The 144,179-nt window shown below is 45.7% G+C and overlaps 2 protein-coding genes across 2 annotated transcripts; both read right to left on the bottom strand.

The window, feature by feature from the left end:
* Positions 1-38,343: 38,343 nt before the first annotated feature.
* On the bottom strand, positions 38,344-142,161 carry LOC142312862 (uncharacterized). Its single transcript, XM_075351848.1, has 14 exons — positions 142,103-142,161; positions 141,539-141,683; positions 141,233-141,409; positions 141,027-141,150; positions 140,846-140,943; positions 136,065-136,155; positions 124,461-125,568; positions 118,705-118,724; positions 96,291-96,427; positions 61,967-62,098; positions 61,761-61,884; positions 61,580-61,677; positions 56,747-56,837; positions 38,344-41,658 (listed from the first exon to the last, which is right to left on the bottom strand). Exons 2-14 carry the CDS (start codon positions 141,614-141,616, stop codon positions 40,328-40,330), a joined length of 3,609 nt encoding a protein of 1,202 aa, XP_075207963.1. The 5' UTR covers positions 141,617-141,683; positions 142,103-142,161; the 3' UTR covers positions 38,344-40,327.
* On the bottom strand, positions 94,632-100,543 carry LOC142312024 (uncharacterized). Its single transcript, XM_075350898.1, has 2 exons — positions 100,421-100,543; positions 94,632-97,863 (listed from the first exon to the last, which is right to left on the bottom strand). The coding sequence occupies exon 2, from the start codon at positions 97,730-97,732 to the stop codon at positions 96,728-96,730; it is 1,005 nt and encodes a 334-aa protein (XP_075207013.1). The 5' UTR covers positions 97,733-97,863; positions 100,421-100,543; the 3' UTR covers positions 94,632-96,727.
* Positions 142,162-144,179: the final 2,018 nt, after the last annotated feature.

The raw sequence follows: 144,179 nt of genomic DNA, 5'->3' as shown, positions 1-144,179 counted from the left end.
TTTAATACGATTTTTAGTGGGAAAAAAGGACCAGGTCCTTCTGCCCACTGGGATTTAGCCTGCTCTCTATGAGAAAGCTAATTCCTAGTGGGCTAAAGGACCAGGTCCTAATGAGTGTTTTAATACGATTTTTAGTGGGAAAAAAGGACCAGGTCCTTCTGCCCACTGGGATTTAGCCTGCGCTCTATGAGAAAGCTAATTCCTAGTCGGCTAAAGGACCAGGTCCTAATGAGTGTTTTAATACGATTTTTAGTGGGGAAAAAAGGACCGGGTCATTCTGCCCACTGGGATTTAGCTTGCTCTCTATGAGAAAGCTAATTCCTAGTGGGCAAAAGGACCAGGTCCTAATGAGTGTTTTAATACGACTTTTAGTGGGAAAAAGGACCAGGCCCTTCTGCCCACTGGGATTTAGCCTGCTCTCTATGAGAAAGCTAATTCCTAGTGGGCTAAAGGACCAGGTCCTAATGAGTGTTTTAATACGATTTTTAGTGGGAAAAAAGGACCAGGTCCTTCTGCCCACTGGGATTTAGCCTGCTCTCTATAAGAAAGCTAATTCCTAGTGGGCTAAAGGACCAGGTCCTAATGAGTGTTTTAATACGATTTTTAGTGGGAAAAAAGGACCAGGTCCTTCTGCCCACTGGGATTTAGCCTGCGCTCTATGAGAAAGCTAATTCCTAGTCGGCTAAAGGACCAGGTCCTAATGAGTGTTTTAATACGATTTTTAGTGGGGAAAAAAGGACCGGGTCATTCTGCCCACTGGGATTTAGCTTGCTCTCTATGAGAAAGCTAATTCCTAGTGGGCAAAAGGACCAGGTCCTAATGAGTGTTTTAATACGACTTTTAGTGGGAAAAAGGACCAGGCCCTTCTGCCCACTGGGATTTAGCCTGCTCTCTATGAGAAAGCTAATTCCTAGTGGGCTAAAGGACCAGGTCCTAATGAGTGTTTTAATACGATTTTTAGTGGGAAAAAAGGACCAGGTCCTTCTGCCCACTGGGATTTAGCCTGCTCTCTATGAGAAAGCTAATTCCTAGTGGGCTAAAGGACCAGGTCCTAATGAGTGTTTTAATACGATTTTTAGTGGGAAAAAAGGACCAGGTCCTTCTGCCCACTGGGATTTAGCCTGCTCTCTATGAGAAAGCTAATTCCTAGTGGGCAAAAGGACCAGGTCCTAATGAGTGTTTTAATACGATTTTTAGTGGGAAAAAAGGACCAGGTCCTTCTGCCCACTGGGATTTAGCCTGCTCTCTATGAGAAAGCTAATTCCTAGTGGGCTAAAGGAACAGGTCCTAATGAGTGTTTTAATACGACTTTTAGTGGGAAAAATGACCAGGTCCTTCTGCCCACCGGGATTTAGCCTGCTCTACATAAGAAAGCTAAATCCTAGTGGGCTAAAGGACCAGGTCTTAATGAGTGTTTTAATACAACTCGTAATGGGGAAAAAAGGACCAGGTCCTTCTGCCAACTGGGATTTAGCCTGCTCTGTATGAGAAAGCTAATTCCTAGTGGGCTAAAGAACCAGGTCCTAATGAGTGTTTTAATACGACTTTTAGTGGGAAAAAAGGACCAGGTCCTTCTGCCCACTGGGATTTAGCCTGCTCTACATAAGAAAGCTAATTCCTAGTGGGCTAAAGAACCTGGTCCTAATGAGTGTTTTAATACAACTCGTAATGGAGAAAAAAGGACCAGGTCCTTCTGCCAACTGGGATTTATCCTGCTCTCTATGAGAAAGCTAATTCCTAGTGGGCTAAAGGACCAGGTCCCAATAACTGTTTTAATACAAGACTCAGTGATCTAATGGACCAGGTCCTTCTGCCCACTAGGATTTAGCCTGCTCTCTATGAAAATGCTAAACTCTAGTGGGCTAAAGGACCAGGTCCCTAGGGGCGTTTTTAAAATGGACACACTTGGCTAAAAACCATGTTATCATGCCAATTGGGATTTATTTTACTGTATCTGTAGATTATGTGCAGTAGAATCATAGAATGTTATAGTTGGACAGGACCTCCAGGGTCATCAGGTTCAACTCCCTGCTCAAAGCAAGATTCACTATATCATCCCACACAGGTGTCTGTCCAGTCTCCTTTTTACATCTTCCCTTGAAGGGGAACTCACTACCTCTTGTGGTTCCAGTCATTGATCACCCTCACTGTCAAAAGGTTTTTATTCCAAAATCTAATCTGTGACGCTTCCCAATCAGTTTCATTCCATTGCTTCTATTCTTTCCTTGTCCTTGTCAACCCTAGTTCGACAGCCTTTGAGATATTTGCAGACGGCTATTAAGATTCCTCTCCGTTTTCTTTTTTTCAAGCTAAACATTCCCAAATCCTGTAACCATTCCTCATCGGACAGTTTATAGACCGGTCACCATTCTGGCTGCTCTTCTGTGAACTTGCTCCAATTTGTTGATGTCTTTTTTTAAGACGTGGTGCTCAGAATTGCAGATGAGGTCTGACCAAAGAGGAGTAGAGGGTGATAATTACTTCACGTGATCGATGGCTGGACCATATATGACAAGCTTTTCTCCCCCTATTCACCTTTTGTGTCTCCCCTATTTCCTCATAGAATGTAAGCTTACGAGCAGGGCCCTCACTCCTCCTGGTATCTTAATTTTGTTATTTTGTATTCTCATATTGTCTGTACATGTCCCCTCTGAATTGTAAAGCGCTGTGGAATATGTTGGCGCTATAGAAATAAAACGTATTATTATCTGTGCTTCTGTTAATACATTGCAAAATTGTGCTTGTCTTTTTTGCTGCTGCATCACACTGTTGACTCATGTTCAGTCTGTCATCTATCAGTATGCGATTAGTATATTAGTGGTACTAGATTTGAAAGTGTTCACATTTTTTTCACATAGATTAAGTGATATGGAAGACTACAAAGTAAGCTCTTAGGTTGCATGTACAGCAGCTGACGCAGTGTCAGCCCGCCTGTGGAAATGTGAGTGTGCTCTGCAGGAGAATGCAGCAATCCGCGCCTACTATCAGGGTTCAGTGTGCTACCTACTTTTGCTTTTTTCTCCCTATGGAGAACATTCTGGCCACAGGAAAATAAATTGACATGCTGCAGCTTGGAAAGCCGCGCCACATGTAAGTTTACGGAGCAGAGAAAAGAAGCACCGTGGGCAAGAGATTTCTATAAATCCATCCACTGTGCTTGTACTGTAGAACGCAGCATTCTGTATGCAAACAAACACGCTACTTCCAAAACGTTGCTAACACTGACTGTGCAAATACACTGTGTGCAGAATTATTAGGCAAATGAGTATTTTGATCACATGATACTTTTTATACATGTTGTCCTACTCCAAGCTGTATAGGCTTGAGAGCCAACTACCAATTAAGTAAATCAGGTGATGTGCATCTCTGTAATGAGGAGGGGTGCGGTGTAATGACATTAACACCCTATATAAGGTGTGCTTAATTATTAGGCAACTTCCTTTCCTTTGGCAAAATGGGTCAGAAGAGAGATTTGACGGTCTCTGAAAAGTCCATAATTGTGAGAGGTCTTTCAGAGGGATGCAGCAATCTTGAAACTGACAAACTTTTGAAGCGTGATCACCGAACAATCAAGCGTTTCATGTCAAATAGCCAACAGGGTCGCAAGAAGCGTGTTAGGCAAAAACGGCGCAAAATAACTGCCCATGAATTGATGAAAATCAAGCGTAAAGCTGCCAAGATGCCATTTGCCACCAGTTTGGCCATATTTCAGAGCTGCAACGTTACTGGAGTATCAAAAAGCACAAGGTGTGCCATACTCAGGGACATGGCCAAGGTAAGGAAGGCTGAAAACCCACCACCTCTGACCAAGAAACATAAGATAAAACGTCAAGACTGGGCCAAGAATTATCTTAAGACTGTTTTTTCAAAGGTTTTATGGACTGATGAAATGAGAGTGACTCTTGATGGGCAGATGGATGGGCCAGAGCCTGGATCAGTAAAGGGCAGAGAGCTCTACTCCGACTCAGACGCCAGCAAGGTGGAGATGGGGAACTGGTATGGGCTGGTATCATCAAAGATGAACTTGTGGGACCTTTTCGAATTGAGGATGGAGTGAAGCTCAACTCCCAGACTTACTGCCAGTTTCTGGAAGACAACTCCAAGCAGTGGTACAGGAAGAAGTCGGTATCGTTCAAGAAAAACATGATTTTCATGCAGGACATTGCTCCATCACATGCATTCAACTACTCCACAGCATGGCTGAACAGTAAAGATCTAAAAGATGAAAAAAATAATGACATGGCCCCCTTGTTCACCTGATCTGAACCCCATAACCTGTGGTCCCTCATAAAATGTTAGATCTACAGGGAGGTAAAACAGTCCACCTCTCGGAACAGTGTCTGGGAGTCTGTAATGGCTGCTGCATGCAATGTTGATCGTAAACAGATCAAGCAACTGACAGCATCTATGGATGGTCGGCTGCTGAGTGTCATTATAAAGAAAGGTGGCTATATTGGTCACTCATTTTTTGGGGTTTTGTTTTTGCATGTCAGAAATGTTTATTTCTAAATTTTGTGCAGTTATATTGGTTTACCTGGTGAAAATAAACAAGTGAGATGGGAATATATTTGGTTTTTATTAAGTTGCCTAATAATTTTGCACAGTAATAGTTACCTGCACAAACAGATCTCCTCCTAAGATAGCCAAATCTAAAAAAAAAACCCACTCCAACTGCCAAAAATATTAAGCTTTGATATTTATGAGTCTTTTGGGTTGATTGAGAACATAGTTGTTGATCAATAATAAAAAAAATCCTTTAAAATACAACTTGCCTAATAATTCTGCACGCGGTGTAAATGTACACCCCCAAACCAGATTGAGCACCGTCTTCACTACGGTGATGTTCTATGCTGTTTGGCTGTGGCATCACGTCAACATTGCTGCAGCCAATCACAGATCTCCGTGGCTCATCCGATGTAGCTGGAACGAGTTGCTGAGGTCAGTGATTGGCTGGAAGATGCCAATGTCTTGATGAAGACACTTCTGAACCTTACTAAAGTTTCTTGTTGTGTTACACATGGAGTCGAAGGAAAGAAAAAAAATTAATGAGTAGTTAATCAGGATAAGACCTTTAGTTACAGGGCGCCCTTTGCAGATGTTTTTTTTCTTTCAACTCACTATTACAAACTTTGCTATGTAAGGTTTATTCCCTTTAAAGTGGTTATTTTATGAAATAAATCCATTCACAATGATGTACAAGCTGCCATAATCATCATCTAGGTGAAATGTGTCTGACCGCAGCTTGTAATGTATTCCATGTAATAGGGCGGTCGTTCAATGCTTCATAACTTCTGTCAGGGCCATCAATCACTAGTGAGTAGTGTTATGCCAGGTAATAAAATGAAGAGGTAAGGCTGTGGTGCGGTCAGAGGCCGTTCTCATACCTCCTGTCCATCTGCCACACATTACACACCGGCCAGGTAATATAATGAAGAGCTAAGGATGTGGTGCGGTCAGAGGCCGTTCTCATACCTCCTGTCCATCTGCCACACATTACGCACCGGCCAGGTAATATAATGAAGAGCTAAGGATGTGGTGCGGTCAGAGGCCGTTCTCATACCTCCTGTCCATCTGCCACACATTACACACCGGCCAGGTAATACAATGAAGAGCTAAGGATGTGGTGCGGTCAGAGGCCGTTCTCATACCTCCTGTCCATCTGCCACACATTACACACCGGCCGGTAATATAATGAAGAGCTAAGGATGTGGTGCGGTCAGAGGCCGTTCTCATACCTCCTGTCCATCTGCCACACATTACACACCGGCCAGGTAATACAATGAAGAGCTAAGGATGTGGTGCGGTCAGAGGCCGTTCTCACACCTCCTGTCCGTCTGCCACACATTACACACCGGCCAGGTAATATAATGAAGAGCTAAGGCTGTGGTGCGGTCAGAGGCCGTTCTCATACCTCCTGTCCATCTGCCACACATTACACACCGGCCAGGTAATATAATGAAGAGCTAAGGATGTGGTGCGGTCAGAGGCCGTTCTCACACCTCCTGTCCATCTGCCACACATTACACACCGGCCAGGTAATACAATGAAGAGCTAAGGCTGTGGTGCGGTCAGAGGCCGTTCTCACACCTCCTGTCCATCTGCCACACATTACACACCGGCCAGGTAATAAAATGAAGAGCTAAGGATGTGGTGCGGTCAGAGGCCGTTCTCATACCTCCTGTCCGTCTGCCGCACATTACACACCGGCCAGGTAATACAATGAGGAGCTAAGGATGTGGTGCGGTCAGAAGCAGTTCTCATACCTCCTGTCCATCTGCCACACATTACACTCCGACCAGGTAATACAATGAAGAGCTAAGGCTGTGGTGCGGTCAGAGGCCGTTCTCATACCTCCTGTCCGTCTACCACACATTACACACCGGCCAGGTAATACAATGAAGAGCTAAGGATGTGGTGCGGTCAGAGGCCGTTCTCACACCTCCTGTCCGTCTGCCACACATTACACACCGGCCAGGTAATATAATGAAGAGCTAAGGCTGTGGTGCGGTCAGAGGCCGTTCTCATACCTCCTGTCCATCTGCCACACATTACACACCGGCCAGGTAATATAATGAAGAGCTAAGGATGTGGTGCGGTCAGAGGCCGTTCTCACACCTCCTGTCCATCTGCCACACATTACACACCGGCCAGGTAATACAATGAAGAGCTAAGGCTGTGGTGCGGTCAGAGGCCGTTCTCACACCTCCTGTCCATCTGCCACACATTACACACCGGCCAGGTAATAAAATGAAGAGCTAAGGATGTGGTGCGGTCAGAGGCCGTTCTCATACCTCCTGTCCGTGTGCCGCACATTACACACCGGCCAGGTAATACAATGAGGAGCTAAGGATGTGGTGCGGTCAGAAGCAGTTCTCATACCTCCTGTCCATCTGCCACACATTACACTCCGACCAGGTAATACAATGAAGAGCTAAGGCTGTGGTGCGGTCAGAGGCCGTTCTCATACCTCCTGTCCGTCTACCACACATTACACACCGGCCAGGTAATACAATGAGGAGCTAAGGATGTGGTGCGGTCAGAGGCCGTTCTCACACCTCCTGTCCATCTACCACACATTACACACCGGCCAGGTAATACAATGAGGAGCTAAGGATGTGGTGCGGTCAGAGGCCGTTCTCACACCTCCTGTCCATCTGCCACACATTACACACCGGCCAGGTAATACAATGAAGAGCTAAGGCTGTGGTGCGGTAGAGGCCGTTCTCATACCTCCTGTCCATCTGCCACACATTACACACCGGCCAGGTAATACAATGAAGAGCTAAGGCTGTGGTGCGGTCAGAGGCCGTTCTCATACCTCCTGTCCGTCTGCCACACATTACACACCGGCCAGGTAATATAATGAAGAGCTAAGGATGTGGTGCGGTAGAGGCCGTTCTCACACCTCCTGTCCGTCTGCCACACATTACACACCGGCCAGGTAATATAATGAAGAGCTAAGGATGTGGTGTGGTCAGAGGCCGTTCTCACACCTCCTGTCCATCTGCCACACATTACACACCGGCCAGGTAATATAATGAAGAGCTAAGGATGTGGTGCGGTAGAGGCCGTTCTCACACCTCCTGTCCGTCTACCACACATTACACACCGGCCAGGTAATATAATGAAGAGCTGAGGATGTGGTGCGGTCAGAGGCCGTTCTCACACCTCCTGTCCGTCTGCCACACATTACACACCGGCCACTGTCACAGGTCTGGGAAGTTAACGAACAGCAATTCCATCTTTAGGCCCTGTGCGCACGCTGCGTATTTTGCCACGTTTTTTGGTGGTTTGTTGCCCAAAACTGCATGCATTGTCTTCCCCAGCAAAGTCTATGAGAACTCAGACAGGCTGTGCACACGTCGCTTCTTTGTTCCTTGCAGTTTTTATGGAAGGAAAAAGCAGCAGCATGTCACTTCTTTCTGTGTTTTGGAGGACTGGCAGATTAATCACCCGCTGGCTCCAGGTCAGCGGGGGATTGATCCCCGGTGTCTGGTCAGATGCTGGTCCCCATAAAAAGTCTATGGGGAACAGAATCCGGCACAAAGCAGTAGGAGCAAGCACTTCATACTCACCGATCACCGGCGCGGCTGTCACAATGCTCCTGCGGCCTGTCATTCTTCTTCCTGGGCCGCTCATTAGGCTCATACATATTCACGGCTTCCCCTGCCCACTGGTGGCTGTGATTGGTTGCAGTCAGATGCACCCCCACACTGACTGACAGCTGTCTGACTGCAACCAATCACAGCCGCCGGTGCGTCTATATTGTACAGTAAAATAACAGCGTGCAGTCCCCTCAATTTTGATACGCAGCCAAGATAAAGCCTCACAACTGGTGGCTGGTATTCTCAGACTGGGGAGGCCTATGGTTATTAGGCTGCCCCCCCCCCAGCCTAAAAATATCAGCCTGCAGCCTCCCGGATCGCTGCATCCATTAGATGTGACAATCCCAGCACTTTACCTGGATCATCTTGATTGCCCTGGTGTGATGGTAATCGGGTAATAAGGAGTTAATAGCAGCCCATAGCTGCCACTAAGTCCTAAATTAGTGATGGTAGCATCTATGAGACCCCATAGAAGAGAGGAAATCCAGAAACAGCTTAATTAAAAGAAACTTTATTAAAGACAGTGGGAAAAAAAAGGACACCCTGTCCATCACCGCGTCTCACACAGATGACTGCTCTTAATCATGACAATATCAAAGTAAATGCGGCCACTTATAAAACCCACACAACCTCTGAGGGGGGGACAAACACCGTCACCGAATCATCAGATCACCAAGACACGAGCAAATGACAACTTACCAGGATAGAAGATTACAAGAAGCATCAATACAAACATTATATAAGTACACCCCATATAATACACAGTACAGAGATATATAAGTACACCCCATATAATACACAGTACAGAGAATATACACAGAGAAGCATCAATACAAACATTATATAAGTACACCCCCTATAATACACAGCACAGAGAATATATAAGTACACCCCATATAATACACAGTACAGAGATATATAAGTACACCCCATATAATACACAGCACAGAGAATATATAAGTACACCCCATATAATACACAGTACAGAGAATATACACAGAGAAGCATCAATACAAACATTATATAAGTACACCCCATATAATACACAGCACAGAGAATATATAAGTACACCCCATATAATACACAGTGCAGAGAATGTATACACAGAGATATCCTCTTATGTCACTTGTGGGATTCTCTCCAATAGATGAAACGTTCATATTCAGTGGATGAGGAAGAATTCTCTGTGGAGCGGACATTGCCCGAACTCTATAAGAAAAATGACCAATAATTAGTAATAATAATAATAATAATATTAATAATAATAATAATAATGCCACAAATTACCATAAACTGTGTATAATGAATGCGCTGATAATCACCTGCTAATAAACCCATCAGTATCAGTCACAGATCATTGTGGAATTCAGCCCTTTGTGATCTCTGGCTCCAGCTTTAATATCCAATGGGCTTCCCTTATATACAGTGACCGCTCCAATCCCCTCCTCCTGGATCTATCCCCCCGCTCCATGCCTCTAACGGGAAAAGACAACAGGGACGCCGGGTGCTGCTCTGCGACTCCCCCACAGACAGAGCATTGCATCCCCCCCCCTTCCCCCAGGCAGAGCATCGCATCCTCTCTCTCTCCTCCCTTCCCCAGGCAGAGCATCGCACCCTCCCTCTCTCCTCCCCTTCCCCCAAGCAGAGCATCGCACCCTCTCTCTCTCCTCCCCTTCCCCAGGCAGAGCATCGCACCCTCTCTCTCTCCTCCCCTTCCCCCAGGCAGAGCATCGCACCCTCTCTCTCTCCTCCCCTTCCCCCAGGCAGAGCGTCGCACCCTCTCTCCCCCCCCCTTCCCCAGGCAGAGCATCGCACCCTCTCTCTCTCCCCCCCCTTCCCCCAGGCAGAGCATCGCACCCTCTCTCTTTCTCCCCCCCCCTTCCCCCAGGCAGAGCATCGCACCCTCTCTCTCTCTCTCTCTCCCCCTTCCCACAGGCAGAGCATCGCACCCTCTCTCCCCCCTTCCCCCAGGCAGAGCATCGCACCCTCTCTCTCTCCCCCCCCTTCCCCAGGCAGAGCATCGCACCCTCTCTCTCCCCCCCCTTCCCACAGGCAGAGCATCGCACCCTCTCTCTCTCCCCCCTTCCCACAGGCAGCGCATCGCACCCTCTCTCTCCCCCCCCTTCCCACAGCAGAGCATCGCACCCTCTCTCTCTCCCCCCTTCCCACAGGCAGCGCATCGCACCCTCTCTCTCTCCCCCCCCTTCCCCAGGCAGAGCATCGCACCCTCTCTCTCTCCCCCCAGGCAGAGCATCGCACCCTCTCTCTCTCCCCCTTCCCCAGGCAGAGCATCGCACCCTCTCTCCCCCCAGGCAGAGCATCGCACCCTCTCTCCCCCAGGCAGAGCATCGCACCCTCTCTCCTCCCTTCCCCAGGCAGAGCATCGCACCCTCTCTCCCCCCCCTCACAGTCAGAGCATCGCACCCTCTCTCCCCCCCCTCACAGTCAGAGCATCGCACCCTCTCTCCCCCCCCCCTCACAGTCAGAGCATCGCACCCTCTCTCCCCCCCCCCCCTCACAGTCAGAGCATCGCACCCTCTCTCCCCCCCCCCCCTCACAGGCAGAGCATCGCACCCTCTCTCTCCCCCCCTTCCCCCAGCAGAGCATCGCACCCTCTCTCTCTCCCCCCCTTCCCCAGGCAGAGCATCGCACCCTCTCTCCCCCCCCAGGCAGAGCATCGCACCCTCTCTCTCCCCCCCAGGCAGAGCATCGCACCCTCTCTCTCCCCCCCTTCCCCCAGCAGAGCATCGCACCCTCTCTCCCCCCCTTCCCACAGGCAGAGCATCGCACCCTCTCTCCCCCCCTTCCCACAGCAGAGCATCGCACCCTCTCTCCCCCCTTCCCACAGGCAGAGCATCGCACCCTCTCTCCCCCCTTCCACAGGCAGAGCATCGCACCCTCTCTCCCCCCCTTCCACAGGCAGAGCATCGCACCCTCTCTCTCCCCCTTCCCCAGGCAGAGCATCGCACCCTCTCCCTCCCTTCCCCCAGTCAGAGCATCTCACCCTCTCTCTCCCTTCCCCAGTCAGAGCATCTCACCCTCTCTCCCCCCCCCTCACAGTCAGAGCATCGCACCCTCTCCCCCCCTCACAGTCAGAGCATCGCACCTCTCTCCCCCCCCTCACAGTCAGAGCATCGCACCTCTCTCCCCCCCCTCACAGTCAGAGCATCGCACCCTCTCTCCCCCCCCTCAGTCAGAGTATCGCACCCTCTCTCTCCCCCCCTTCCCCCAGGCAGAGCATCGCACCCTCTCTCTCCCCCCTTCCCCCAGGCAGAGCATCGCACCCTCTCTCTCTCCCCCCTTCCCCAGGCAGAGCATCGCACCCTCTCTCTCTCTCTCCCCCCCCCTTCCCCCAGGCAGAGCATCGCACCCTCTCTCTCTCTCCCCTTCCCACAAGCAGAGCATCGCACCCTCTCTCTCTCTCCCCCTTCCACAAGCAGAGCATCGCACCCTCTCTCTCCCAATTCCCACAGCAGAGCATCGCACCCTCTCTCCCCCCCCTTCCCACAGGCAGAGCATCGCACCCTCTCTCCCCCCTTCCCCCAGGCAGAGCATCGCACCCTCTCTCTCTCTCCCCCTTCCACAGGCAGAGCATCGCACCCTCTCTCTCCCCTCCTTCCCACAGGCAGCGCATCGCACCCTCTCTCTCTCCCCCCCTTCCCCCAGCAGAGCATCGCACCTCTCTCTCTCCCCCCCTTCCCCCAGGCAGAGCATCGCACCCTCTCTCTCTCCCCCTTCCCCCAGGCAGAGCATCGCACCCTCTCCCCCCCTTCCCACAGGCAGCGCATCGCACCTCTCTCTCTCCCCCCCTTCCCCCAGGCAGAGCATCGCACCCTCTCTCTCCCCCCCTTCCCCCAGGCAGAGCATCGCACCCTCTCTCTCTCCCCCTTCCCCCAGGCAGAGCATCGCACCCTCTCTCTCTCCCCCTTCCCCAGGCAGAGCATCGCACCCTCTCTCCCCCCCTTCCCACAGCAAGCATCGCACCCTCTCTCCCCCCCCCTTCCCACAGGCAGAGCATCGCACCCTCTCCCCCCTTCCACAGGCAGAGCATCGCACCCTCTCTCCCCCACTTCCCACAGGCAGAGCATCGCACCCTCTCTCCCCCCTTCCCACAAGCATAGCATCGCACCCTCTCTCCCTCCCTTCCACAGGCAGAGCATCGCACCCTCTCTCCCTCCTTCCCCCAGGCAGAGCATCGCACCCTCTCTCTCTCCCCCCCCTTTCCCCCAGGCAGAGCATCGCACCCCCTCTCTCTCCCCCCCCGCTTCTCACAGGCAGAGCATCGCACCCTCTCTTCCCCCCCCTCACGGTCAGAGCATCGCCACCCTCTCTCTCTCTCCCCTTCCCAACAGGCAGAGCATCGCACCCTCTCTTCCCCCCCCCCTCACAGTCAGAGCATCGCACCCTCTCTCCCCCCCCTCACGGTCAGAGCGTCGCCACCCTCTCTCCCCCCCCCCCCTTACAGTCAGAGCGTCGCCACCCTCTCTCCCCCCCCCCTTACAGTCAGAGCATCGCACCCTCTCTCCCGTCAGAGCATCACACCCTCTCCCCCCCCCCTTACAGTCAGAGCATCGCACCCTCTCTTCCCCCCCCTCAGTCAGAGCATCGCCAACCTCTCTCCCCCCCCTCACAGTCAGAGCATCGCACCCTCTCTTCCCCCCCTCAGTCAGAGCATCGCCAACCTCTCTCGCCCCCCTCACAGTCAGAGCATCGCACCTCTCTTCCCCCCCCTCACGGTCAGAGCATCGCATCCTCTCCCCCCCTTACAGTCAGAGCATCGCACCCTCTCCCACCCCCCTCAGTCAGAGCATCGCCACCCTCTTTCCCCCCCCCCTTACAGTCAGAGCATCGCACCCTCTCTTCCACCCCCTCACGGTCAGAGCATCGCACCCTCTCTTCCCCCCCTCACAGTCAGAGCATCGCACCCTCTCTCCCTCCCTTCCCCCAGGCAGAGCATCGCACCCTCTCTCTCTCCCCCCCCCCCCTTCTCACAGGCAGAGCATCGCACCCTCTCTTCCCCCCCCTCACGGTCAGAGCATCGCCACCCTCTCTCTCTCTCTCCCCTTCCCACAGGCAGAGCATCGCACCCTCTCTTCCCCCCCCCTTACAGTCAGAGCATCGCACCCTCTCTCCCCGTCAGAGCATCACACCCTCTCTCCCCCCCCCTTACAGTCAGAGCATCGCACCCTCTCTCCCCCCCCTTCCCACAGGCAGAGCATCGCATCCTCTCCCCCCCTCACAGTCAGAGCATCGCACCCTCTCTTCCCCCCCCTCACAGTCAGAGCATCGCATCCTCTCCCCCCCTCACAGTCAGAGCATCGCACCCTCTCTTCCCCCCCCCCCTCACAGTCAGAGCATCGCACCCTTCCCCCAGGCAGAGCATCGCACCCTCTCTCTCTCCCCCCCCTTCTCACAGGCAGAGCATCGCACCCTCTCTTCCCCCCCCTTACAGTCAGAGCATCGCACCCTCTCTCCCCGTCAGAGCATCACACCCTCTCCCCCCCCCCCTTACAGTCAGAGCATCGCACCCTCTCTCCCCCCCTTCCCACAGTCAGAGCATCGCACCCTCTCTTCCCCCCCTCACAGTCAGAGCATCGCACCCTCTCTTCCCCCCCTCACAGTCAGAGCATCGCACCCTCTCTTCCCCCCCCTCACAGTCAGAGCATCGCACCCTCTCTTCCCCCCCCTCACAGTCAGAGCATCGCACCCTCTCTTCCCCCCCCTCACAGTCAGAGCATCGCACCCTCTCTTCCCCCCCCTCACTGTCAGAGCATCGCACCCTCTCTTCCCCCCCCTCACTGTCAGAGCATCGCACCCTCTCTTCCCCCCCCTCAGTCAGAGCATCGCACCCTCTCTCCCCCCCCCTCACAGTCAGAGCATCGCACCCTCTCTTCCCCCCCCCTCACAGTCAGAGCATCGCATCCTCTCCCCCCCTTACAGTCAGAGCATCGCACCCTCTCCCACCCCCCTCAGTCAGAGCATCGCACCCTCTCTTCCCCCCCCTCAGTCAGAGCATCGCCACCCTCTCTCTCTCTCTCCCCTTCCCACAGGCAGAGCATCGCACCCTCTCTTCCCCCCCTTACAGTCAGAGCATCGCACCCTCTCTCCCCGTCAGAGCATCACACCCTCTCTCCCCCCCCCCTTACAGTCAGAGCATCGCACCCTCTCTCCCCCCCTTCCCACAGGCAGAGCATCGCATCCTCTCCCCCCCCTCACAGTCAGAGCATCGCACCCTCTCTTCCCCCCCCCCTCACAGTCAGAGCATCGCACCCTCTCTTCCCCCCCCCTCACAGTCAGAGCATCGCACCCTCTCTCCCCCCCTTCCCACAGTCAGAGCATCGCACCCTCTCTCCCCCCCCCTTACAGTCAGAGCATCGCACCCTCTCTCCCCCCCTTCCCACAGGCAGAGCATCGCATCCTCTCCCCCCCCTCACAGTCAGAGCATCGCACCCTCTCTTCCCCCCCCCTCACAGTCAGAGCATCGCACCCTCTCTTCCCCCCCCCTCACAGTCAGAGCATCGCACCCTCTCTTCCCCCCCCCTCACAGTCAGAGCATCGCACCCTCTCTTCCCCCCCCCTCACAGTCAGAGCATCGCACCCTCTCTTCCCCCCCCTCACAGTCAGAGCATCGCACCCTCTCTTCCCCCCCCTCACAGTCAGAGCATCGCACCCTCTCTTCCCCCCCCTCACAGTCAGAGCATCGCACCCTCTCTTCCCCCCCCTCACAGTCAGAGCATCGCACCCTCTCTTCCCCCCCCTCACAGTCAGAGCATCGCACCCTCTCTTCCCCCCCCTCACAGTCAGAGCATCGCACCCTCTCTTCCCCCCCCTCACAGTCAGAGCATCGCACCCTCTCTTCCCCCCCCTCACAGTCAGAGCATCGCACCCTCTCTTCCCCCCCCCTCACAGTCAGAGCATCGCACCCTCTCTTCCCCCCCCCTCACAGTCAGAGCATCGCACCCTCTCTTCCCCCCCCCTCACAGTCAGAGCATCGCACCCTCTCTTCCCCCCCCTCAGTCAGAGCATCGCACCCTCTCTTCCCCCCCCCTCACAGTCAGAGCATCGCACCCTCTCTTCCCCCCCCCTCACAGTCAGAGCATCGCACCCTCTCTTCCCCCCCCCTCAGTCAGAGCATCGCACCCTCTCTTCCCCCCCCTCACAGTCAGAGCATCGCACCCTCTCTTCCCCCCCCTCACAGTCAGAGCATCGCACCCTCTCTTCCCCCCCCCTCACAGTCAGAGCATTGCACCCCTCTCCCCCCCCTCAGTCAGAGCATCGCACCCTCTCTTCCCCCCCCCCCTCACGGTCAGAGCATCGCACCCTCTCTCTCCCCCCTTCCCCCAGGCAGAGCATCGCACCCTCTCTCTCCCCCCTTCCCCCAGGCAGAGCATCGCACCCTCTCTCTCTCTCTCCCCCCCTTCCCCCAGGCAGAGCATCGCACCCTCTCTCTCTCTCTCTCCCCCCCCTTCCCCCAGGCAGAGCATCGCACCCTCTCTCTCTCCCCCCCTTCCCCCAGGCAGAGCATCGCACCCTCTCTCTCTCTCTCCCCCCCCTTCCCACAAGCAGAGCATCGCACCCTCTCTCTCTCTCCCCCCCCTTCCCACAAGCAGAGCATCGCACCCTCTCTCTCTCTCTCCCCCTTCCCACAAGCAGAGCATCGCACCCTCTCTCTCTCTCCCCCTTCCCACAAGCAGAGCATCGCACCCTCTCTCTCCCAATTCCCACAGGCAGAGCATCGCACCCTCTCTCACCCTCCCCTTCCCACAGGCAGAGCATCGCACTCTCTCTCCCCCCCCTTCCCACAGGCAGAGCATTGCACCCTCTCTCTCCCCCTTCCCCCAGGCAGAGCATCGCACCCTCTCTCTCTCTCTCCCCCTTCCCCCAGGCAGAGCATCGCACCCTCTCTCTCCCCCCCCCCCTTCCCACAGGCAGAGCATCGCACCCTCTCTCTCCCCCCCCTTCCCACAGGCAGAGCATCGCACCCTCTCTCTCCCCCCCTTCCCACAGGCAGAGCATCGCACCCTCTCTCCCCCCCCCCTTCCCACAGGCAGAGCATCGCACCCTCTCTCCCCCCCTTCCCACAGGCAGAGCATCGCACCCTCTCTCCCCCCCCTTCTCACAGGCAGAGCATCGCACCCTCTCTCCCCCCCTTCCCACAGGCAGAGCATCGCACCCTCTCTCCCCCCCTTCCCACAAGCATAGCATCGCACCCTCTCTCCCTCCCTTCCCACAGGCAGAGCATCGCACCCTCTCTCCCTCCCTTCCCCCAGGCAGAGCATCGCACCCTCTCTCCCTCCCTTCCCACAGGCAGAGCATCGCACCCTCTCTCCCTCCCTTCCCCCAGGCAGAGCATCGCACCCTCTCTCTCCCCCCCCTTTCCCCCAGGCAGAGCATCGCACCCTCTCTCTCTCTCCCCCCCCTTCTCACAGGCAGAGCATCGCACCCTCTCTCCCTCCCTTCCCCCAGGCAGAGCATCGCACCCTCTCTCTCCCCCCCCTTTCCCCCAGGCAGAGCATCGCACCCTCTCTCTCCCCCCCCTTTCCCCCAGGCAGAGCATCGCACCCTCTCTTCCCCCCCCCCTCACGGTCAGAGCATCGCACCCTCTCTCTCCCCCCTTCCCCCCAGGCAGAGCATCGCACCCTCTCTCTCCCCCCCTTCCCCCAGGCAGAGCATCGCACCCTCTCTCTCCCCCCCTTCCCCCAGGCAGAGCATCGCACCCTCTCTCTCTCTCTCCCCCCCTTCCCCCAGGCAGAGCATCGCACCCTCTCTCTCTCTCTCCCCCCCTTCCCCCAGGCAGAGCATCGCACCCTCTCTCCCCCCCTTCCCCCAGGCAGAGCATCGCACCCTCTCTCTTCCCCCCCCCCTCCCCCCGGTCAGAGCATCACACCCTCTCAACCCCCACCCCCCGGTCAGAGCATCGCACCCTCTCTTCCTCTGCATCGCACCCCCCACAGATAGAGCATCACACCTACTGCTGCACACTATTGCACCCAGAGACGGTGACCTACAATCCCTTTTTATTTCCCCCTGAAGCTCATACATGATAATCTCCATCAGATATTACCTCCTGTTATATCACACACCTCGGGGTATAAAAACAGCAGCAACAGGGAAGATGGGAAACAATCCTGCTGCTTGTACAGCAACTGTGCACTGACTGCCGGGAACTACAGGCTCCTCCCACACAAGAGGCCGGTCACATGGGCGTGACGTCAGCAGAGGTCCTTCTGTCCACTGGGATCTAGCCTCTACCATATATCCAGTGTGCGGCTCTGCAGGTGGAGGGATGTGGAGATTCCCCATTACTGGGCGCAGGACATATTATTTGTTGAATGTGTAATTTAGTTAAAATAAAATGATATAACAATATAAAATAAAATCCTATTCTCCCGGTAGCTGGATATCTGATTCTGGGCCAAATCCTGACTGACGACCCATTGACGCCTAATCAGTGCTTGAATTGACCATTATTTTTGTGTTTTGTTTGAACTTCTACTTTTTGACGATTGACCTGGTTCTCTGGGAAGTTTTCTTTGCCATGGAGCCAAATTCCTATGTCTTTTTTCACTGAGCCACTTGGTTATTTCTTTTTCCTTATGACATGGTCTCCATCATGGTGAAAAAAAAACATTGTTTATCATGACGTTGCTCCTGGATGATGGGAGAAGTTGCTCTTCAGGATGTTTAGATCCTATTCTTTATCCATGGCAAAATAGTGAGTGAGCCCCCTCCATTGATGAAAACATGAATGGTCCCAGGATACTTTACTGCTGGCAGGACACAGGGCTCATGATAGCGCTCACCTTTTCTTCTCCGGACAATCATTCTTCCAGATATTCTAAACAGTCTGAAGGAGAGAAAATACAGGAGAGAAAATAACTTTCCTCAGTCCTCTGCCGTCCAATTCCTGTACTTCCTGCAGAACTTCAGTCTGTCTTGTCTCTTTCTTGTAGAGAAATGGCTTCTTTACTGCCCTTCTTGACACCAGGCCATCCTCTAAAAGTCTTCATCTCACTGTGTGTGCAGATACTTTGACACCTACCTGCTGCCATTACGGAACAAGCTCTGCCGTGGTGTTGAACCAATTCTGTAGCTGAATCCTCTTCAGGAGACGGTCCTGACACTCATAGAATTTTCTTGCATACCCTGAAGTCTTCTCCACAGAAATGGAACCTCTTTCTATGAAGTTCTTGATGATCTGATAAATGGCTAATATAGGGGCAATCTGAGAAGAAGCAATGTCCTTCCCAGTAGAGACCTTTTAAGGGTATGTGCGCACGTTGCTTTTTACCTGCTTTTTACCTGCTTTTTTGCTGCTTTTTCTTCTGCGCTGTTTAATGCCAAAATGGATGTGTTCTTCTATTCAAGCAAAGTCTATGGGAATTTGGGTTTCTTGTTCACACTATGTTGTTCAAAATGCTGCCTTTTTGTGGCAGAACTTTGGTCAAAAACTCAGCTTTGCAGTGCAAAACCCAAATGGCAAAAACAATTGACATGTTGCTTCTTTGAAAAGCTGAGTTTTTGACCAAAGTTCTGCCTCAAAAAGGCAGCATTTTGAACAACATAGTGTGAACAAGAAACCAAAAATTCCCATAGACTTTGCTTGAATAGAAGAACACATCCATTTTGGCATTAAACAGCGCAGAAGAAAAAGCAGCAAAAAAGCAGGTAAAAAGCAGGTAAAAAGCAACGTGCGCACATACCCTAATTCAAATCAGTGACGACTGCATGTGTTTTCTTGGAGACAATATGGGTAACAGAAGAGAAAACAAAAATTTCAATCATCCGCCCAATATTAAAGCAAGCAGCCTGCTCTTATAATTCAATCAGAATGACAGTGATACCAGCTGCCTTGTCTTCATTAACACATTAACAGTGTATCTTGAGATAATCATTTAATGAGAAAATCATTGAAATTATGTAAGCAGGTAATTTTGTAGCAAGGCTGAAATTACGTGGATCTGGGATTTTTGGGATTAAGTTAACCCCTTCACCCCCGGCCACTAAAACACCCTAATGACCGGGCCATTTTTTGCAATTCTGACCATTGTCACTTTGACAGGTTATAACTCTGGAACACTTCAACGGATCCTAGCGATTCTGAGACTGTTTTTTTGTGACATATTGTACTTCATGTCAGTGGTTAATTTAGGCTGATATTTTTTGCGTTTATTTGTGAAAATTTAGGAAATTTTGCGAAAATTATGAAAATTTCGCAATTTTAAAACTTTGAAAATTTATGCCCATAAATCTGAGAGATAGGTCATACAAAATAGTTAATTAATAAACTTTCCCATTTGTCTACTTTCCATCAGCGCAATTTTCGAAACAAAATTTTTTTTCGTTAGGAAGTTAGAAGGGGTCAAAGGTCATCAGCAATTTCTCATTTTTCCAACAAAATTTACAAAAGAATTTTTTTTAGGGACCACATCACATTTGAAGTGACTTTGAGAGGCCGAGGTGACAGAAAATACCCAAAAGTGACCCCATTCTAAAAACTGCACCCCTCACACTGCTCAAAACCACATCCAAGAAGTTTATTAACCCTTTAGGTGCTTCACAGGAACCAAAGCAATGTGGAAGGAAAAAATGAAAATTATACTTTTTAACACAAAAATGTTACTTTAGCCATAAAATTTTCATTTTTACAAGGGAGAAAAGAGAAAGTGCACCCTACAATTTATTGTGCATTTTCTCCTGAGTACGCTGATACCTCATATGTGGTAAAAATCAATTGTTTGGGCGCACGGCAGAGGTCGAAAGGGAAGGAGTGCCATTTGAATTTTTGAACGCAAAATTAGCTGAACTCATTAGTGGACGCCATCTCAGGTTTGAAGACCCCCTGAGGTGCCTAAACAATGGAGCTCCCCCACAAGTGACCCCATTTTGGAAACTAGAGTCCTCAAATAATTTTTCTAGATGTTTGGTGAGCACTTTTAACACCTGGGGGCTTCACAGAACTTTATATCGTTGAGCCGTGAAAAGAAAATTTTTTTTTTTTTACCACAAAACGGTTGCTTCAACTAGGTAGCTTTTTTTTCACAAGGGTATCAGGAAAAAAATCACCATGAAATTTATAGTGCATTTTTTCCTGAGTACGGTGATACCTCATATGTGGTGGAAAGTAATTGTTTGGGTGCATGGCGGGGCTCAGAAGAGAAGGAACGCCATTTGACAGCAAAATTGGTTGGAATCATTAGCGGACGCCATGTCACGTTTGGAGACCCCCTATGGTGCCTAAACAGTAGAGCTCCCCCACAAGTGACCCCATTTTGGAAACTAGACCCCTCAAGGAGTTTATCTAGATGTTTAGCGAGCCCCAAGGGGCTCCACAGAAGTTGATAATGTTGAGCCAGGAATACAATTTTTTTTTTTCACCACAAAACTGTCACTTAAACCAGGTAGCTTTTTTTTCCACAAGGGTATCAGGAAAAAATGCACCATAAAACGTATTGTGCAATTTCTCCTGAGTACGCAGAAACCTCATATGTGGTAGAAAGTAATTGTTTGGGCACATGGCGGGGCTCAGAAGAGAAGGAACACCATTTGACAGCAAAATTGGTTGGAATCATTAGTGGACGCTATGTCACGTTTGGAGACCCCCTATGGTGCCTAAACAGTGGAGCTCCCCCACAAATTACCCCATTTTGGAACTAGACCCCCTCAAGGAATTTATCTAGATATTTGGTGAGCCCCTTGTACCCCCAGGGGCTCTACAGAAGTTGATAACGTTGAACCGTGAAAATTATTATTTTTTTTTTAACCACAAATTTTTTGCATCAATCAGGTAGTTTTTTTTTTTACAATGGTACCAGGAAAAACTGCGCCATAAAATGTATTGTGCAATTTTTCCTGAGTACGTAGATACCTCATATGTGGTGGAAAGTAATTGTTTGGGCGCATGGCAGGGCTCAGAAGAGAAGGAACGCCATTTGACTTTTCAAACACACAGACGCGGTTCACTGATCGGCCGCTGCAGGACGCACGGACGGATGCGATACAAAAAGCGTCAGGGATACGGAAAAAGAGTCACGCCAAAAATTGACCATGGATGCAGATACGTTATGTGCATCCCTGATCAGCACTTGGCGGGACGCACGGACGGATGCGATACAAAAAGCGTCGCAGATACGGAAAAAAGTCACGCCAAAAATTGAGCAGGGATGCCGATCCGTTATGTGCATCCCTGAACAGCGCTCGGCGGGACGCACGGACGGATGTGATACAAAAAGCGTCGCGAATACGGAAAAAAATCACGCCAAAAATTGAGCAGGGATGCCGATCCGTTATGTGCATCCCTGATCAGCGCTCGGCGGGACGCACGGACGGATGCGATACAAAAAGCGTCGGGGATACGGAAAAAAGTCACACCCAAAATTGAGCAGGGATGCAGATACGTTATCTGCATCCCTGATCAGCGCTCGGTGGGACACACGGACGGATGAGGTGTAAAAATGGACAGGGGATAAAGAAAAAAAAAAAAAGTTATACTCACAGTACCCAGAGGATCACTGACCAGAAGAGCTGCAGGAGGAACAGATGGCAGAGAGATGGACAGCTTTACAGGAGCAGCAGGCAGGACGTTGGGCAGATCAGCAGAATGCCCAGGGAGGACCCAGCGATGGAGGCAGATGTGATCGGGCCAGTTAAGACCTCGGACGACCCGGTGAAGACAGGTAAGAGAGCAGAGGGGGAGAGCAGAAAGGGAGGGGGGGGGGAGAAGAGGGGGAGAGCAGAGGGGGAGGGGGGGAGAGCAGAGGGGGAGACCGGAGAGGGAGCTGCAGAAGCAGAATAGAGATAATGGGGGAGGCAGTCAGATCGCAAGGGGAGCAGATCGGGATGTGGGGGGGGCAGATCGCAGGGGGGCACGGGCAGGGGCCATCACGGGTGCGCGCAGGGGGCACCACGGGAGCGCGCACGGGCTGCAAGGTGAGCACAGTACTCACGTGCAGCAGGAGCGGTGACCTCAGCTACGGCGGCGGCGGCAGCAGCAGCGGTAGCGTGGTACCACAAGTACCAGCCACTGCACACTGCAGACATGTTGGGGGAGGGCTCGCAGGCCAGCACAGGCCTGGGGAGGGCGGCCACCGGCAGACCAGACCGCCCCACTGCACACTGATTGGAGCGATTGCGCGTCATAGCACGATCGCTCCAATCAGTGCTGCAGGGGCTGGGGGCGACATTTTAGAGCTCCGGCTATGATTTGTTGAAGCTGCTAGAGCAGATCATAGCCGGATCTCACAGTATCGCAGTAATTCTGGCATTATTTTTGCCGAAATTAGTGCAAACGATGTGGTTGGCGGTTCAGATTTGAACAGCCAATCACATCGATCGTCGATAGGGTGTGGCGATGCCACCCCCCCTGGGGTCAAGCAAAGGTCCCCTGCTGTAAGAAACAGCAGGGGACATCATTTGAAAGCCGTTGCTATGGCCACGGCACTCAAATGAAGTTTAGGCCGTAAAATTACGTCCCTGGTCGTTAAGTCACGTTAAAATAGGACGTAATTTTACTGCCCGCGGTCGTGAAGGGGTTAATGTTAATAGACCGGAATGACTGAATATATTTTGCAATTCATCTTCCTTACAATATAGAGTTGATATAAATTGACACTAAAAAACTGAAGTATTAAAGTTTGTGAAAAACAAAATTTGTGTCAGTTCCAAAACTTTTCACTCCTCTTGTATGTTGTCTTCTCTTCTGATGTGATCTGAAATTGGGGAACCCAGTTTGTTTCCAAATTTTGGAAAGCATTTGGTGCTCAACTAGGGTGCAGTTGTCTTTCTCCTCTGCCTTCCACCCTCAGTCGAATGGTCAGACCGAACGCATAAATCAAAATTTGGAGGCTTATGCTAGGCGTTTTGTCTCCAAAAACCAGAAGGATAGGGCAACTTACTTATTTACTGTTTGCCAAATTTACTATAAACAGTCGTCACCAGGAGTCTACTTGCAAGTCACCATTTTTTGGTGCATACAGTTTTCATCCGCAATTTGGTATATTTAGTGGTAGGAGTGTTTCTGGAGTTCCTGAAGAGGAGCGTTTTGCCTTATTGCTCTATTCAATATGGTAAGGGGTTCAGAGTAATTTGAAGCTGATGGGAGACAGATCCAAATGTATGTACGGCTGACAAGAAACGCTTGCCAAGTGTGAATGACTATATGTAGTTGTCCACCAGGAATATTTTGTTGAAAGTTACTTCTTTGAAGCTGAGACGTAGGATTATTGGTCCCTATAAAGTAATCGCCATCATCAACCCAGTAGCTCTTTGTCCGGAGTTATCTCAGGCTCTAAAGATTCACAATGTGTTCCACAGATAACTGTTCAAAATACATGTGGTAGCTTTGGACCCGTCCCTTTGCCACCAACCGACCCTAAACATAATTAATTGTTATCTAGTATTTCAAATAGCAAAGATTATTGATTCTAGCTTTCTACGTCATTCCCTTCAATATATGGTGCACAAGAGGGGCTATGGACCAGTGGAGAGGATGTGGGTTTCGGCGTCAGATGTGGTACCGTCACAGGTGTGTAACAGTTTACTTAAAAAATTATTTCTGGCACACATATGAATAGAAATATTTTTTAATTTTAATATAGTGTGTTATAATTTTCTGCAAACACGCTGATGCTTGCTGCACAGTGGGAGAACAACAAGCAAAAAATGGTCCTGATTGTTTTTCATGATCAGCGACCTCGCAGCAGGGGTCCGCTCGCTGATACGTCACAAAACCTGTGCCGTTTCAGCGATCTCGCTAGCGATCTCGCTATGTGTGACGGGGGCTTCTCTCTACCCAAGTTACCTTGGACATAAGTTGTTTGTTTGCTTTCTCCCATTTGTTTTCCCTACGTGTTCTTTAGGACTTAGTGGGGTTGATTAGCGCTCATCCCGCTGTCACAGGTGTTTCACAGCAATAAAAGCTCACAGTGTTTGGCTGCGCAAAATGCTCCCAGAGTTTACTGAACATTATTTCTGCTGTTAGAATTAAGTGTATTAGGTATCTCATCTGCTGGATTTTCATTCTTTTCCCTCTAGGTACCTACAGAGCTCCTCTTCCCTTCAGCTGCTAATCATCTGTATTTCAGCTTGTATTTCCTCTCATTTCCCCTTGACTTGTGCTGGTGATATTCAGTTCCGACACAAGCTCTGGATGCACACAGGCGGCTTGTACTCATCTGTAGGATTGTTGCTGCTTTTTGTTGAATTTCTTCCTGAGGCATCTGGAGATACGTCGTTCATGCACTTTCCCAATGTGTATGCTCTCTATGTCTTTTTTAGTGTTTAGTGGGATTGACGAAGAGCTCACCCCACCCAATCACTATCTAGGGCCCAGCTCTAGGGTTAGATGTCTGGCTCAGCGCATAGGTGCAGAACCTATTTAGGGTGGCGAAGGACCGCAGGGGCCAGTGGTAGGTTTGGTCAAGGGTCACCACCTCCCCTCCTCTAGACACAGGGTTTCCCTTCTATTTTGCCGTTTGTTTGGTACCCTCCCAGACCTAGTGTGACAACCGCCCAAACATTACCTAAGGCCCACTTCAGGGTCAGCCAGGGCCAGTTATCCTACTTGGTACACAGGTCATCAGGGGAGCCAGGGGATAGCGGAAGGTTTTATCAGGGGTCACCATCTCCCCCTCCTGTAGACACAGGGTTTACCTGTTTCTTCTCCCTTTTTGCTGTTTGCTCTGCTTGGTATTTCCCAATAGCTTGCATGACAAATTGTTACCATCAGTTACCATCTGATCACCCACAGCCATGCATGATGATGTCACTTTGACTTTACTAAGGGAATTTTCATGATAAACATCTTAACCTCTTCACGACACATGACTTACTGGGTATCTCATGGATCATGTCCCCGTAATCCCCGCGGGCACCGTGGGGAGCCTGCTGCGATCTGCGCACATGTCAGCTGATTTGAACAGCTGACATGTATGCCTGCCAGGCACGAATGGATTTGCATTCCACCCGCGCCTATTAACTCCTTATATCTCGCTATCAAAATCTGACAGCGAGATGTAACAGCACATTGTGGTAAGCATTCACTTACCCGGCGCCATCGGGAGTCACATGACATGACCTGTAGCTATCATGAGTCACTTTCGCTCACTGCCGGCAGACTGCCGTATGTGAGATTAGAACTGCTTCTGGTGATGGTGTGAAGAGACTATTCTGTATTCCCCCATAAATCCATTTCGTTCATCCGTGACTTGGTACGCCAGGTTCTTGGATGATTTAATTTTTATTTGTCATCAGGATTTAAACATAACAGAATTTGCGGAATTTTTGAATAACAATATGCTCAATCTGCATATTGTTACTGATGTACATGGAAATGCTACACCATTCCTTGACATTTTTTTGGAGGAGGATGATAATACAGGTAAAATTAAAGGGAACTTGTCAGCAGAATTTTCGCTATTAAACTAAAAGATTCCCCTTCTGCAGCTCCTGGGCTGCATTCATGTAGGTTCCTCTTGCTATTGTGCCCCCTTTGAGACCTAAATAAATACTTTATAAATTCTTACCTTTTTATATGCAAATGTGTTTTTATGGTCACGGGGGCGGGCTGTTTTTCGTCCGTTATTCCCCCTCCTGCCGCTGTACATTGTCCTCCATTGCTCATTTACATACACGAGGATGCCCTCCCCATGTAACTGTCCCCTCCCGAGGTCTCGCGCATGCCCAGTGGCACTCTCGCGGGACTGAGCACTGTGCAGTGTGAATGCTGGTGAGGTGATTGCGCAGGCGCGAGATTATGGGCGGCGCTGTGATTGTCATCAGCAGCGTCATCCAAGTACCCGCCCATAATCTCGTGCCCACGGTAATAGGTAATGTGGTTCATATGGCCAGCGCTTGCACATAACAGTGGAGGCAGAGGGAAAAGCGCGGGCATGAGATTATGGGCGGGTATTTGGATGACGCTGCTGATGACAATCACAGCGCCGCCCATAATCTCGCGTCTGTGCAATCACCTCACCAGCGTTCACACTGCACAGTGCTCAGTCCCGCGAGAGTGCCACTGGGAATGCGCTAGACCTCGGGAGGGGACAGTTACATGAGGAGGGCGTCCTCGTGTATGTAAATGAGCAATGGGGGACGGCGTACAGCGGCAGGAGGGGGAATAAAGGACGAAAAACAGCCCGCCCCTGTGACCATAAAAACACATTTGCATACAAAAAGGTAAGAATTTTTTAAAGTATTTATTTAGGTCTCAAAGGGGGCAAAATAGCAATAGGAACCTTTCTAGAATGCAGCCCAGGAGCTTCAGAACGGGAATCTTTTAGTTTAATAGTGAAAATTCTGCTGACAGGTTCCCTTTAACACCAAATTGTATTGAAAACCAGTGAGTGGAAATTCTTTGTTACATGCAGCAAGTTTACATCCTGCGCATGTAATTAAAAATATCCCCTGCGCGAACATACAAATTGTGTATTTTTGAGGATTCTATATATTATTGATCAACAACTATGTTCTCAATCAACCCAAAAGACTCATAAATATCAAAGCTTAATATTTTTGGAAGTTGGAGTGAGTTTTTTTTTAGATTTGGCTATCTTAGGCAGATATCTGTTTTTGCAGGTAACTATTACTGTGCAGAATTATTAGGCAACTTAATAAAAACCAAATATATTGCCATCTCACTTGTTTATTTTCACCAGGTAAACCGACATAACTGCACAAAATTTAGAAATAAACATTTCTGACATGCAAAAACAAAACCCCAAAAAACTAGTGACCAATATAGCCACCTTTCTTTATGATGACACTCAACAGTCTACCATCCATAGAGTCTGTCAGTTGCTTGATTTGTTTACAATCAACATTGCGTGCAGCAGCCACAATAGCCTCCCAGACACTGTTTCGAGAGATGTACTGTTATCCCTCCCTGCAGATCTCACATTTTATGAGGGACCACAGGTTCTCTATGGGGTTCAGATCAGGTGGACAAGGGGACCATGTCATTATTTTTTCATCTTTTAGATGTTTACTGGCCAGCCACGCTGTGAAGTAGTTGGATGCATGTGATGGAGCAATGTCCTGCATGAAAATCATGTTTTTCTTGAACGATACCGACTTCTTCCTGTACCACTGCTTGAAGAAGTTGTCTTCCAGAAACTGGCAGTAGGTCTGGGAGTTGAGCTTCACTCCATCCTCAACCCGAAAAGGTCCCACAAGTTCATCTTTGATGATACCAGTGCATACCAGTACCCCACCTCCACCTTGCTGGCATCTGAGTCAGAGTGAAGCTCTCTGCCCTTTACTGATCCAGCCTCTGGCCAATCCATCTGGCCCATCAAAAGTCACTCTCATTTTATCAGTCCATAAAACCTTTAAAAAATCAGTCTGAAGATATTTCTTGGCCCAGGCTTAACGTTTTATCTTATGTTTCTTGTTGAAAGGTGGTCGTTTTTCAGCCTTCCTTACCTTGGCCATGTCCCTGTATGGCACACCTTGTGCTTTTTTATACTCCAATAACGTTGCAGCTCTGAAATATGGCCAAACTGGTGGTAAATGGCATCTTGGCAGCTTCACGCTTGATTTTCCTTAATTCATGGGCAGTTATCTTGCGCCTTTTTTACCCAACATGCATCTTGCGACCCTGTTGGCTATTTACCATGAAATGCTTGATTGTTCGGTGATCATGCTTCAAAAGTTTGACAATTTCAATACTGCTGCATCCCTCTGCAAGACATCTCACAATTTTGGACTTTTCAGAGCCCGTCAAATCTCTCTTCTGACCCATTTTGCCAAAGGAAAGGAAGTTGCCTAATAATGAAGCATACCTTATATAGGGTGTTGATGTCATTACACCACACCCCTCCTCATTACAGAGATGCATATCACCTGATTTACTTAATTGGTAGTTGGCTCTCAAGCCTATACAGCTTGGAGTAGGACAACATGTATAAAAAGTATTGTGTGATCAAAATACTCATTTGCCTAATAATTCTGCATACAGTGTATAAGGGCTAAAAGAGGGTTTTCACGAAATATGGATTATGGTCAGGAGAGTATAAACATTACAAATAGACTAAAAAAAAATCGGGGCTAAAATAATGCACTACTTAACAGAGCTCGGGACATTGTTGCTACTACAGTAGAGACCGACACAATTTAGTTTATGGGGACAGCTATAGATCCAAATGTAGATTTGCTGGAAAAAGCAAAGTGAATTAGGTATCAGTTCATATAGGGCTATATATATGCACATAGTCACTTTATTACTTTTCATAGCTGAATTGCACTTTAATTACAGCTGCCCAGTTGCTTGATCCCCTTGTCCTCTTGTATACATTTCTTGTATTACATTTCTAAAAATAATTTATGCACTGTGCACTTTGACTACAAATAAAAATAATATTTTTTATTCGGCAATTTTTTCTCATTGTTCTCCTTTTGCATACATAGTGTATCTACAGTAGATGTACAGCTTGTAATTTAAATTATGTGGGATCTACTATCCGTAAATTAAAGATACACTTTTCAGAACACATTAGAGATGCGGTACCAAAAATAAAGGAAATATCAAGATCGATGTCAGGCTTATCTAGACATTTCCATGATGTACATGGAGGTAATGTTGAGACAGTAATGGTGCATGGTATTGAAAGGGTTAATTTGCCCCTGAGAGGGGGGTGACTGGACGTATTTGGTTAGGAAGTGTGAGGCTAAATGGATACTTAAGATGAATTGTTGCATACCTGCTGGATTAAACTATAAGAATGATTTGGCACACATATTAAGAAAACCTATGTATTAAATGTAAAAGGATTCTGTGCCTGTTTTTTCTGATTGCAGGTGGTGAAGATTTAATAAGGTGCCTGTGAGCAACTTCACGTTAATGACACTGAACGTCTACATGTGTGTTCTTCACTGACTCCGCCTATTGTTCTTTCCTTGTATATAATTTCGTTCATTTTCAATGTAAAGTTGTCATGATTAAGGGCCAAGTTTTTGGGGCCTGAAACGCGTAGACATGGTCTACTTTTAATATTGCACTATGTTTTTATATGCATGTTTTTTGCAATAAAGAAGGTTTTTTTGGATCTCCTGAGTAGGTGCTGTTTTTTTCCTCTACTCCTTGTGTATCTTTTCGCTGGTCGTCTTCCTGCGCCGACTTCTCACCCTCCTGTCCCGCGCCTACGCACAAAGTGCCCTGAGCGAGTGTCCACGGACCTTGTCGAGTGGCTTGAAACTCTATCCCTTGGTCCTATGTGGACACCTTCCGGCGGATTCGTGTGCGGGTTTGGCTTCGGCCCTTGAAGAGACCTAGGCCTCCAGTTTTACTAGATGAGCACGTTGGTTCTTCTCCTCTAGTCTAGGGACCGGATCCCCGTCTGCGGCCAAATCCCTCCACTCCAATATGTCATATGTGGAACGAGTCTACGGGAGTCTGGCACACTTCCTGTGGGCTCTAGGACCCTTTCTCTCTTGCGAATGGGTCGAACTGCACCAGCTCTAGACCACAGGTCTTCACTCCTCCACTTCTCCTTCTCGACTCTCTCTGACTACCTTCCTCCCTCACTCACTAGACTCTACCCCAGGCTCGTTCGGATTAGGGGGAGGGAGGTGTCATCACCAGTGGTGGCTATACATACATAGCATTAATGGCACCAAGCTTTAACCCTGACCCGGTGGAGAGCTGCTAACTGAGAGTGTTGTGTGTTTTTGTGTGAACCGGTGGATGATCTCTTCCTTACCCAGGATGGGATACCACACCTTTGGAAGAGGTGCATTACCTCTGTGGTGACTGAAGCCTCAGGGGCGCCACACTTACGCAGTCTGGATAGGACATTACAAGGTTATAGGTCTAAATAAGCACATTATGTGCAAGGATTTGCTCTGAATAGTCATCATAAACATACAGCTCCGCTCTGCACATTTCATACACCATTACACCTTGTACATACGTGGCTCTGCGCCACATACGGCGTACAGACGCAGCTCTGCTCAGCACACGGCTCTGCTCCGCACACTTCCTACACACCAAGCTCCGCTTCGTACATCCACTCCACACACGGCTCCGCTAAGTATACGTCAAGCACACGTGGATCTGCTATATCCACACTGTATATCCCTCCTGACCCCCCCCCACAAAAACTTCACCTCATCACGCACCATGAAAACCAGCATAGCAAAGTCCTGCATACACTGAGGAGCTGATCATGTGACCACTGACTCCTCCCCTCCACGTGACATCATCACAGGTCCTGTAAGCACACAGCAGCCATGTACACCGGTGATCAAAATTAGAGAACAATGTACGATCACCTGCTTTTTTCAGAAAGAACGTAATCTACAGTGATGAACATTTGAAGGTTTCTCTGTAAGGAGTACACCATGCCACTAGAGCAGTGTTTTATAAAATATCCAAAGTTTATCAATATAAAACCTTAATTTTGCCCAAAATGTGATGGTCATAATTAGAGAACAACAATGACTATAGCACAGAGAAAGATTATAAGTACATTTTCTGATGGTAACAACAGTCACCAATCATTAGGAAGTGTGCAGGCCTTTGTTTTGAATGTCTTCAGCATATCTGCAGCCACAGGACATAATTAGTCTCTCACACTGCTCTGGTGTGATTTTGGTCCACTCTTCTTCCAGTCTCTTCCACAGTTCTTTGACTGTTGTGGGTTTCTTGGCCATAACTGTCACCAACGATTTTGCAGAGGGTTTCTATTGGGTTTAGATCAGGACTCTGGGCTGACCATTTCATTGTTTGAATGATTTCTGTTTCAAGGAACTGATTTACCGGTTTTGTTGTGTGACAAGGGGCATTGTCCTGAATGAACATTGCTGGCTGACTGAGTGATGAATGCAAGTAATAATAATAATAATAATAATAATAATATTTATTCATTTATATAGCGCTGTTAATTCCACAGCACTCTACATACATGAGCAACACTGTCCCTTTTGGGGCTCACAATCTAGGTTCCCTATCAGTATGTTTTTGGAGTGTGGGAGGAAACCGGAGTACCCGGATGAAACCCACGCAAATACGGGGAGAGCATATATACTTGCAGATGGTGTGCTTGGTGGGATTTGAACCCAGGATCCCAGCGCTGCAAGACTGCAGTGCTAACCACTGAGCCACCGTGATGTTGAAGAAGGTTCTGATCACTCTGTCATGTAGGTGCATGAGAGGTCCAACTCCTGGTGCAGAAAACATTCCCTAAACGATGACACTTCCTCCACCACTTTCACTGACTTCTTAACACACATTGGGTTCAGTCTTTCCTCAGTTTGTCGAAGAACATAATGTTTCCCATCAGACCCAAATAAATTAAACTTTCTTTCATCACTAAAATGAACTATGGACCACTTCTCCTCTGTCCACACAACATGCTCCTTTGATTATTTCTGCTAATGAGAGATTTGGTCACTGCAGAGTGGGCTTTCAGTCCAAGTGCTCTTAAGCATTGTGACACTGTATGACGAGAGAGATCCTTACTCTATTCAGTGCTGAACTGGCGAAAAATTCCAGCTGCAGTGTTGAAACGATTACCAATGGAGATTCTCTGCATTATCCTGTCCTCTCTTGTATTTGTCTTTGAAGGGCGACCAGCCTTCTTGAGGGACTTGAAAGAGTTTGTGATGTTGCAAAGAAGTAATATTCTTGAAATCACAGACTTGGAATGACTAACTTCTCCTGCTATGGCTGATAGGGTCACCATTTGTCCTTCATCTGGACAACCTGCTGCTGGGGGGTTTCAGTCACTTTGGAACAGCACAACATGTGCAAACTGGAAAGTTAGGCTGCCAGTTAAATAGGGTTTATCAAATAATTAAGGAAATTAACACGAGGTGCCAGATTAACATCAATAACTTGCAGGTATCTGAAATTGTTCTCTAATTTTGATCAGTGTTCTTTTTCATTTATCTCATTTACATTTTTATTATATGCTTTAAAATTAATTAAATTCATGAAATAAGCTTAAAATACTGCTAGTTTACTCATTTTAGCATATAATCACATGGGACTACACAATGACCTAACATTTAGGAAATTGTGTGTTCTCTAATTTTGATCTCCAGTGGGTTAAAGGACCTCTGATGACATCATGCCTGGGTAGATGCTAGAGTGTCACATGATAGGGGGCGTGTTCAAGATGCAGACCAAGGTTTCCAGACGGAATAAACATTATTTTTTTAAGTCCACGTGGTCATGGAGTTGTTTATAATAGAACGGGGAGCCCACAAGTGGGAAAGTGCAGGGGGGTGCGATGTTCCCCTTGCATGATTATAGTGGATGGGAGGTAACATCACCACACCCACCAACCAAGCCGGTCACGCCCACTAACCTGGATGAAGCCAATACATTCTAGGCTCAACCCTGCAGGTGGAGGTATGGGGAAATTCCCCATTACTCGGCGCAGGACACATTAACGCCCTCAGTGCTGGGCACATTTCTCTTCTCGCTCCCATATAACTCACCGATGAACGTTTCTTCCCTTTCTCTGGAGCCAGAACTTCTGATATTTCCCGCTGATGTTGCCGTATCTGGAATTTTTATGGGTTGTATTTAACCCTTTCACCCTCAAGCCTGTTTTGACCTTCTGGACAATGCCAATTTTCTCACTTCTGACCAGTGTCACTTTATGAGGAAATAACTCTGGAATACTTCAATATATTCCAGTGATTCTCAGATTGATTTTTTTTCATGACATATTGTTTTTCATGTTAGTGTGATGACCCTGACCTGGTCAGGCACCACTGAGTACTGCACCCATGCTTGGACAGTGCTTCCAGGTAAATCCAAAGGCCGGAATGGGGTGTGTATGCACAGACATATAGCAACCAGGTCTCCCACAACTTAGAGGGGACCCTTGGGCAGACCCAAGAGGGGGCGTTCCTCCACATCTCATCTAGGGGTGTAGGGGAGGGGCTGGAAGCTAATGTGGCAGTGGCTGTAAGGAAAGGAGAAGGAGTTAGTCAGTCTGGTAGCAGAAGGCGCAGAAAGGAGAAGAAGGGACGCGTGCTGACACGCTAGTCAGACCCTGCCAGTGTAGTAGCCGTTGGCAGGGGAGATTGGTCACCAGCAAGTTGGACAGAAAGATGCTGAGGAAGTCAGCTGGTCGTGTACGGAGACTTCTGGTGACTAGGCACGCACGGGGAACAGGTCCCTAGAGTGGACATCCATTTAGTGGTCTGCTAAACCTGCAGGTGGAGGGACTAGAGGTCCCTCACCAACCAGAGTCCGAGCATCAGCAGCAACGAGGGGGCCCATAAGGAGGATCGAGCCTGAAGCCATCTTCTTTGGTCCACGCTGCCAGCAAACGGGCCAAAAAGGGGAGAACAGGCAGTAGCGACTTCCCTTGCTAAATCCCACAGTACTTTAATTCAGGGGTTATGCGAAACAAGAAGTGCTAGGAAGGCGAGTTAACGGTTACCCTTTGACCGGTCAAAAGGATACCTGGTTCCTCCTGGTTTATCTCAGCATCGCCCGGGTTACCTCACGAAAACACCTGAAAGTGAGTGAACAAGTTGAAAGACTTACTGGGCTGCGACTGAGTTATTCTGCGACCTGTTGTTCCACACACCCGAGTCCCTGGGGCCAGCCTCACTCACGGAAGGCCATACCACCCGACTGCAGACCCCATCAGCCCCAGACGCTCGTTAAACCGTGAGTGGCGGTCACCCATAACCCTGACCGCAAACCGTAAGTGGCGTCACGACTCCCATGTAAATAAACCTGACATACCTGTTGCTAGCGGTAATCAAGTGGAGCCCCTGTGGCATCCCAAAAGGTGGAGTGACGTCCCTGAGGCGCCCGCTACAGGTGGGCGACACATCTGGCGTCACGAACAGGATAAGGACTAGGCCTGTTTAGACAGGTGACAGTTTGCCTTAGAGGTCCGAACGAAAAATTGGAACCGCCGCTATTTTGTTGCTGTTAAAAGCACGCGAATTAAGAAGCTGCAGCTAGCGGTAAAGAAGAGGTAATCGCCCACGAAGAGGAGTGGCTGCTCCAGCTTGGAGGGGGTGCTTTGTCGGAGTGAACAGAGAAGATATGGGCGGATCTGTCCCCGGACTGCGGGGATGTCCCAGTCCGAAGGGAGAAGAACAACGAGAAACGAAACTAAGACTGCAGCGTGACCAGAACCTGATGAGCAGCAACAGAGATGGGATGGCGTCTGCAAGAGGTGACCAGGAAGAGCAGGGTTGGACCCAGCCCATGACCGCAGAGGAGCTGTAGGTAGAAGTGGGAAGAATTGCCGACGGTATGGAAGAGTGGAGCAGGCAAGAGGTAGCTGCTTGGAAAAAGGAGACGATAATGGCAATTAGAAACCTGCGGTTGTCGGTGCAGCGAGGCCCGCCTGGGGGCACCACCCATGGTCAACTGGAGTAGTCATCGGCAATGGCGACCCTGCTGCAGGATATCTACGGCCTGAACCTGGGTGAGTCCCACACTGCCCCTGCCCAACCTGGTATGCTGACCCCACCGGCATTGCCATCGGACGCTGATGCGATGCCCGCTGCGATGTCCGGTGCGATGCCTGATGCGATGCCTGATGCGACGTCCAGTGCGACACCCGGTGCAACGCCCAGTGCGACACCAGGTGCGACGACCACGGCCAGACCGGACCAGGCCGCAACGCCTCCTGTCCCGGCCAGACCAGGCCGCAACACCTCCTGTCCCGCCAGACAAGACCAGGCCGCAACGCCTCCTGTCACGGCCAGACCAGACCAGGCCACGACGCCTTCTGTTACAATTGCCCGACCAGAGGTGGTCACAGCGCCCCCAGTCGCTGACTGGGGGATCAGCACCTGCGCTCCGACCTGAAGTGAACAAAGAAATGGCTCAGTTAAAGAAGGAACTGGAAGCTTGGTTCCCAGCACACATGGTGGAGAAGTATCTGATCCCCAAGCTGCCATCCCGACCTGAAGTGGTCACAGCACCCTCTCCACTGGAGAGGGACTCCTCATTCTACCTGGCTGATGAAAGCTCGTCCACAGAGCTGCTCCTTGCCCGACCAGAGGAGGTCGCAGCACCCTTTGTGACAAAGGGAGGCCCTGAGGTCGCGATGCTGTTCCCCCAAAGAGCGGAAGAGGTTGCAGCATCCTCCACCAGGGAGGGAGAAGAGGACTTACGACCATCATTGCTGATCCCCAGCCGACCGGAGCAGGTCGCAGCACCCTTTGCAAGAAAGGAAGGCCCTGAGGTCGCGCTGCTGTCCCCCCAACGATCAGAGGAGGATGCAGCACTCCCTGCCAGGGAGAAAGACCTGGTTGCATATAGCCCCGGCATGTATGTGACCTGGTTACTTGCTGATGACCAGGTGATGGTAATGCGGAGACCAGCCCGCAGAGGGCAGCGTAGTGTGAAAGCCAGACACCCCCTCGAGAAGCCCACCCCAGAGAGAGAGCAAGTGGAGGCCAGGGACCTGCATGAAAAACAGTCCCTGTGGCGGGCCAGGCACCAGGCCAGAGGTCACCTCCACCGTGGGGTAGTGGAAGAATTCAACTGCCGCACAGGGTGGGGCTTTATAGTGGAGACCTTAGTGAAGGAGGGGATCTTCGTCTGCAGACGGGATGTGCAGTCCCACCTACAGCGGGGTCACCCTGGTCGTGATCTCTATGTGGGGAATGTGGTAGAATACACAAGGCATATTGGGGAGAGAGGCTGGTTTGCCTTAGACGTGGTTCAATGTCCAAAGGAAACCTTAAGGAGCTCAGACTCCATCCCCACTGCTTCTACCAGGTTCCCAGAGTCACCACCACCAGGGAACGCCCATAATGCAAATGCTGAAAATGTAAATGCCAATGCAGGCACCCAAGTAGCAATCTCCAGGTATCAGAGCACTTAAAGAAAAAGCCCTGATCTTGAGAGAAGAAAATCAGTGTAGTCTAAAATGTTTTATAACGAACCTGCTTAGGTTAAAAATGTTTGACCTGTTTACAGTTAAGTAACTTTAAAGGAAATGTGCCCGCAAGGACTATTGCGCGAACTGTTTAAGTTTTTCCCTTTTAGCACCAGGTTACGTGTACTTTAAAAATGGACCACAGGCTATGAACTGACTATAGCCACAAAATCTCGCATTGTAAAAAGTTACCTCAGTGGTACCAACCTCAGAGCATGCCTGTTTATGGGGCCTGGCTCTGCACCACCAGAGAGCACGCCTGTTTATGGGGCCTGGCTCTGCACCACAAGAGAGCATGCCTGTTTGGCCTGCTCTCCAACTCACGGAAGCTGGTACACCTGTTTATGGGACCTACCTAACACCACCCTCCTCAGGAGAGGAAGATTGGAGGAAAGGTCTGGGGAAACAGATGGCCAAGACCTGGTCACCAAAGAGATTGGTGACCTGCCTCCTGGAAGTTTCTGGGTGGGATCAGGCTTGTGGGTGGTGAGTGGTGGTGAAATGGTACCTGGTATGTTTAAATGTAAATATGTTCCCTATGTGGGAAAAGTTGTATTTAAAATCTTTCTTGTCTTTGCAGCCTGAGAACGTGCTGATGATAACCAAGGGGGAATGTGGCGCCCCTGACCTGGTCAGGCACCACTGAGTACTGCACCCATGCTGGGACAGTGCTTCCAGGTAAATCCAAAGGCCAGAATGGGTTGTGTACGCACAGACACATAGCAACCAGGTCTCCCACACCTTAGAGGGGACCCTTGGGCAGACCCAAGAGGGGGCGTTCCTCCACATCTCATCTAGGGGTGTTGGGGAGGGGCTGGAAGCTAATGTGGCAGTGGCTGTAAGGAAAGGAGAAGGAGTTAGTCAGTCTGGTAGCAGAAGGCGCAGAAAGGAGAAGGAGGGACGCGCGCTGACACGCTAGTCAGACCCTGCCCGTGTAGTAGCTGTTGGCGGGGGAGATCGGTCACCAGCAAGTTGGACAGAAAGATGCTGAGGAAGTCAGCTGGTCGTGTACGGAGACTTCTGGTGACAAGGCACGCACGGGGAACAGGTCCCTAGAGTGGACATCCATTTAGTGGTCTGCTAAACCTGCAGGTGGAGGGACTAGAGGTCCCTCATCAACCAACTAGAGTCGAGCATCAGCAGCAACGAGGGGGCCCATAAGGAGGATTGAGCCTGGAGATATCTTCCTTGGTCCACGCTGCCAGCAAAGGGGCCAAAAAAGGGGGAAAAGGCAGTAGCGACTTCCCTGGATGAATCCCATGGTACTTTAAGTCAGGGGTTGTCTGAAACAAGAAGTGCTAGGAAGGCGAGTTAACGGTTACCCTTAGACCGGCCAAAAGGATACCTGGTTCCTCCTGGTTTATCTCAGCATCGCCCGGGTTACCTCACGAAAACATTTGAAAGTGAGTAAACAAGTTGAAAGACTTACTGGACTGCAACTGAGTTATTCTGCGACCTGTTGTTCCACACACCCGAGTTCCTGGGGCCAGCCTCACTCACGGGAGGCCATACCACCCGACTGCAGACCCCATCATCGTTAAACCGTGAGTGGTGGTCACCTATAACCCTGACCGCAAACTGTGAGTGGCGTCACGACTCCCATGTAAATAAACCTAACATACCTGTTGCCAGCGGTAATCATGTGGAGCCCCTGTGGCGTCCCAGAAGGTGGAGTGACGTCCCTGAGGCGACCGCTACAGGTGGGCGACACATCAGCAGTGCATTTATGTTGATATTTCTTGCATTTATTTATGAAAATAATCAGGGATTTGGTGAAAAGTTTGACATTTTCAAACTGGGTTTTTCTTAATGTCCCTAAACCAAAGTTATGTCACACAAAATAGTTAATAAATTCCATTTTCCACATGTCTACTGTACATCAGCGCGTAGATAGAAAACTCAGGACCAAAATGATGATAAAGAAAGGATCTTGGTGACCTTTTAATTTGATCCGGCAACAAAAGCTTTAACGTTTCCACCAACAATGGTCTTTATCAAGGTGCATGGAGGTACATTTTTAGATATACGTTAGGTCATAAAATGTGATGAACACAATACAAAAATAAAATATGTACAAAAATAACTTGCAAAAAATAGGGGGATTAACAAAAATAAATAAGCAGGTAATAAAGTTGTAAGGGAAAATGGGAGGAATGAGTAGGATTCATATGAGGCCGGTGTCACACTTGCAAGTGACTCGCACAAGAATGAAGTCACATCACCCAGCACGGCCTGACACTCTTCAGACAGGGTTCTGCAGCTGCAAAGAAATACATGAAGCGACACATTCCTGTCCGGAGAGCGGCAAGCCGTGCTGGGTGATGCAACTTGATTGTCGCACGAGTCACTCGTAAGTGTAACACCGGCCTAAGGGGGAGAGGGGTATGGGGAAGGGATCAGGATAAGGGTACAGCTCCACTTGCGTATAAATTCCGATGCGAGAGCATCAGAAGCGATATGCTAATTACCCTCTGCTGAGAGCGTTATCCGAGGATCATGTGACTGTGATCTCATCTTGCGATTGTATAGAATTAAAAGGTAAAATTTAGAGTATAGGTGTAGGCAGGATAGTATGGGAACATGGTGTGACAGAGGTAGATAGATATAGGGTTCACAGAGGGGTAGAATAAAGTAAAGGAAACAGAGGTAAAGATAAATTAAAGTAATTGAGGGAAACAGGTGGCTATGAGGAAGGAATATCAGAGGACATGCATGGAGTGCAATGCAAACCAGTTAACTCCCTATCAACTAATGATGGACATAGCACACGTTGGCTGTTGGGCTCACATAAAACTGGCCATTTTTGCGTGTTAAGTATCTCAATTTTTGCATGTTTTTCACAGCAGTAATGCATATCTATATTCCCATATTGTTACACATATCGTAGCACTACAGGAGTACAACTGTCTCCTTTTTGTAAGGCTACTTTCACACATCCGGTTGTAGCAGTGCGGCACAATCCGGCGCTCTGCTGAAAAAACAAAACCGGGATTTTTTTGCCGCCGGTTTCGTTTTTTCCAGCATTGTCGCTGCATTGTGCCGCATGGGCTTGCGTTCCATCCAGTTTTTGCCGCATGCGGCAGATTTAGCCGATGCAGCGGCCGGATGGAACGTTCCCTGGTACGTTTTTTGCTCCGGCAAAAAAAAACGCATTGCGCCGCATCCGGCCGCTGCGGCACATTTTTCAATGCATGCCTATGGATGCCGGATGCGGCAAATGCCGCATCCGGCCACCTGATGCGGTTTCTTCCACTGCGCATGCTCAGTAGCGTGCCGCAACCGGAAAAAATCAGACGGGCTGCATGTAAAAGCTTATGCAAAGGATGTGGTGTTTTCGCCGCATCCATTGCATAGGTTTCACAGCCGGATTGAGCAGCAGTGCTCAAACCGGATGTGTGAAAGTAGCCTTACTATGTTTCATTTTCAACTTTAGGAAAAGGCCTGAGGAAGAGACCTGAGATGTCTCGAAAGCTTGCTTTAGAACATCATCAGATTTTATTTTAGTTAGCCATTAAAAGGTATTACAACTACAAAATTTTAATTTTGTTTCTCTCACTGAAAGCAATCAATCATCTACCAGCTTGGCACATCTAGAGGTTGAATTTTTTTTACCTATTTTTGTTTGCAAAATAGCTCTCGCTCAGTGAGACTGGATGGAGACATCTGTGACCAGCAATTTTCAAGGTTTGTCACAGATTCTCAAATGGGATTTGGGGCTCGGTTTCACTTGCGCATAGCTTCAGATGCGAGAGCATAGGAAGCAATATGCTAATGACCCTCTGCCAAACCTTAATTTTTTTAAAATTTGCATTCAGTTCCAAAATTGAACCTCAGGTTCGCTCATCTCTAGTCACCAACAATCTTTTTAAGCTGCAGTTATACAAATGTAAAATACACTTTATAGATTGTTCACATAGAGGTGTATTATTTGGATACTAATTTATTTTTAATTACAAATGGTCATTGGTAATTTCATACATTTCCGATTATTGATGTAGGGCCCTAAATTGTGTTCCCTTTCTTTGTAGACACTTGATTTTACTATAACTTGTTTTATTTACAATGTAAAAAAATTGCAAGTATAAAAAGAAAATGGCAACTTCCCTATGTGCGTTCTTTGATGTATAAAAAGATTTGTTTTCTGACTAAAACATTTCTCACAATTTGTCTGCATTTTCTGATGTATAAGATATGATAACTCTGTAAAATAATTTAGACATTCTGACCATGAAAATGGGTTCTGCTCTGTGTGAGTTATGAGATGTCTAACGAAACAGTATTTCTCTGTATCACATTTTCTACACCTAAAACATGAATATGGCATGTTCCCTCTCTCAATTCTCGAATGCAACATTAAAACTGACTTTTGTTTAAAATATTTTCCTCATTCGTAGCATGAAAACTCGTTTTCTCTATATGACTCAGATGATGCTTAGCAAGATGTGATTTTTGTATAAAACATTTCCCACATTTTGAACACGAAAATAGCTTCTCTCCTGTGTGAATTTTCTGATGCCGAACAAGATGCGATTTAGTAGAAAAACATTTCCCACATTCTGAACAAGAAAATGGCGTCTCCCCTGTGTGACTTCTCTGATGATTAACGATTTCAGCTTTCGTAAGAAAACATTTTCCACATTCTGAACATGAAAATGGCTTCTCCCCTGTATGATTTTTTTTATGTTGAACCAGATTTGATTTAGTAGAAAAACATTTCCCACATTCTGAACAAGAAAATGGTTTCTCACCTGTGTGAATTCTCTGATGTGAAGCAAGATCAGGTTTCCTAGAAAAACATATCCCACATTCGGAACAAGAAAATGGCTTCTCCCCTGTGTGAATTCTCTGATGTTTAACAATTTCACTTTTCGTTGAAAAACATTTCCCACATTCTGAACATGAAAATGGTTTCTCCCCTGTGTGACGTTTCTGATGTTGAACAAGATTTGATTTAGCAAAAAAACATTTCCCACATTCTGAACAAGAAAATGGCTTCTCCCCTGTGTGAAGTTTCTGATGTTGAACAAGATTTGATTTAGTAGAAAAACATTTTCCACATTCTAAACACGAAAATGGATCCTCTTCTGTGTGAATTCTCTGATGTTGAACATTTTCACCTTTCGTTGAAAAACATTTTCCACATTCTAAACATACAAATTGTTTCTCCCCTGTGTGAATTCTTTGATGTAAAACAAGATTAGGTTTCCTAGAAAAAGATTTCGCACAATCGGAACAAGAAAATGGCTTCTCTGTGTGAATTCTCTGATGTTTAACAATTTCACTTTTCGTTGAAAAACTTTTCCCACATTCTGAACATGAAAATGGCTTCTCCCCTGTATGAATTCTCTGATGTTGAACAAGATTTGATTCAGTAGAAAAATATTTCCCAAATTCTGAACAAGAAAAAGGATCCTCTTCTGTGTGAATTCTTCGATGTTGAACAATTTCACATTTTGCTGAAAAACATTTTCCACATTCTAAACATAAAACTGATTTCTCTCCTCTGTAATCTATTTTATGTTCAACAGCTTTTCTGTGATTTTTATTTTGCAGATTTGTCTTTGATGAAGCAGAATAAAAGACCTTGACTTCAGGTGTATGTGGTATAATGATATGTTCTTCACATGTATGTGTTGCAAAATCTGGGAATATCTGATGTCTTTCCGAGCTCCTGATACATTCAACTGCCAAGAACAAAACCTAATTTTATTATTTTAAAATAACACTCCATTAGAATTACATCGAAGTCGCTTGGTATTTATTTCCTAGCCTCTTTACACATGCAAACTAAGTATGATGGGCACAGAATGATCATTAATACATCAATCTATTTTCATATAGTATATTATCAGCAACACATCTGTAGTCTGCATCTGGAGATGTTGCTGCTGAGAACAATGATTTTTGTTTTTCGTCCTGCCATTTACAATCCAATCACACAATGAATATGGAGCATTTTGCTAGATCGTTGGGTGATTGCCGACATGTTAACACCTCTGAACACTTATATGTGCATTCAGGGTTCATAAATGGATGCTATATACAAACAGTATGTGACATACATAGCACAAAAACATGTATAACTGGAGCGAATGCACACAAATATACAGTGTCTTGTGAAAGTATTCAACCCCTTGGCTTTTTACCTATTTTGTTACATTCCAACCTGTGTTTAAATATTTTTGTAAACCGATTTGTGTGATGCACCAGCATTAAATTCTCTAAGTAGGGAAATTAAGTGAGAAAAATATAAGCAAAAAATGTACATTTTTGTGATAAAATAAATAAAAAATTGTCATGTGCAATTGTATTCACCCCTATTGCTATGAAGCCACTAAAAATTTCTGGTGCAAGCAATTACAATTATGTTCATAAGTCACATGCTTAGTGAAAGGAAATCTACCTGTGTGCAATCTGTGTCCCATGGTCTCTCAGTATATACACAAGCAAACCCAAAAGGCAAGCTCAGCTTACCACTCTTCACAGCAAAGGATGTCCCAGAAAATTCTTGTGTAGAATCCAACAGAACAATGAATGAAAAAAGGGTTATCCAGCATCCAAAGCTTTAAAAATCAAAAAAGTTTATTCAAAATAGTAAAATCGCAACAATGAAATCCAACCACCATAAAAACAGATCTACAGTATATCTCAAGTAGAAGCAGACATGTTTCGAGAAACATGTCTGCTTTTACTAGAGATATATCTCTGTTTTTATAGTGCTTGGATTCCATTGTTACGATTTTACTATTTTGTATAAACTTTTTGGATTTTCATAGCCTTGGATGCTGGATAACCTTTTTTTCCTTCATTAAGCAAAAGACACCACTAACCAAACAACAAGTATATCAATGAGACCTCCAAACAAGTCAGAGACAAAGTTGTTGAAAAGTACAAGCCACTGTTGGATTCTAAAAAAATATATCCCAACCTTTGATGATCCCCGGAACGCCATCAAAATCATTATCATCAAATGGAAAGAACATGGCACCACTACAAATCTGCCAAGAGAGTCCACCAAAACTCTCAGCCCGGGCAAGAAGGGCATTAATTAGAGAGGCAGCAAAGAGAGCAAAGGGTAACCCTGAAGGAACTGCAGAGTTCCTAAGCGGTAACTGGAGTATCTGTCCATATGACCACAATAAGTTGTATGCTCTATAGAGCTGGCCTTCATGGAAGAGTGGCAAGAAAAAAACCTTTACTTACAGCCAAAAATTGGAAGGCTTGTTTTAAGTTTGCCAAAACACGTGGAAGACTCCCCAAATGTTTGGAGGAAGGTACTGTGGTCAGATAAGGCCAAAGTCTAGCTTTTTGGCCACCAAGTAAAATGCTGTGTCTTGCGCCAGACTAAAACCATTCATCACCCCAAGAAAACCATGCCCACAGTGAACACTGGAGGCAGCATCATGCTATGGGGATGTTTTTCAGCAGCAGTGGCAGGGAAAAATGGTCTGATTCAAATGGAAGATGGACAATGCAAAATACAGAAATATTCTTGAACAAAACCTGTTTCAGTCTATTTGAGGTTGAGACGGAGGTTCACCTTCCAACAAGACAATGACCCAAAGCATACTACAAAAGCAACACTTAAGTGGCTTAAGGGGAAACGTGTAAATGTTTTGAAGCGGCCCAGACCTTAGTATAATTGAGAATCTGTGGACAGACTTGAAGATGCTGTTCACCAGAGGAAACTATGTAACTTGAAACAGCTGGAGCAGTTTTGGCTTGAGAAATGAGCAAAAATCCCAGTGGCTAGATGTGGAAAGCTCAAAGACTTATCCAAAGAGACTTGCAGCTGTTATTGCAGCAAAGGGAAGCTCTACAAAGTACTGATTTTAGAGGGGGAATAAATATGCACACTAATAATAAAGTTTATTTTTATAGCGCCAACATATCTTGCAGGACTTTACAATCAAGTGCGGGCTTATACAGACAAAACCAAAACAAAGTAGCCTATAGAGCCAATAGTTCAGCAGCTACAATAGGAATGAGGGCCCTGCTCCCAATCTATGGGAATACTGGTTGTTTTCAGTTCTTTTGTCCTCTTTGTTTGCTTCACAATAAAATAAAAAATAAATGTTCACAGTTGTAGGCATGTTCTTTACATGAACTGATGCAAACCCGCATAAAAAAAACAAAGTGAAATTCCAGGTTATAAGGTAGCAAAACACGAAAAATGCCAAGGTGGTGAATACTTTTGCAAGGCACTGTATATGTATAATGAAGGAAATAATTAATTTAATCCCTTGTTGATTTTGAAAGTTTGCCCACTGATAAAGACATTAACAGTCTATAATTTTAAGGATAGGTTAATTTTAACAGTGAGAGGTAGAATATTCAAATTAAAATCCAGAAAATCACATTGTATAAATTCTATAAATTTATTTGCATTTTGCAGAGAGAAATACGGTAAGTATTAGATCCCTCTGGCAAACACGACTTAATACTTCGTGGCAAAACCCTTCTTGGCAAACACGGCAGTCAGACATTATTTGTAGTTGATGATGAGGTTTGCGTACATCTCAGAAGGAATATTGCTCCACTCATCTTTGCAGATCATCTCTAAATCATTAAAATTTTGATGCTGTCGCTTGGCAACTTGGAGCTTCAGCTCCCCACATAAATTTCCTATGGGATTAAGGTCTGGAAACTGTCTAGTCCACTACATGACCTTAATGTGCTTCTTTTTGAGCCACTCCTTTGTTGCTTTGGCTTTATGTTTTGGGTCATTGGCATGCTGGAAGAACCAGCCATGAACAATTTTTAATGTCCTAGGGAAGGGAAGGGAAGGGCAGGATGTTGTCACTCAGGATTTTACGATGCATGGCTCCATCCATTGTCCCATTGATGCGGTGAAGTAGTCTTGTGCGCTAGGCAGAGAAACACCTCCAAAACATAATGTTTCCACTTCCATGCTTGACAGTGCGGACGGTTTTCTTTGGGTCAAAGGCAGCATTTCTCTTTTTCCAAACACGGCAATTTGAGTTAATGCCGAAGAGTTAAATTTTTGTCTCATCTGACCACAGCACCTTCTCCCAATCACTTTCAGAATCATCCAGGTGTTCACTGGCAAACTTCAGACGGGCCTGCACATGTGCCTTCTTGAGCAGTTACAAGTGAAAAGGTTTTGGTACCGTGTTAGCCAGTTGAAAAATTATTGAATGTTCTCAGTGAAAGGAACAAAATTATAATCTTAAACCAAGGAAAAAAATTGTGAAAACATACCCTGCTGTAACTAAATAAAAGCATAGTGCATATAAACATAGGGTACTTAGTAAACACTGTTTTTGATCAAAAAAAGCATAAAGCTATCCCAACAAACGTCAAGGTGTACCCAGTTGGGATAGTACCTACACTCTCTAATATTTAAAACCTTACCATGGGTCTAAAATAGGCCTCAATGTAGCTAAGGGCTGAGAGCGACCGGGTCCCAACAGGACACACACAGTCAGGGGGATTCACAGAATTAAATGTCCAGCTCGCTGAGAAGGGGGCCACTCCCTGTTTGTACTGAATACAAAAAAACTACATAAAAACAAAAAAGTGAGCCGGAGTATGAGATGGTATACATGGAACTTGTGAGACCATGTTCACACTGGCCATGAGACAAAGAGAAACCAAGGAAAAAAATTGTGAAAACATACCCTGCTGTAACTAAATAAAAGCATAGTGCATATAAACATAGGGTACTTAGTAAACACTGTTTTTGATCAAAAAAAGCATAAAGCTATCCCAACAAACGTCAAGGTGTACCCAGTTGGGATAGTACCTACACTCTCTAATATTAAAACCTTACCATGGGTCTAAAATAGTCCTCAATGTGGCTAAGGGCTGAGAGCGACGGGGTCCCAACAGGACACACACAGTCAGGGGGATTCACAGAATGAAATGTCCAGCTCACTGAGAAGGGGGCCACTCCCTGTTTGTACTGAATACAAAAAAACTACATAAAAACAAAAAAGTGAGCCGGAGTATGAGATGGTATACATGGAACTTGTGAGACCATGTTCACACTGGCCATGAGACAAAGAGAAACCAAGGAAAAAAATTGTGAAAACATACCCTGCTTTTTTTGATAAAAAACAGTGTTTACTAAGTACCCTATGTTTATATGCACTATGCTTTTATTTAGTTACAGCAGGGTATGTTTTCACAATTTTTTTTTCCTTGGTTTCTCTTTGTCTCATGGCCAGTGTGAACATGGTCTCACAAGTTCCATGTATACCATCTCATACTCCGGCTCACTTTTTTGTTTTTATGTAGTTTTTTTGTATTCAGTACAAACAGGGAGTGGCCCCCTTCTCAGCGAGCTGGACATTTAATTCTGTGAATCCCCCTGACTGTGTGTGTCCTGTTGGGACCCGGTCGCTCTCAGCCCTTAGCCACATTGAGGCCTATTTTAGACCCATGGTAAGGTTTTAATATTAGAAAGTGTAGGTACTATCCCAACTGGGTACACCTTGACGTTTGGTGGGATAGCTTAATGCTTTTTTTTTATCAAAAACAGTGTTTACTAAGTACCCTATGTTTATATGCACTATGCTTTTATTTAGTTACAGCAGGGTATGTTTTCACAATTTTTTTCCTTGGTTTCTCTTTGTCTCATGGCCAGTGTGAACATGGTCTCACAAGTTCCATGTATACCATCTCATACTCCGGCTCACTTTTTTGTTTTTATGTAGTTTTTTTGTATTCAGTACAAACAGGGAGTGGCCCCCTTCTCAGCGAGCTGGACATTTAATTCTGTGAATCCCCCTGACTGTGTGTGTCCTGTTGGGACCCGGTCGCTCTCAGCCCTTAGCTACATTGAGGCCTATTTTAGACCCATGGTAAGGTTTTAAATATTAGAGAGTGTAGGTACTATCCCAACTGGGTACACCTTGACATTTGGTGGGATAGCTTTATGCTTTTTTTTTATCAAAAACAGTGTTTACTAAGTACCCTATGTTTATATGCACTATGCTTTTATTTAGTTACAGCAGGGTATGTTTTCACAATTTTTTTTTTCCTTGGTTTCTCTTTGTCTCATGGCCAGTGTGAACATGGTCTCACAAGTTCCATGTATACCATCTCATACTCCGGCTCACTTTTTTGTTTTGAAAATTATAATCTTGTGATACCTTTTAATAGCTAACTAAAATAAAATAAAGTGATGTTACAAAGGAAGCTTTTGAGACATCTCAGGTCCTTTCACACCAGCTACCTTTATACCACTAATCAAAGCTAATTAAGGATTCACTTTCTAAGCTTAGTGTTTGTTTATTTAAATGTCTTATTATGACATCCCTCTGCTCTGTTTGTGCATATATTTGTTTCTGTCATACCAGATATTTTGTCATACCATGCCTGATGAAGGAACCTGAGATGTCTCGAAATTTTGCTTTGTAACATCACTTTATTTTATTTTAGTTAACCATTAAAAGGTATCACAAGATTATAATTTTGTTCCTTTCACTGAGAACATTCAATAATTCTTGAGCAGTGGGACTTTGAGGGCACTGCAGGATTGTAAGCCATCAAAGTGTAATGTGTTACCAATGGTTTTCTTGGTGACAGTGGTCCCAGCTGCTTTGAGATCATTAACAAGTGTGTAGTTTTAGGCTGATCTCTCACCTTCCTCCTGATCTTGGATACACCACGAGGTGAGATTTTGCATGGTGCCTCACATCGATGTCGATTGACACTCATTTTCTATTTCTTCCATTTTCTTACTATTGCACCAACAGTTGTCTCCTTCTCACCCAGCATCTTTCTTATGGTTTTGTAGCCCATTCTAGCCTTGTGCAGGTCTATGATCTTGTCCCTGACATCGTTAGAAAGATCTTTGGTCTTGCCCATGTTGTAGAGGTTAGAGTCTGACTGATTAATTGAGTCTGTGGACAGGAGTCTTTTAAACAGGTGACAATTTAAAATAGCTGTATTTAATGCAGGTAACAAGTTGATTAGGAGCGTCCAAGTGGTCTGTAGGAGCCAGAACTCTTAATGGCTGGTAGGGGATCAAATACTTATTGCTCTCTGCAAATAAATTTATATAATTTATACAATGTGATTTTCTGGATTTTATTTTGGATATTCTATCTCTCACTGTTAAAATTAACCTACCCTTTAAATTATAGACTGCTCATGTCTTTGTCAGTGGGAAAAATCAGTAAGGGATCAAACAATTATTTCCCTCACTGTTTACACAGAGCACCATCATGCCAGACACATATATACCTACCAGTTGCCAAATTTATATTTTATATATATATATATATATATATATATATATATATAGTACAGACCAAAAGTTTGGACACACCTAATCTCTAGAATAACTATTAAGAGGAGACTTTGTGCAGCGGGTCTTCATGGTAAAATAGCTGCTAGGAAACCACTGCTAAGGACAGGCAACATGCAGAAGAGACTTGTTTGGGCTAAAGAACACAAGGAATGGACATTAGACCAGTGGAAATCTGTGCTTTGGTCTGATGAGTCGAAATTTGAGATCTTTGGATCCAACCACCGTGTCTTTGTAGAAAAGATGAACGGATGGACTCTAAATGCCTGGTTCCCACAGTGTAGCATGGAGGAGGTGGTGTGATGGTGTGGGGGTGCTTTGCTGGTGACACTGTTGGGGATTTATTCAAAATTGAAGGCATACTAAACCAGCATGGCTACCACAGCATCTTGTGGTTTGCGTTTAGTTGGACCATCATTTATTTTTCAACAGGACAATGACCCCAAACACACCTCCAGGCTGTGTAAGGGCTATTCGACTAAGAAGGAGAGTGATGGGGTGCTACACCAGATGACCTGGCCTCCACAGTCAATAGACCTGAACCCAATCAAGATGGTTTGGGGGTGAGCTGGACCGCAAAGTGAAGGCAAAATGGCCAACAAATGCTAAGCATCTCTGGGAACTCCTTCAAGACTGTTGGAAAATCATTTTCGGTGACTACTTCTTCAAGCTCATCAAGAGAATGCCAAGAGTGTGCAAAGCAGTAATCAAAGCAAAAGGTGGCTACTTTGAAGAAACTAGAATAAGACATATTTTCAGTTGTTTCACACTTCAAGTATTTTATTCCACATGTTTTAATTCATAGCTTTGATGCCTTCAATGTGAATCCACAATTTTTAGAGTCATGAAAATAAAGAAAACTCTTTGAATGAGAAGGTGTGTCCAAACTTTTGGTCTGTACTGTATGTATATATATATATATATATATATATATATATATATATATTTTAATTCTACTAGGAGCCCATACATTCCAAAGACACACACAAAAAGGTACACACACAGAAGCACAAACACACAGTGCTGATCAAAAGTATTGGCACCCCTGCAATTCTGTCAGATAATACTCAGTTTCTTCTTCAAAATGATTGCGATCACAAATTCTTTGGTATTATTATCTTCATTTAATTTGTCTTCAATGAAAAAAAATAAAAAAAATTGTCAAAGCCAAATTGGATATAATTCCACACCAAACATAAAAAAGGGGGTGGACAAAAGTATTGGCACGGTTTGAAAAATCCTGTGATGCTTCTCTAATTTGTGTAAGTAACAGCACCTGTAACATACCTGTGGCACCTAACAGGTGTTGGCAATAACTAAATCACACTTGCAGCCAGTTGACATGGATTAAAGTTGACTCAACCTCTGTCCTGTGTCCTTGTGTGTACCACATTGAGCATGGAGAAAAGAAAGAAGACCAAAGAACTGTCTGAGGACTTGAGAATCCAAATTGTGAGGAAGCATGAGCAATCTCAAGGCTACAAGTCTATCTCCAGAGACCTGAAAGTTCCTGTGTCTACGGTGCGCAGTGTCATCAAGAAGTTTAAAGCCCATTGCAGTGTGGCTAGCCTCCTTAGATGTGGAAGGAAAAGAAAAATTGACAAGAGATTTCAACGCAAGATTGTGCGGATGGTGGATAAAGAACCTCGACTAACATGCAAACAAGTTCAAGCTGCCCTGCAGTCCGAGGGTACAACAGTGTCAACCCGTACTATCCGTCGGCGTCTGAATGAAAAGGGACTGTATGGTAGGACACCCAGGAAGACCCCACTTCTTACCCTGAGACATAAAAAAGCCAAGCTGGAGTTTGCCAAAACTTACCTGAGAAAGCCTAAAACGTTTTGGAATAATGTTCTCTGGTTAGATGAGACAAAAGTAGAGCTTTTTGGGAAAAGCCATCAACATAGAGTTTACAGGGGAAAAAAAAAAGAGGCATTCAAAGAAAAGAACACGGTCCCTACAGTCAAACATGGCGGAGGTTCCCTGATGTTTTGGGGTTGCTTTAATGCCTCTGGCACTGGACTGCTTGATCGTGTGCATGGTATTATGAAGTCTGAAGACTACCAACAAATTTTGAAGCATAATATAGGGCCCAGTGTGAGAAAGCTGGGTCTTCCTCAGAGGTCATGGGTCTTCCAGCAGGACAATGACCCAAAACACACTTCAAAAAGCACTAGAAAACGTTTTGATAGCACTGGAGACTACTAAAGTGGCCAGCAATGAGTCCAGACCTGAATCCCATAGAACACCTGTGGAAAAATCTCAAAATGGCAGTTTGGAGAAGGCACCCTTCAAATCTGAGGGACCTGGAGCAGTTTGCCAAAGAAGAATGGTCTAAAATCCCAGCAGAGCATTGTAAGAAACTCATTGATGGTTACCGGAAGCGGTTGTTAACAGTTATTTTGGCTAAAAGGTTGTGCAACCAAGTATTAGGCTATGGGTGCCAATACTTTTGTCTGGACCATTTTTGGAGTTTTGTGTGAAATGATCAATGAGTTGATTTGTTTCATTCTCTTTTGTGTGTTTTCATTGCAAGCAAAATAAATGAAGTTAATAATACCAAAGAATTTATGATTGCAATCATTTTCAAGAAGAAACTGAGTATTGTCTGACAGAATTGCAGGGGTGCCAATACTTTTGGCCAGCACTGTACCACCACTTCATCTCCTCTTCAGCTTTTACGCAGAGTCCAGGCCTGTAGTAACATCACAGTCAAATGATTATGATATCACCAAAGGTCCTTAGGCAGTCTCCACATTGGAAGCTATACTAATAATGCTCAGTCAAATTTTCAACCAAAATTGAATAATAAACCAAAAGGAGAGATTTCAGTGGTCAATCAAAATGAAAGATAGTACCACCACCCCATGGTTATAATAAATGGATATAACTGACTCAAAAATTATAATACCACCAATTCACACACAAAAGAATCAGAAAACGAATATATAAAACAGTAAATTTTATTGAAACCAAAATAAAATGATTACAGAGCAAGGGGTGTAATTACAAGGCAGTGCACAAGGTGGCGTACCTGAGAGGTGAAGGAAAAGTCATAGTGTCCGGATAATAAGTAATATAACTCAATACAGCCTCAAGGAAAGTGCCTAACACACAGAAATCGGTCACAATATAACCCCGTGGTGGGTAAAAAAAACAGAGTGACATGTATATAAATAAGAGTATAAGACTGCCCCTTACGAAGGCTAGCGCCGAAACGTGCGTAGGCGGGACCTGGCGTCATCTCAGCAGGTGAGTTAAGTGATCTCCGGTCTTATACTCTTATTTATATACATGTCACTCTCTGTGTCTGCTATCATCTGCCATTCAGCTCTGCTACATGGCTGTCTGTGTCTGCTGTTAGCGGCCATGTAGCAGAGCTGAATGGCAGATGACATAGTAAAAACGCATCCCTACACATTACACACGCTTGGCAAGTCAATAAATAAAAAAAAAAAAAAAAGGTGCCCAATGCATACGTCACAGAACACATGATCTAAAGGATCGCACACAAAATTGATCAATTTAACATAGACTACTAACGCACGTTTGACAGCAAATGAACGACCTACATGCGATCTCATTAGATCACATATGCGATCTGGGCGTGTCACATCGCAAACGTGATTGCACAACAAATTGCAACGTGTAAAGCTGGCTTTAGATTATTGTTTTGTTCCCATTCTCTTGATATCCAGCTGATGGACAGGTATCCTGACTTTTTTCTTTAGAATTTTCTTGTAAAATAAATAGTTCTTTGTTTCATCAATAATGGCAAGCCGTCCTAGCTCAAATGCAGGTAAATAGGCCCAGATGTATAAAAAAAAAAAAAAAAAAAGCTAAATTTTGAAGGGTTCACAAACTTTCAAGTAGCACTGTAAGTCTACAGACACCTTTTGTGTACAAAAAATATCTACATATGGGTAACGCTGGCATTCCTACACTATCCCACTTCCACCTCCTGGCAGAGATGTCAGCGCACTCACCTTCCTGGCTGCTCAGTGATGGTTCTTGTCCCCCTCACTGCCTCCTGTTTCAGGAGCTTGTGTATGCCACACAGGTCTCCCCAAGGTGCGCTTAAAACATGCACACTCTGGACTCTGGTTCCGCAAGTCACTTCGTACAACGGGCAGTAGAGGATCGGTATCAGATTCCAATCCATCAACTTCAAGTTTCCCTAGTGGTGTCATACGTAGATGGAAAAATCCTGTCTGAGGCTGTCTGTTTCATCACCGAGTAAGTGGAGCATCTATTGGGAATTTTGCACTCAGAGAGGATAGCCTCCTATGTGCTACCTGGTCTGTTACTTCCACGTTAACTGGCCCTGCCGTGGCTTTGAATTCATGTGCCTGTCTTGGACTGGAGATCTGGTAAAGTGCTTAGTTGGGGTCAGTCCTGCCATGAGAAATGGCTCATTCATGTCCGACCCCCTGGCTACTCCATCAAGTCTTCTGAGTCTGCCATCTGCCAATTGGTCCTATGCTGATGTCTTCAATAAAAAAGGAAGTGGAGATGTTACCACCCCATAGGCCGTATGACTATTCAATAGACCTACTGTCGGATTCTTTACTGCCTCAAAGCCAAATCTACCCACTGTTTCAGGCAGAGACCCAAGCCATATCCAAGTGAATCAAACAGAAACTGGCAAGGGGATTAATTCAGAAATCCTCCTCTCCGGTTGGCGCTGGGTTCTCTTTGTGAAGAAGGAAGATGGCGCCATCCAACCCTGCATTGATTGTAGAGGACTTAATCTGATTATGTCAAGATTATCCCTTGCCACTCATCCCGTCATTATTCGACCGTTACACAGGGTCCAAAAACTTTTATAAACTCGATCTTCAGGAAGCATATAATTTGATTAGTTTTTGCCAGGGAGCCGAATGGAAGACAGCCATTAACACCCAGAATGGTCTATGGTCACTATAAATATCAAGTAATGACATTCGGGCTCAGCAATCCAATTCCAAGAGATTGTAATTCACATTTTCCAGGATCTTCTCTTCTGGTGTACCTGGACGACATGCTGGTGTTCTCCACCCAACCTGTCCACACACAGGAGGAATGTTTTCCAAGTCCTGCAGAGACTGAGGGAGAAATGTCTATACACCAAGTTCAAGAAGTGTGTGTTCAAATAAACCTCCTATCCTTTCCTAGGGTGTATAATCTCAGATACCGGATTGAAGATTAATCCAAAGAAGGAGTTGGCAGTTCTGAAGTCGCCTCGTCCTGACGGTGTTTAGGAAGTCCAGTGGATTTTGAGATTCGCCAATTACTATTGCCAACTTATTCCACAGTTTTCTTCACTAACTGCCCCAATCTCTGCCATGATCCGCAAGGAGGTTAATCCGAGGAGTTGAACTCCAGAAGCTGAGAATGCTTTTATCTCCCTGAAGCAGGCCTTCTCATCGGCTCTGGTGCTGCGTATGCCTGAGATCAACAAACAGTTAGAAGTTGATGCTTTTTCCTCTGGGGCCGGTGGAGTTCTCAAGCAGAAATCTCCAATCGGCTGAATGGTAACTTGCAGCTTCTTTTCTAAGGCCTTCTCTTCTTCAGAACACAACAACTCGATTGGCGACAGAGCTGTTGGAAATTAAGATGGCTATGGAAGAGAGGTGGTATCTACTTGAATGGCCATCTATCCTTTTATCATTTACACCGACCAGAATAATTTGGCCTACTTACTGTCTTTACAGAGATTAAATCCGCACCAGGCTAGGCAGTCGCCATCTGCACAGTTGTGAGATATGCTCTTCTGTGACGTCACTGAATATTATTTTATTTTTATTGTCGAGGGACCAAATTAGGACTATTGCTGTGGTGGCCTATGATTTCTATGTACGGCACTGCCCCTCACTTCTAATGTGTTGAATTATGTATTACGCTGTAATGTTTAATCTTGTTTGTACAAGCACCCTCTGAACTGTAAAGTGCTGCGGAATTGATGTTGTTGGTGCTATAGAAATAAACGGTATTAATCTTTCCTTTTATTCTAGTCCAGTTCATACAGTAGACGGCAGCTCCTGCACCCATCAAGTCTGCAATTTTCAAACAAGTGTTACGATTTTTAACATGGCCATCTACATCCAACCTTATCAAACTTAGGGGGGCTTTGCACGTTGCGACATCACTACTGCGATATCGTCGGGGTCAAATTGAAAGTGACGCACATCCGGCGCCAGTAACGACGTCGCAACGTGTGAAGCCTAGATGCACCGATAAACGATCGCAAAAGCGTCGTAAATCTGTGATCTATGCAGTGTCGGTCATTTCCATAATTTCGCTGCAGCGACAGGTACGATGTTGTTCCTCGTTCCTGCGGCAGCACACATCGCTGTGTATGAAGTCGCAGGAGCGAGGAACATCTCCTTACCTGCCTCCAGCAGCTATGCGGAAGGAAGGAGGTGGGCGGGATGCTTATGTCCTGCTCATCTCCGCCCCTGCGCTTCTATTGGCGGGCCGATTAGTGACGTCGCGGTGACGTCGCTGTGACGCTGAACACACCTCCCCCTTGAAGGAGGGATTGTTCGGCATTCACAGTGACGCCGCTGACTAGGTAAGTGCGTGTGAAGCTGCCATAGTGATAATGTTCGCTACGGCAGCTAACACTGTATATTGCATGTGCGACGGGGGCGGGTACTATCGCGCTCGGCATCGCTACCATCGGCTAGCGATGTCGCAGCCTGTAAAGCCCCCTTATTGTCTACAGCCAGATGATGTCTGAAAGATATTTCATTATAAGTCACACAGAAGCCTCCAGCAGATCCAAGAGAGCAGATAAGAATACAGAATGACCTTTCCCTGAACTATTGTGTACGTTTGTGTTGCGGACAGGGGCCAGGCCGCTGCAGGGGCTGCTCGGATCCGGGTTCCGGCTCGAGTGGTAACCAGACCCAGGCTCGTACAGGCGTCCGTCCTCACAACCGTAGGAAAAGGGGGTATTTACAGGGGATATAGTCTTTGTCAGTGACGCCACCCGTGGGTTGCGGTGAGAGTTGGTAGCACTGCTGCTGCCTGGTGATGGGACACCCGGGGCTGATGGAGCAGGGCAGCAGGATGGAATCCCCTCCACGGGTAGGGGAGGTATAGTCCCGGAGGCCAGGGTGTACGGGAGTAATGGTTACGGAGAATGACATGCAGGGTCGGACCGGGGATGAATGGTGTATTCACAGTTCCAAAGAATTGCACACAAAGTCCAGTGGTAAACCAAATTGCCAGTGACCGGTCACCTCCGGAGGCTGTATTCGGGTCCCACAACCGGGTGTAGCAAACAGGGGTCCCTTCCTCCTGCACTCCGTGTTTGTTCAATGGGACAACTCCGCTTGGAACGGGGAAGTCCATTCCTGGTACTGTGTATGTTGGAAGCTGTGGCCCGCGAAATCTGACCCTTGGAATCTCTGTGGGTTCTGGTGGACACCCTATCCCCCGCGTTGGGCTTCCGTTTCGCTTTTGGGCTTACGGTGGAACAAGGCCTGAAACCTTGTCCCCAGCTGGTTAATTAACAAGGGGCTTACAACCTTCCTCGTCCTAGGGTCCAGGCACTCCGACTGTGCACGGCCTCCGGACCGGATTTCAGCTGTCGGCACCGGCGGGCTACAACCCTGCACCGGTCCACTTAAGGTCTCCCGCGACCGTATCTCTGTTGCCTGTGGTCCTGCTTGCCATCTGCCACCTAGTCCAGTAGTCCAGGGGCCCCAACCCCTGACACTGCTGCTCTCCACACTCCACTTGTGTTGGTCTGCCAAGGAGGATGGAGTTTTGTACCTGAGAGATTTGTACAACCTCTGTGACTACCTGGTTTTGCCAGGGCATCACATTTGCCTCATTGAAATACAAAATATATTCATCAACTTGTATTTCCCAGTTTTTGGTTTTCTGGCGTAAAACTCTTTGAAGAGTTACAAAATCTTACAACTTTGATGTTTAACACCAGTCCCGACCAGATCCACCAAATTGGGCAGAGAATGAAAGGGGTGTTGTTGACCAAGTACACCGAAAGTTATGCTGCCCTGGTGGTGTAACTTAAGGCCCCGTCACACACAGAGATAAAACTTTGGCAGATCTGTGGTTGCAGTGAAATCATGGACATGTTGTTCCATTTGTACACAGCCACAAACCTGGCACTGATTTGTAGTGAAATTGTGGACAATCAGTGCCAGGTTTGTGGCTGTGTACAAATGGAACAACATATCCATGATTTCACTGCAACCACAGATCTGCCGCAGATTTATCTCTGTGTGACAGGGCCTTTAGGCCAGAAGTGCTACTCCAGTCCTTGAATAAAGCAGGAGTTCTGGCAAAGAGCACGTCATAGAGAAGAAGTGCAGAATTAATTGGTAAATGCCTCTTAATGGATTTGGCGCCTCTTACATCCCCACATCCCTTCATTAAGACTGGCATGCAGATGTGAACACAAAAATTCCAACGTAAAAGTTATTATAGAAGCCAAGGACAGAATAGAATCTTTGACTTCTCTGCATTTAGTGGTCACTACTCACCTGTGCGGTTATCTGTAGGAATCTCCTCTTTAAACCGCTCATCACCCCTCACATATGTCTCTGTAGTATTAATATGGGTCAGATCTTCACCCTGAAACAAATATTGTAAAAGTCACAGACAGATGGAGAAGTCACGTGAAATGATTCAGAAGAACAGAAAAGATCATAAATGAACAAAACTGACAGCAGTAGATATCACAGAGCTGCAGGTCTCCTGTATAATCCAACCTGTCGCCTCCTAATTGTAACCAGCAGTCTCCATAACCAGAAAATTGTGAGAAGATCCGGACAACATCTAATGTCTATGATCAGCTTGATCTGTATATTCAATAGACTGTGGTTGTAGTGCCCGTTTTCTATGTGTGGCTCCGTAGAGAGAGGTTGTAGCAACATTTACTTCTCCATTTTAGCGCTTGAGGAGTGATATTAAAAATGTAAAAAAATCTGGAAGAAGGGAAGAGGTTTGTTCTATAAATGAACCATTGTTAAGAGATCAAAAATTAAATATTTATTTAGTAGAGCCTACCCGACAGTATATTCCGACATTGTTTCAGTAGTGTTTAATAAGTCGGAGTGGAGAAAACCAACAAGCTAGTTAGAAAATCGCACAATAATATGAAAGTTCTACAACAAAATACATCAATTCCTTTTAAACAATGAGAAAAAAATATATTTTTTTCATATCCAATAAAATGACCTACAGACGCCATAGTGGATTAGGAAAACTAACATACGCGTTTCAAGCTTTACAAGATATTATTCATAAAATAATGTGAATTCACAAACTGCAAACATTTAAAAGCAATTATCGAAGCAAACCACAAACCTATTTATCACTTCTGAATGAATATATCATATTTCCAACAGCATTTTTAATTAAAAAAAACATGCATACTTTTTTTTTTTTTACAAATTATTTATTATATATTAGTTTTTCTAAAAAAAATTAAGTATATACTTTTTTTGTATTTTATATTAATGTTGTTAGAAATATGATAAAGATACTATTACAGCGGTGGGTGTGGGCCCAGTGCACCACTGGATGGGCTCACCCTGGATTAGGGTAACTAGATGACTACAGGTCTTCACTAGTGCCTTTGATGAGGACTATATGCTTGAGATGCTGGTAGTCACCAGGTACTACTCCAGGGCAGCCCCCAAGCATACAACATCCGATCTGCGGGTCAAGGAGCAGGTACAGTGCTATCAGTTGAATGTCAGGCAGGAGAGGAGAAGTCAAGATAAATAAAAGGCAAGTTGGGTTGGTACCAGGAAAGTCAAGAAAGAATGCAGGCAGTCAGAGCATAAGAAAGGAACTGACAAGAAACTATACTTATGCAAAGAAGAAGATGTCTAATATATAACCTGCAGGCCAGTGTGACGCCAGGGAACAGAACTCTACAACAAACAGTGAATACAATTCCTGCAAAGTCTGACCACGCCACCCTAAAACCAGGAGCAAACTTATCAGCAACAAGCGAATACAGTAGATCTGTACGAGCTGCTACAGACACCTCAGCGAGAAGGTCAGACTCAGTGAGGAGCTTTACGTAAGTGAGTAGGGCGAAGCCCACAAGCGAGACTCCAGCGTAACAGATACAAGACCTGAAAAAAGTTTAAGAGCTTATAAAGAGAGGTGAGGTTTCCTACAATAATTGCTTTTAAATGTTCGTGTGACGCCCTGGCCTATCAGGTCATCACAGGGTGTTGCACAATTTTCCTTTCCGTGCAGCATCCATCTCTCCCTTTATTCCAGGTGCCACCCAATGATGTTCTAGGACCAGCATGCAGATCTTAGTCCCACACACACCAGAGGGGAGGTACAGGAGAGTAGGGGCCGCCCACCTTGAAGTCAGGCAGACTGGGTGGGAGGTTACTGGGCAGTCGTCGGCAGGGGAGCAAAGAGAGCAGAGGGCTCTCAAGTAGCTCTCAGTGAGGAGAGCAGGCTGGGGAGCTGGAGCTCCCAGAAAGCGTGAGAGAGTAGCCTCAGAGAGTGAGGGGCTGTGGAAGTCGAGACTCCCGGAGGGTCGGACTAGACCAAAGCACATAAGTAACATCACTGGGAACGGTCATCTGGACGTGCTCACCCTCAGCGGCACTGCAGGACGTTTGGTTGAATCACTGCCTGTGTGTTCATTGACCTCACAAATCAGCACAGCCTCATCCAGCACCACGATAACCACTGTAAGTTTCTCTGCTCCCTGTTTCCCAGGCCTACAGCCCACGGCTCCCCTTCTCCACCATCACCGGGCCCCGGGACACAACCCCCTACCCACGGTGGGGTTAAACACCTTGCTGCTACCCCATCGCCACCAGACTCCCCCACCAACAGCAGCAGTGGTTTACCATCTTACCACGCACTTTGGGTGGCATCACGAAATTCTAATCCCCCTGTACATAGTCCCCCTTTCATTGAGTGGCGGCACGACCTCCGGGTCCGGAGACCCCTCGAGCCACTGCGGATCCGGATCCGAGTAGCCCGGCTGCTGGCACGGGGGCGGCACATTCGCACTTTGTAAATTCACATTAATCTATGAGTTCAACACATGTAAGTTTTTTCCTACGCCACTTTGGTGTCTGTCTGTATCTTATTTTATTGGATAAGAAATGAAGAAGATTTATTGTAATATTTTAAAGGAAGTGCTGGATTGCATTGTGGAAATCTTTCACGTTATTGTAAGTATTTAGTTGGAGATTGAGAGTGGAAGTGAGAGACTGAAAAGCAAAGAGAAGGCCGGACCAGGCTATGTGTGATAAGGTAGAATGAGGACATTGTTCTTCTAAACTGACCCTGAAACCTGTAAGTGGCAGAAATCCTGGAGTATAGCTGGTAAGACTTGGGACCAGGTCAGAAATCTGGTAAGGAGGAAACAAAAGCAACTCTAGTGGGTCTGAGCTGGAAGTCCAGAAAAGTAGCTGTTGGATATTGGAGACCCTGAGAGAGCAAGGACAAAGGCTACGTGCAACATGGACTTAGGGGTACTTTGCACACTACGACATCGCAGGTGTGATGTCGGTGGGGTAAATTCGAAAGTAACGCACATCCGGCGTCGCTGTCGACATCGTAGTATGTGAATCCTTTTACATACGATTAACGAGCGCAAAAGCGTCGTTATCGTATGATCAGTGTAGGGTCCGACGTTTCCATTATTTCGCAGCAGCGACGGTACGATGTTGTTCCTCGTTCCAGCAGGCAGCACACATCGCTGTGTGTGAAGCCATAGGAGCGAGGTACATCACCTTAACTGCGTCCCGGCTGCAATGCGGAAGGAAGAAGGTGGGCGGGATGTTTACGTCCCGTTCATCTCCGCCCCTCCGCTCCTGTTGGCCGCCTGCCGTGTGACGTCGCTGTGATGCCGCATGACCTGCCCCCTTAGGAAAGAGGCGGTTCGCTGGCCAGAGCGACGTCGCAGGGCAGGTAAGTGCATGTGAAGCTGCTGTAGCGATAATGTTCGCTACGGCAGCAATCACAAGATATCACTGCTGCGACGGGGGCGGGCACTATCGCGCTCGGCATCGCAACATCGGCTTGCGATGTCGTAGTGTGCAAAGTACCCCTTAGGCTAAAAAAGCCTAGATAGCAAAGACAAGGCACGTATGGTGCACAGAGAGGACAGCATGGAAAAGAAGTCAGGAAAGATGGAGCTTCAAAGAATACCAATGACTGTAAAGGCGTCTTTACACGCTGCAATGTATCTTACGATGTGTCGGCGTGGTCACGTCGTAAGTGACGCACATCCGGCATGGTAAGGTACATTGCAGTGTGTGACAGCTACGTGCGATTGCGATAGAAAGGTAAAACGTTCATTGCACGCACGTCGTTCATTCCTCATGAATTGAACGTCAGATTGTTCATCGTACCCGGGGTAGCACACATCGCAGTGTGTGACACCCCGGGAACGATGAACAGATCTTACCTGCGTCCTGCGGCTCCCGCCGGCAATGCGGAAGGAAGGAGGTGGGCGGGATGTTTACGTCCCACTCAGCTCCGCCCCTCCGCTTCTATTGGCCGGCTGCCGCGTGACGTCAATGTGACGCCGAACGTCCCTCAAAATCCAATAAGAGGACGTTCGCCGCCCACATCAAGGTCGTATGGACGGGTAAGTATGTGTGACGGGGGTTAATCGTTTGTGCGGCACACTCAACAAATTGAACGTGCCACACATACGATGGGGGCGTTGCAAATCGCATACGATATCGTATGCGAAATTGCAACGTGTAAAGCAGACTTAACTGCTGGTTATTGTATAAGTTATCTGCCACTGTAGAAAACTAAAATATGTGCCTCTGCTGGAAACAGAAGATTTGATTGACAAGTCATGTTCCTGCCAGCAATGACAATGGAACTTGTCATCATCTGCTATAGCCCATCTGTGCTAAGGAACGATGACTGCATTCTAATACATTAGATGATTATCATCATTGTATTCAGCTGCAGATACCTAAATGATGAGATGTTTACATCCACAGGATCCAATATCACTGGAGATTTTTCCATGATTACACCATTCTTAGTATACTTTTGACCTCATTACATGTAAAAACCTGACTAAAGTTGGCAATGTTTGCAATACTGGTCCTGCCTTATCTAGCACCATTGAGCGTGTGCAAAGTCAGATTGTTCAATCCTCATATTCTGAACACTGATCACTTCATTATATGCTGTACTACACGGTCATGTGTGTAATAGGTTTCACATGAGAGTGTCAAAGTGTCTTTGATAAATTGGCTATTCTGTGTATAATACTGATGGCTAAAACAAGACTGAACACAAGACCTTCACAGCCATCTACACATCACAGGGAGATTTCATGACACCTTCTCTCCATCTACCTGATCATCCTGAGGAATATCAGGATTTTCTTGTTTACAGTCCTGTGGAAGAAGAGGACGGGGACATCTCTCTGGTGTTGTCCTCTTACTGGATATAACTGAAGGAAACACAGACAGAGACTGAATTCATTCTTTACATACAGATAATTATAGGCCGTGTGTATTTTCTCCTGTCTATTACCTGGTGGTGTGAGGGGCTCGGGAACCTCCATCATGAGGTCCTTGTACTGATCTTTGTGTCCTTCTAAATACTCCCACTCCTCCATGGAGAAATAGATGGTGACATCCTGACACCTTATAGGAACCTGACACATACAATGATACCGTCATCCCCCGATCCCTCCATAGCGTTACTGTATAATGTCCCAGCATTCCCAGCAGTGTCACCTCTCCAGTCAGCAGCTCAATCATCTTGTAGGTGAGTTCTAGGATCTTCTGGTCATTGATGTCCTCATGTATCGGGGGGTGAGGTGGAGGTCCTGTGATTAGGCTCAGGGGTCTTCCCCATCCCTCAGACACAGGGTCCTGACAGCGCTCACTAGAGGTCTTCTTCACTACTGTGTAATCCTGGTTATGGAGAGACACATTAATAAACCTCACTACAGACATTTCCAGAGTCCTCACCTCTCCAGTTCTGTCCATCTGTTATTCCCATAGATAAGAATGATGTAATGTGACGTCATCAGAATCTCTCACCTCTCCAGTAATCCGGAAGAGGATCTCTAGGGTGAGGTGTAATATCCTCTCCGCCATCTTGTCCCTGTCCCTATCCATCCTTGATGGGTCAATCAGGAGAATTCTCTTCTATAGAAGATCTCAGAGGATCCGATATTGTAGGGACCTGAATGGGGAGAAGATGACGATGTAACATCAGAAAGATCCCATGTAAGAAATCTCCGGAGCTGTTACCGGCTTCACATGATCACTAAATCCAGTCCTGGCCCCGTCCTGCCCCCGGTATAACACACAATCCAACTATATAATATCTCCTGATAGTGACAACATGGAGCGGGCGGCGGCCATAATGGAGACTGTACAGTAACAGAGCAGCGAGCGGCGTCAGGAGGGAAGTGACCCCATCTAACCCCATACAGACAGATCTCCTGATAGAGCCGCACAGACGGGAACACGTTCTGTCTCCTGGAGTGTGAGCGCAGCACTGAGGGGGTTAATGTAATGGGGAATCTCCACATCCTCCACCTGCAGAGCCGCACACTGGATATGTCGCTGTTCTGTGCTTACAGGACCTGTGATGATGTCATATGGAGGGGAGGAGTCAGGGGTCACATGATCAGCTCCTCAGTGTATACCATATATCCAGTGTGCGGCTCTGCAGGTGGAGGGATGTGGAGATTCCCCATTACTAGGAGCAGGGGGCATTATTTGTTGAATATTCAATATTAAACAATACAACATAAAATCATATCTAGATGGCTGATTCTGGGCCAAATCCTGACTGACGACCCATTGATGCATAATCAGTGCTTGAATTGACCATTATTTTTGTGTTTTGTTTGTCCTCCATCTTTTTGAAGATTGACCTGGTTCTCTGGGACATTTCCTGGTCATGGAGCCAAATTTCCATGTTTTTTTCACTGAACCACTTAAGTACTACTTTTTCCTTGTGACATGGTCTCCATCATGGTGGAAAACACATTGTTCATCACGACATTGCCCCTGGATGATGGGAGACGTTTCTCTTGAGGATGTTTAGATCCTATTCTTTATTCATGGCAAAATTGTGAGTAAGCCCCCTCCATGGATGAAAAGCCCCCACACATGAATGGTCCCAGGATACTTTACTGCTGGCAGGACACAGGGCTCATGATAGCGCTCACCTTTTCTCCTCTGCCCAATCATTCTTCCAGACGTCCTAAACAGTCTGAAGGAAGCTACACAAGGGAAAATAACTTTCCCCCAATCCTCAGGCATCCAACCCTTGTACTTCCTGCAGAATTTCTCCTGTCTTATCTCTTTTTTGTAGATAAGTGGCTTTTTTACTGCCCTTCTTGACACCAGGCCATCCTCTAAAAGTCTTCATCTCACTGTGTGTGCAGATACATTGACACCTGCCTGCTGCCATTACAGAACAAGTTCTGCCATGGTGTTGGACCAATTATGTAGCTGAATCCTTTTTTTGCCAATAAAATTTAGGTGGCTCACAAGAACTAAAGTGATATGGCAGGAAAAAATGAAAATGTACGTTTTTCCTTCAAAAATGTTACTTTAGCCTCATATTTTGCATTTTCACAAGGGTGACAAGAGAAAATGCACCATACAGTTTTCTGTGCAATGTCTCCCGAGCACACCAATACCCCATGTGGGGTGGAAATCTGGAACAGAAAGCGAATGCCATGTCCCGTTTACAGAGCCCCTGATGTGCCTGAACAGTGGAGTTCCACCCACAAATGACCCCATTTTGTAAAGTAAACCATTCAAGGAATTTACGTAGATGTTTGATGAGCACCTTGAACCCCTATGGGACTTCACATAATTTTATAACGTTGAGAAGTGAAAATGAAGAAATATATAAATATATATATTTTTTTTTAAATCAGATAAATTTTTATTGCATTTTAAAACTTTCATAAACATAACAACAAATTGTGAGGGTAGTCCTCACACATACGCCCTCCCCTCCCCTCCCCCCACCCTCTTCCGGTCGACAGTCTCACCCCTCCACTCTCTACATCCCTCTTTATTCACATAATGACCTGCCCTCCATATTTCTCAGCCACTGCGATCTTTCCTTTCCTACCTATAATCTAAATATCCTATCTTTCAGTAGATCAAATGACGCTAATCCTGGAAAGTCCAGCCACTTGCTCCAGATCTTATATTGAGTTTTCCTTCCCCTTTTAATATAAACATTTTTCTCCATATAAATAATATAATTCACTTTTTCAACAAATTCCTTACGTGTCGGTGCTTTTTCAGATAGCCAATACAAGGCAATTAGTTTCCTTGCTGCATACAACAATCGTGCCACTGCCAGTTTCTCTTGTTCATCCGCCCCCACTTCATCCACATAGCCCAGCACACACACCAGTGGATTCCCCACTTCATCCACATAGCCCAGCACACACACCAGCGGATTCCCCACTTCATCCACATAGCCCAGCACACACACCAGAGGGTTTCTGGGTAGGTCCACTTGCATCACTGATTGAATTAAATTTAACACTGTGATCCAGAACCCTTGTAAACACAGGTATTCCCACAACATGTGCATGATCCCTGCTTCTTCCACAGTACATTTTGGACACTTGGAATCAGTTCTCACTCCCACTTTCTTCATCCACACGGGGGTTCTATATACTCTTTATATAACATATAATTGCGATAGCCGTTTTGCCTCGCTCAGAGATATTTTGATGACATATTGCAAAATAGACTCCCATTTCTCCTCCCCAATTTCTCGCAAATCTTCCACCCACCTTGCATATGCCCCAATTTGTTGCCTCCCAACCGACATGGACAGAAGTCCCCCGTAGACCATCGATATACATCCTGCCGTCCCTCTCTGCATCCCTAATATATTAATTACACTATCTGACTGTATAACAATTGGTGTTATTCTGTTCTGCGATTCAAATGCGTGACGTAGCTGCAGGTATTTATAAAACATACTATGTCCCAGTGGGAAGTCTTTTAGCAGTACTTCAAAAGTCTCCATCACTTGGGAGAGGTACCAGATACCAATTCTCCTCCATTGCCCAAATTCTTTAAAGGGGTTATCCGGCTTCTTTGACATTTTTTTTTTTTACTTCCTTATTGGGCTACATTGGGGCAGGTAAGTAGATAGAGACCACTTACCTGCCCTGCTGTCAGCCCCTCTCCCCCGGCTCAGAGTGGTCAGGTGACCGCTCCTGCCGCGATTTTGCTGCTTCCGGTCATTTCATGTCAACATGGGCAGGGCCATGTTGACATGCAAATGTGGAACAGCATGTCGCCTCCCTGCTGGGTGTCTACAATGTGATGAGCCCCGCCCCTTCTCTGCACCCTCCCACACATTCCCCTGCACGTCCAGTAACCTCCCCCTGCACTGCTGTGGGGTCCGTGACCTGGGGGCGGGGCCTGGCGGCAGCTACCATGGTGTCAACTCCAGCACCGGGACCCCTGCCCAGGATCACACATTCAAATGTACCGGCATCACAGATCACCGATGCCGGTACATTTGAAAGTGCTGATGAGAAGCAGCACAGCGCAGCTTCTCATCACTGTCCCTCCCGCTGTCTGTGCTCTCTTCAGCACAGCGGTGACGTCACTACTGTGCTGATATGTCCAGAGCACAGACAGCGCGCGAACGTGCAGGAGCGGCGGGGACTGAGGACAGGTGAGTATGTACTCCACATGTGTTCCCGATGGGGATGGGGATGAGGATGAGGGGGGTTGCAGAGCCATATGTGTGCGTGTGTAGAGCCATATGTGTGCGTGTGAGGTGCAGAGCCATATGTGTGCGTGTGCAGAGCCATGTGTGTGCGTGTGAGGTGCAGAGCCATATGTGTGCGTGTGCAGAGCCATGTGTGTGCGTGTACGGTGCAGAGCCATGTGTGTGCGTGTGCAGAGCCATATGTGTGCGTGTGCGGTGCAGAGCCATATGTGTGCGTGTGAGGTACAGAGCCATATGTGTGCGTGTGCGGTACAGAGCCATATGTGTGCGTGTGCGGTGCAGAGCCATATGTATGCGTGTGCAGAGCCATATGTGTGCGTGTGCGGTACAGAGCCATATGTGTGCGTGTGCGGTGCAGAGCCATATGTGTGCGTGTGCAGAGCCATATGTGTGCGTGTGCGGTGCAGAGCCATATGTGTGCGGTACAGAGCCATATGTGTGCGTGTGCAGAGCCATATGTGTGCAGAGCCATATGTGTGCGTGTGCGGTACAGAGCCATATGTGTGCGGTGCAGAGCCATATGTGTGCGTGTGCGGTGCAGAGCCATATGTGTGCGTGTGCGGTACAGAGCCATATGTGTGCGGGTGCGGTGCAGAGCCATATGTGTGCGTGTGCGGTGCAGAGCCATATGTGTGCGTGTGCAGAGCCATATGTGTGCGGTACAGAGCCATATGTGTGCGTGTGCGGTGCAGAGCCATATGTGTGCGTGTGCGGTGCAGAACCATATGTCTGCGTGTGCGGTGCAGAGCCATATGTGTGCGTCTGCGGTACAGAGCCATATGTGTGCGTGTGCGGTGCAGAGCCATATGTGTGCGTGTGCGGTGCAGAGCCCGATGTGGGGCTGTTATTTGCAATGCTGTAGTGATACCAGGTCAGGTGCTGGGGAATGTGTGTGCAGGGGGCGGGCAGAGGGCGAGGTTGGACACTAGGGTGGGTGGTGCCAGCTCTGACTGAGGTTCAGCACAGGAAGTGGTCATGTTTGCTGGATCTGAATGTAAACAAGAAGCTGCAGAGAATAAAGGGATAATTCAAGAGGAACAAAAGTTAGAAAACAAAAAATAACAATGTAGGTGTGATTTATATGACAATACAGCACAGATAAACTCAAAAATTTTTGTTAAGCTAATGTCGGACAACTCCTTTAAGGGATAAAAATTCCGGAATGTTGGGGTTGTCCCACATGGGGGTATATCTAGTGAACCCAGTTAACTGTCTCATCTGTTTGATCTTACCCCATACTTTATCTATCAACTGTATAGTAGGATATGATGCAGAGTGTGGACTAAACTTTCCCGCCTCCAGACTTGCCAGCAGAGGACCTTTTCCGATCACATACTGTAATATTTTCCCCGCCGAGGTCTCCAAACCTGTCACACTCCACCATCTGTTGGCTCTGGGCAGCTAAGTAATAGCACCAAGGAGTAGGTAGAGCCAGTCCCCCTTCGTCTTTTGGTCTCTGTAAATATTCTAACCTCATCCATGGGCGCTTCCTTCCCCAGATTAAGCCTCGGAAAATAGAATTTATTTTATAAAACCTAGTTTGTGGTAGCCATACCGGGTCGTTATGGAGCACATAGAGCAGTTGGGGCATTAGTATCATTTTAGCTAAGTTGACTCTCCCCACCACCGAAAGGTACAGTTTGGACCATGCCAGAATCTTTTCTTTGAACTTAAGTAAAAGGGGGGTGAGATTAAGACGTTCATACTCAGCCAGTTTATTGGATATCATAATTCCCAGATATTTAAACTCTGACACCACCTGAACCGGAGCACAAGTCACCACTACATTGGAAGGCGTTTCATCTAGTGGCATCAAAACCGATTTGTCCCAATTTATCATGAGCCCTGATATCCTTCCAAAGTGAGATATGACCCTCATTACCGCCTCCAAGGAACTCCCTGCATCTGCCAGAAACAATGATAAATCGTCCGCATATAAGGCCACTTTCTCCTCCACACTCCCATATCGATAAGCCACTACACCAGGATCCCGCCGCATCACCACCGCCAGTGGTTCGATAGCGATAGCAAACAGCAGGGGGGACAGTGGGCACCCCTGCCTTGTGCCCCTATAGAGAGAAAATCTATCTGACATACTGCCATTTGCCCTAATTCTTGCCGTAGGAGCAGAGTACAACAGCTGCACCCACCTAATATACACTTCCCCAAACCCCATTGATCGCATCGTAGCCCATAGGTACCCCCACTCTACGCTGTCAAAAGATTTGGCCGCGTCTAGGGAGAGAATAACCCGCCTCCCCTTATTTTCCGCTGGTATCTGCATATTCAGGTACAGTCTCCTAAGGTTAGTTGCCGTGGATTTGTTGGGCATAAACCCTGCTTGATCTGGGTGTATTAGGGATGTAATGACTTTGGTGAGCCTATTTGCAAGCATCTTAGCCAGGAGCTTTACATCTACCGTCAATAGTGAAATCGGTCTGTAAGAGGCTGGCAAACCCGGGTCTTTGCCTTCTTTAGGGAGTACCACAATTATTGCCTCCTGCATAGACGGCATAAGCTCTCCTCTTTCCAGATATGAATTATATACCTTAAGCAGCACCAGCAATAAAACCTCCCTATGTTGCTTATATACTTCAGCCGGAAACCCATCTACCCCCGGCGCCTTATCATTCGCCATATCACTCAGAGCTAGCTCTAACTCCTCTAAGTCAAATGGCTCATCTAGTAACTCTCTAGATGAAGAAATATATTTTTACTACAAAAATGTTGCTTTAACACAAAATTTTTCATTTTTAGAAGAAATGCAAAATGAGTGTCAATCGACTTTGATCTGGGGCACCATGTAAAATTTCCCCTCGTGGGGAATCCAGGATAATGAGGAAGGTGAAAGATCAGCCTAAAACTACACAGGGGGAACTTGTTAATGAGCTCAAGGCAGCTGGGACCACTGTCAACAAGAAAACCATTAGTAACACATTAAGTCGTAATGGCTTAAAATACTGCAGTGCCTGCAAAGTCCCACTGCTCAAGAAGGCACATGTTCAGACCTGTCTGAAGTTTGCCAATGAACACCTGGATGATTCTGAAAGTGATTGGGAAAAGGTAATGTGGTCAGATGAGATGAAAATTGAGCTCTTTGGCCTTAACACTAGAAGTCCCAGAGAGGAGTCATTTAACATTTCTACCATTGGAACTCTACAGAGCTCGAAATTCCTGGGACTTCTAGTGTTAACTCAACTCGCCGTGTTTGGAGGAAGAGAAATGCTGCCTATGACACAAAGAACACCGTCCCCACTGTCAAGCATGGAGGTGGAAACGAAGGGAATTTTGTTACTTACCGTAAATTCCTTTTCTTCTAGCTCTTATTGGGAGACCCAGACGATTGGGGTATAGCTACTGCCCTCCGGAGGCCACACAAAGCACTATACTAAAAAGTGCACGGCCCCTCCCCTTCTGGCTATACCCCCCCGTGATATCACGGGTTCTCCAGTTTTAGTGCCAAAGCAAGAAGGAGGAAAGCCAATAACTGGTTTAAACAAATTAACTCCGAGTAACATCGGAGAACTGAAAAAAACCGTTCAACATGAACAACATGTGTACCCGCAAACAACAAAAAAATCCCGAAGGACAACAGGGCGGGTGCTGGGTCTCCCAATAAGAGCTAGAAGAAAAGGAATTTACGGTAAGTAACAAAATTCCCTTCTTCTTCAGCGCTCTATTGGGAGACCCAGACGATTGGGACGTCCAAAAGCTGTCCCTGGGTGGGTAAAGAAATACCTCATGTTAGAGCTGCAAGACAGCCCTCCCCTATGGGGAAGCCACTGCCGCCTGCAGGGCTCTTCTACCTAGGCTGGCGTCCGCCGAAGCATAGGTATGCACCTGATAATGTTTGGTGAAAAATGTGCAGGGTCGACCAGGTAGCTGCCTGGCACACCTGTTGAGCCGTAGCCTGGTGTCGTAATGCCCAGGACGCACCTACGGCTCTGGTAGAATGGGCCTTCAGCCCTGAAGGAACCGGAAGCCCCGCAGAACGGTAGTCTTCAAGAATTGGTTCTTTGATCCATCGAGCCATGGTGGCTTTAGAAACCTGCAACCCCTTGCGCGTACCAGCGACAAGGGCAAAAAAATGCCTCAGAGCGGCGCATGGGCGCCGTGCGGGAAATGTAGATTCTGAGTGCTCTCACCAGAACTAACAACTGTAAATCCTTTTCATACCGGAGAACCGGATGAGAACAAAAAGGAAGGTAAGGATATATCCTGATTAAGAAGAAACGCGGATACAACCTTAGGGAGAAACTCCTGAATAGGCCGCAGCACCACCTTGTCCTGGTGGAATACTAGGAAGGGAGCCTTGAATGACAGAGCCGCCAGCTCAGACACTCGCCGAAGCGACGTGATCGCAACCAGAAAGGCCACTTTCTGTGACAGGCGCGAAAGGGAAACTTCCCTCAGAGGCTCGAAAGGCGGCTTCTGGAGAGCAATTAGTACCCTGTTCAGATCCCATGGATCTAACGGCCGCTTGTACGGGGGCACAATATGACAAACCCCCTGTAGTAACGTGCGCACCTTAGGAAGACGTGCTAGACGCTTCTGAAAAGAACACGGATAGTGCCGAGACTTGCCCTTAAAGGGAGCCGAGCGACCAACCTCTTTCCCAACCAGATTGCAGGAGGGAAGGCAAAGTAGGCAATGCCGATGGCCAGGGAGACACTCCCTGAGCAGAACACTAAGATAAGAATATCTTCCACGAGTTGTGGTAGATCTTAGCAGACCGCGGCTGGCTAGCCCGTCTCATGGTGGCAATGACGTCGTGCTCACGGTCGACCGACGGTGAGATGCCACAGATCTCGGTACCACGACCTCCCCGGCCATCTGGGGCGACGAGGATGGTGTGGCAGCAATCGGTAGCTGGAACTGTGACCAATCCTGAGCCAAGGCGCCTGTCGCCAGAGCTCTTTGATGGTAAGACCGCGTCATGAAAATCGGGACCTTGTTGTTGCCGAGAAGCCATGACGTCGACGTCCGTCTTCATCCTGCGGCTACAGATTTCTTGAAAACAAACGGGTGCAGAGCCCATTCCCCTGCGTCCACGCCCTGGCGACTGAGGAAGTCTGCTTCCTAGTGTTGTACGCCCGGGATGTGAACAGCTGATATGGTGTATGCTCTGTCTTCTACCCATAGCAGAATCCGCCGGACCTCTTGGGAGGCTTGTCGACTGCGTAGTCCGCCTTGGTGGTTGGTGTATGCCACCGCTGTGGATAGTCCGACTGAATTCGGATCTATTTGCATTCCAGCCACTGCAGGAAGGCTTGCAGTGCAAGATACACTGCCCAGAGCTCCAGACCACTTAGTTGAAGAGTGGACTCCTCTGAAGACGGTCTTTGACCGTCTGGAAAAGTGGCACGTTCCTGTGTAGGGACATCGACTTCCCTCCCATAAGCGAAGAATGTGCTATTGAAGCGGACGCAGATGAAACTGCGTGAAAAAAACTCGCCTCTGGATGAGGCGCCTCCTTGAAGGAGAGACTGCCCCCTCGTCTGTAGTGAACGCTGTTTGTCCAGCGGAAGCTTCACTATCGCTGAGAGAGTGTGAAAACTCTCCAGGAGATGCCAGCGATTGGGTTCAACCTTGAAAAGTTGAAGACCCACCCGAAACTCTGGGAAGGGTCCAGCGCCATGTTCAGGTTGTGTTGGCATGCTTCTAAAGGAGAGTGCCTTGACCAGTAGATTGCCCAAGTAAAGGATCACAGAGTGACCGTGAGAGCGCGGGACTGCTCCCTCTGCTGCCACGAACTTGGTGAACACCCGTGGGACTGTCGCCAGCCAAAGGGTATGGCTACGAAACGAAATATTCTCGTCTTTAATAACGAATCGTAGCCAACGCCGGTGCCTCGGAGCAATCGGCACGTGTAGATAAGCATCCTGATGTCTATTGATGCTAGGAAAACTCCTTGAGACAGAGAGGCAATGACGGAGCGGAGTGACGCCATCCGGAACCGCCTGGTTTTCACGTGCTTGTTAAGCAGTATAAATTCCAGAACGGGACGGAAGGAGCCGTCCTATTTTGGCACCGCGACCAGGTCGGAGCAAAATGCGTATCTGGTTCCTGAAGAGGAACAGGGATTACCGCTCTTTCCGCCTGCAGAAGAGCCTCGGCTCGGTCAGTGCGGTAGTTTGAAAACAAACTGACTCTCACTCACAGGCCCTTGACCTGCGGTAGGTAAATGCCGCTAAAGCGGGGGAGTCTGCCCCCCCGCGGTTGCGGAGTGAGAGGGCTGAAAATTATGAGGAAAACGCTTTGGTAGCGGTTCCTCCGGCTGCCTTCCCCGGGCGTGATTGAGCCCGCTAGGAATCTATGCCCTTCTGGGCTTTTTGAGTCGTCTTGGATAGTTGAGTGATTTCATTCAACCCTTACCAACAGACTATCACTAGATAAAGGCAACCTGGTTAAGCACTTCGTTGGAAGCAGCCTCTGTTCCACTCTCTCAACTACTAGCCTCTGCGTAAAAACACGGAGTTGGCGGAGGCCACTGACGTCCGGCTCGTAGAGTCTCGGACAGCAATAACAGCATGATTCGCCATGCCGACATTGCGAGTTAAAGACGCTGCTGGGACCGAGAGTACCTGTGACAGCGACCCCCTGCGCAATACTAGCTGAAATAGCTTGGAGTGCCTTCACGGCTGCGACTGCCGGAGCAACCGACTTGCCGATAGCTTCATAGACAGATTGCAACCAGAGGCCAATCTGCCTGTCAATAGCATTTTGAAGTGAAGTCCTATCCACCACTACAACTATAGATCTAGCTGCAAGCATGGAGATTGGGGGATCCACATTTGGATACTGGGTCTAGCGCTTGACCACGTCAGGGGGGAGCGACACGTGTCTCATTAATACGGTCGGAGAAACGCTTATCGTGATAAGCGCGTCGTTTCTGGACTGCGTCTCTGGAGTCAGAGTGCTAAACAAGTACTCAATATACGCTTGAGATACTGAAATAGAGATTTCTCTTGCTGTGAAGCTGACCCCTCCACTGGAGGAGTTGAGGGAGAAATACCCAACCTTTCGTTGATGGACGCAATAAGATTATTCACTATAGCGTCACCATCCGGTGTATCCGGATTGAGAGCGGTCTCAGGATCAGAGTCCTGAACAGCTACGTCTGCCTCATCGTACAGAGAGTACTCCAGCTGGGACCTTGACCAGTGATGGAGTCGAGGGCTAATCCCAGCGAGCCCGCTTAGGCCATCTGGGACTGTCGACCGTGTCGGATGCCTGCTCTCTGGGATGCCTGGAATCACTCTGGCGCCTTGAGATGCTCCAAATCAGGGCGGCCAGGGTCATTGCAACCATATTGCCCACGGTCTGCTTGGGGTGCAAAGTCTGTAAGATGTCAGTCATAGTCACAGACAATATATCAGCGGAAAAAACTGCAACTTCGTCCCTGTCTCTGGACAGAGATCACAGGCGGTTCCTTTGGCCACATATAGCAGAGACCCCGGTTGAGCAATAGCACGCACTGGGGGTCCTGGGACCGTATGACATGCAGTACAGGCAGCATAGAAAGCCCGTGCATTGGCAACTTGTCTTTTTCTGCTGTTGTTGTCTAGCTATCTAAGAGCCTAGCCGAGGATAGCGACCGTACAGTGAATAGTCATACAAGCATGAAGTACAAATAAACACTTCAGTACATGTAGTACACGCAGCATTGAAAACTTGTGGCTTGGCACATTTTATCTAGGAGCATGAGACAAGGATAGCGACATACAGTGAATGTATAGCATACGGGCATGACAGTAAACACTGCAGCCCATGCAATCCAAGCAGCATTGAAAGCTTGCGCGTTAGCACCCTAGCCTTTCTGCTGCTGTTGTCTATTTATCCAGGAACATTAGCCAAGGATAGCGACATACAGTGAATGCATGACAGTAAACACTGCAGCCCATGCAAGTCAAGCAGCATTGAAAACTTGTGCCGTAGCACCATTGCTCTACTGCTGCCTTTGTCTGTTTATCTGGGCGCATTAGCCAAGAATAGCGACATACAGTGAATGTATATCATAACAATAAACCGTGCAGCACATGCAAGCGAAGCAGCATTGAAAGCTTGTGCCTTAGCACAAATTGCTCTACTGCTACTGTTGCCCAATCTGACAGTAAACACTGCAGCACATGCAAACGAAGAAGCATTGAAAGCTTGTGCCTCAGCAGCATTGCTTATTTGCTGCTGTTGCCCAGAATAGCGACAGTACAGTACAGTGCATAGCATATCAGCACACAGTCCAAAAACCCACTTCAGCATTAGTGGTGTCAGTACTGCTTACCGCCCGCACAAGAGCGGGTGCGAGGTCGCCCAAAAACCTGTGACTGGTTCCGTTCTCCCAGAGTGGAAACCATAATGGCTGCCGGCTTCTCTTCCCCGTCCTGTGCAGAGGGGCGGGCCGTGGGCGAGCCCCAGCCAAGAGCGGGAACCCGGCGTCTCACTGTGTTCAGTGAGAGGGGGCTGGAGAATGCAAAGCAGACTCCAGCTCCCTGCGCTGAGCTTCTGTACAGCGTCCCGCCCCTCCTCTGACTGGCAGGGCTGGGGCGGGAACGAAACGAAAACTAGGCCGCAAAGCCGGGGACTCGAGTAATAAGCGCGGCCGTCCTATGTGCACGGCCGACGCCGAAGTCCCCCGGCGCACCACAAGTCCCAGCCGCGCCGCAATGTAAAAAAAAACAACCAGCAGCGGCCGGCGCGGCCGTTTTCAATACATAAATTCACCCAGCAAAGCTGCAGTGAATAATAGCACCAGCGCTCCGCGCTGTTGTCCCCGGCGCACTAACACTCCCAGCAATGCTGGTGTGTGTGGGCGCGATGTGCATGGGGACACAGAGTACCTTAATGTAGCAGGGCCTGTCCCTGACGATACTCAGCTCCATATCCAGCAGGTTCTCTGGGTCTGTGGATGGAGCTCGGTCTCTGTGCCTGGAGACCTGTAAGATCCCACTTCACCCAGAGCCCCTCATGGGGATGGGGAAGGAAAACAGCATGTGGGCTCCGGCCTCTGTACTAGCAATAAGTACGTCAACCTTACAACACCATCCACGGGTGAGAAGGGAGCATGCTGGGGGCCCTATATGGGCCCTCTTTTCTTCCATCCGACATAGTCAGCAGCTACTGCTGACTAAAATCTGTGGAGCTATGCATGGATGTCTGACCTCCTTCGCACACAAAGCTAAAACTAGAGAACCCGTGATATCACGGGGGGGTATAGCCAGAAGGGGAGGGGCCGTGCACTTTTTAGTGTAGTGCTTTGTGTGGCCTCCGGAGGGCAGTAGCTATACCCCAATCGTCTGGGTCTCCCAATAGAGCGCTGAAGAAATTATGTTTTGGGGGTGTTTCTCTGCTAAGGGCACAGGACTACTTCACTGCATCAATGGGACAATGGATAGAGTCATGTACCGTAAAATCCTGAGTGACAACCTCGTTCCTTCCGCCAGGACATTAATAATAGGTTGTGGCTGGGTCTTCCAGAATGACAATGACCCAATACATACAGCAAAGTCAACAAAAGAGTGGCTCAAAAAGAAGCACATTATTATTTATTATTATTTATTATTATAGGCCTAGCCAGTATCCAGACCTTAATTCCATAGAAAACGTATAGAGGAAGCTGAAGCTCCGAGTTGCCAATCAACAGCATCAAAATCTTAATGATTTAGAGATGATCTGCAAAGAGGAGTGGACTAAAATTCCTCGTGACGTGCGCAAACCTCATCATCAACTTCAAAAAGCATATGACTGCTGTGCATGCCAACAAGTGTTTTGCCACCAAGTATTGGTTGTCAAAGGGATCGAATACTCTATTTATTTCTCTTTGCATAATGCAAACAAATTTATATAACATTTATAGAATGTGATTTTCTGGATTTTATTTTAGATATTGTCACTACTAAAATTAAACTACCCTTAAAACTATAGACTGTTCATGTTTTTGTCAGTGGGCAAACTTACAAAATAAGCAAAGATATCAAATAATTTGTTCTTTCACTGTACAGTGCTGCTCAACATTATTGGCACACCTTAATTTTTTTTTGTAGACTGTACAATATCTTCAGAAATAAATTGAAATGTACCAAAGTTATATCCTCAGGATTTTTTAACTAGTTGTATAAAGTAATACAACAATAAAACATTGTTAACTTACATATTGCAATTTCAAAGAAGAATCAGAATGAACAGCATGTGCAGCAATAAAGGCACCCCTAATTAATACTTGGTTGCACATCCTTTACCATTGGTGACAGCCTCCAAACATTTCTTGTAGCCATCTATAAGCTTCTTGCACTTCTCAAATGGTATTTCCTCCCACTCTTCCTTTGCAGTTTTGTTCAAGCTTTTGAATGTTTGCGGGGTTATTTTTACCAATGGCAGATTTCAGCTCACCCCAAAGATTTCAAGGGGATTGAGGTCAGGACTTATTGTTGGCCATTTTCAAACAGTCTGTTTTTTCTTTTTTGACCATTCCTGTGTACTTTTCTATGTGCGCTTAGGGTCATGGTCTTGCTGGAGGACCCATAATCTTTGACAAACCAAGTTGACTTACACTGGGTATGACATTTCACTCTAAAATCTATTGATAATTCTCTGATTTCATGATTCCTGTGATATGGTCAAGTCCTCCAGTACTAGACGCAGCAAAACAAATCCACAGCATTATGAAGTCTCCACCATGCTTAACTGTCAGCAGGGTGTTCTTTTCCTTATAAGCTTCATTGTGCAGTCTGTAAACGAACTGTTGCTTTGCATTGCCAAAAAAGTCTATTTTTGTTTCATCTGTCCACAGAACATTTTCTCAGAAGGATTGTGGTTTGTCAAGGTATTCTTTGGCAAAGATCAGTCGTTCCTTTTTATGTCTTTTCTTCACTGTGTCTTTTCTTGCTGTGCTTTCTAGAGGGCTCTCATTTTGTCCTACTAAAGCTCTAGACAAAACTGAACTCTGCAGCGACATGCAAGATTACTTCAGGAGACTACGTCTGAGGGAATATTTTAACGATGCAGATGTTTCAGAATCCACCCAGACTGAAGGAAGACGGATCTTGACAACCAGGAAAAGGTCAGATCGGACACCTCCACCAGGACGCAAACCTCATTTGGATAACTATATAGACACTTTCAGACATTTGGTAAAATCCACTATCCTAGACACACACAGGAGGCAACCATCCAACATCAGTGCCCAGGAGAGAAGGGCCATAAAATCTTTGAAAACCAACAAAAAAATCATCATTAAATCTGCAGACAAGGGGGTGATGATGAACAAATCAGACTACATGAATGAAGCACACAGACAACTGATGGACACACGCTACTATAAAAAATTGGAGTCTGACACTAAACAGGACTATTACAAAGAACTTAACAAGTTGGTCTCTTGTCTGCTTGACATATCCTCAACAGCTGATGAACTGATACCGGTAAGTCCAAGAATAGGCACATTCTACATGCTTCCCAAAATTCACAAATCTGGAAACCCAGGAAGACCCATCATTTCATGTTTGGACATCCCCACTGAACAAGTCTCTGGATGTGTAGAGGGTATTCTTAAACCCTTGGTAAGGGATACAACCAGCTACATCCAGGACACTACTGACCTATTGAAAAAACTATCAGCAATAGGTCCTCTTCCAGAGGGAACCATCCTTGCCACTATGGATGTGGAATCCTTGTACTCCAATATTCCACACCAGGATGGATTGAATGCCTGCAAAATCTTCCTGGAAAATACAGGAACTGATGCTGATTCTGTGGTGAAACTTAGAAAATTCATTCTCACCCATAATTACTTTGCATTTCACAATAACATATATCTACAGGAGCTTCAGAGTGACTTTTTATCCTCTTGTCCTATCAGGCCTCTGGCCTACTACCGTTACATTGACGATATTTTAATCATCTGGACAGCGTCTGATGAGCAGCTGAAGACCTTCCATGAACACTTTAATCAGTTTCATCCCACCATCAACTTAACACTCAACTACTCCTGCACTGAAATCAACTTTTTGGACACCATCATTAAACTATGAAACAATGAAATAGAGACATCCCTGTACACGAATCCAATTGACCATCCAACATACCTGAAATGGGACAGTTCTGATCCAAAACACATAAAAAACTCTATAGTGTACAGTCAGGCTATCAGGTTCAATCGGATATGTTCCAGCACTACAAATAGAGACAATCACCTTGAGGGCCTCAGAAAGACCTTTTTGAATCAAGGCTACCACCCAAGAACAATTGAAAACCAGATTGCACGAGCCACCAGAATATCAAGAAACCATCTCCTACATTATAAAACTAAAGAAGAAAACAACCGGGTACCTTTTGTAATCACCTACTGGAGGTGTTAAGAGGAGCTGCACGGAAACTACAACCATTACTGCAAAAAGATGCCTGGTTAAAATCTATTTTTCCAGACCCCGCACTTTTGTGTTTTAGACAGCCCCAAAATCTAAGAAGCATCATTGTCAGAAGCTCCCTGTCCTCTCCAACAATGTGGTGGTATATAATGTGGTGTACTTAATTATATGTACCAAATGTCCAACTGGGGGTCTGTATGTAGGGGAGACAGGACAACAGCTCAGCACAAGGATAAATTCTCACCGCAACACAATTAAGGAAAAAAGAATAGATCTACCTGTAGCCAAACATTTTTGTAACCCAGACCACAGCATCATGGACATGAAATTGCTGGTATTGAAAGGAAACTTCAAGTCCCAGAGAGACAGAAGACTATGGGAGTACAAACTTATGATGACCTTTGATACATTCAGACAAGGAAAGAATGTGTCTCATGGATTCATGTATTTTTACATCAATTAAGAGATGTGCTCTTCACACCATCCGGGGGCATCACAGCCCTGGACCAGACTCTACAGAGGACAATAAAACTATCACACTGAACTGCGGCAATATTTATGGCTACAACAGTTTGTCCTCTTGCCATACTGATAGTTCTGCTTCACATAACTTGTTTTATTTACTGCCCCATTCTATGTCCTGTTGTGTATAAATATGTGACTCTTCAGAATTAGTGTTATATTGAGCCTGAAGAAGAGACCTGAGCAGTCTCGAAAGCTTGCTATTATTACCATCTTTTCAGTTAGCCATTAAAAAGGTATCAACCACTGAGGACTTCAGTTGTTTTAAACAATTTTTTATCTCTACTGGCTAACAAGGTGCAAAGATATATTTTACCTGTATCAAAATGGAGGATACCAGAATGTACCGCATCTTTATGGAACTAAAGACACTTCTGAAGAAACGTGCACAACTGGACAGCGACATATTTTTCTTATCCAAATGCAAAAAGGAGAATCTGATCCCCAAAGGACTTTGGATTACAAACCCAATTCTACATACCTACAATACTCATGCACAAAACCTTTGTCACAGGACTTCTGAGAGACTAAGGAACCAGCTTTTGCATGTCTTCTACAGCATCAAGAATAAAATCCAGAGGGAATTTGAAACACAAAGGAAGACACTTCCAGAAAGCACAGAGCAAAAAGGTATCAACCACTGAGGACTTCAGTTGTTTTAAACAATTTTTTATCTCTACTGGCTAACACGGTACAAAGATATATTTTACCTGTATTTTCTTCAGCAATTGTTTCTACCTTGGCCTTTGCCCATAAAACTCTGCTTGGTTTAGTGCGTAGTGTATGGTACTTGTTGAAACCATGACCTCAGACTGTTCCAGGTTGGCCTACAGGTTTTTGGAGATGGTCTTATATCCCTTGAAAGTCTTGAGTTTGCTAATAATAGCAGTTTTGATGTCCTCAGACAGCTTCATTGTCTTCACGATTGGGACAAAGAAACACGGCCTACCATGTGGCTTTTTAAAACACTGAAATCATCATTCATTGGCTAATTTATGTCACATGGGCACCGACAATTTATCACAGGCAATTCTTATTTGTAATTTACCATAAGCAAATCAAAATGTGTTTCCATAATTATTTAATATAAAGGGTACCAATACCAGTGTCACAGCAGCTTTAGGTTTTTAGATTTTTCCCTCCCGTTGTTTTTTCTTTTAAACTGTTGTTTATCATTTGCATTTTTGTATTTAACATTAGTGCTCTGTACAAAAAGAAGTAGTGTAACTTGATTCATTTTTTCAGGAGATATTCCATATTATGTACTTAAACTTCATGGGTGCCAATAACAATAAGCAGTTCTGTATGAGCACTTGTAGCGTTCTAAATCCTATAAGGACATTGCTCTCCCCTCCCCCATTATGTAATATCCCCTATCCTGGTATATTTGTTGCCCATCCTGGTATATACACTGGAGATCAAAATTAGAGAACAACACATAATTTTCTAAATGTTAAGGTCATTGTGTAGTGCCATGTGATTATATCCTAACATGAGTAAACTAGCAATATTTTAACCTTATTTCATAAATTGAATTTATTGTAAAGCAGATAATAAAATTTTAAGTTAGATTAATGAAAAAGAACACTGATCAAAATTAGAGAACACCAGGTGTTGTTAACCTGGCACCTGGTGCTAATTTCCTTAATTATCTGAGAAACCCTATTTAACTGGCATCCTGTCATGATTCTGCTCAGCGGTGCTCTACTCTCTTGCAGAACCTAAGATGGGCCTCATATTTTTCCCCAGTTTGCGGTCGAGTTCTGAGTGGTGTGGCAGAGGTCTGTTCTTTGAAGCCTGGTTCCGGGTGATTGCTCCGCTTTATCTGGGAGCTGTTTCACCCTGAATGCCGCTAGTCATAGTTCCTGTTTTGTAGTGAACGCCTCTGGTTCCCGTAAGTGCCTGACCTGATCTTGTCCCGCTACCTAGTTCCGCTGTTCCCGTCCTGTCTCCTTACATACTGACTTGATTCCCTAACCCCCTGACCTCGGCTCATCCCGACTTCGGCTCTGCTCGCTCCCTTGTACTTATGTGACCTCTCTGTTTACCGACCCCGGCTCGTCCTGACTCCGGCTCTGCTTGCTCCCTTGTATTGATGTTACCTCTCTGTTTACTGACCCCGTCTCGTCCCCTGACTCCAGCTCTGCTCGCTCCTTTTGTCATCTACGTTATCTCCTAGCTTTTGACCTCTGGCTTTTTTGACTACCCCTCAATAGGTGTGTCTAGCGACACCTAGTGCATAAACCCAGTAGATTTACACCACTAGTGTAGTGTAAACTACTAGCCTGGCGACACCTAGTGGTTTGGTTTCTCATTTCAGACACCTAGTGGTTTGGTTTCTCATTTCAACTGGGTTCTCGTCATCTCACAGCCTAACCTTCCAGTTTGCACTTACTTTGCACTGACTGACTGGTCTCCCTTGAAAGACAAATGCAAGAGAAGGCAGGATAATGCGGAGAATCTCCATGGGTAATGGTTTGAACACTGCAGCTAGAATTGCTCTCCAGTTCAGCACTGAACAGGGTAAGGATCTGTCTCATCATACAGTGTCACGACGTTTAAAAGCATTTGGACTGAAAGCCCACTCTGCAGTGACCAAACCTATCATTAGCAGAAAGATTTAAAAGGTTAGACTCACCTTTGGTGAGGAGCATGTTGTGTGGACAGAGGAGAAGTGGTCCACAGTTCATTTTAGTGATGAAAGCAAGTTTAATATATTTGGGTCTGATGGGAAACATTATGTTCGTCAACAAACTGGAGAAAGACTGAACCCAAAGTGTGTTAAGAAGTCAGTGAAAGGTGGTGGAGGAAGTGTCATGGTTTTGTTGAATGTTTTCTGCAGCAGGAGTTGGACGTCTCATACAGCTACATGGCAGAGTGAATGCAAATGTGTATCAGAACCTTTTTCAACAACGTGGTTCATCACTCAATCAGCCAGCAATTTTCATGCAGGACAATGCCCCCAGTCACCCAGCAAAACGGGTAAAGCAGTTCCTTGAAGCAAAAAACATTGAAACAATTAAAAGGCCAGCCCAGAGTCCAAAATCCAAAAGAAAACCTCTGGATAATCCTTGGTGATAAAGTTATGCCAAGAAACCCACAACAGTCAAAGAATTGTTGAAGAGACTGGAAGAAGAGTGGACCAGACTCAGACCACAGCAGTGTGAGAGACTAGTGATGTCCTGTGGCCACAGATGTGCTGAAGTCATTAAAAGCAAAAGGCTGTATACTTCCTAATGATTGGTGACTGTTGTTACCATCAGAAAATGTAGTTATAATCTTCATCCCTGCTCTAGGACTATAAGGATCAGCAGTCTGATCGCTCACTCATTACTGTTGATCAGAGCTACACAGCTGAGATCAGCAGAAATGCTTGTCTTTTGTAATAAGCAGCACTCGACTGCCTCTAACAGTGAGTTACAGTGCCTACAAGTAGTATTCAACCTTCGACTTTCAAATCGAGATGGGAAGAGACCTGTAAAATTTTCTCTCGTACCATGCTAGAGCTGCTGATTGGTGCAGACAAGCGCAAAATCGAATTATTAGAGAATGAGATTGAGAAATTAAATGGTGAGATTAGGCAGATAATATCAAGAGATGATCTTACAATTTTTGAAGATGGTCTCAAAAAAGAATTAGACAAATGGGAGACCGAGATTAAACAATTAAAGGGCCATAAATTTCAGCGGGATGTAAATGATTATAAGAATGGAACCGTATTTAAGTGGCATCAAAACCAGATTTTTCGAGCTGGCTCCCTTAGCAGATCTGCCTCACAGAGTACCATCGAAACCCTTTCATCTGGTGAAGGCTCATCCAGACCATTTGGCCACAGGAGAGATCAAGGGAGATATGGTCATACATACAACAGAATGCAGACCAGAAATTCAACTAAGAGAAAGAAGCACTCCTCTAACAAGATTGATCAACATCAATCCGATTCTCTAAAGGTAATTAACCTTACTGATAGAACCCTAACAAAGGAACAAATTGATGTTTTACAGCTGGGACTCTCCTTTTCTCCAGTTGCTAATTTTGATTGTTTCACTGCCATTAAAGACTTGCAGCTTTTCAGCCGCAAAGTTCTTTTAAAAAAATATCATTCTGGCAGACGACAGGGACTGGATGGGGATCTATCTAGAGAGGAATGAGAGACACTAAAAATTCTTGAGTCATTGCTTGCTGAGCAGGATGGCGGTAATACCTCCATCTTTCCCACACATCTTAAAAAACGCTCAACGGCCTTCCCACCTTTGTCAGCCTGCTCTTCCATTGACATGTTTACCAAATTGGTATCTCAAGAACTCAGGGGTATTTCAGAACAAAGAACCCATGATAATCTAAGTGGCCAACAACGCAAGGCCATAAGAGAACTTCAAAACATGGATGATGTGATAATTAAGCAGGCTGACAAAGGTGGGAATGTTGTTTTGTGGTCTAGGACTCAGTATGAGGCAGAAGCATCTAGACAATTATCTGACAGGTTGTGCTATTCCAGACTAGATGGAAATCCTTCGGGGCGTTATCAGGGTGAACTCCTTGATATACTTCAGGAAGCCTTTGATAAGGGTATTATTCCAAAATCGATTTTTGATGGTCTGGTTGTTGAATTTCCTACCATCCCCACTATTTACTTCCTTCCAAAGGTGCACAAGGATTTAGTTTGCCCACCTGGGAGGCCCATTGTCTCCGGCAATAATAATCTTTGTGCACCGGTTTGCAGATTCTTAGATGACTATCTTCAACCATTGGTGATCAATTTACCATCCTATATCCGTGATTCTACGGAATTACTAAATAGGTTGGATGGTATTGTATTTGAGACAGACATTTTAATAGTAACAGCTGACGTCGAGTCGCTGTACACATCCATTAATCATAAGGATGGGATTGCAGCTGTGGAGTTTTTTCTCCGAACCACGATGCTTGATAATCAACTGGTAGACCTCCTGTTATTACTATTAAATTTTATTTTAACACACAATTTCTTTTTATTTAAAGACCGTTTCTATCTCCAAGAAAGAGGAGTTGCGATGGGGGCGTCTTGTGCGCCCTCTTACGCAAACCTCTTTCTTGGACATTGGGAACGGTCTATCATATTTCCGGATTCTGATTTTGGCGCAGTCCACATGTGGCTGCGTTTTATTGATGACATCTTTTTAATTTGGCAGGGGGAGGTCCATCAGTTGAATACTTTTATGCAGCAACTCAATGACAATAACAGAAATATTAAACTTACTTTTGTTACCAGCCCTGAAAAAATCGACTTTCTGGATGTTTCAATCACCAGGGGAGATGATGGTACCTTGTGCACAGATATTTTCCGGAAAAACACCGCAACAAACTCACTACTGAGCGCTAGATCCTCTCACCCGTTCCAGGTAATTAATTCCATTCCTACGGGTCAATTTTTAAGGGCGTGCAGGATATGTTCCAATGATGTGCTATTTGAAGAACAATGTGATAACCTAAAGAGGAGATTTGGGGCTAGGCATTATTCACACTCTGTTGTGCAGAAGGGGTATATAAGAGCTAAAGAGACAGCACGGGATAATTTATTAAAAATTAAACCTAAAACCAATGACGACACCATCCATCTGATTACACCCTATCATGCACAGTGGCGTGAGATGTCAGCCATTATCTCTAAATATTGGCCTATTCTATTGGCGGACCCTGATCTTGCCCCAATCCTCACGCCTAGGCCTGCGATTACACCAAGGCGGTCCAGAACTTTGAAAGATCTGGTTGTAAAAAGTCACCATACATCTGTGTCTAATACTAACTTTATTACATCCAGTAGCCCAAGATGGGGATCTGTATCTTGTGGTGACTGTGGTGCTTGTCCACAGATGGATCGAGCAACCACTTTTTGGGACTCTTCCTGTTCAAAGAATTTTAAGATCAAACAATTCATCAACTGTCGCTCTGTGAATGTGGTGTACTGGGCTATTTGCCCATGTGGGCTCATATATGTGGGCCTTACCACCCGTGAATTCAGGGTACGGATATTGGAGCACATCCGTGATATTAAAAATGCGGTCAAAGCCCAAAAGCCAGAGGAGATTTCTTTACTTAAAAATATACCTCGTCATTTTAAGGATAAACATGGATGTAATTGGAGATGTCTCAAGTTCCGAGGCATAGACAAGGCTACTTTGGGGATTAGAGGAGGCAATATTAGGAACCTACTATACAAAAAGGAGGCCAGATGGATTACCATTCTTAATACCATCAAGCCAGAAGGTCTGAATGACATTGTCAGCTTTAGACCTTTTTTGCTATGATAGCTGATTATATTTCTCCTACATTGGACCATATGTGATTCATTGCATTGTCATTAACTACTTGACAGTAGTTCGTTATACTTTTTACATGCGGCGGTTTGCTTCGGTGTTAGTTTTTGCTATGCGGCTTTGTCATTTAATCCTAATTTTATTTGTATATATTTCTCTTTTATAGATCTGTTTCCTTACTTGCTCCCTTTGTAGCTGGATTTGGAACAACTATATATGGCAACTTATCTACAACCAAGGATCATCTGGAATTGTCACTACTGTTCTTAATATAATTCTATTGTGTGATACTATAATGTATTGTGATTTCTATTACTTACTGACTGCTCTAATTTCCTTACTGTTTCTACTTGGTTTGCCCTTACCTTGCCCGATCTTGACATGGTGATTCCAGTTTCCTGCCTGTGCGCGCGGCGGCTCGTGTATGCTTCTCCCCGCCGCACCTGGCGTCCACATGGCTTTCGTGATTGCAGCGTGCATCATGATTGTCTTGACTCCAGCATGCGGTGTGGGACGGGCATCGCTGATCCGCCGCGCGCCGCGATAGGTTGGTTAGCGGCTCACTGGGGGCTTTTAAGGATTCAGACACACAGCCCCTACACCTCCCGACGAAGCTGTTGCGAAACGCGCGTCGAGGTGGGGGCGGTGTGTTCCGTTTGGCGACTCCACTTTGGTTGGTAACATCCCTGGGTCTCTCCGGTTTACCCTTTTGGTCATTTTACAGCGGTAGCAGCTCTGCTGTCGGCCATTGTTTGCCATCACAGCAGCATGCATAATTGTAGTATTCATGGCACTGTTGCCACTTGATTAGTTGCTGCCTTGACCACAAAGCTTTTTCCATCATCATGGGTTTACACCTGCAGGTTAATTTGCATTACTCTTTTGATCAGTTGGTGTCTTTTGAAAATATGTGTCTTTCATCTGACAAATTGTAATTCTATGTGTAAATGTGTATTTTTCCTTGTATGTTAACATTTACATCATCTTGTGATCTCTTTGTGCTCCTTGAATATTTATGTCTATTATCTGACAGATTGTAACAATATGCACAAATGATCTTTGATGTAGATGTCATGGCACTACAGGTTAATTCTCTTATTACTGCAGGTGTTTATACACACTTTGTCTCATTATATTAATCCATCATCTGAAATTTTTCAGAGCATGTAAACCTTGTTTTCTGAAGAGCCCATGTGTATATATATGATACATTTCACTTAATTATATCCATTTTAAGTGGGTCTCCATCTGTATCACACCGCTCTTTTGTGTTGATTTTAACTCACTCCCTTGTGTATGTCTTTATGTGTTGCGGCCACTAATTATGTGAAATAAATAATCTTTGTATTTTTGCAAAATCTTGGGTATTTGCCTTTATTTAATGTGCATATATATTTTTTGACTTGGTCAGTCCCTCTATACATTTATGATATGGTGACTTGGGTCTCAGTGACTTCTAATATGATAATTAAGTCCTGTATTCTTTTGGTTCTAATTTAAGTAGTATTCAACCCCCTGCAGATTTAGCAGGTTTGATAAGATGCAAATAAGTTAGAGCCTGCAAACTTCAAACAAGAGCAGGATTTATTAAAAGATGCATAAATCTTACAAACCAACAAGTTATGTTGCTCAGTTAAATTTTAATACATTTTCAACATAAAACTGTGGGTCAATTATTATTCAACCCCTAGGTTTAATATTTTGTAGAATAACCCTTGTTTGCAATTACAGCTAATAATCGTCTTTTATAAGACCTGATCAGGCCGGCACAGGTCTCTGGAGTTATCTTGGCCCACTCCTCCATGCAGATCTTCTCCAAGTTATCTAGGTTATTTAGGTGTCTCATGTGGACTTTAATCTTGAGCTCCTTCCACAAGTTTTCAATTGGGTTAAGGTCAGGAGACTGACTAGGCCACTGCAACACCTTGATTTTTTCCCTCTTGAACCAGGCCTTGGTTTTCTTGGCTGTGTGCTTTGGGTCGTTGTCTTGTTGGAAGATGAAATGACGACCCATCTTAAGATCCTTGATGGAGGAGCGTAGGTTCTTGGCCAAAATCTCTAGGTAGGCCGTGCTATCCATCTTCCCATGGATGCGGACCAGATGGCCAGGCCCCTTGGCTGAGAAACAGCCCCACAGCATGATGCTGCCACCACCATGCTTGACGGTAGGGATGGTATTCTTGGGGTCGTATGCAGTGCCATCCAGTCTCCAAACGTCACGTGTGTGGTTGGCACCAAAGATCTCGATCTTGGTCTCATCAGACCAGAGAACCTTGAACCAGTCTGTCTCAGAGTCCTCCAAGTGATCATGAGCAAACTGTAGACGAGCCTTGACATGACGCTTTGAAAGTAAAGGTACCTTACGGGCTCGTCTGGAACGGAGACCATTGCGGTGGAGTACGTTACTTATGGTATTGACTGAAACCAATGTCCCCACTGCCATGAGATCTTCCCGGAGCTCCTTCCTTGTTGTCCTTGGGTTAGCCTTGACTCTTCGGACAAGCCTGGCCTCGGCACGGGTGGAAACTTTCAAAGGCTGTCCAGGCCGTGGAAGGCTAACAGTAGTTCCATAAGCCTTCCACTTACGGATGATGCTCCCAACAGTGGAGACAGGTAGGCCCAACTCCTTGGAAAGGGTTTTGTACCCCTTGCCAGCCTTGTGACCCTCCACGATCTTGTCTCTGATGGCCTTGGAATGCTCCTTTGTCTTTCCCATGTTGACCAAGTATGAGTGCTGTTCACAAGTTTGGGGAGGGTCTTAATTAGTCAGAAAAGGCTGGAAAAAGAGATAATTAATCCAAACATGTGAAGCTCATTGTTCTTTGTGCCTGAAATACTTCTTAATACTTTAAGGGAACCAAACAGAATTCTGGTGGATTGAGGGGTTGAATAATAAATGACACTCTGAATAAACTTTTCACAATTTTAAAAAAAAAAAAAAAAAAAAGAAATAACATTCTTTTTTGCTGCAGTGCATTTCACATTTCCAGGCTGATCTACAGTCCAAATGTCACAATGCCAAGTTAATTACGAATGTGTAAACCTGCTAAATCTGCAGGGGGTTGAATACTACTTGTAGGCACTGTATGTGAGCTACAGGAGTCAGCACATGACCCTGTGCTACCATGGCAACCATTGGCTCCATGTGATCACGTCACGTGACTTCCAGTGGCAGTGTGTGAATGTATTTTTACTGCGCCGGCGCTTAAAATCACCCTGTCAAATTTTGACAGTGCAATCTAAGGCTATGTGCGCACGTGTGCGTAATTCATGCAGTTACGCTGCGCTTTGTAGCGCAGCGTGACTGCATGCGTCCTGCGTCCCCTGCACAATCTATGGAGATTGTGCAGGGGCCATGCGCACGTGGCATATTAGAACGCAGCGCTTCGGCTGCTGCCCGAATCGCTGCGTTCTAAGAAGTGACATGTCACTTCTTCCGTGCGCTTTGCCGGCAGCCCCTGCTCTGTCTATGGCAGGAGCTGCAGGCAGAGCGCACGTTCTCGCCGGCACCATGCGCTTCAGAACGCAGCTTTTCAGCTGCGCTCTGAAGCGCACCTTTTCGGTGCGGTGCAGAGCGCACACGTGCGCACATAGCTTAAAGCGTTAACAGGCCCAGGTGGATCGAGGATCTACCCGGGCCTGCAAGGCACACGTCAGCTGTTCAAATCAGCTGACATGTGCAAGTATTTCCACCGGCTGCTCGCAGTAAACGGGAAGATTACCCCTAGGGGAATAGGACGTAATTTTACTGCGTGCGGTCGTTATGGGGTTAATGTTGATAAACTTTGAATCTTTTGTAAAACACTGTTCCAGTGGCATGGTGTACTGTACTCCTTACAAAAAAACCTTTCAAATATTGATCAATGTAGATTACATTATTTTTGAGAAAACCAAGTGATCATTGTTCTCTAATTTTGATCTCCAGTGTATGTCCCCCATCGTGAATGCATCCTGGCACGTATGTTCAACATTCTGGTATATATGTTCCTTATCCTGGGTCCATCCTGGTATATACACTGAACAAAAATATAAACACAACACTTTAGTTTTTGCTTCCATTTTTTCATGAGCTGAACTCAAAGATCTAAGACTTTTCTATGTACACAAAAGGCATTTTTCTGTCAAATATTGCTCACAAATGTGTCTAATTTGTGTTGGTGAACACTTCTCCTTTGCCAAAATAATCCATCCACCTCACATGTGTGGCATATCAGGAGGCTGATTAAACAGGATGATTATTGCACAGGTGTGTTTTAGGCTGGCCACAATAAAAGGCCCCTCTACAATGTGATTTTACAATAATCCTTTAACAATTTGACCTCAAGAGAGCCACCTTCAGTAGAGCATTGACATCAGCAGCCATATGTACGTTCCTGGACAACTCAAAAGACTGTGACCTGATTGGATGGTACTACCATGTGGAGGTGTTACAGGGATGGGCACTGTATGGGCCATGTTTGACTGTGTATCTGATATAAAGGTAGCATACCAAGCTGATGGGTCTACCCACTTTCCATCTTCCACCACCCTCTCCTACAGTATTACCTTTTCCCTTTCATTGTACCTTTTCCCTTAGGGGCACTTTGCACACTACGACATCGCAAGCTGATGCTGCGATGCCGTGCGCGATAGTCCCCACCCCCGTTGCAGATGCGATATCATGGTGATAGCTGCCGTAGCAAACATTATCGCTACGGCAGCTTCACATGCACTCACCTGCCCTGCGACGTCGCTCTGGCCGGCAAACCGCCTCCTTATTAAGGGGGCGGGTCGTGCGGCGTCATAGCGAAGGCACACGGCCAATAGAAGCGGAGGAGCAAAGATGAGCGGGACGTAAATATCCCGCCCACCTCCTTCCTTCCGCATAGCCGGCGTGAGCCGCAGGACGCAGGTAGGAGATGTTCCTCGCTCCTGCGGCTTTATACACAGCGATGTGTGCTTCCGCAGGAACGAGGAACAACATCGCAACATTGGTATTTCCCAATTCATGGAAATGCCGGACCCTACACCGATGATACAATAACGACGCTTTTGCGCTCGTTAATCGTATCAAAAAGGATTTACACACTACGATATTGACTGCGACGCCGGATGTGCATTATTTTCGATTTGACCCCACCGACATCGCAGCTGCGATGTCGTAGTGTGCAAAGTGCCCCTTAGTTAGGTTTCCCTTATGTATGTCATTGTAAATACCCTATTTATAATAAATCCCCTTTTAAAGATCCAGTAGCTATTGTTAATTATGATTAACTGGCACCTCGAAAACTCAGCAGATTTCTACAGTTATGCAAACCGATTGTTGCAGTAGCTGGTGGCTGGTCTCAGATGATCTTGGACATAAATATGCTGGATATGGAGGTCCTGGGCTGGTGAGGTTTCACTTAATATACTTTCAAATTCTCTGAAAAGCCTTTGGGGACGGCTTATGGTAGAGAAACAAACATTCAATTCACGGGTAACAGCTTTGGTGAACATTCCTGCAGTCAGCATGTCAATTACTTGCACCCACAAAATTTTCAAAATCTGGGGCATTATGTTGTGTGATAAAACTGCATATATTAGACTGGCCTTTTATTCTGGCCAGCTTAAGGCGCACCTGTGTAATAATCATGCTGTCTAGTCAGCCTCTTGATATGACATACCTGTGAGGTGGATGGATTAGCTCGACAAAGGAAAACTGCTGACTAACACAGATTTACACAAATGTCTAAACAATATTTTAAATTTTGTGTAATAGAAAACTTCTTAGATCTTTCAATTCAGCTAATGAAAAGTGGGAGCAACACCAAAAGTGTTGTATTTATATTATTGTTCAGTATTTGTTTCCCATCTTGCTACCGTGTTTTTCCAAAAAATAAGACCTCCCCCAAAAATAAGTCCTAGCAGGAATTTTCGGCCTTTTTGGAGTAAAGGCTGCTTTACACGCAGCGACATTGCTAGCGATGTCGCTCGTGAAAGTACCCGCCCCCGTCGTTTGTGCGTCACGGGCAAATTGCTAGTACCCGTCACACAGACTTACCTTCCTAGCGACGTCGCTGTGGCCAGCGAACAGCCTCTTTTCTAAGGGGGCGGTTCGTGCGGCGTCACAGCGATGTCACACAGCAGGCGTCCAATAGAAGCGGAGGGGCGGAGAGCAAGTGCATGAAAGTCACGCCCACCTCGCTGCCGGAGGACTCATGTACGGTGTTGTTCGTCATTCCTGGGGTGCTGCCTCAGGAATGACGAACAACCTGCGTCCAGTACCAGCAACGACATTTGGGAAATGGACGTGTCAACAATCAACGATTTGGTGAGTATTTTACATAGTTAGAGGTCGCTCGTACGTGTCACACACAACGACGTCGCTAACGAGGCCGGATGTGCGTCACGAATTCCGTGACCCCAACAACATCTCGTTAGCGATGTCATTGCGTGTAAAGCCCCCTTTAGGCTTAAAGCTAAGCCCTATCCCGAAATAAGCTCTAGTCACGGTTCAATAATGAAGTGTCTATGCAGCTAAAAAAGTTAAAGAATACTGCACGACACTTCATTATAGAACGTAGACAACCCCAAAAGAGAGAAGAAAGAAGTGAGAAAACCCATAGCGCTTTTTTCGGGACAAAAAAAAAGTATGACAGTGTCACATTTTTGGAAGAACACAGTATATACACTACTCACAAAGAGTTAGGGATACTTGGCTTTCGGGTGACATTCCAGGATGATCCTAAAATGCCCCCTGACTTTTTTAGGTGCACTTAATGTGACCTTCTCTAAACTTTGGAATGTACATGTCCAACTGTTCAATGTTTCAGTACTTTTTGCAGAACTTGCTGTTCTCTAACAAGAGCTTAATGAAAAATTCACAAGTGTTTGATCCATAAATAAATTTCAGGGTTCAATTAAAATTGGTATTTAAACAATCCTCCTCATCAGGCTGTTAACATTTTGACATATTGAGACCAAGATGATACCTAACAATTGATCAACAGTGCCTAGCAATTTGCAAGGCTTCAAGCAGGATGTTCATGGAGCTTAGAGTGTCACAGAGTGTCATCAGCAGGTGACAACAGAGATGGGTGTTACGAACCGGCGCCGCCATAGCCGCAAGCAGCCTGCTGTGGTTCCTGTTGCACCCAGGCGCCAGCTGGCGTTCTTGGCCGTGCCTTGGGTCGTCCAGTTGGCTGTTCCTTCCACCACGTCTAAGTGTGGAGAGGCGGCTAGTGCGCATGTGTGTGCCGATTTACCCCAGCCAGAGTTTAAGCCCGGTGTTTTGCCTAGTGAGCATGCTAAGCCTGTTTGTGTTATGTCTGAGACTAAGTCCTCAGTTCAGGCTACTGAGAATGCTCCCACAATTAACCCTAACAGCCTATTTGCACAGGTACTTGGACTTCGTGCTGTGTCTAAGTTCTGGGATGTGCCTACTGAGCATGCTCAAACTGATAGTTTGCTTTCTAAGCCTGTTGCTCAGGCTATTGAGCATGCTCAGGCACTTAGTGCATCAGAGGCTAGGTCCGGTAAGGACCTCACTGAGCATGTCCGTGAGGTGGCAGGCCCTGATAGGGCAGAGTGTTACGGGGGGCTGTCTGATAATAACTGAAAGGAGTATCAGACAGTCAGGGTCCACCGTGCAAAGACTTTGCTGCAGACTATGGCAGAGTGCAATACCTCTGTTAACTCACAGAAGGATATAATAAGTAAGTAAAGCAATTCCTCCCTTACTTGGAGGGTGTGTGGAATGATCTCTGTTAATAATCACAGAGACAAAGGCAATGTGTGCGAAATGGCACCTACCTAGGTCCGCTCTTCTAGTGGTGCAAAAGAGACGAACAGCAGCTTAAGCCGCACAAAGCTCCTACCTGCGTTCGCTCCACTAGTGTGCGAGGACACGAACCACTAGATATGGCACCTGCCTAGGTCCGCTCTTCTAGTGGTGCAAAAGAGACGAACAGCAGCGTAAGCCGCACAAAGCTCCTACCTCTGTTCGCTCCCCTAGTGTGCGAGGATACGAACAACTGCCAGACGCAGTATAAGGAACGTTACCCTAGCGGCAACGTCCACCTACGAGTAGAATCACAAGGCCCAGCCAGACCATGTGCCTCAGGCACCTGCCTATGTCCGCTCCCCTAAGAGGTAAGGATACGGACAGCAGCCGAAGCTGTAAGGTATAAGAACGCTACCCTGCCGGTAGCGCTCACCTAGCATAGACAGAGGAATGCCTAGAGGAACGCGCACAGAGCGTCTACTCATATGCATGAACCAAGAGGACTGAGCACCATGCGGCGTGTGTCAGGGTCTTATATAGACTCTGTGCCTCATCCAAGATGGAGGACACCAGAGCCAATCCGCTGCCAGAACGACAGGAGTGACGTCATGCTGGCCTATCACCGAGCAAGACGTCACAAGCACATGACCAGCGACCAATCGGCATAGAAGGTGTCAGAGACATGTGACCTCGTGTCAGCGATGATGTCACCCGCACATGTGCAATGGCTCCAAGATTGGACTTAGTCTCCGGCGCTCGCACATGTGCAGTAGCAAGAAATCTGGACTTAGTCTCCAGCGCTCGCACATGTGCAGTAGCAAGAAATCTGGACTTAGTCTCCAGCGCTCGCACATGTGCAGTAGCAAGAAATCTGGACTTAGTCTCCAGTGCTCGCAGCAACCGTAACACAGAGGGTGTCAGGTGTCCTGATGACGTGGCAACTCCGGACTGGCTCGCAGAGGCCCGCCCCTATGATCTGGCACCTCAATATTGATAGTCAGACGATGACTGGTGAAGTGTTTGGGGCGTGGCTGCCATGAGGTCATCAATGATGTAGCGGTTCCGGATAGGTCGCATGTGACGTCACTGATGACATGGCACTCTGCTATTGGACCTTGGTGGTTCCACCCTGGGTTTGGGGCGGACCCAGGTTATAAAAGGGGCTGGAGACAACATGGAGGTGCGCAGTCTTCATTTAGCGTTCTTGGTGGCATAAGCCTTGTTGGAAGCGGTAGGTAGGGCTAGGCGAATGGTGCCTGTCACGCCAGATTCGTGGCTCAGCACATGAGGGTCAGGCGCCGTGCTTCCTTGCTACCGTTCCTGTTGTGCTAGAGCAGTCCAGTGGCGTTAACTGGTCTGCGACTGATGCGTCACCTGTTCAGTTGTGCCTCCTACGCACACGGGACAGAATACCTGTTGCGTCACCTGTCCGAGAGTGCCCTCTACGCACACGGACAGTGTACCTGCTGCGCCACCTGTCCGGTTGTGCCCTCTACGCGCACGGACAGCGCACCCCAGAACCCCTGTGAAGTTAACAGGGTGTTCCTGGATTGGGTGTGTGAACCCTATTATCCTCCTCGGCTTCCCAGTCAAATGCTACTGGTGTGACTACCTGGTCTGACGTGTCCTTTACACACGTGGCCAGTCGAGTGGTGGCCAGAAACGCTAATAGGAGGACCGCTCGGCCTGACGTGTCTTACACACGTGGCCGACAGGGCGCTGTCGCAGCGGTCTTCTCGGTCAACGCTAACTGGTTACCATCTGGCCTGACGTGTTGTTACACACGTGGTCGGAGTAGCGTCCGCTCCACCGAAACGCTAACTGGGTTGTCGTCCGGTCTGACGTGTCCCTACACACGTGACCGGTTCCTTGAGTTATCTCAGAGCCATCCAGCTCTATAGTCTCCGCCTAACCAACAGGGTGCCAGCAGCTCCATTACCATCTGGAGCACGGTGGGCCCCGACTGGCGATTGGGATATATACCCCTGGTCCTAATCTGCCGGTCCCCCCGTAACAATGGGAGACTGGAAGTCACAGAAAGGCATATAATTGGACGTCCTTTGGCCACATCCCACACTGATGACCGCTTCATTGTGAAAAATGTGCTCCAGAACTGGATGATGAATGCCACACAACTCCAGGTACATTTAAGGCAGTTAATTGTCAGGTTAGACCATTCAAAACAATTTACATCAGTGTGGTCTGTGTGTATGATGTCCTGCAAGTGTACCTGACCACACCATGAGGCACAGGCGTCATTGTCTTGCTGGGCAAGGTACCAGTGAACCTCAGTGCTGTTGACTGATAAAAGTCAATTCATGCTGAGCAGAATTGATGTCTCCCACAATGTTGTAGACATTAAGGAGAGTGCTATGCATCAGCTACTGTTGTCAGCAGACGAGGCTTTGGTGGTGATGGTGTTACAAAACTGCCCTACACTTTGGTACTGTGAACAGGAGACATTGTTGTCAGCTATAATTGATGCTCAAGGCCACATGACAAGTTATTGGGACATTGGCATTTTTGGGCATTGTATACCCAGCACTGTTGATGGCTTTTATTTCAATAAATTGTTTGACATAAGGAAATCACCATTACATGCTTCTGCTTAAATGCCATAATTTCTTGATAAAATATCACTGTAGCGTGAACTTTTTACATTTTACAGAAATTTTACCCGAAAACCAAATACACTACTCCCCCATCCTGATCTCATCCTGGTATATGTCCCACATCCTGGTATATATGTTCTCCATCCTGGGCCCATCCTGGTGTATATGTCCTCCATCCTGAGGAATAAGTCTCCCGTCCTAGGCCCCATTCTGGTATATATTTTCCGCATCCTGGTATTCATGCCACAAAACATTTCTCTCTTCCCCATCTTCTAAATTGTGGATCATATTCTTCATGACCATGCCAAATAATAGTTGTATTTAGGGGTGAGTGCTTTGAAGGTGTTACCAACAAAGACTTTAGCTTCGGGACCCTATAATTTCTATGCTCACCCTTGGTCTCGTCCAATTATCTGGTCACTTTATTTATTAGAGGAGACAAGCTGGGCATGGGATGATTACCTTGGTAATTGTACTGATCATCTTTAGTAGCATCCATGCTTAATCCTTGTCAAATAGGATACAAATAAGGATCACCAAAAATCTTTTTACACTGCAATTATACAAATGCAAAATATCTTACATACATTGTTCATATATAGGTATTATTTGGATACTAATTAATTTTAATAATAAATTGTCATTGGTAATTGTATAATTTCTTATTATTGATTTAGTGCTTTACATTGTTTTTCCTTTCTTTTGTAGCAAATGATCTTACCATAACTTCATTTTTTTATATTGTAAATAAAATAAGTCTATAAAGAAAATGGCTACTTCACTATATGCAATCTTTGATGAATAAAAAGATTTGTTTGCTGACTAAAAGATTTCTCATAATTTGAATATGGCTTCTCCATAGTGTGAATTTTCTGATATATTACAAGATCTGATTTCTTTGTAAAACATTTCCCAAAATCTGAACAGGAAAATGGTTAATGCTCTGTGTAAGTTACGAGATTTCTAATAAGACTGTATTTCTATGTATCACATTTTCCACACTTGAAACATGAATAAGGCATATTCCCTGTTTAAATTCTTGGATGCAAGATTAAAACTGATTTTAATGCCTTGTTTACTCCATATGACTTACATGATGCTTATCAAGATGTGATTTTTGTGTAAAACATTTCCCACATTCTGAACAAGAAAATGACTTCTCCCCTGTGTGGATTATCTGATGTTTATCAATTTCACTTTTCGTTGAAAAAAATGTATCTCATTCTGAACAAGAAAATGGCTTCTCTCCTGTGTGAGTTTTCTGATGTTGAACAAGATTTGATCTAGTAGAACAATATATCCCACATTCTGAACAGAAAAATGGTTTCTCCCCTGTGTGAATTCTTAGATGTGAAACAATTTCAAATTTTCTGGAAAAACATTTCCCACATTCAGAACAAGAAAACGGCTTCTCCCCTGTGTGAATTATCTGATGTTTAACAATTGAACCTTTAGTTGAAAAACACTTCCCACATTCGGAACAAGAAAATGGCTTCTCCCCAGTGTGCAGTTTCTTATGTTGAACAAGATTTGATTTAGTAGAAAAACATTTCCCACATTCTGAACAAGAAAATGGATCCGCTCCTGTGTGAATTTTCTGATGTTTAACAATTGAACCTTTCGTTGAAAAACACTTCCCACATTCGTAACAAGAAAATCTTTTCTCTCCTGTGTGAAGTTTCTGATGTTGAACAAGATTTGATTTAGTAGAAAAACATTTCCCACATTCTGAACAAGAAAATGGATCCACTCCTGTGTGAATTCTCTGATGTTGAACAATTTCTCCTTTTGTGGAAAAACATGTTCCACATTCTAAGCAAGAAAATGGTTTCTCCCCTGTGTGAATTCTCTGATGTGAAACAAGTATAGGTTTCCTAGAAAAACATTTCCCACATTCCGAACATGAAAACGGCTTCTCCCCTGTGTGAATTCGCTGATGTTGAACAATTTCCCTTTTCTTTGAAAAACATTTCCCACATTCTGAACATGAAAATGGCTTCTCCCCTGTGTGAAGTTTCTGATGTTGAACAAGGTTTGATTTAGTAGAAAAACATTTCCAATATTCTGAACAAGAAAATGGCTTTTCCCCTGTGTGAGTTCTTTGATGTCTAATAAAATGTGATTTCCGATTAAAACATTTCCCACATTTTGAACATAAAAATGGTTTCTCCCCTATGTAAGCCATTTCATGTTCAATAGCATTTCTATGACTTTTGCTTTGCATATTTGTGTTTGGGGAAGCAGAAGAAAGGACCTTGGCTTGAGGTACATCTGGTGTAATGACAGGTTCTTCACATGCATCTGTTGCATAATCTGAGAATATCAGATGTCCTTCTGAGCTCCTGGTCCAATCATCTGCCAAGAACAAAACTTGATTTTATTATTTTTAAATAACACTGCATTTGAATTATGTTGAATTAGCTTGCCATTTGTTTCCCTCCCTCCACACATGTTGACAAAGAATGATTGGCACAGAATGATCACTAATAGATCATCTGTTTCCCACAGGTGTACATAGAAACCCATAGGAAAAGTCTGAATGGGGCCTCCCCTCCCCCGGTAAACAAAAAAATTACAATAAAATATTAACATAATAATCATCATACATGTTACTGGGTGTGGCTTATAGTCAGACATAACACATACTGCTACATAGTGTTACTGACTAACACCCACCATACCCAGGCCAATAATACATTGCAAAACAATGCCACCATACCATGACCAAATATCACCACATAGAGTCTAAATATAACCACCGTCCTATTACTGAGCAAGGTCCACTGCACCAAGACCAGTGGGTTCACACAGCAAATTCTCAAAAAATATGCAATATGTGAACTTGGCCTAAAGTTGCGATGTCCTCCTTCGTGCCCCTCACCACACACACAATATACATTTTCACATCTGTCTCCACCAAATAATGGTAACGATTATGACCCTCTTCACAGCCTTAGGATCTATGGTAAAACTCTGCAAAGTACAGGGATAATACACACACACACACACACACACATATACACACACTAATGGCACAGCACATGTGCAAAAAACACACACACACAAACACACACACTGACGGCACAGCACATGGGCAAAACATACACACACAGACACATAGCACAGCACATGGTCAAAAATATATACACACACACACACACACACACTGATGGCACAGCACATGGGCAAAAGACACACACTGATGGCACAATATATGGGCAAAACCCACACACACACACTGATGGCACAGCACATGGACAAAACACACACACACACACACACTGATGGCACAGCACATGGGCAACACACACAGTGATGGCACAGCACATGGGCAACACACACACACACGAACACTGATGGCACAGCACATGGGCAACACACACACAGATGTAGTGGCCCTGCGGTCATGCTACAAAAATCTGCAACCTGGTTCCTGGAGTCCTAGCTGTGGCTAAACCCGCACACACCTAAAACACTCACAAAACCCTGAACCACAAGAGGGTTGGCCGTCCTATGATGTAATGCCTGTCCAGGAAGTGGAGGTTACCTAGGAGGTGTAAATCCAACCCTCCTGTAGCTAGGTCCCTAGAGAGAAGGGGAGGGGATGGTGAGTGAAGTGGAAGAGAAAATCAGACAAGTCCAGACAGAGACAGAGAGAGGAGAAGGAAGGAGGAGGACGCTCGGCTGGTGTCAGGTCTGGGTGCGAGGCCTGAGGATCATCGCACGATGCCCAGGGAAGAAGAAGCTGGCTGCAGGGTCTGTAGGGAACTCTGACAGAGCTGTGCAAGAGAAGTGCACGGAGGGGCTATAGCCAAGCTACACAGACAGAGCCGGGACAAAAGGAACCAGGAATCTGTACGGAGCACGAGGGGAGTGTAACCTGTGAGTAAAAATCATCAGTAAAGACGCCCTGTTTTACTCTGACTTTGCCTGTTTGGATTCCTTCAGCCTGCAACTCCATTCAGCACCACGGTAACCAGCAGTGTGTGTCTCTGTTTCCTGCATTGTGTACCTCATCCAACACCAAGAGGTCTCATAGCCTGTTCCTGCACTATCCACCTCACCCAGCACCTAGAGGACACTGGGGTTTACCCTACCTGCGGAGGGGGTTAACACACTTGCTGCTGATTCCATCAGCCCCAGTCCGTCATAAGCAGCAGCGGCGGCACCTATTCCCTTGCCGCACTACCGCAGGTGGCGTCATGAACATTAACTTTATTATCCCTTGTAAATAGCCCCTGCCAGTTCATTAAGCATCCCCAGGGCACGGGACTGGGCAACGGCCACCAGAGTGACATTCCCTGTTTGCAATCGCCCGGGACCGAGTACCCACTTCCCTGGGCGACACACACACACAGTGATGGAACAGCACAGTGGCAACAGACACACACACACACACACACAGTGATGGCACAGCACAGGGGCAACACACACAGAGTGATGGCACAGCACAGGGGCAACAGACACACACACAAACATAGTGATGGCACAGCACAGGGGCAACACACAGAGTGATGGCACAGCACAGGGGCAACAGACACACACACAAACATAGTGATAGCAAAGCACAGGAGCAACACACACAGAGTGATGGCACAGCACAGGGGCAACAGACACACACACTCACAAAGTGATGGCACAGCACAGGAGCAACACACACACAGTAATGGTACAGCATGGGGCAACGGACATACGGACACACACACACACACACACACACACAGTGATGGCACAGCACAGGGGCAACAGACACACAATGATGGCACAGCACAGGGGCGACACATATACACAGTGATGGCACAGCACCTTTTTCTACTACACTTTTTCCTTCCACTCAACTGTCCATTAATATGCTTGGATACAGCACTCTGTGAACAGCCAGTTTCTTTAGCAATGACCTTTTGTGGCTTACCCTTCTTGTGGAGTCTGTCGATGACTGGCTTCTGGACATCTGTCAAGACAACAGGATTCCCCAAGATTGTGTAACCTACTGAACCAGACTAAGGGATCAATCTGAATGCTTAGGAAGCCTTTGAAGGTATTTTGTGGTAATTATTCTAATTTTCTGAAATAATGACTTTTGGGTTTTCATTGGCTGTAAGCCATAATCATCAACATTAACAGAAATACACACTTAAAATAGATCACTCTGTTTGTAATGACTCCATATAATATATACGTTTCCCTTGTTGTATTGAGTTACTGAAATAAATTAACTCTTTGATGATATTTAAATTTATTGAGATGCACTTGTATCTGTGACTTCTCTGCATTTAGTGGTCACTACTCACCTGTGCGGTTATCTGTAGGAATCTCCTCTTTACTCCGCTCATCACCCCTCACATATGTCTCTGTAGTATTAATATGGGTCAGATCTTCCCCCTGAAACAAATATTGTAAAGTCAAAGACAGATGAAAAGGTTGCCTGAAATGATTCAGAAGAACAGAAAAGATCATAAATGAACATGACGATCAAAACTGACAGCAGTAGATATCACAGAGCTGCAGGTCTCCTGTATAATCCAACCTGCCGACTCCTAATTGTAACCAGCAGTCTCCATAACCAGAAAATTGTGAGAAGATCCAGACATCATCTAATGTCTATGATCAGCTTTATCCTGTCATCTCCACCAGGTATAAACCATACACTGAATGGCCACATTATTACAGACACCATCTAGTAGAGTTGGATTTACTTTCGTATTTACGAGCTCAGCAATTTATAGAATCAAACATTCTATGATATGAAATAGTTCTGCAGGATTACAGGACCATGGGGACAGGAAAGCTTCTTACATTTACCGAAAATTAGACTGAGGAGCTGACAGGCACCAAACATCCCATTCTACCTCATCCCAGAGATGCTCTATAGGACTAATATCTGAGGACTGTGAAGGCCAAGGAGGCAAGAACAAGTAACGCGCCCTCCTCCTGCTTGTAAGACACTCTATTATACTGCACTATTACATCTATACAAAACAGTAATCTGATTTATTTACAGATCTCATTGTGATTTTGACAGTGTCACCATCTTAAAGGCATGTCCCTACACAAGAATCTATTGTGTCTGATGAAGACCCAAGTATAGGGGTCGAAACTTTACATTTTTTGGATTGCCTGTTTAATAAAGTCCTTATATTAATTTTTGGTGTGGCAAGTTTTCTTGTATCTAATGACGGGTATGAACCCTTTTTGAGCACCCATATTTCCAAGTGTGCCATAATCCTTATTTTGCAAGACAAAGCAATGTCATATTGCTCACATAAAAAAGTGAAGGATCCTGGCACCAGCTGGAGAGAATTGCTGTGTGATATAAAGTTTCAGTTGTGATGCTCTAAGATAAACGGTTATTACAAGACCCTGATGCAAAGTACTGTCATTATATGGTGAAAGCTATGGTTAATTATAACCACTTTTGTGTGAATGTTTTTTTTTTAACTTCGTTTTTTTATGTGAATGTTATAGGAGAAAAAGCATCTGGGCGGGAGAGAGTTACAAAGGGTCAGTCCTGCAGCTGGGCAGAAAGTTACAGAGGGTCAGCCCTGCAGCTGGGCAGAGAGTTACTGAGGGTCAGCCCTGCAGCTGGGCAGAGAGTTAGCTCTGCAGTTGGGCAGGGAAGAGTTACAGAGGGTCAGCTCTGCAGCTGGGCAGGGGAGAGTTACAGAGGGTCAGCCGTGCAGCTGGGCAGGGAAGAGTTATAGAGGGTCATCCCTGCAGCTTGGCAGGGTAGAATTACAGAGGTCAGCTCTGTAGCTCGACAGGGGAGAGTTAAAGAAGGTCAGCCCTGCATCTGGGCAGGGGAGAATTACAGAGGTCAGCCCTCCAGCTGGGCAGGGAAGAGTTATAGAGGTTCAGCCCTGCAGCTGGGCAGGGGAGAATTAAAGAGGTCAGCCCTGCAGCTGGAAAGGGGAGAGTTACAGAAGGTCAGCCCTGCAGCTAGGTAGGGAAGAATTACAGAAGGTCAGCCCTGCAGCTGTGCAGGGGAGAGTTACAGAAGGTCAGCCCTGCAGCTGGGCAGAGAAGAATTACAGAGGGTCAGCCCTGCATCTGGGCAGGGGAGAATTACAGAGGTCAGCCCTGCAGCTGGGCAGAGAAGAATTACAGAGGGTCAGCCCTGCAGCTGGGCAGGGGAAAGTTACAGAAGGTCAGCCCTGCAGCTGCGCATGGGAGAGTTACAGAAGGTCAGCCCTGTAGCTGGACAGGGGAGAGTTACAGAAGGTCAGCCCTGCAGCTGCGCAGGGGAAAGTTACAAAAGAGAAGAGAAAAGTATTCATCCCCTCACCAACTCCAATGAAGGTATAGAAAAAGCCATGCACAGAGTTTCAGACCGACTTCCTGGGTAAAATCCAATTTAAAGATGAAATAAGTATATCCAGCACTCGCAGTGGAACAATCCAAAAATATGAAAACATCAAGTTTATTTGAAAGATTAAAATCTAAATTAAAAAGAAGGTATATACAACCGGGCTATGAGTTTCAAGCTAAACAGCTCTTAATCATAACAAAAGTCTACAAGTGAACATAAATACAAAAAAAAAGAGGACAACGGAAATGCATGGGTGTGGAATGAGAAACTCTCACCCACAGGCAAAAATCCAGATTAACTATTAAAGTGCCTGCATTCAAGATCAGACCAAATATATAAGGAGTAAATCAATATCAGAAAAATTATCAAAAGCTCCCAATAGTGTGCTAATCTAAGGTTAAAGAAATATCAATATACACAAAAAAAATATGGCCGAACCAGGGTGTGTGTGTGTGTGATAAGGAAGGATGAGGACATTGTGCTTCTAAACTGACCCTGAAGCCTATAAGTGCCTGAGACACTGAAGTACAGCCGGTAAGACTTGGGACCAGGTTAGAAATCTGGTAAGGAAGAAAGAAAATCAACTGTAGAGGTTCTGAGCCGGAAGACCAGAAAAATAGCTGTAAGTTTTTAGGGAATATAAGATGGCAAGAACAACGACTACGAGGAACACGAACTTGGGAGTTTTGAAAAACTCTAGATAGTAAAGACAAAGCACGTATGGTACACAGAGAGAGGGCAGCATCGAAAACGAGTCAGGAAAGATATAGGGCCAAAGAATACTAAAAAACTGCACAAAGTTGACAATTTTTGAAATACTGGTGCTGGCTAATCTAGCAAAAGTGACCATGTTTAAAGTCATTTTGTCACAATGTGACTGTTGGATAATGAGGGATAGGGGCCCCTAGGCTGTCCCTCACCTCTGGGATACTCCTAATAGTAGAGATCCCTGAGTCCCATTCCTGGCCCTGCTTCTGACCGGACTTAATCTGATACCTCCCCCTCCCATAAGAAATAGACGGGGCAGAGGTATCATGATAACTACAGATAAAGACAGACAAGGGAAAACTAAAACTCTGACACACTATGCACGCACACACACACACACACACACGATTAGACACGATTACACAATAAGAGATTAAAACAAGAACAAGAGCAGGAAGGTAGCTACTAATGACAAATGACAAAAGGGGTAAACTCCATAAATGCACAAAGCAATAAGCATTACTTCCACCAGATAGTCTGGAACACCACACCTCATCAGACCAATTAAGATAAACTATAGCTGGATATGTGGAAGATTTCAGCTAGCATAAATAGCAGAGGAGCAGATTTGATTGGCTTCCCCACAACATGTGATGAAAGGAGACTAACAAGCAGAAAAGCAGAGAATAACTCTTGCTATCCTGCCTATGAATCAGCACGTTGCTATGACAGTAGGTGAAGTTTGTGAAAATCTATGTGTGACACAATCAGATTGTTCAATCGTCATATTCTGAAAACTGATCATTTCATTATACGCGTGTACATATGTGTGTAATAGGTTTCAGATGGGAGTGTGAAAGTGTATCTAATAAAGTGTTCATTCAGAGTATAATACTGGAGGATAAAACAAGACTGAAAAAAAGACCTTCACAGCCATCTACACATCATAGGGAGATTTCATGGCACCTTCTCTCCATCTACCTGATGATCCTGAGGAACATTGGGATTTTCTTGTTTATAGTCCTGTGGAAGAAGAGGATGGGGACATCTCTCTGGTGTTGTCCTCTTACTGGATAGAACTGGAGGAGACACATACAGGGACTGAATTCATTATTTACATACAGATAATTATAGGCTGTGTGTATTTAGTCCTGTCTATTACCTGGTAATGTGAGTGACTGGGGAACCTCCATCATGACGTCCTTGTACAGATCTTTGTGTCCTTCTAAATACTCCCACTCCTCCATGGAGAAATAGATGGCGACATCCTGACACCTTATAGGAACCTGACACATACAATGATACTGTCATCCCCCGATCCCTTCATAGCGTTACTGTATAATGTCCCAGCATTCCCAGCAGTGTCACCTCTCCAGTCAGCAGCTCAATCATCTTGTACGTGAGTTGTAGGATCTTTTGGTCAGTGATGTCCTCATGTATCAGGGGGTGAGGTGGAGGCCCCGTGATTGGGCTCAGGGGTCTTCCCCATCCCTCAGACACAGGGTCCTGACAGCGGTCACTAGAGGTCTTCACTACTGTGTAATCCTGGATATGGAGAGACACATTAATAAACCTCACTACAGACATTTCCAGAGTCCTCACCTCTCCAGTTCTGTCCATCTGTTATACCCATAGATAGGAATGATGTAATGTGACGTCATCAGAATCTCTCACCTCTCCAGTAAGCCGGAAGAGGATCTCTAGGGTGAGGTGTAATATCCTCTCCGCCATCTTGTCCTTGTCCCTATCCATCCTTGATGGGTCAATCAGGAATATTCTCTTATATAGAAGATCTGAGAGGATCCGATATTGTAGGGACCTGAATGGGGAGAAGATGACGATGTAACATCAGAAAGATCCCATGTAAGAAATCTCCGGAGCTGTTACCGGCTTCACATGATCACTACATCCAGTCCTGGCCCCGTCCTGCCCCCGGTATAACACACAATCCAACTATAGTCACATACACAGATTTATCACAGAATATAGAATCGGGGCCGTCAGTGACAGATAATGATAGAGCATTAATATCTCCTGATAGTGACAACATGGAGCGGGCGACGGCCATAATGGAGACTGTACAGTAACAGAGCAGCGAGCGGCGTCAGGAGGGAAGTGACCCAATCTAATCCCATACAGACAGATCTCCTGATAGAGCCGCACAGACGGGAACACGTTCTGTCTCCTGGAGTGTGAGCGAAGCACTGAGGGGGTTAATGCGCCGAGTAATGGGGAATCTCCACATACCTCCTCCTGCAGAGCCGCACACTGGATATGTCGCTGTTCTGTGCTTACAGGACCTGTGATGATGTCATATGGAGGGGAGGAGTCAGGGGTCACATGATCAGCTCCTCAGTGTATACCATACAGTGCCTACAAGTAGTATTCAACCCCCTGCAGATTTAGCAGGTTTGATAAGATGCAAATAAGTTAGAGCCTGCAAACTTCAAACAAGAGCAGGATTTATTAACAGATGCATAAATCTTACAAACCAATAAGTTATGTTCCTCAGTTAATTTTTAATAAATTTTCAACATAAAAGTGTGGGTCAATTATTATTCAACCCCTAGGTTTAATATTTTGTGGAATAACCCTTGTTTGCAATTACAGCTAATAATCGTCTTTTATAAGACTTGATCAGGCTGGCACAGGTCTCTGGAGTTATCTTGGCCCACTCCTCCATGCAGATCTTCTCCAAGTTATCTAGGTTCTTTGGGTGTCTCATGTGGACTTTAATCTTGAGCTCCTTCCACAAGTTTTCAATTGGGTTAAGGTCAGGAGACTGACTAGGCCACTGCAACACCTTGATTTTTTCCCTCTTGAACCAGGCCTTGGTTTTCTTGGCTGTGTGCTTTGGGTCGTTGTCTTGTTGGAAGATGAAATGACGACCCATCTTAAGATCCTTGATGGAGGAGCGGAGGTTCTTGGCCAAAATATCCAGGTAGGCCGTGCTATCCTTCTTCCCATGGATGCGGACCAGATGGCCAGGCCCCTTGGCTGAGAAACAGCCCCACAACATGATGCTGCCACCACCATGCTTGACTGTAGGGATGGTATTCTTGGGGTCGTATGCAGTGCCATCCAGTCTCCAAACGTCACGTGTGTGGTTGGCACCAAAGATCTCGATCTTGGTCTCATCAGACCAGAGAACCTTGAACCAGTCTGTCTCAGAGTCCTCCAAGTGATCATGAGCAAACTGTAGATGAGCCTTGACATGACGCTTTGAAAGTAAAGGTACCTTACGGGCTCGTCTGGAACGGAGACCATTGCGGTGGAGTACGTCACTTATGGTATTGACTGAAACCAATGTCCCTACTGCCATGAGATCTTCCCGGAGCTCCTTCCTTGTTGTCCTTGGGTTAGCCTTGACTCTTAGGACAAGCCTGGCCTCGGCACAGGAGAAAACTTTCAAAGGCTGTCCAGGCCGTGGAAGGCTAACAGTAGTTCCATAAGCCTTCCACTTCCGGATGATGCTCCCAACAGTGGAGACAGGTAGGCCCAACTCCTTGGAAAGGGTTTTGTACCCCTTGCCAGCCTTGTGACCCTCCACGATCTTGTCTCTGATGGCCTTGGAATGCTCCTTTGTCTTTCCCATGTTGACCATGTATGAGTGCTGTTCACAAGTTTGGGGAGGGTCTTAATTAGTCAGAAAAGGCTGGAAAAAGAGATAATTAATCCAAACATGTGAAGCTCCTTGTTCTTTGTGCCTGAAATACTTCTTAATACTTTAGGGGAACCAAACAGAATTCTGGTGGTTTGAGGGGTTGAATAATAAATGACCCTCTGAATAAACTTTTCTCAATTTAAAAAAAAAAAATAAAAAAGAAATAACATTCTTTTTTGCTGCAGTGCATTTCACACTTCCAGGCTGATCTACAGTCCAAATGTCACAATGCCAAGTTAATTCCGAATGTGTAAACCTGCTAAATCTGCAGGGGGTTGAATACTACTTGTAGGCCCTGTATATCCAGTGTGCGGCTCTGCAGGTGGAGGGATGTGTAGATTCCCCATTACTGGGCGCAGGGGGCATTATTCGTTGAATATGCAATATTAAACAATACAAAATAAAATCATATCTAGATGGCTGATTCTGGGCCAAATCCTGATTGACGACCCATTGATGCATAATCAGTGCTTGAATTGACCATTATTTTTGTGTTTTGTTTGTCCTCCTTCTTTTTGAAGATTGACCTGGTTCTCCGGGAAATTTCCTGGTCATGGAGCCAAATTTCCATGTTTTTTTTCACTGAACCACTTAAGTACTACTTTTTCTTTGTGACATGGTCTCCATCATGGTGGAAAACACATTGTTCATCACGACATTGCTCCTGGATGATGGGAGACGTTTCTCTTGAGGATGTTTAGATCCTATTCTTTATTCATAGCAAAATAGTGAGTGAGCCCCCTCCATGGATGAAAACATGAATGGTCCCAGGATACTTTACTGCTGGCAGGACACAGGGCTCATGATAGCGTTCACGTTTTCTTCTCTGGCCAATCATTCTTCCAGATCTCCTAAACAGTCTGAAGGAAGCTACACAAGGGAAAATAAGTTTCCCCCAACCCTCAGGCATCCAATCCTTGTACGTCCTGCAGAATTTCTCTGTGTCTTATCTCTTTCTTGTAGATAAGTGGCTTTTTTACTGCCCTTCTTGACACCAGACCATCCTCTAAAAGTCTTCATCTCACTGTGTGTGCAGATACATTGACATCTGCCTGCTGCCATTACAGAACAAGCTCTGCCCTGGTGTTGGACCAATTATGTAGCTGAACCCTTTTTTACCCCTTCACTTTCATGACCAGACCAATTTTTTCAGTTCTGACCAGCGTCACTTTATGGTGTAATAACTCTGGAACGCTTCAGCGGATCTCGGTGATTCTGATAATGTTTTTTCGTGACATATTGTACTTCATGATAGTTGTAAATTTAAGATGATATTTTTTGTGTTTATTTGTGAAAAATTTGACGTTTTGAGTTTTTATGTCCTTAAACCAGAGCGTTATGTCAGACAAAATGGTTAAAAAAATAACATTTCCCACATTTCTCCTTTACCAGCGCAATTTTTGAATCATCATTTTTTTCATCAGGAAGTTACAATAGTTAAAAGTTAATCAGAAATTTCTCATTTTTCCAACAACATTGAGGTGGTTCACAAGAACTAAAGTGATATGGGAGGAAAAAATGAAAATTTAACTTTTTCCTTCAAAAATGTTACTTTAGCTTCACATTTTGCATTTTCACAAGGGTGACAAGAGAAAATGCACCATACAGTTTGTTGTGCAATGTCTCCCGAGTACCCCATATAGGGTGGAAAACTGGAACAGATAGCGAATGCCATGTCACGTTTACAGAGCCTTGATGTGCCTAAACAGTGGAGTTCCATGCACAAATGACCCCATTTTGTAAAGTAAATCACTCAAGGAATTTACCTAGATGTTTGATGAGCGACTTGAACTATGGAGCTTCACAGAAAATTTCTAACGTTGAGAAGTGAAAATGAAGAAATATATTTTTACTACAAAAATTTTGCTTTAACACAAAATTTTTCATTTTTATAAGAAATACAAAATGAGTGTCAATCAACATCGATCTGAGGCACCATGTAAAATTTCCCCTTGTGGGGCATCCAGGATCATGAGGAAGGTGAGAGATCAGCCTAAAACTACACAGGAGGAATTTGTTAATGATCTTAAGGCAGCTGGGACCACTGTCATCAAGAAAACCATTGGTAACACATTATGTTGTAATAACTTAAAATGCTGCAGTGCCCGCAAAGTCCCACTGCTCAAGAAGGCACATGTGCAGGTCCGTCTGAAGTTTGCCAATGAACACCTGGATGATTCTGAGAGTGATTGGGAGAACCTGGTATGGTCAGATGAGACGAAAATTGAGCTCTTTGGCTTTAACTCAACTCACCATGTTTGGAGGAAGAGAAATGCTGCCTATGATACAAAGAACACCATCCCCGCTGTCAAGCTTGGCGGTGGAAACATTATCTTTTGGGGGTGTTTCTCTGATAAGGGCACAGGACTACTTTACTGCATCAATGGGACAATGGATGGAGCCATGCACCATAAAATCCTGAGTGACAACCTCCTTCCCTCCGCCAGGACATTAACAATGGGTCATGGCTGGGTCTTCCAGCATGACAATGTCCCAAAACATACAGCAAAGTCAACAAAGTAGTGGCTCAAAAAGAAGCACATTAAGGTCATGGAATGGCCTAGCCAATATCCGAATCTTAGTTCCATAGAAAACTTATGGAGGGAGCTGAAGCTCCGAGTTGCTAAGCATCAGCGTTAAAATCTTAATGATTAAAGGAGTTGTCCGACATTAGGTTACCAAAAAATTTTGAGTTTATCTGTGCTGTATTGTCATATAAAACACCCCTACATTGTTATTTTTTCTTTTCTAACTTTTGTTCCTCTTGAATTATCCCTTTATTCTCTGCAGCTCTTTGTTTACATTCAGCTCCAGCAAACTGACCTCTTCCTGTGCCACACCTCCCAGTCAGAGCTGGCACCGCCCAGCCTCAGTGTCCAGCCCCGCCCTCTGCCCGGCCTCAGTGTCCAGCCCCGCCCTCTGCCCGGCCTCAGTGTCCAGCCACGCCCCCTGCCCGGCCTCAGTGTCCAGCCCCTCCCCCTGCCAGCGCCGCCCTCTGCCCACCCCCTGCACACACATTCCTGTCAGTAGTCTGCCCAAGCACTGACCTGTTATCACTCTAGCAATGGAAAAAACAGCCCCACATCAGGCTCTGCGACTCACACACACATATACACACATACACACACCGGGCTCTGCGCTCCACACCACATCAGGCTCTGCAACTCTCCACCCACACACACCACACACACACACACACACACACACACACATCGGGCTCTGCACCCCACATCACATCAGGCTCTGCAACCCTCCACCCGCACACACAAACACACACACACACGGCGCTCTGTACCGACCCTACTCCCCCCACCATCGTTCTGTACCGACCCCTACCCCCATAGGGAACACATGTGGGCTACATTCACATGACCGTTCCGTTTTTGCGGTCCGCAAAAAACGGTCCATTTTTTTCACTGATGCATCCGTGTGTCATCCGTGTGCCTTCCGTTTTTTTGCGGCCCGCAAAAAACGGAAGCAGCAAGAAAAATAAATAGATGAGTAGATATAGAGACAGAGAGATAGTGGGATGAATGAATGAACAGAGGGATATAGACAGATAGATAATGGATAGATGAATATATAGATGAGAAAGACATATATAATGTCCTACCCCCCTGCATATTCTAAGCTGGCACCCTTTAGTGACTTTCATGTGGCACTAAAGGATGCTTAGCCTTGTATTTAGCCAAAAAATAATTTAAAAAAAAAAAAAAAAAAAAAGACGTGGGGTCCCTCCTATCTTTAGTAGCCAGCTAGGGTAAAGCAGACGGCTGCAGGCTGCAGACCACAGCTGTCAGCCTCACCTTGGCTGATAATCCAAAACAGAGGGCACCCCACACTGTTTTTTTAAATTAAATAAATAATTTAAAACAAAAAACATGGGCTCGCCCCCAAATTGGATCACCAGCCGAGGTAAAGCGGACAGCTGTGGTCTGGTATTCTCAGACTAGGGAGGTCCACTGTTATTGGACACTCCCCAGCCTAAAAATAGCAGGCTGCAGCCGCCCCAGAAGTGGCGCATCCATTAGACGTGCCAATCCTGGCGCTTTTCCCCAACTCATCCCGTTGCCCTGGTGCGGTGGCAAACGGGGTAATATATGGGGTTGATGCCAGATGAGTAATGTCACCTGGCAACAAGCCCCGGGGTTAGTGATGTCAGGCGTCTATCAGATACCCAACATCACAAACCCAGTCAGTAAAAAAAAAAATAAACAACAAAAAAAGTTTTATTTGACAAAACACTCCCCAAAACATTCCCTCTTTCATCAATTTATTGAAAAGAACAATCAAATCCTGGTCCGGCGTAATCCAATAAGGGGGTCCCACGACGATCCATACCATAGTCAATGACCCAGTCAATGAAGAACAGAATGTTCCCCATTGGCTGGGAGAGCAATGCAGTGACCTGAGCTAACATCAATAGCCCAGGTCACTGCAGGGGATGACGAGCGCTGCTGTCAGAGGTTAGATGAGATCATTACCTGCTGTGACGATCTCCTCTTCACTCCTATCAGCCCTGTCACTGACTTCTATGCCTGCTGCGTTCTCAGCAGTATCGCCCGTGACGTCACCGCTAGTGACGTGAGAACGCAGCGGGCATAGGCGGCAGTGACCGCGCTGACAGGAGTGAAGAGGAGATCGTCACAGCAGGTAATGATCTCATCTGCCTCCTGGCAGCAGCGCTTGTTATCCCCACGGCTGCCAGAACTGCAGGGTGAGAATCTGCATGTGGGCAGACACACACTGCAATGAAGGCAGCCGCAGGGCTGGAGCGGGACACAGACTGCATGGGCACTTCTGCTATCCTGAGCAGGGGGCCCGGTGCTGGCGGTGACACCGTGGGTGGGGAGAGTACAGGGTGCGGGGGAATGTGTGGGAGGGTGCAGGGAAGGGGGCGGAGACTCACGCACTGTACCCGCCCAGCAGGGCAGCAACATGCTGTTCCAGATTTGCATGTCAACATGGCCCTGCCCATGTTGACATGAAATGACCGGAAGCAGCAAAATCACAGCAGGAGCGGTCACATGACCTCTCTGAGCCGGGGGAGAGGGGCTGACAGCAGGGCAGGTAAGTGGTCACTATCTACTAACCTGCCCCAATGTAGCCCAATAGTGTAATAATTTAAAAAAGTCAAAATAAGCCGGATAACCCCTTTAAGAGATGATCTGCAAAGAAGAGTGGATCAAAATTCCTCCTGACGTGCGCAAACCTCATCATCAACTACAAGAAACATCTGACTGCTGTGCATGCCAACAAGGGTTTTGCCACCAAGTATTGTTTGCCAGAGGGATCAAATACTTATTTCTCTCTGTAAAAATGCAAATAAATTTATATAACATTTATACAATGTGATTTTCTGGATTTTATTTTGGATATTCTATCTCTCGCTAGTAAAATTAAACTACCCTTAAAACTATAGACTGTTCATGTCTTTGTCAGTGGGCAAACTTATAAAATCAGCAAGGGATCAAATAATTTGTTCCTTCACTGTACAGTGCTGCTCAACATTTTTGGCACACCTTATTTTTTTTGTAGACTGTACAATATCTTCAGAAATAAATTGAAATGTACCAAAGTTATATCCTCAGGATTTTTTAATTAGTGGTCCAAAGTAATACAACAATAAAACATTGTTAACTTACATATTGCAATTTCAAAGAAGAATCAGAATGAACAGCATGTGCAGCAATAAAGGCACCCCTAATTAATACTTGGTTGCACACCCTTTGCCATTGATGACAGCCTCCAAACATTTCTTATGGCCATCTATAAGCTTCTTACACTTCTCAGATGGTATTTTCTCCCACTCTGCCTTTGCAGTTTGTTCAAGCTTTTGAATGTTTGCGGGGTTATTTTTACAAATGGCAGATTTCAGCTCACCCCAAAGATTTCAAGGGGATTGAGGTCAGGACTTATTGTTGGCCATTTTCAAACAGTCTGTTTTTTCTTTTTTGACCATTCCTGTGTACTTTTCTATGTGCGCTTAGGGTCATGGTCTTGCTGGAGGACCCATAATCTTTGACTCAAACCAAGTTTACTTACACTGGGTAGGACATTTCACTCTAAAATCTATTGATAATTCTCTGATTTCATGATTCCTGTTTCACTTGATTCATTTTTTTCAGGAGATATTCCACATTATGTACTTAAACTTCATGGTTGCAAATAACAATGAGCAGGACTGTATGGGCACTTGTAAGGTTCTAAATCCTATAAGGACATATGAGTTGCTCCCCCCTCCCCCATTACGTAGTAATATCCCTTATCTTGGTATATAGGTCGCCCATCCTGGTATATATGTTACCCATCCTGGTGTATACACTGGAGATCAAAATTAGAGAATAACATACAATTTTCTAAATGTTAATGTTATTGTGAAGTCCTATGTGATTATATCCTAACATGAGTAAACTAGCAGTTTTTTAAGCTTATTTAATACATTGAATTTATTGTAAAGCAGATAATAAAATTTTAAATGAGATAAATGAAAAAGAACACTGATCAAAATTAGATAACACTTTCACATACCTGCAAGTTATTGGTGTTAATCTGGCATAGTGTTTATTTCCATAATTATCAGACAAACCCTATTTAACTGATATCCTGTCATGATTCTGCTCAGTGGTGCTCTGCTCTCCCTGCACAGGGTAAGGTTATGTCTTGTCATATAGTGTCACGCCATTTAAGAGCATTTGGACTGAAAGCCCACTCTGCAGTGATCAAACCTCTCATTAGCAGAAAGAATCAAATGGTTAGACTCAACTTTGGTGAGGAGCATGTTGTGTGGACAGAGAAGTGGTCCACAGTTCATTTTAGTGATGAAAGCAAGTTTAATTTATTTGGGTCTGATGGGAAACATTATGTTCGTCAACAAACTGGAGAAAGACTGAACCCAAAGTGTGTTAAAAAGTCAGTGAAAGGTGGTGAAGGAAGTGTCATTGTTTGGGAAATGTTTTCTACAGCAGGAGTTGGACCTCTCATACAGCTACATGACAGAGTGAATGCAAGTGTGTATCAAAACCTTATTCAACAACATGTGGTTCCTTACTTGCGTTCATCACTCAATCAGCCAGCAATTTTCATGCTGGACAATGCCCCTTGTCACACAGCAAAATGGGTAAAGCAGTTCCTTGAAGCAGAAAACATTGAAACAATGAAATGGCCAGCCCAGAGTCCTGATCTAAACCCAATAGAAAACCTCTGGAAAATCCTTCGTGATAACGTTACGGCCAAGAAACCCACAACAGTCAAAGAATTGTGGAAGAGACTGGAAGAAGAGTGGACCAAAATCACACCACAGCAGTGTGAGAGACTAGTGATGTCCTGTGACCACAGATGTGCTGAAGTCATTGAAGGCAAAGGCCTGCACACTTCCTAATGATTGGTGACTGTTATTACCATTAGAAAATTTAGTTATAATCTTTATCCGTGCTACAGTCATTGCTGTTTTCTAATTATGATCATCACGTTATGGGTAAAATAAAGGTGTAAAGCCTGCTTTACACGGGACGACCGATTGTGCAATTTCACAATCGATCATACCCGCCCCCGGCGTTAGTGTGTCACGGGCAAATCGCTGCCCATGTCGCACAAAGTCGTGAAACCCCCGTCACACATACTAACCTGCTGTGCGACCTCGCTGTGGGCGGCGAACGTCTACTTCCTGAATGGGGAGGGACGTTCGGCGTCACAGTGACGTCACACAGCCGCCGGCCAATAGAAGCGGAGGGGCGGAGATGAGCGGGATGTAAACATCCCACCCACCTTCTTCCTTCCGCATAGCCGGCGGGAGCCGTGGGACACAGGTAAGCAGAATTCATCGCTCCCGTGGTGTCACACGGAGTGACGTGTGCTGCCACGGGAACGATGAACAACCGGCACAAGGAAAAATAAACGATGTTATGAAACTGAGCGACGAGTACACGACTCACGATTTGTGAACGATACTGCGTCGCTCAGAGGTTTCACATGAGACGACGTCGTGTATGATGCCGGAAGTGCGTCACGAAAACCGTGACCCCGACGATGCATCGCACGATCCGTCGTCTCGTGTAAAGCACCCTTAGCCCTTTCACCCCAGGCCAATTAAATGTTTTTCGGGGTTTTTTTTTACTACCCCTTCTTACGAGAGCCGCAACTTTGTTATTTTTCCATCAATCTTGCAATATGAGGGCTTGTTTTTTGTGGGACGAGTTGTACTTTTAAATGAAACCATAAGTTTTACCATATAGTGTACTGTAAAATGGAAAAAAAAATTGCGATTGCGTTATTGCTTTTGGAATATTTTATTCACTGTGTTCACTATATGGTAAAACTGATTTATTGGTGTGATGCCTCAGGTTAGTACGAATGTGTAGACACCAAATATTTATAGGTTTATTTTTATCTAAGGGGTTAAAAAAATTCAGAAATTTATCCCAAAAAAGTGCGCCATCTTCCGCGACCCGTAGTGTTTTCCTTTTTCGAGATCTATAGCTCAGTGACAGCTTATTTTTTGCGACTCGAACTGACATTTTTAATGCTACAATTTTTGCGCAGATGCTACGTTTTCATCGCCAGTTATTGCATTTTGCGCACAATTTGTGGCGACCAAAAACGTAATTTTGGCTTTTGGATTTTTTTTGTCACTACGCCATTTACCGATCAGATGAACTGATTTTATATTTTGATAAATCAGGCATTTCTGTACACGGCGATACCAAATGTGTGTATATTTTCAATGGGGTGAAAGAGGGTAATTTGAACTTTTTGGTATTTTTCGTTTATTTAAATTTTTGAAAACTTTTTTAACTTTTTTTTATTTTACTAGTCCCCCTATTGGACTATAAGTATTAGCAGTCTGATCGCGCATTCATTACTGTTGATCACAGCTACACAGCTGAGATCAGCAGAAATGCTCCTCTCTTGTAATAAGCAGCACTCGGCTGCCTCTAACAGGAAGTAAGTCATAGTGCTAGAAGAAAGAAGCGCTAATAGGGTTTTACCCGATAAATAACAGGTTAGTAATGTAAATTAATACACTCACCCAAAATGGTTGTGAAGGGTCACAACCACCATAGATAGCAATGGATAATGGTGGCTGCCGCGGCCCCACGTGCAGAAGTCTTCAGTTTAAGAGGAGAAAAAGGGGTTAAACCCGCGCAATCCGCCAAATAAGATGTAGAGATGTTGATAGATTAATCACTCTTTTATTCCATAGGTCTACGCATTTAAAAGGTACAAAGACCTCTTCCTCAGGACCAAAAAATCAACATTCAATGAATGAATGCATCTTATTTGGTGGATTGCGCGGGTTTAACCCCTTTTTCTCCTCTTACACTGAGGAAGTAAGTCATGTGAGCTACAGCAGTCATCACATGACATAACATGACCCTGTGCTACCATGGCAACCATCGGCTCCATGTCACGTCACGTGACTTCAAGTGGTGGCGGGTGAGTGTATTTTTAATGCGCCGGCACTTAAAATTGCCCTATCACATTTTGACAGTGCGATCTAAAGGGTTAACAGGTCCAGGTGGATCGCGGATCTACCCGGGCCTGCGAGGCAAATGTCAGCTGTTCAAATCAGCTGACATGTGCAGGGATCTCCACCGGCTGCTCGCAGAAAATGGCAGAGCTCACCCCTAGGGGGTTTAGGACGTAATTTTACTGCCCGCAGTCGTTAAGGGGTTAATGTTGATAAACTTGGAATCTTTTGTAAAACACTGTTCCAGTGGCATGGTGTACTGTACTCCTTATAAAAAAAACCCTTTCAAATGTTGATCAAAGTAGATTATATTATTTTTGAGAAAAGCAAGTGATCATACATTGTTCTCTAATTTAGATCTCCAGTGTATGTCCCCCATCCTGAACCCATCCTGGCACGTATTTTCCCAATTCTGGTATATATATTCCTTATCATGGGTCCATCCTGGTATATACACTGAACAAAAATATAAGCACAACACTTTTGCTTCCATTTTTTCAGGAGCTGAACTCAAAGATCTAAAGAGGGCTTTACACGCTGCGATCTCACAAGCGATCATACTCGCCTCGCCCCCGTCGGTTGTGCGACATGGGCATATCGCTGCCCGTGTCGCACAACCTCGCTTACCCCCGCCACACGCACTTACCTGTCCTGCGACGTCGCTCTGGCCGGCAAACCGCCTACTTCCTATGGGGGCGGGTCGTCACAGCGACATCACAGGCAGGCAGCCAATAGAAGCGGAGGGGCGGAGATGAGCGAGACGTAAACATCCTGCCCACCTCCTCCTTCCGCATTGCCGATGGAGGCAGGTAAGGAGATGTTCCTCGCTCCTGCGGTGTCATACACAGCGATGTGTGCTGCCGCAGGAACGAGGAACAACATCGCTAACATCCTGAAAACGATTTTTTGTTTCAGGACAACCTCTCCACGGCAAACGATTTTGCCCTCTTTTGCGATTGTTTAAGATCGCTCTTAGGTGTTACACGCTGCGATCTCGTTAATGACGCCGGATGTGCATCACAAACAACGTGACCCTGACGATAATTCATTAACGATATCGTAGCGTGTAAAGCCCGCTTTTTTCTATGTACACAAAAGGCATTTTGAGCACTTCTCCTTTGCCAAAATACCCATTCACCTCACATGTGTGGCATATCAAGAGGCTGATTAGACAGGATGATTATTGCACAGGTGTGTTTTAGGCTGGCCACAATAAAGGGCCACTCTACAATGTGATTTTACAATATTGGAGGGGGGTTCTAGAAGCGTCAGTAAACCAGTAAGTATGTGGTGTGACCACCATTTGCCTCACTCATTGCAACACATCTCCTGCGAATAGAGATGATCAGGTTGTTGATTGTGACTTATGGAATGTTGGATCGCTCCTCTTCATTGCCTGTGTGAAGTTGCTGGATGATTGCAGGACTGGAACACACTGTAGTAAATGCCAATCCAGAGCATCCCAGACATGCTCAGTGGGTGACATGTCCAGTGAGTATGCAGCCATGCAAGAACTGAGATGCTTTCAACTACCAGAAATTGTGTACAGATCATTGCAACTTGGGGCCTTGCATTATCATGATGCAACATGAGGTGATGGTCGTAGATGAATGGGAGCCATAATGGGCCTCAGGATCTCAATTTCTGCAGAAATGTCTTGGTTATACAAACCGATTGTTGCAGCAGCTGTTTGGGTGGCTGGTCTCAGATGATCTTGGACGTGAAGATGCTGGATGTGGAGGTCCTGGGCTGGTGGGGTTACACTTAGATTGCTGTTGTGAAGCAGGTTTAATATACTTCCAAATTTTCTGAAAAGCCTTTGGAGATGGCTTATGGTAGAGAAACAAACATTCAATTCACGAGCAACAGCTTTGGTGGATATTCCTGCAGTCAGCATGCCAATTACTTGCTCCCACAAAATTTGCAATGTCTGTGGCATTATGTTGTGTGATAAAACTGCATATATTAGACTGGCCTTTTATTCTATACAGCTTAAGGTGCACCTGTGCAATAATCATGCTGTCTAATCAGCCTCTTGATATCACATACCTGTGAGGTGGATGGAGTGTCTTGAGAAAGGAAAAGTGCTGACTAAAACAGATTTACACAAATGTCTAAACAATATTGTAAATTTTGTGTAATAGTAAACTTCTTAGATCTTTCAATTCAGCTAATGAAAAATGGGAGCCAAACCAAAAGTGTTGTGTTTATATTTTTTCAGTGAATGTTTTCCATCCTGCTACTGTGTTTTTCCAAAAAATAACACCTCTCCAAAAATAAGCCCTAGCAGGAATTTTGGCCTTTTTTTGGAGTAAGGCGGGCTTTGCACACTACGACATCGCAGGTGCGATGTCGGTGGGGTCAAATCGAAAGTGACGCACATCCGGCGTCACTTGCGATGTCGTAGTGTGTAAATCCTAGATGATACGATGAACGAGCGCAAAATCGTCGTCATCGTATCATCGCTGCAGCCTCCGACATTTCCATAATGCCAGGGGAGCGACAGGTACGATGTAGTTCCTCGTTCCTGCGGCCGCACACATCGCTGTGTGTGAAGCCGCAGGAGCAAGGAACTTCACCTTACCTGCCTCCCGGCTGCAATGAGAAGGACGGAGGTGGGCGGGATGTTTACATCCTGCTCATCTCCGCCCCTCCACTTCAATTGGACGTGTGACGTCACTGTGACGCTGCACGACCCGCCCCCTAAGGAAGGAGGCGGGTCGCCGGCCAGAGGGACGTCGCACGGCAGGTATGTGCGTGTAAAGCTGCCGTAGCGATAATAATCGCTACGGCAGCTTTCACTATATATCGAACGTGCGACGGGGGCGGGACTATCGCTGCAGCATCGGTAACACATTGTTACCGATGTTGCAACGTGCAAAGCCCGCCTGAGGCTTAAACATAAGCCATACCTCGAAAATAAGCCCTAGTCGCGGTTCATTAATGAAGTGTCCATGCAGCTAAAAAAGTTAAAGAATACTGCACGACACTTCATTATTGAATGCAGACAACCCCAAAAGAGACAAGAAAAAAGTGAGAAGACCCCGCTATCATACTCACCACACGAATGGGAGGACCTACAGCATAACGCGCACCCACCCACATCAGATCGCGCACCCACCCACATCAGATCGCACACACACATCAGATCGCGCACGCACACACATCAGATCGCGCACATGTCGCGGGCGGGGAGGAGGGTGTCAGCACACCGCGCTCACCCCTTCTGCTCGGGTCCGGCTGCTGCTCAGTGGTGGCTCGAGCCGTGGGCCGGATCCCGGGGGTTTCTCGAGCGGCGCTCCTCGCCCGTGAGTGAAAGGGGGGTTGTTTGGGGTGTTGGGATAATGTCCGTGACGCCACCCACGGTTGTGGTGATTGGTAGCACCACCGCTGCTTAATACGGGGATCCCGGGGATGGTGATGTGGAGCAGCCCGGTGTTGTGTTGCCCCTCCGTGGGTAGGGGTTGGTGATCCCGGGGCCCGGTGATGGTTGGTGAGGTGCAGGGCCTGGTGGGCGCAGGGACGCGGGGGCAGCGCGGTGCCTTGCGGCACTGTGGTACTCACTCAGCCTGAGACACGGACACAGTTCGTACGGTAAACCAACGGCTGGTAGGACGGTCCCACAGACGGCTGCTTTGTTTTCCCGGCAGGTGACGGTGATGTCCCTTTTCCTTGCACCTGTATGTACTGATGGTTGCGATGGGTCCCCACCGGTAACCCGCTCCCCGGCTTCAAGCTGGGCCGGAGGAGCACTACACTTTGCCCGCAGGCGCTGGCCCTCAGAGACTGGTGCCCTGGCGGTGGCGGTGCCTCTGTTGTACGGGTTCGGCTGTTGCCTTCAATCGGGACTTGGTTGTTGGGGGAATCTACGTCCCCTTCACTGACGGATTCGGCAAATTTGGCGACTCCTAGCCTTGCCGGGGTCCGAGAGGCCCCTGCCCTGGTGCTGACTGTCCTTCGGAACACTGCTCCAGACCACCGGGCACACAGCCAACGGGGTCCTTCCAGGAACTTCCAAACGGTCCCCCTCCGGACAGTCACCGCCGTCGCTGACCTTGCTGTTCTGGCCCTACACAAAGCTGGGCTCTCAGGCTTGCACACTCTCTGCTCTGTCACCACCTCTTGCTTTCCTCCTTTTCCACTTTTCTGTTGTTTACTCTAGCCCTTCACTGGACTTCACTCTTCCCCTGCCCGGGGCTATCTGCCTGGTTTTCCCGCCTCCAGAGTTGTGAGCTCCTCGGTGGGCGGAGCCAACCGCCTGGCCCACCCCCTGGTGTGCATCATCAGACTCCTGGAGGAAGGCAACAAGGATTTGTAGTTTAGCTTAGATGTGCCTACCTGGGATGTGGGGTGTGGTGGTGTTGTGACCTGTGACCCCTGGCTTGCCCAGGGCGACACACACACACATCAGATCGCGCACACACATCAGATCGCGCACGCACACACATCAGGTCACGCACAAACACACATCAGATCGCGCGCACACACACACATCAGATCGCGCACACACACACATCAGATCACGCACACACATCAGATCGCGCACACAATCACACATCAGATCACACACACAATCACACACATTCAGCGATACCGATTGCTTCTGGCAGGCAGAGAATCCTGAGACGCAGTGCAAAGGAATGCATAGAGGACCTGTGGTGGAACGCATTGATGTAATGTGTGTGTGAGCATGATCTAGTGTGTGTGTGTGTGTGTGTGTGCAATTTGATGTGTGTCAGTGTGTAGGCCAGAAACAGGGGAGGACAGCAATCAGCATAACTGCTGGGACCGCCTGCAGAGTATCGCAGGAGGACCTGGGAGCCACGCAGATGTCTAGTAAGTATGAGTCTCTTGGGAAGGGGGGGTCTGCTTTTTTGGGGTTTAAATTTAAACATGTTTCCCCAAAAATAACACCTACCCAAAAAAAACCATAGCGTTTTTTTCGGGGCAAAAACAAAGTATGACAGTGCCAGATTTTTGGAAGAACACAGTATATTCACTACTCACAAAAAGTTAGGGATATTTGGCTTTCGGGTGAAATTCCAGGATGATCCAAAAATGCCCTCTCACTTTTTTAGGTGCACTTAATGTGACCTTCTCTGAACAGTTGGACATGTACATTCAAACGTTTAATGTTTCAGTACTTTTTGCAGAACTTGCTGTTCTCTAACAAGAGCTTAATGGAAAAATTCACAGGTGTTTGATCCATAAATCACCCAATAAATTTCAGGGTTAAATTAAAATTGGTATTTAAACAATCCTCCTCATCAGGCTGTTAACATTTTGACATCATGAGACCAAGATGATACCTAACAATTGATCAACAGTGCCTAGCAATTTGCAAGGCTTCAAGCAGGATGTTCACAGACCGAAGTGGACACGGAGCTTGGAGTGTCACAGAGTGTCATCAGCAGGTTGCAACACAGATGGGAGACTGGAAGAGTCACAGAAAGGCATATAACTGGACGTCCTTTGTCCACATCCCACACTGATGACCGCTTCATTGTGAACAATGTGCTCCAGAACTGGATGGTGAATGCCACACAACTCCAGGTACAGTTAAGGCAGTTAGCTGTCAGGTTAGACCATTCAAAACCATTTACATCAGTGTGGTCTTCGTGTAAGATGACCTGCAAGAGTACCTGACCACGTTATGAGGCACAGGCGTCATTGTCTTGCTGGACAAGGGACCAGTGAACCTCAGTGCTGTTGACTGATAAAAGTCAGATCATGCTGAGCAGCAATGATGGCTCCCACAATGTTGTAGACATTAAAGGTAAGGTATCGCGGTTTTTTATTTTTGTATTAAAAATAGTGATTATGAAATCAAGTATTTTTAATACAAAATGAAAATCGCTGCTTATTTAGTTTTTATTTAATTCTAATTTTACTGGAGGCACTGGGGGCTGCCATGGATTTGGTGTGTGTGTAACGACAGTTACTCATTCCTTTATGGCAGTCCCTGTGCATAGAGAACAGTGGTTGTGATCCGACCCCATAAGTAACGTTACAGTGGGCGTCTGCAGTGACCTGGACGCGCCCCCTGGGCTGTCCAGATCACAGCAGAGGGAGATCAGCGCCTTCATTGTGGAGCTCACAACGTATGCTGTTTGCTCCACTATACCCCTGTCAACCGCCGGGATGTGTGAGTATGGGCCCCCTCCCCTCCCCTCATTACCATCTCCGATGACACTCCCTCCCTCCGCTCTCCCCCTCTACTGCTACTGCCGCCCCTCCCCCCACCGTTACCAACTCCGATGACACCCCCTCCTTCCGCTCCCCCCAGCACCCGCTCTTGCTGCCACCCCTCCCCCCGCCATTACCGTGTCTAATGACACCCCCTCCCTCCGCTCTACTCAGCCCCCGCTCTGCCCGCCGCCACTGCTGTGTGTGTGTGTGTGTGTGTGTCTGCTGAGCCATGTATCTAATCCTCTCCTGTGTGATACTGTCTGCTGAGCCGTGTATCTAATCCTATCCTGTGTGATACTGTATGCTGAGCGGTGTATGTAATCCTGTCCTGTGTGATACTGTCTGCTGAGCCGTGTATCTAATCCTATCCTGTGTGATACTGTCTGCTGAGCCGTGTATCTAATCCTCTCCTGTGTGATACTGTCTGCTGAGCCGTGTATCTAATCCTATCCTGTGTGATACTGTCTGCTGAGCCGTGTATCTAATCCTCCCCTGTGTGATACTGTACTGAAACCAAATACACTACTTACAAAAATATTAGGGATATGTCCCCCATCCTGAGCCCATGCTGGTATACGTCCAACATCCTGGTATATTTGTTCTCCATCCTGGGCCCATCATGGTGTATATGTCCCCTATTCTGTGGTATAAGTCTCACATCCTAAGTCCCATTCTGGTATATATGTTCCGCATCCTGGTATACATGCCACAAAACATTTCTCTCTCTTCCTCATCTTCAAAATTGAGAATCCTACTCTTCATGACCACGCCAAATAATAGTTTTATTTAGGGGTGAGTGGTTTGAAGGTGTTACCAACAAAGACTTTAGCTTTGGGACACTATAATTTCTATGCTCAACCCTGGTCTCATCAAATTATTTGGATGATTACCTTGGCAATTGTACTGATCATGTATAGCAGCATCCATGCTTAATCCTTATCAAATAGGATACAAATAAGGATCACCAACAATCTTTTAACGCTGCAGTTATACAAATGCAAAATATCTTACATACATTGTTCATATATAGGTATATTATTTGGATAATAATTAATTTTAATATGAAATGGTCATTGATAATTGTATAATTTCTTCTTATTGATTTAGTGCTTTACATTGTTTTTCCTTTCTTCTGTAGCAAATGATCTTACTATAACTTCATTTTTTTATGTTGCAAATAAAATAAGTCTATAAAGAAAATGGCTACTTCACTATATGCAATCTTTGATGAATAAAAAGATTTCTTTGCTGACTAAAACATTTCTCATAATTTGAATATGGCTTCTCCATAGTGTGAGTTTTCTTATCTGAATTCTCTGTAAAACATTTCCCAAACTCTGAACAGGAAAATGGTTAATGCTCTGTGTGAGTTACGAGATGTCTAATGAGATTGTATTTCTATGTATCACATTTTCCACACTTGAAACATGAATAAGACATGTTCCCTGTTTCAATTCTTGGATGCAAGATTAAAACTGATTTTTGTTTAAAACATTTTCCACAATGGGAGAAAGAACATGCCTTTTTTTACTGTATATGACTAACATGATGCTTATAAAGATGTGATTTTTTTTGTAAAACATTTCCTGCATTTTGAACATAAAAATGGCTTCTACCCTGTGTGAATTCTCTGATGTTGAACAACAAGTGAATTAGTAGAAAAATATATCCCACATTCTGAACAAGAAAATGACTTATCCCCTGTGTGAATTCTCTGATGTTTAACAAATTCACTTTTCGTTGAAAAAAATTTACCACATTCTGAACAAGAAAATGGCTTCTCTCCTGTGTGAATTTTCTGATGTTGAACAAGATGTGATCTAGTAAAACAATATATCCCACATTCTGAACAGAAAAATGGTTTCTCCCCTGTGTGAATTCTTAGATGTGAAACCATTTCAAATTTCCTAGAAAAACACTTCCCACACTCGGAACAAGAAAATGGCTTCTCCCCAGTGTGCAGTTTCTGATGTTGAACAAGATTTGATCTAGTAGAACAATATATCCCACATTCTGAACAGAAAAATTGTTTCTCCCCTGTGTGAATTCTTAGATGTGAAACAATTTCAAATTTCCTAGAAAAAGATTTACCACATTCTGAACAAGAAAATGGCTTCTCTCTTGTGTGAGTTTTCTGATGCTGAACAAGATTTGATTTAGTAGAACAATATATCCCACATTCTGAACAGAAAAATGGTTTCTCCCCTGTGTGAATTCTTAGATGTGAAATCATTTCAAATTTCCTAGAAAAACACTTCCCACATTCGGAACAAGAAAATGGCTTCTCCCCAGTGTGCAGTTTCTGATGTTGAACAAGATTTGATTTAGTAGAAAAATATTTCCTACATTCTGAACAAAAAAATATTTTCTCTCCTGTGTGAAGTTTCTGATGTTGAACAAGGTTTGATTTAGTAGAAAAACATTTCCAACATTCTGAACAAGAAAATGGCTTTTCCCCAGTGTGAGTTCTTTGATGTCTAATAAGATATGATTTCTGATTAAAACATTTCCCACATTTTGAACATAAAAATGGTTTCTCCCCTATGTAAGCCATTTCATGTTCAATAGCATTTCTGTGACTTTTATTTTGCATATTTGTGTTTGGGGAAGCAGAAAGAAGGACCTTGGCTTGAGGTGCATCTGGTGTAATGACAGGTTCTTCACATGTATCTGTTGCAAAATCTGAGATTATCAGATGTCCTTCTGAGCTCCTGGTCCAGTCATCTGCCAAGAATAAAACTTGATTTTATTATTTTTAAATAACACTGCATTTGAATTATGTTGAATTTGCTTGCCATTTGTTTCCTGGCCTCCACACATGCTGACAAAGAATGATTGGCACAGAATGATCACTAATAGAAAAATCTGTTTCGATAAAGTATGTTATCAGCAGCACATCTGCACTTTGCAGTGGGAGATGTGCTGCTGAGAACAATTTTTTTTCCGCATAAACAATCCAATCACAAGATTAATAAGCATTTTACTCATTTATTTGCTTACATAGTTACATAGGTTGAAAAAAGACCTAAGTCCATCTAGTTCAATTTTCCTCCACCAATTCTACACTTTGTCCCTAAGTCACTTAGAACCAACAATGTGTGTACTGAGGAAATCATCCAGCCCTTTTTTAAAAGCTGTTATAGTGTTGCCATTACTACCTCTTGTGGTAGGGCATTCCACAGTCTGACTGCTCTAACTGTAAAGAACCCTTTCCTATTTAGCTGCCGGAATCGCTTTTCTTCCATTCGCAGTGTATGCCCCCTGGTCCTTAGTACTGTCTTTGTGAGAAATAAGTCATGTGCCAGTCCTTTGTATTGACCACACATGTATTTATAAATATAAATGAGATCTCCTCTGAGACGTCTTTTGTCTAAGCTAAACATATCTAACTTTTTCAACCTCTCATCATATGTGAGGCCTTCCATTCCTTGTAGTAGTCTAGTTAGCCACCTTTGAACTGATTCTAACTTCTATATGTCCTTCTTAAAATGCGGAGCCCAAAAATTGGATCCCATATTCCAGATGTGGCCTTACAAGTGATTTATAGAGGGGTAACAATACATTGGGATCCCGGGATCTAATCTCTCTTTTTATACACCCTAAAATCTTGTTTGCTTTAGCAGCTGCTGCTTGACATTGAATACTGCTGCTAAGCTTAATTGTAATGAGAATACCCAAGTCCTTCTCCTGTTCTGTAGTCCCGAGTTTACTTCCATTTAATGTATACGCAGCTATAGGATTACTTCGTCCTAGGTGCATTACTTTACATTTATCAACATTAAATCTCATTTGCCAAGTATCTGCCCATTCTGACATTTTATCCAGATCTTTTTGTCATATTGTACTATAAAGGTCAGTTTTTTGTTTTTTTTCCATCAATTTTTATTGATTTTACAAAATTTTATACAAAACCATTGCAATAAAAGTATGATTGCAAAAAAAAACATGTACATTCATCGCCAGAATATTTCAAAGAAAAGGATAAAACCTCAACATGGTATTCCAAACCATTTTTCAATTTGCAATGATATACAATGAGTCAGTATTAGAAACAAACCCCTGAACCCCTTTGTCATCCTGTAATATTTCCAATATCAATGTTGAGCCTTGTTGTTGCCGTGACGTCTCTCCTTCGCCCTTCCCTCGAGTCCCCGCTAGTTGAACCTTAATTTTCCCAAACTACCCTGGATTTCATTTAGAAGGTACCACTCCGAATACCTGAAAGGTGTCCCCAACTTATTTATTTCTTCCCGTGTGAAATGAGACTCTATAAAGGTTTTCCATCTCCCAAAGAACTTGGTAGCCTTATTGTCTTTGTCCTTTTCTGCTTCTAGTTTCTCCAACCTCAGAAGATTATGTAGTTCGCCAATGACTTCCCTTGTGTATGGGGCCTCCTCCTTTATCCAGTGTCTTAGGATGCACCTTTTAGCTATCATGGCTATGTCATGTATGATTGCAAATGTCTTTTTATCTTGAGTGTTCAGTACCCCTCTAACTCCACCCTCAAAGACGTAAAAAATCCACACCATTAATTCTGGTTTGCAGTAAATTTTCCATGTTGTCTGAACCAATGTTCTGACTTGATTCCAGAACCTCTTTATTGCCCTACATTCCCACAAACCATGTAGCATGTCTGTTTTTTCCTTGTGGCATTTAGGACACCGTGCATTTTTACCCGGTATGTTGAAACCCAACACCGCCCTGTGCAATATCCTAAATTGGGTGTCTCTCCAGCTCTCATTGGTGACCTGCCTCCGCATCTGCACCCATCCTTTCAGTATGTCACCCACTACTTCTCGTCCTTTCAGTTGCTTCTCCCACACTAAAAGCGTACAACTGTCTTCCCGGGATATTAACACACCTCTGAATGTTCGGTATATTTGAGAGACATTCACACTTGTTACATCGCACTCCATTAGCTTGTCAATCATGCTCTTGTTCAGTTCCCTTCCAATCTCTCCAAGATCTCTCATTACTCCATGCTTCAATTGTTCATATTGGATAATGTGGAAACTGTTGAGGTCATATTTATCCAGCACTTCCCATCCTGTCAGCCACCTTCTCTCTTCCACACTCATAACATCTTTCATTTTTCTAATGCCCTTCTCTTTCCATCTAAGGAACAGTTTATTCTCCCGCCCCTGGGGGAAGTTTGGCGATGCCCAAGGATTTAGATATTTTGATACCTTCCATGAAAGTCCCAATTTCCGTCTTACCAACCTCCAGGCCAGCATGGTGTCTCGGAATATAATTGAATTTCTTATGTGACCTTCAACCTTGGACAGTGGGGAGTGAAGAATGGACGTCAGGTCCCATGGCTCCGCATACTTGTGTTCCATGCCATGATCTGAGTGTCTGCTCGTTCCTCTCAGCCAGTAAATCACATGTCTCATGATGCACACAATGTTGTACCCCCTGACGTCCGGGAAGTTTATTCCTCCCTCCTCCACTGACTTTATCAGCGTACGCAGCTTTATTCTAGGTTTCCTTCCCCTCCAAACAAAATCTGCATACGCTGAGTTGAGTCTGTTGACATCCCTTATTGTTATCAGTAACGGAATCGTTTGGAAGGGGTACAGCAACCTGGGAAAGCTCATAATTTTTATGAGATGGCATCTTGCCAATAGTGGTAAGGGTAATCCCTTCCAGCCTCTCAGTTGGTTTATAATTTTCCTGATCAGTGGACCATAGTTCAATTTGTAAATTGATTCCACGGTCCTCCCTCCCAGGTATTTAACTGATGATTGTGCTATAGGAATCCCATTCACATGACCCTCGCTTAAGTTTCTCCCAGTTGGCCCTTGTACTCCCTTCAAAAATAGAATTTTGCATTTCTTTTTGTTCAACTTAAAACCTGAGAAAGATCCAAATTTTTCAATCATGTCAAGTGTGCAGGGCAGGTCCGCGCCTGGGTCCCCCATAAATAAAATCACGTCGTCGGCGAAAAGTGCTATCTTCATTTCTGCTCCCCTTATGTTTATTCCTTTGAAACTATTGTGACCCTGCAGAACCCTTGATAACGGCTCAATTGACAGGTTAAATAGTAGGGGGGATAACGGGCATCCCTGTCTCGTCCCTTTCATCAGAGGAAACACTTCCGACAGGAAGCCCGGGGTGTGTATCCTTCCTCCCGAGTTAGCATATAGGTTTTTGATGTAGAGTCTCATTTTACCTATAAGCCCCGCAGCTTCCATCACCTTGTCCAACCAGCCCCAATTAACATTATCGAACGCTTTCTTAGCGTCGAGTGTGACTAAAGCCCTTCCCTCAGTACGCCCCAGTCGAACCGCATCAACCACTAAAATCGTCTTCCTGATGTTGGTCACCGCATTTCTCCCTTTAATAAACCCTACCTGATGTTCTGAAATTAACCCGGGTAGGACCATGGCCAATCTGTCAGCCATGATTTTGGACATTATTTTTAAGTCCTGGTTGATGAGCGAGATGGGCCTGTAGCTCGAGGGGTCATCCAGATCTTTATTTCCCTTAGGTATCAATTTAATGTACGCCATGTTGGCGTTTCTAGGGATTTATGTTCCTCCCAGGATTGCATTAAATACTAAGGTTAGATCCGGTGAAATCAGGTCCTTAAGTGCTTTATAAAATTCGCTATTGAAACCATCAGGTCCTGGTGCCTTATTAGTGTTGAGTTCCCCTATTGTTCTTGAAACCTCTTCCTCTGTAATGTCTGCGTTTAGGGCTTCTATTTCCTCTTCGGTTAAGCTAGGCTAAAGGTCAGTTTTTAATATCCTACATAGTTTGGTGTCATCAGCAAAGATTGACACTTTACCATCAATCCCATCCACAATGTCATTATTAAAGAGATTAAAAAGAATCAGTCCTAGCACAGATCCCTGCGGTACACCACTGCTGACTATAGCCCATTTAGACAATGTACCATTTAGGACTACTCTTTGTTTCCTATATTTTAGCCAATTACTTACCCAGTTGCATATACAGTTATATGAAAACGTTTGGGCACCCCTATTAATGTTAACCTTTTTTCTTTATAACAATTTGGGTTTTTGCAACAGCTATTTCAGTTTCATATATCTAATAACTGATGGACTGAGTAATATTTCTGGATTGAAATGAGGTTTATTGTACTAACAGAAAATGTGCAATCCGCATTTAAACAAAATTTGACCGGTGCAAAAGTATGGGCACCTCATCTTAAAAGTGACATTAATATTTTGTAGATCCTCCTTTTGCAAAAATAACAGCCTCTAGTCGCTTCCTGTAGCTTTTAATGAGTTCCTGGATGAAGGTATATTTGACCATTCCTGTTTACAAAACAATTCCAGCTCAGTTAAGTTTGATGGTCGCTGAGCATGGACAGCACGCTTCAAATCATCCCACAGATTTTCAATGATATTCAGGTCTGGGGACTGGCATGGCCATTCCAGAACATTGTAATTGTTCCCATGCATGAATGCCTGAGTAGATTTGGAGCAGTGCTTTGGATCATTGTTTTGCTGAAATATCAATCCCCTGCGTAACTTCAACTTCGTCACTGATTCTTGCACATTATTGTCAAGAATCTGCTGATACTGAGTTGAATCCATGTGACCCTCAACTTTAACAAGATTCCCAGTGCCGGCATTGGCCACACAGCCCCAAAGCATGATGGCACCTCCACCAAATTTTACTGTGGGTAGCAAGTGCTTGGAATGTCGTGTTTTTTTGCCTCCATGCATAACGCCTTTTTGTATGACCAAACAACTCAATCTTTGTTTCATCAGTCCACAGGACCTTCTTCCAAAATGTAACTGGCTTCTCCAAATGTGCTTTTGCATACCTCAGGCGACTCTGTTTGTGGCGTGCTTGCAGAAACTGCTTCTTTCGCATCACTCTCCCATACAGCTTCTCCTTGTGCAACGTGCGCTGTATTGTTGACCGATGCACATTGACACCATCTGCAGCAAGATGATGCTGCAGGTCTTTGGAGGTGGTCTGTGGATGGTCCTTCACTGTTCTCACCATTCTTCTTCTCTGCCTTTCTGATATTTTTCTTGGCCTGCCACTTCTGGGCTTAACAAGAACTGTACCTGTGTTCTTCCATTTCCTTACTATGTTCCTCACAGTGGAAACTGACAGTTTAAATCTCTGAGATAACTTTTTATATCCTTCACCTGAACGACTATGTTGAATAATCTTTGTTTTCAGATCATTTGAGAGTTGTTTTGAGGAGCCCATGATGCCACTCTTCATAGGAGATTCAAATAGGAGAACAACTTGCAAGTGGCCACCTTAAATACCTTTTCTCATGATTGGATACACCTGCCTATGAAGTTCAAAGCTCAATGAGGTTACAAAACCAATATAGTGCTTTAGTAAGTCAGTAAAAAGTAGTTAGGAGTGTTCAAATCAAGAAATTGATAAGGGTGCCCATACTTTTGCACCAGTCAAATTTTGTTTAAATGCGGATCGCACATTTTCCGTTAGTACAATAAACCTCATTTCAATCCAGAAATATTACTCAGTCCATCAGTTATTAGATATATGAAACTGAAATAGCTGTTGCAAAAACCCAAATTGTTATAAAGAAAAAAGGTTAACATTAATAGGGGTGCCCAAACTTTTTCATATGACTGTAGTTTCCCCTAGTCCCTGCTTCTGGAGTTTAAGTTTAAGGCTATAATGTGGTACAGCATCAAATGCCTTTGCAAAGTCCAAATAAATCACATCAGCTGCATTATCAATATCCAGATTTGAACTTACCCCCTCATAGACCCCCGGCATGTTGGTTAGACACGACTTATCTTTCATGAATCCATGCTGTCTGTCAATTATTATATTATTTTCTGCAATATATTTTTGCATGTCATCCCTTAAAATGCCCTCAAAAACTTTGCATACTACTGATGTCAGGCTTACTGGACGGTAGTTGCCTGGATCTACCCTCTTACCTTTCTTAAATATCGGAACCACATCAGCAATCCGCCAATCCTGGTGATTGCTGACATGTTTACACTTCTGAACTCTTATCTACGCATTCAGGGTTCTTAAATGATTGCTACCTACACACAGTATGTGACACAGACACAGTATATAAGCATGTATAAAGTGAGCACATACACGTCTATGTATATATATTGTATATCTATTTATCTATATCTATCTATACATGGAGCACAATACAGACACATATATATGTACCAGAAGCTCAATAATATATATCCACCAGGAGCTCAAACATTCTCTTGTCCTCACTAATATATATCTACCAGAAGCCCATACATTCTAATGTCTTCACTATTATATACAGTTGCATACAAAGTTTGGGCACCCTGGTAAAAATTTTCTGTTATTGTGAACAGTTATGCAAGTTGAAGATGAAAAGATCTCTAAAAGGCATAACAATTAAAGATGACACATTTCCTTTGTATTTTAGAAAAACCTTTTTTTTATATTCACCTTTTACATTTTTAAATTAACAAAAACGGAAAAGTAGCCTATGCAAACGTTTGTGCACCCGGAACAGTTAGCATCTACTATCATAGCTTGTAAATGTTTTTTTTTTTAATTTATTTTTACACTATAGGTTAGCAGGCTGGTTGAATCACACACGCTGTCACGGACACTATCACACAGAATGGGGACTGACTGCAACCAATCACAGATGCCGGGACTACCAGTGGGCAGGGGAGAAGTTTATATGTATGAGGATTAATGAGCGTCCACGGAAGTAGTGTTAGGAAGACTCTCTGAGTATAACCGTTCTGCTCTAATCCTGCTAGCCCTTTCTACCACCATTTTAAAGCACAATGTTCAAGTCACCATAGGCTTACATGGGGATTGGCGTCCGAGCAGATGTTCGAGTTCAAGTTCGGTCCTGAACCGGGCTTTGTTTTTGTTTTGTTTTTTTTAAATCCGATTGGACCCGCCGAACCTGAAAATCTCCGGATTCGCCCATCCCGAAGAGTGGGCTATGAAAAACCATGTGCTGTCCATGACCATAGTTGCTGCCCTATGTGTCTATGGTGCAGTGAACTTCAGGCTCATTGTCAAGAGAAACAGTGGCCCATGTAATCCTACATATCTGAGCAAAGACCAGCCACCACTTTCTGTGAGAAATAATGGCAGATATGTATACTTAATTGTGATGGTTGGATATTGTGGGTTGTGTGTGGTTTTGTATGGGTTCATATTTTGGGCGTGGTGCTCTGTCCATTCTGTATACATTATCCTGTTTGCCAGTTAATCCCTCCCCTGCCGGGCTTTTGTTCCTAAGTCTGGGGGAGGGGGGCCTGGGATCCACCTAAACGCTTGATTTACCTGGGAGATTGGTCAGTCTGGGTGAGAAAGACAAGAGAGAAGAAGCAAGATTGATCCTCTGAGGTAAAAGCTAAGGGGCACTTTGCACACTGCGACATCGCAGGTGCGATGTCGGTGGGGTCAAATTGAAAGTGATGCACATCCGGCATCGCATGCGACATCGCAGTGTGTAAAGCCTAGATGATACGATTAACGAGCGCAAAAGCGTCGTAATCGTATCATCGGTGCAGCGTCGGCGTAATTCATAATTACGCTGACACGACGGTCCGATGTTGTTCCTCGCTCCTGCGGCAGCACACATCGCTGTGTGTGAAGCCGCAGGAGCGAGGAACATTTCCTACCGGCGTCACTGCGGCTTCCGTAGGTTATGCGGAAGGAAGGAGGTGGGCAGGATGTTTACATCCTGCTCATCTCCGCCCCTCCGCTCCGATTGGCCGCCTGCCGTGTGACGTCGCAGTGACGGCGCACGACCCGCCCCCTTAACAAGGAGGAGGGTCGCCGACCACAGGGACGTCGCACGGCAGGTGAGTGTGTGTGTGAAGCTGGCGTAGCGATAATTTTCGCTACGCCAGCTATCACCACATATTGCTGCTGCGACGGGGGCGGGGACTATCGCACTCGGCATCGCAGCATCGTCCTGCGATGTCGCAGTGTGCAAAGTGCCCCTAACACCCCAGAGAGACTGTGAGACTCTGATTTCCCTGAAAAAGGACTGCTGGAGGATTGTGACTCATCCCCAAAACATTTATCCAATTACTGGACTATTTTACCCTCTGTGTGGTGGATTATTTCTTGGACCTTTTGATTTGCTTGGAATAAATGATCTTTGGATTGGACACTCATCTCTCGCTCTGTTGATTGTGTGATATCGGAGAAGGACCCCATCACATTAAGCAAGGCTGAACACACTCCATCATTTCTCAAAAGACAGTGCAGCACAGTAAGTCAAACAGCACTGACTGCACCAACAGCTACTTGACCATGTGGGAGTTGAGATGGCAAAAACATAGATCACTGGATTGTATATCTGTTCATCTCTATACAATCAAGGGAAAGATACTTGATGCTTCATGTCATAAAGGAGTACAACAAGCAAGCGTTTAGATGATAATGATTACACCGACCAGGTACTATGTGAGGATGTAACCTGGTTTTAAATGCAAGGAGAAGGGGGAAGAGTATAGTTTGAGTCTTGCTTTTATAGCTGGCCTGCTTGCCTTCTCAAATGATTAAGTATGTGGCTTCATGTGTTTAGGAAGCATTGAAGTTCCTAATCTATTCATGCTTAAGTGTCCACTGTCTATTTTACTCCTCCAGAGCAGCCTTCACATTGCAAAAGATTCATCAGATGGCAACATGAAAAATGAATTCCAACCATCGAGACGCTCGCATGTGGCGCTTGCCACCAGTGCAACCACAACCTGAGCTTTCAAAAGCTATTGAGTTTCCTCCAGCAACAGCAATTGTGGCATCACCTGCTACAAAGCTGACACAGAAGAAGCATATCTACCCCCAGATTATTTAGGCGAATCTTGACTGCCCTCTTTTTTGTTGATATCACCACCCTCCTCCTGCTGACATCATGTTCTCATCAATCACGATCTGGCTCCCAGAACTTGTCCACCAAACAATCATCAGCTTTCATCCGAAAGTCAGCTACAGTTGTCTCAGTGTGGGAAATTGCCAGTTTCTTGAACTCTCGTCTGTGGGGGGCATTATTCTATTTGGAGAGCTTTTTTGGGGGGGGGTCATCCTACTATTTAAAGGGCTATGAAGGGGCCATCATATTATTTGCAGGGCTATCTTATGTGCAGTCCTACCTCTACTTGTAGCTTCTATGTAAATTTTAATAAAATGTCTTTAAGACGTCGTCTTGCTGTAGGCAATAAGTTTGATAAGGCTGGATGTAGACGGCCATGTAAAAAATCCTGACAATTATATTGGCAGAATTCGGACCTGTTTGGCTTCATGTGCAGCTCTAGATTTGTGCTGTTGATGGTGCAGGAGCCGCCATCTATTGTATGAATTATATTGGTACATTAATTGGACTAGAATAAAGCAGAGAATATTGACTCAATTTGATCCTAAATTCTTGAACAATTTGAGATAATTCAGTTATTACAGTTTTATCAACTGGGATCTTGATTTCCAAATTAAATGCAAACTTTATTTTCATCTGAAAGTAACACCTTGGACCACTGAGCAACAGTCCAGTTCTTTTTCTCCTTGGCCCGGGTAAGACACTTCTGGCATTGTCTATTGGTCATGAGTGGCTTGACAGAAGGAATGCGACAGTTGTAGCCCATGTCCTGGATACGTCTGTGTGTGGTGGCTCTTGAAGCACTGACTCCAGCAGCAGTGCACTCCTTGTGAATCTCCCACAAATTTTTGAATGGCCTTTTCTTAACAATCATATCAAGGCTGAGATTATCCTGGTGGCTTATGCCCCTTTTTCTACCACACGTTTTCCTTCCACTTAACTTTCCATTAATATGCTTGGATACAGCACTCTGTGAACAGCCAGGTTCTTTAGCAATGACCTTTTGTGGCTTACCCTCCTTGTGGAGTGTGTCAATCACTGCCTTCTGGACATCTGAAAAGTCAGCAGTTTTCCCCATGATTGTGTAACCTACTGAACCAGACTAAGGAACCAATTTGAATGCTTAGGAAACCTTTGCAGGTGTCTTGTGGTAATTATTCTAATTTTCTGAAATAATGACTTTTGGGTTTTCATTGGCTGTAAGCCATAATCATCAACATTAACAAGAAATAAACACTTGAAATAGACCACTCTGTTTGTATTGACTCTATATAATATATACGTTTCCCTTTTTATATTGAATTACTGAAATAAATTAACTCTTTGATGATATTATCATATTCTAATTTATCGAGATGCACTTGTATCTGTGATTTCTCTGGATTTAGTGGTCACTACTTACCTGTGCGGTTATCTGTAAGAATCTCCTCTTTACACCGCTCATCACCCCTCACATATGTCTCTGTAGTATTAATATGGGACAGATCTTCACCCTGAAACAAATATTGTAAAAGTCAAAGACAGACGAAGAAGTCACTTGAAATGATTCAGAAAAACAGAAAAGATCATAAATGAAGATGACGATCAAAACTTACAGCAGTAGATATCACAGAGCTGCAGGTCTCCTGTATAATCCAACCTGTCACCTCCTAATTGTAACCAGCAGTCTCCATAACCAGAAAATTGTGAGAAGATCCAGACAACATCTAATGTCTATGATCAGCTTTATCCTGTCATCTCCACCAAGTATAAACCATACACTGAATGGCCACATTAATACAGACACTCAACTAGTAGCATTGGATTTACTTTGGCATTTAGGAGTTCAGAAATTTATAGTCAAACATTCTAGGTGGTGAAATAGTTCTGCAGGATTACAGGCCCATGGGGACATGAAAGCTTCTTACATTTACCGAGAATAAAGGGGGCTTTACACGCTGCGACATCGCTAATGCGGAGTCGTTGGGGTCACGGAATTTGTGACGCACATCCGGCCGCATTAGCGATTCCGTTGTGTGTGACACCGATAAGCGATTTTGCATCGTTGCAAACGTGCAAAAATTGCTAATCGGCGACATGGGGGTCCATTCTTAAAAATCGTTACTGCAGCAGTAACGAAGTTGTTCCTCGTTCCTGCGGCAGCACACATCGCTGCGTGTGACGCCGCAGGAACGAGGAAGCTCCCCTTACCTGCCTCCTGGCCGCTATGCGGAAGGAAGGAGGTGGGCGGGATGTTACGTCCCGCTCATCTCCGCCCCTCCGCTTCTATTGGGCGGCGGTTCAGTGACGTCGCTGTGACGCCGCACGGACCGCCCCCCTTAGAAAGGAGGCGGTTCGCCCGTCACAGCGACGTCGCCGGACAGGTAAGTATGTGTGACGGCTGTTGTGCGGCACGGGCAGCGATTTGCCCGTGTCACGCAACAGATGGGGGCAGGTACCCACACTAGCGATATCAGGACCGATATCGCAGTGTGTAAAGTAGCCTTTAGACTGTGGAGCTGACAGTCACTGAACATCCCATTCTACCTCGTCACAGAGATGCTCTGTAGGACTAAGATCTGAAAACTGTGAAGGCCGAGGAGGCAAGAACAAGTAACGCGCCCTCCTCCTGCTTGTTAGACGCTCTGCTATACTGCACTATTACATCTATACAGAACAGCAATCTGATCGATCTACAGATCTCATGGTGATTTTGACAGTGTCACCATATTAAAGACATATCCCTACACAAGAATCTATTGTGTCTGATGAAGACCCAAGTATAGGGGTTGAAACTTTACATTTTTTGCATTGCCTCTTTAATAAAGTACTTATATTCATTTTTGGTGTGGCAGGTTTTCTTGTATCTAATGACGGGAATGAACCCTTTTTGAGCACCCATAATTCCAAGTGTGCCATAAACCTTATTCTGAAAGACAAAGCAATGTCATATTGCTCACATAAAGAAGTGAAGCATCCTGGCACCCCCTGGAGAGAATTGCTGTGTGACAAAGTTTCAGTTGTGAGGCTCTAAGATAAACTGTTATTACAGGACCCTGATGCAGATTATTGTCATTATATGGTGAAAGCTCTGGTTAATTATAGCCACTTTTATGTAAATGTTATAGGAGAAAAAGTATCTGGGCAGGAGAGAGTTACAGAGGGTCAGTCCTGCAGCTGGGCAGAAAGTTACAGAGGGTCAGCCCTGCAGCTGGACAGAGAGTTACAGAGGGTCAGCCCTGCAGCTGGACAGAGAGTTACAGAGGGTCAGCCCTGCAGTTGGGCAGAGAGTTAGCCCTGCAGCTGGGCAGGGGAGAGTTACAGGTCAGCCCTGCATCTGGACAGGAGAGAGTTACAGAAGCTCAAGCCCTGCAGCTGGACAGGGGAAGAGTTACAGAAGGTCAGCCCTGCAGCTGGGCAGGGGAGAGTTACAGAAGGTCAGCCCTGCAGCTGGGCAGGGGAGAGTTACAGAAGGTCAGCCCTGCAGCTGGGGAGGGGAGAGTTACAGAAGGTCAGTCCTGCAGCTGGGCAGGGGAGAGTTACAGAGGGTCAGCCCTGCAGCTGGGCAGGGGAGAGTTACAGAAGGTCAGGCCTACAGCTGGGCAGGGGAGAGTTACAGAGGGTCATCCCTGCAGCAGGGCAGGAGAGAGTTACAGAAGATCAGCCCTGCAGCTGCGAAGGGAAGAATTACAGAGGGTCAGCCCTGCAGCTGGGAAGGGGAGAATTACAGAGGGTCAGCCCTGCAGCTGGGCAGGAGAGAGTTACAGAGGGTCAGCCCTGCAGCTGGGCAGGAGAGAGTTACAGAGGGTCAACCCTGCAGCTGGGAAGGGGAGAATTACAGAGGGTCAGCCCTGCAGCTGGGCAGGAGAGAGTTACAGAGGGTCAGCCCTGCAGCTGGGCAGGAGAGAGTTACAGAGGGTCAGCCCTGCAGCTGGGCAGGGGGGTGTTACAGAGGCTCAACCCTGCAGCTTGACAGGGAAACATTACAGAGGGTCAGCCCTGCAGCTGGGCAGGGGAGAGTTATAGAAGGTAAGCCCTGCAGCTGGGCAGGAGAGAGTTACAAAAGAGAAGAGAAGTAAGTATTCATCACATCACCAACTCCAATGAAGGTATAGAAAAAGCCATGCACAGAGTTTCAGACCGACTTCCTGGGTAAAATGCAATTTAAAGATGAGATGAGTATATCCAGCACTCGCAGTGGAATGATCCAACAATATGAAAACATCACGTTTATTTGAAAGATTTAAATCTCAAGTAAAAAGAAGGTATGAACAACCGGGCTATGCGTTTCAAGCTAAACAGCTCTTAATCATAACAAAAGTCTACAAGTAAGTGATCATATATACAAAAAAAGAGGGTAAAGGAAATGCATGGGTGTGGAATGAGAATCACCAAGCCACAGGCAAAATTTCAGATTAACTATTAAAGTGCCTGCATTCAAGATCAGACCAAATATATATAAGGAGTAAATCAATATCAGAAAAATTATCAAAAGCTCCCAATAGTGTGCTAATCTAAGGTTAAAGAAATATCAATATACACAAAAAAAATATGGCCGGACCAGGGTGTGTGTGTGTGTGATAAGGAAGGATGAGGACATTGTGCTTCTAAACTGACCCTGAAGTCTATAAGTGGCTGAGACACTGAAGTACAGCCGGTAAGACTTGTGACCAGGTCAGAAATCTGGTAAGGAAGAAAGAAAATCCACTGTAGAGGTTCTGAGCCGGAAGACCAGAAAAATAGCTGTAAGTTTTTAGGGAATATAAGATGGCAAGAACAAAGACAACGAGGAACACGGACTTGGGAGTTTTCAAAAACTCTAGATAGTAAAGACAAAGCACGTATGGTACACAGAGAGAGGGCAGCATCGAAAAGGAGTCAGGAAAGATATAGGGCCAAAGAATACTAAAAAACTGCACAATGTTGGCAATCTATGAAATACTGGTCCTGGCTAATCTAGCAAAAGTGACCATGTTTAAAGTCATTTTGTCACAATGTGACTGTTGGATAATGAGGGATAGGGGCCCCTAGGCTGTCCCTCACCTCTATGATACTCCTAATAGTAGAGATCCCTGAGTCCCATTCCTGGCCCTGCTTCTGACCGGACCTAATCTGATACCGCCCTTTCCTACAAGAAATAGAGACGAGGCAGAGGTATCATGATAACTACAGATAAAGACAGACAAGGGAAAACTATAACTCTGACACACTGCGCGCACACACACGCATGCACACATACACACACACACACACGATTAGACAATAGGAGATTGAGGAGGAAAACAAGTGCAGGAAGGTAGCTACAAATGACAGCAGGGGTAAACTGCACAAAGCAATAAGCATTACCTCCACCAGATAGTCTGGAACACCACACCTCATCAGACCAATTAAGATAAACTATAGCTGGCATATGTGGAAGATTTCAGCCAGCATAAATAGCAGGGGAGCAGATTTGATTGGCTCCCCCACAACATGTGATGAAAGGAGACTAAAGCGGGCTTTACAACTACGACATCGCTAATGCGATGTCGTTGGGGTCACGGAATTTGTGACGCACATCCGGCCGCATTAGCGATGCCGTTGCGTGTGACACCTATGAGCGATTTTGCATAGTCGCAAAAACGTGCAAAATCGCTCATCGGTGACATGGGGGTCCATTCTCGAATATCGTTACTGCCGCAGTAACGAAGTTGTTCCTCGTTCCTGCGGCAGCACACATGGCTCCGTGTGATGCCGCAGGAACGAGGAAGCTCTCCTTACCTGTCTCCCGGCCGCATTGCAGAAGGAAGGAGGTGGGCGGGATGTTACGTCCCCCTCATCTCCGCCCCTCCGCTGCTATTGGGCGGCGGTTCAGTGACGCTGCTGTGACGTCGCTGTGACGCTGAACGAACCTCTCCCTTAGCAGAGCATAACTCTTGCTATCCTGTCTATAAATTAGCACGTTGCTATGACAGTAGGTGAAGTTTGTGAAAATCTTTGTGTGACACAATCAGATTGTTTAATCGTCATATTCTGAAAACTGATCATTCATTATACGCTGCACTACACGGTTATGTGTGTAATAGGTTACAGATGCGGGTGTGAAAATGTTTCTAATAAAGTGTTCAGAGTATAATAATGGGGGATAAAACAAGACTGAGCACAAGACCTTCACAGGCGTCTACACATCACAGGAAGATTTCATGACACCTTCTCTCCATCTACCTGATCATCCTGAGGAACATCTGGATCTTCTTGATTACAGTCCTGTGAAAGAAGAGGACGGGGACATCTCTCTGGTGTTGTCCTCTCACTGGATAGAACTGGAGGAAACACATACAGGGACTGAATTAATTCCTTACATACAGATAATTATAGGCCGTGTGTATATAGTCCTGTCTATTACCTGGTGATGTGAGGGGCTGGGGAACCTCCATCATGACCTCCTTGTACAGATCTTTGTGTCCTTCTAAATACTCCCACTCCTCCATGGAGAAATAGACGGTGACATCCTGACACCTTATAGGAACCTGACACATACAATGATACTGTCATCCCCTGATCCCTTCATAGGGTTACTGTATAATGCCCCAGCATTCCCAGCAGTGTCACCTCTCCAGTCAGCAGCTCAATCATCTTGTAGGTGAGTTCTAGGATCTTCTGGTCATTGATGTCCTCATGTATCAGGGGGTGAGGTGGAGGCCCCGTGATTGGGCTCAGGGGTCTTCCCCATCCCTCAGACACAGGGTCCTGACAGCGATCACTAGAGGTCTTCACTACTGTGTAATCCTGGATATGGAGAGACACATTAATAAATCTCACTACAGACATTTCCAGAGTCCTCACCTCTCCAGTTCTGTCCATCTGTTATTCCCATAGATAAGAAGGATGTAATGTGACGTCATCAGAATCTCTCACCTCTCCAGTAAGCCGGAAGAGGATCTCTAGGGTGAGGTTTAATATCCTCTCCGCCATTTTGTCCCTGTCCTTATCCATCCTTGATGGGTCAATCAGGGGAATTCTCTTATATAGAAGATCTGAGAGGATCCGATATTGTAGGGTCCTGAATGGGGAGAAGATGACGATGTAACATCAGAAAGATCCCATGTAAGAAATCTCCGGAGCTGTTACCGGCTTCACATGATCCCTACATCCAGTCCTGGCCCCGTCCTGCCCCCGGTATAACACACAATCCACCTATAGTCACACACAGATTTATCACAGAATATAGACCCGGGGCCGTCAGTAACAGATAATGATAGAGCATTAATATCTCCTGATAGTGACAACATGGAGCGGGCGGCGGCCATAATGGAGACTGTACAGTAACAGAGCAGCGAGCGGCGTCAGGAGGGAAGTGACCCCATCTAATCCCATACAGACAGATCTCCTGATAGAGCCGCACAGACGGGAACACGTTCTGTCTCCTGGAGTGTGAGCGCAGCACTGAGGGGGTTAATGTAATGGGGAATCTCCACATACCTCCTCCTGCAGAGCCGCACACTGGATATATCGCTGTTCTGTGCTTACAGGACCTGTGATGATGTCATATGGAGGGGAGGAGTCAGGGGTCACATGATCAGCTCCTCAGTGTATACCATATATCCAGTGTGCGGCTCTGCAGGTGGAGGGATGTGGAGATTCCCCATTAGGCTAAGTTCACACTTCAGTTGTTTTGCATCAGTCACAATCCGTCGCCTTGAGGAATTACGGTATCCTGCAAAATATTTTGCAGGAATCCTGTTTTCCCCCATAGGCTTCTATTAGTGACGGATTGTGACTGATGATGCTGCGTTGCATCCGCTGCGACGCGGTCAGTTGTTTTTTAACTGACCGCCGGGCGGGAGCAACGCAGCATGTAACGTTTTTTGAGCAGCGCGATCCGTAGGATTTTACTGCGCATGCGCTCTCTGGCTCCCTGCCCCCGTAACCAGGATAAACATCGGGTAACCAAGCAATGCGCTTTGGTTAGTTACCCGATATTTATAGTGGTTACGGGTGCACGGAGCCCGCGCTAAGCTGGTATCCAAGATAAATATCGGGTAACCAAGCAAAAAGTGCTTTGCTTTTAGTTACCCGATATTTACCCTGGACACAGTGTGCAAGGAGGCTGACACTTCACCACTCGGCTCCGCCCCCTCCCGCACTCCGCATGTACACACGCACTCACACACACACACACATACATACATATATACACACACACACACACACTCACACTCACACTCACTCACCTGTCCCCAGCCATGCAGACCGCGGCACTGACGTCCTCAGCTCCGCCCCCCGAACTCCGCCCAACCCCCCGCGCTCCGCCCCCCAAACTCCGCCCCCAGCACACAACGGAGTCCGACAAAGAAATTCTTTTCTTTGTCACCGTTGTCATCTGTTGTACAACGCATCAGTCACATGCGTCAAGCAACACATGTGACTGATGCAAAACAACTGAAGTGTGAACTTAGCTTTACTAGGAGCAGGGGGCATTATTTGTTGAATATTCAATATTAAACAATACAAAATAAAATCATATCTAGATGGCTGATTCTGGGCCAAATCCTGACTGACGACCCATTGATGCATAATCTGTGCTTGAATTGACCATTATTTTTGTGTTTTGTTTGTCCTCCATCTTTTTGAAGATTGACCTGGTTCTCTTGGAAGTTTCCTGGCCATGGAGCCAAATTTCCATGTTTTTTTCACTGAACCACTTAGTTATTACTTTTTCCTTGTGACATGGTCTCCATCATGGTGGAAAAAAACATTGTTCATCACGACATTGCTCCTGGATGATGGGAGAAGTTGCTCTTGAGGATGTTTAGATCCTATTCTTTATTCATGGCAAAATTGTGAGTGAGCCCCCTCCATGGATGAAAAGCCCCCACACATGAATGGTCCCAGGATACTTTACTGCTGGCAGGACACAGGGCTCATGATAGCGCTCACCTTTTTTTCTCTGGCCAATCATTCTTCCAGACGTCCTAAACAGTCTGAAGGAAGCTACACAAGGGAAAATAACTTTCCGCCAACCCTCAGGCATCCAACCCTTGTACTTCCTGCAGAATTTCTATGTGTCTTATCTCTTTGTATGTGCAGATACATTGACACCTGCCTGCTGCCATAATGGAACAAGCTCTGCCATGGTGTTGGACCAATTATGTAGCTGAATCCTTTTTTTTTCCAATAAAATGTAGGTGGTTCACAAGAACTAAAGTGATATGGGAGGAAAAAATGAAAATTTAACTTTTTCCTTCAAAAATGTTACTTTATCCTCACATTTTGCATTTTCACAAGGGTGACAAGAGAAAATGCACCATACAGTTTGTTGTGCAATGTCTCCCGAGCACACCAATACCCCATGTGGGGTGGAAATCTGGAACAGATAGCGAATGCCATGTCACGTTTACAGAACCCTTGATGTGCCTGAACAGTGAAGTTTCACCCACAAATGACCCAATTTTGTAAAGTAAACCACTCAAGGAATTTACTTAGATGTTTGGTGAGCACCTTGAACTATGGGGGGGTCACAGTAAATTTATAACATTAAGAAGTGAAAATGAAGAAA

Source organism: Anomaloglossus baeobatrachus, chromosome 5, assembly GCF_048569485.1.
Source record: "Anomaloglossus baeobatrachus isolate aAnoBae1 chromosome 5, aAnoBae1.hap1, whole genome shotgun sequence".
Lineage (NCBI taxonomy): Eukaryota > Metazoa > Chordata > Amphibia > Anura > Aromobatidae > Anomaloglossus > Anomaloglossus baeobatrachus.
The sequence above is the reverse complement of the archived record's forward strand: the minus strand, read 5'-3'. Positions and strand labels throughout refer to the sequence as shown.

Coding starts and splice junctions, on each gene's coding strand:
- LOC142312862 (XM_075351848.1), bottom strand. CDS start 141,616: ATGGATAAGGACAGGGACAAAATGGCGGAGAGGATATTAAACCTCACC. Junction 125,569..136,064: donor TCTTACAGATAACCGCACAG/GTAAGTAGTGAC, acceptor TATTCTTGGCAG/ATGACTGGACCAGGAGCTCA. Junction 41,659..56,746: donor TCCTACAGATAACCGCACAG/GTGAGTAGTGAC, acceptor TGTTCTTGGCAG/TTGAATGTATCAGGAGCTCG.
- LOC142312024 (XM_075350898.1), bottom strand. CDS start 97,732: ATGCAAAGCAAAAGTCATAGAAATGCTATTGAACATGAAATGGCTTAC.